General features: G+C 46.5%; 1 protein-coding gene across 1 annotated transcript; it reads left to right on the top strand.

Annotated features, from left to right (window-relative positions):
• Nucleotides 1–23,413: 23,413 nt before the first annotated feature.
• IGDCC4 (immunoglobulin superfamily DCC subclass member 4) lies at nucleotides 23,414–143,863 on the top strand. Its single transcript, XM_065412726.1, has 20 exons — nucleotides 23,414–23,492; nucleotides 24,040–24,369; nucleotides 45,142–45,283; nucleotides 52,626–52,759; nucleotides 88,122–88,259; nucleotides 92,749–92,904; nucleotides 93,401–93,811; nucleotides 95,949–96,113; nucleotides 98,129–98,266; nucleotides 100,214–100,387; nucleotides 101,146–101,379; nucleotides 109,269–109,376; nucleotides 110,919–111,102; nucleotides 111,901–112,028; nucleotides 113,220–113,390; nucleotides 116,310–116,447; nucleotides 117,071–117,176; nucleotides 118,355–118,589; nucleotides 134,905–135,069; nucleotides 143,339–143,863. Exons 1-20 carry the CDS (start codon nucleotides 23,414–23,416, stop codon nucleotides 143,861–143,863), a joined length of 3,861 nt encoding a protein of 1,286 aa, XP_065268798.1.
• The last annotated feature ends 316 nt before the right edge of the window (nucleotides 143,864–144,179 follow it).

Here is a 144,179-nt window from a genome sequence, read left to right as displayed (position 1 = left end):
AAAGGTAAGGGTGAAACCCCATAATTTAATTTCCCACATGGGGCCTGATGTTTAGCATCTCATACCATCTGTGTGCCTAGACAAGGTAGCTGATAAAGCGTCCAGTTCTGCCGCCGCCTCTCAGGCAAACCGGTTGGAATTGATGGAAGTTTTGCCTGAGGAAGGACTGAGGGCCTGCAACTTCCATTTCTGCTTATGGGTCTGATCCAATGAGTGAGAGCTGCAGGAGTTGGCCCCTAGTGTGTAAGGTTGGTCATTATTTTGAGACCACCAGTGGGGGGGACTCTACAGCTGTGAGGCCAATAAAACAAGGTGATGATAAACAGGCAAAACATCCTTTTTTAAAAGGAGTGTGTGTATTGTCTTCCCCCTCCCCCACCCAGTACCTTTCATTCCTTCCTCCTCTATCAATCACCCTCCTTTCTTCTGCCCAAAATGGCGGACATGTCCCACTCTGGTGCCCATCGCTGCTGCTCCGAGGGGAGGGCCTTTGGGAACAAGGGGGAGAATTTCCACTGAGGCCCCAGCTTCTCAGATGGTGAAAGTCTGAGGATGGATCCCCCACATGACAGCATGTTGTGCTACTACTGAACTGCCATTATGATCTGCTTCACACATTGTTTGGTGGGCGCATAAAGAACTTCCCCGATAATTTGTACTCAGGTTAGTTTTTATATTGTCCTTTTTGGAGTGAATTTAGTACTGTTGAAAGGTACCGCCCAGGCAGCTTTGGGGATGCACGAACCTTCCAGGGCAGGGGCAATACCGGAAGTGCAAGCTTCCTCCCTGGCCCACCAGTGCCCCCTGCCTCTTCCCTCTCTGCCGAGCTGTAGATGTTGTTTTTGGTAACATGTAACCTGCCCAAATGGGAAGTGAACTGAAAGCACCAGCTTGGATCATTGGTTGGCAATAGCTTTGATCTTCTGATTTCTATCAACTTCAAGCCTGTGACTTTGAGGGGAAAGGATCTTTATTCCAGCCCAGATCCCTAGCCCCCCATTAAATGTTGGAGTGCATCTATCTATCTATCTAAAGCACAGCTCAGGCAGTGCACCTCCTACTCCCTGTATTGTGATTGTGGACCATTTATAAAGTAGTTAATGTTTATCCATTCAGTTCAGGGCCACTCTGCTCTACTCTGTCAGTAACATGTATAATACAAATTATTTACCAACAATTTATGTACCAGCCTTGCATGGACATCGCCAACTGTACATCCCGGCTGGGTACATAGAGGCTTTTTAAAAATGAATAGATTAGGGTCGGATAAACTCTGCCAGTTTGCTGTGCAGAAGTGTGACTAAAAATCTTTTATGAAATTTGCATTGGGAAAGTATTTTGCTGTGCATGCAGTAGTTACATTTGTAAAGGACGGCAGCCTGGCATGGTGCCTAGAGCAGTGGATGAGGAGTCAGGAGCCCTGGGTTCTATTCCCAGTTCTGCCACTGAGCAAGTCACTTTGCTGCTCTCTGCCTCAGTTTCCCCATCTCCAAAAAAGGGATAGTGATACTTATCTTCCTTTGTAAAGTGCTTTGAAATGTACAGATGAAGAACTGAATGTTGTTATGATTAAGTTTTCCGTTTTCATTTTTGTGGAGTACACAAAAACCTCTGGAAAAGGAATTGCAAAATGTACTCGATATTTTAATTATAGAACTGGGAATAATAAGAAATAGCCAGAATGCTGCTTTGCCCTTTTTCTTCTTTTATTTTTATTTAGTAATATTAGTTCCAAGTTAAAGGAGAGCTATCAAATGGCATAAACTTTTGGATCAACCCGTGTTTGTTTTTAATTGCTGTAAAGCATTGAGAGACAAAGGTGCTAAAAATTAGAATTTAAATAGTTTAGGCTCAATATTTAGATGTTTGGCAACTTTGTAACAACACTTTTCATTCAAGCTCCCCTGTTTTGCATCCCAATCCCTTGCAACACTGCAAATGCATGACAGGGCTAGTTTCACTTTCTAAGCCAGTGGTTTTCAACCTTTCCAGACTACTGTACCCCTTTCAGGAGTCTGATTTGTCTTGTGTACCCCAAGTTTCACCTCACTTAAAAATGATTTGCTTACAAAAGCAGACATAAAAATACAATTGCCACAGCACATTATTACTGAAAAATTGCTTACTTTCTCATTTTTACCATATAATTATGAAATCAATTGGAATATAAATATTGTACTTACATTTCAGTGTATAGTATATAGAGCGGTATAAACAAGTCATTGTCTGTCTGAAATTTTAGTTTGTTCTGACTTCGCTAGTGCTTTTTATGTAGCCTGTTGTAAAACTAGGCAAATATCTAGATGAGTTAATGTACCCCTTGGAAGACCTCTGCGTCCCCCCAGGGGTACATGTACCCGTGGCTGAGAACCACTGCTGTAAGCTGAAAGAAATGCAAAAACTAATTGTGTTTGTAAATGTTGTGCATGAAATCATGACAATCTGGGCCATTAATTTTAACCTGACAGTGCCCCTCTAGGTTCTTGAATCTCAAGTTTCAGTTTGGGCCACAGTTTAGCAGCAAAGTTTTGAACAACTCCACAAACAGAGGAGGTACTAGCAACACAGGGAGATAACAATAATGGGGCCATGTCTACACTACAAAGTTTTGTCAACGCCAGTTACGTCGGCCTACAGCTGCTGCAGTTAGTATATTGCTTGTGCACTTGCATACCTGGTTCTTCGTGTCGGCGCCGGGCACACTCACCAGGAGCGCTTGTGTCGCTGCACAGTGTAATGCACCATGGGTACATCACTGTGCAACCCACCGCTATTCAGCGCACTGTTTTTTGGATAGTTTTGGCAATGCATGATGGGGCAGAAATGACTGGCGGAGGGGTGACTGAGAGGAAGGGGTCAACTTTCCACAAAGCAGAGTTCTCCATCCCATAGTATCATCTCTGTCCCATAATTTTCATGTCTGTTTTCAATTTCCCACGAACCAGTGTGGAACTTGTAATTCTCACCATCTCTGACAGAAGCTCATGGTCCTCCAGTATTTGCAGAGCTGCAAAAAGAACCGTGGGGAACATGACCATTTCCTGGTGGTCAGTTTTCTGTGGGACATAGCGAGAACCAATTCACGGTGGTGGTTGGCATTCATGGAGCAGCTGCAGATGGTGGAGTGCTGATCCTGCGTCTGAGAAAGGATTACTGACTGGTGGTCTCGCATTATAATGCAGATTTGGGATGACGAGCAGGGGCTGCGGTACTTTCGGATGCACAAGGCTACATTTCTAGATCTGTGTGCTGGGCTTGGCCCAGCCCTCCAACGCTGGGACACCAAAATGAGAGCTGCAGTGACAGTGGAGAAGCGAGTGGTGATCACACTGTGGAAACCTGCTGTGCTGGATTGCTACTGGTCAGTGGGAAGTCATTTTGGAGCCAGTGTCATGCAAGCGTTAAATATCTCCTGCAGTGCAGGACGGTGACTCCAGGCATTGTGCAGGACTTAGTGGATGGCTTTGCAGCTATGGGGTTCCCGAACTGTGGTGGAGCAATAGACGGCATGCGTATCCCTATTGTGGCCCCAGACTGCCTTTCCACAGAGTACGTTGGCAGAAAGGGCTACAGTTCCATGGTTAAGCCATTGCTTGTGGATCTCCGGGGACACTTCGTTGACATCAGTGTTGGCTGGTTAGGGAAGGTGCAGGACTCTCGCATTTTTAAGACACAGGCCTGTTCAGAAAGCTACAGGCAGGGACCGTCTCTCCTGACATGCGGATTACAGTTGGCAATGTTAAAAGTGATTCTGGGAGACCCAGCCTGCCCCTTACTACCCTGCTCACGAAGCTGTGTAACTGACCACCTCGACAGCACTAAGGAAAGATTCAGCTATGGGCTCAGCAGGTGCAGAATGACAACTGAATGTGCTTTGAGTAGATTGAAATGGCGCTGGCGTTGTCTACTCATGAGATTGGATCTCAGTGTGAAAAATATCCCAATGGTTCTAGCTGCCTGCTGAGTGCTGCATAAGTGTGAAGCAAAGGGATTGGGGGGAGGGATAGCTCAGTGGTTTGAGTATTGGCCTGCTATACTCCGGGTTGTGAGTTCAATCCTTGAGGGGCTCATTTAGGGATCTGGGGCAAAATAATCAGTCAGGGACAGTATTTGGTCCTGCTGTGAAGGCAGGGGACTGGACTTGATGACCTTTCAAGGTCCCTTCCAGTTCTACATTTCTATAAAGGGAGGAAACTTGCTGCAGGGTGGCAGGCAGAGGTGGAGCGGCTGAGTGTACAAGACCACCGCGTTCACTGCCAGCAGGCATTGGACATGATGTATTGTAAACTAATAAAGATGAATCAATTCCCAACAAAAGAGTTTTATTCTCTTACGAAAACAGTTCCAAAAAATAATAAATGTGAAGACTTTACATTGTAGCTTACAAAAAATAGGAACCTTAATACGTAAACAAGAGGATGGAACATTGATGGCTATTTGTAGCTACACATACATCAACCGTAGATCTCACAGGTCAGTGTATGTGAAGCTGTTGCTGTCTCTGCTTTCCCCTGGTGTGGAGTGGTAGGGGTAGGTTTGTGGGCCCTGAGGCCATGTGGAATGCCCAGGTGTAGGGAGGTGCTATGCTGCAGTTCTCTGCCAACTGTGATGGGAATCGAGCCTGGGATTATTGAATGTGGAGGTCCACAACAGTCTGCAGCATCTGCATTTGCTAACAGAGAAGCCCCATTATGTTAGACTCTGGCCATCTGATTCTTGTCTCTGATCAGTGCACACAGTGCCCTTGTTTGATGGTCTGTTGCCAATAATTACCTTAGATTGCATTAGCATCAGCATTTCTAACATTGCAGCTGCTTTGTATTTTTTCATTAACTGAGTTATGGGGGCCAGTTACAGTACTCTGAGATGTTATTGTTGCTGTTTGTCAAGCTTGGAATTTTAATGTGGGTATACACCGTAAATACATGAACGCAAACCAAAGACCGTTCACCCCATGCACCCTAGACTTCTGAAAGAGGTTATGCAGTCTTTTGAGTCTCTCTTCAAGAAAAATATGAAAGCAAACAAAATGCAATGAGCAAGACCTTTGCAAAATGAAACGACATTCCACCTGATTTATTCTCTGTTTTGCGAGGGACAATCTCAGCTTCTCCCACTGCAGGCAGGGCATGGGATCGTGTGGTAATTTTTCAGCAGATTTTTGTGATTTAGGTGGCTTTGAAAATGGGCTTAGGCCCCTCAGTCCCTTAAACAAGTTGGAAAATGTAGCTTTATGCAAATCGCAATGGGAACCGTAGTGTGACGCACCAGAAATGTGAGGGGCACACACAGCCAAAGACAAACCGTGCGCTTTGTGTTCAGTCCTAATTTCGGTAAAACTTCCACAGAGGAGGGTCCTGATTAAGAACTGAGTTAAGACCTGTAGATTTTGATCCACAAGTTTTACCTGCTGGTTTAAATGCCTTGCTGAGGGCAGAGAGAAGGAAAGTGAGCGACTGACATTTATGAAGCAGTAGCTCGCTTTCGCATTGTGACAGACATTGATGATTCAACACAATGAATCAATTATTATTGCTATTGATTTGTTTTATCTTTCTGGGTGATTTGTTTTCAAAGTATGTGTTAGAGTAACACACAGTTTCAATGAAATTTAACACTCCATTCCATGTAAAATCTGTTTTTGTATAACTACCCTCTGGAGTGCCACAGTATGTAGATACAGCAGGTATGCAATGAGGGGCAAGCATGAAGCTTGCATGGAAGTGTCTTCCTGTCATCCTTTTTAATCCACTACAGAATAAGTCTACTGCTGCTACCCGCTAATGGGGCTATTCCTTTTGCTCAAGATGTAGAGGTCTCCTCTGTGGTGCTAGAAGTGCTCCAACCCTGCTGATGATCCATGTGGGTGGTTGTCATGTCAATCCGAGATCATAATTATCTAATTTGCATCAGTTCATTTAATTTATATTGGGTTTATACAACCTTCTGACTGCTGGGAGGGTGTGTCCTTCCAGGGATCGGCTCCCCATTCTGTAATGTGTGGAGCATCCTCAATTCCCAGTAATATCAGAAGGCTTTGAGATCACTTAGCATATCACAGGAGTCGCTTAGCACCTCACCAGATTGGACCTACGCTGGCTAGAACAGTCAGGTAGGTGTAAAACTAATAACAAAAAGGTAAGGTAGAAAGAGGGAAGATCTGAATCAGCACAAAATCGAGATGTTGAGAACAAAATTAATCAAGGAACCAAAGGATGTGAAGAGGAGAAATTCTTTAATTAACTATACGCCAATGCCAGGATCTTGGATAACAAGAGGAATGGGAAATGCTCATTTATGAGCATAAATTGTTTCTAGCTGGTAATACTGAAACCTGACGGGATGTTTCTCATCACTGAAATGTTAAAATCAGTGGGTATAAAGAAGGATCGAGTGGGGGAAAAAGGGGAGGGGGAATGACCTTCTGTGTCACAAATCTGTTTTCAAGTCACTGATACCTCAGAAGAAAGTGATCTTGAATGCTTATGGATCCTTGTCCTAACCAGTGTCTGCTGTAGATCATCAAATTACACTAAGGAGCAGGGTGACCAGCTCCTTATGCACCTATCTCTAATGTGTAGGAAAAAAAGCTGTGAGATCACGGGGGACTTCAATTTGAGTTATATATGCAGCAGGGCTCGTGCTGCCATTACAAAAACATGCGTATTGTAGACGACAATTTCCTAACTTTAAAAAGTGTTGCAGCCAACGTGCGCGGACCTCGTCTTGACAGATAAAGACAAACTGATCACGGAACTAAAATGAGTGATCATGTGGGTACAAGCGATCATGACTTGATCACATTTATAGTGTGCAAACAGAATAAAGTCCAGACCTTTATAAAGCCAGTGATGTATATACTTGGTGCTTTAAAAGGACCAGTTTCACAAAGCTGAAAACAATTATAAGCCAAATAATCTGGGAGGAAGAATTTAATCAGAAAAATGTGAATGATAATTTCACATTAAGAACTCTTTACTAGATGCCCAAAAAGCGACAATTGAGGAAGAAGGCCATATTGGTTAAAAAAACAACCTGGTTTAGAGGGGTTGTGAAGACAGTTGTACAAAATAAAAAATTGCATATAACAAATGGAGGAAAGGGGAAGTTGATAGTAATGAATATGAATTAGAAACTAGGTATTGTAGAAAATATATAAGGGAAGCAAAGAGACATTATAAATATATTAGGACCAAGAAGAATCCGAACAATGGTTTTGGTCCATTGCTAGATGGAAATGGTAGAATTATCAATAATAATGCAGACAAGGAAGACGTGTTCAATAAACATTTCTATTCTGTATTTGGGGAAAAAAGCAGATGATGTAGTCAGATCACATGATGATGCTATTCTTTCCATTCCACCAGTATCTCAGGAGGATGTTAAATAGCAGCTACTAAAGTTAGACATTTTTCAATCCGCAGGTCTGGATCATTTGCATTTAAGAATTTTAAAAGAACTGGCTGAGGAGCTCGCTAGACCATTAGTGTTGATTTTAAATAAGTCTTGGAATACCAGGGAAGTTCCAGAAGACTAGATGAAAGCTAATGTTGTGCCAGTACTTAAAAAGGGTAAACAGGATGACTCAGGTAATTATAGGCCTGTCTATCTGACACTGATGCCAAGCAAAATAATAGAACAGCTGATATGGGGCTTGATTAGTAAAAAATTAAAGGAGGCTAATATAATTAAAGCCAGTCGACATGGATTTATGGAAAATAGAGCCTATCAAACTAACTTGATATTTATCTTTGGTAAGATTATAAGTTTGGTTGATAAAGATATTAGTGTAGATGTAATATATTTAGACTTTTGTAAGGCATTTGACTTCATGCCTCATGACATTTTGATTAACAAACAAGAGAAAGATATAAGAGTAACATGATACACATTAAATGGATTAAAAACTGGCTAACTGATAGGTCTCAAACTATAATTGTAAATGGGGAATCATCATCAAATGGATATTTTTTCGAATGAGGTCCCACAGGGATCTGTTCTTGGCCCAACGCTATTTAACATTTTTTATGGAAGTAAACATAAAATCATCATATATGAGACACATTCAGAGAGTGGTAAATAATGAAGAGGACAGGTCAGCAATCAGGATCGCTTGGTAAGCTGGGCGCAAGCAAACAGTATGTGTTTTAATATGGCTAAATGTAGATGCTTACATCTAGGAACAAAGAATGTAGGTCGTACTTACAGGATGGGGGAAGCTATCCTGGGAATCAGTGACTCTGAACAAGATTTGCGGGTTGTAGTGGATAATTGGCTGAACATGAGCTCCCAGTGTGATGCTGTGGCCAAAAGAGCTAATACAATCCTTAGATGCATAAACAGGAGAATCTCAAGTAGGAATGGAGAGTTTATTTTGCCTGTGTATTTGACACTGGTGCGACCACTGCTGAAATACTATGTCCAGTTCTGACAGTCACAATTCAAGGATGCTGGTAATTTGGAGAGTGCTCAGAGAAGAGCCAGGAGAATGATTAAAAGATGAGAGAACCTGCTTTGTAGTGATAGACTCAAAGAACTCAATCTATTTAGCTCAACAAAGAGAAGGTTAAGGGCTGACTTGATCACAGTCTATAAGTATCTACATGGGGAATAAATATTTAATAAGGGCTCTTCACTCCATCGGAGAAAGGTATTACACGATCCAATGGCTGGAAGTTGAAACTAGACCAATTCAGATTGGAAATAAGGTGTAATTGTTTGATGGTGAGGGTAATTAACCATTGGAACAGTTCACCAAGAGTTGTGCTGGATTCTCCATCACAGACGATTTTAAAATCAAGATTGGATGTTTTTCTAAGGCTACGTCTACACTAGAAACTTCAAAACGCTGCCGCGGGAGCGCTCCAGCAGCAGCGCTTTGAAGTGTGAGTGTGGTCACGCTTGAGCGCTGGGAGAGAGCTCGCCCAGCGCTCCTGGTAATCCACCTCCACGAGGGGAATAGCTACAAGCGCTGGGAGCATGGCTCGGAGCCTGTCCGCACAAGCGCTTTAAAGCGCCCAAACTTGCTGTGCTCAGGGGGGTGATTTTTTGCCCTCCTGAGCCAGCAAGTTAGAGCGCTATAAAATGTAAGTGTAGCCAAGCCCTAAGAGAGGTGCTCTAGGAATTATTTTGGGGAAGTTCTATGTCCCGTGTTATACAGGAGGTCAGACAACAATCCCTTCTGGCCTTGGAATCTATGAATCTAAAGGAAAGTGATACCTCACCATGACACCAGCAAAAATAACAGGAGTACTTGTGGCACCTTAGAGACTAACAAATTTATTAGAGCATAAGCTTTCGTGGGCTACAACCCACTTCTTCGGATGCCATCCGAAGAAGTGGGTTGTAGCCCACGAAAGCTTATGCTCTAATAAATTTGTTAGTCTCTAAGGTGCCACAAGTACTCCTGTTATTTTTGCGGATACAGACTAACACGGCTGCTACTCTGAAACCTGTCATGACACCAGCCACACCCTTGCTACAGCCTAGTTTGAGAGGTGGCTAATCTTGGCAGGAGCGCTTGATTTGAGACTGCTCGAAATAGCAGGAGGGTTGTTAAAATACAGGAAAACCACAGGTTAATCTGTGGTTCCGGAGAAACAGTCTAAACTATATTCATTTCATTGATGCTGTGTGTGTGGATGACATCCCCACACACAGTGATATTCATCTACCAAAGTGACGTTGGCAGCCTTTGGAAACATTTAGATAAAAGCAACGAATAACGTACTGTACCCTAATTCTAGTTTCAAATAGCTCCCAGCTTTTTAGTTATGGCCGGTACACAGTAACATAGCGCAGCAGTTGTTTTTGTTGATGTCTCTGTAATGCAAGTGCTTTCTGGGTTTTAACTCTGTGTGGAAGAAGTCATGGAAAACGTATCAGAAAGATAAGCAAGATAAGAGTAAAAGAGATTTAGTCCAGCATGATTATTTAGTGGGTGATGCCATTAGTGTAGTGGGAATGCCATTAATCAATTTTGATTAGAATGCACACACAGTCTTAGATGGGCCTGTGCAAATATTAACAGCAGCCACAGAATGGACACACTGGATCAATGTCCCGAAGCCTCCTTAATGCAACTTCCCACGCACATGAATGACAGTTGCAAAGGTCTTTATTGTCACCCGCCTGCTCCTATGTTGCAGTAGACCAAGCTATGGATTTTGAGAGCCAGTGGAGTGCTGGGGCAGCTTGGACCCCTGCACCATCTACTTGCAGGCACAATGCCTACAGTGACGCAGTTGGGAGCATGCGCGAAAGTGGGATCTGCTACCACTCTAGAGGAGTGCAACAGGAGGGATAGCTCAGTGGTTTGAGCTTTGGCCTGCTAAACCCAGGGTTGTGAATTCAATCCTTGAGGAAGCTATTTGGGGCAAAAATCTGTCTGGGGATTGGCCCTGCTTTGAGCAGGGGGTTGGACTAGATGACCTCCTAAGATTCCTTCCAACCCTGATATTCTAACTGGGGCACAGAGATACTTGCCCAAGGCCACACAGGAAGTATGTAGAAGAGCAGGGACTTGACCCTGGGTTTTCCAAGTTCCAGCCTAGCACCCTAACCACTGAGCCATCCTTCCCCTCCCTTAGGGTATGTTATGCCCTGCTCTAAATGCTACGCAGCACGGCCTCCACTGGAAAGCAGAATACTTTTCCTCCTTAGAATGCTGCAAGATACTAAAATCTCAGTCCATGCTTCTTTCTGAGACCACCATTTGCAATGTGTGATTGTCCTGGACAAGGGCTGAGGCCAAGCTATTGTTTTTTACTTATCAGTGCTTAAGGTTCCCAAGAAGAAAAAGTGCTTTGTGCCCCTCTGATGGGGACACACTCAAATGTAATTGCTCTTTGAACTAGACAATGGAATTTAAAGATTTAAGCTCGGAGCGCGTGGAAGAGCTGCAGCAGAATGTTACACTTCAGTGGGAAAATGCTGCAGTAGTTGGCTCACTGATATGGTAGGAAACCCCTTTAGAAGGAATAACTTTCGGTTTGTCTTCAGTGCTATTCACTCCTGATTAAATGAGATTAATTGTGCTGTTGAATCTCCTGGTTCGACATCCAAAATAAATACATAAATTAAGACAGATGACAATTTAGAGGCTTAACTGCAATTTGAATTTGTGCCATATGCTGCAAGACAGAGAAAGAGGGGAAAAAAAGCCCTTTTCTCTTAGTGTGATATCTAGCAGAACACACATGATCAGGGAGCATTTTCCTTGCGCTGTTTAAAAGGCTTTTCTTGCGCTTTGGAAGGTTTTATTTGGCTTGGATTCTGCAAGGTGCATAAGCCATTTCCAATGTGCCAGATGTGCATGGAATAGGAAATGCACTGGCCGGTCTCCAGGCAAAGCGGGACCTGCCGTACAGTAGCAGCTCTCCAGGAAAATCTCTCCCTGCCAAGAACTAAAAGTGATGTCAGCCTTGGAAGTGTGTCAGATTAGCAAACTTTTGTACTTCACTCTTTGTGAAGCATTAATCTGCCAAGGCCTGCGCTATAATGAGTCCTCTCTTGCTACATCCTTAAATTTTTTTTTTTAAACTAACTATTCAAAGATTTTCACATAAATACTTTGGAAGCTTTCAGCTGGTGATAATTTAATTTGATTGGGACAAATCCTATCCTAAAGCTGATCCTCAGTCTTTATTCAATCTTGTTAAAAGAGGTGCTAGGGTACCTTACGGTCATGGCCCAGAACATGACAGCATAAAATACTGGTAGTGCATTCTTGGGGGCATGACTTTAGATTGCTGTATGGTTTATTGTCAGAGCAGGCAGATCTCCGACTCAGGTCAATGCGAGTGAGGACTTTGGCCCATTGTGAATAGTAATTGACTGTTTATTAACCTGAAATGAGCATTTAAATTCTTTGTCCAACAGCACCACTCACGTTTGTCATTGGGGCTTGGACCCAGAACTATCAACACAGACCTCTGTTGCTTGAGCTTAAGGAGTAACTCCATTAGTAGCTGGCAGTAGTAGGCTGCTACCTTCTCTGTGGATCAGCCACTAGATGGGAGACCAGACACACACTGTGCAAGGGTGTTTGAATGCATGTAACTCCTAGCTGCCTTTTCACCACCTTTGACTCATTTCTCAAAGTTTTATTCCACTGCCACACAAATGCAAAAAAATATGGTAAGGAAACACAAGTAATAGCCCTGACCAGGACTGATACTGCAGGGTCCTCTACCCCCTGGTGGCTCAAGGGTCACAGCCCTTTCTCTCTGCCTCAGGGAACCACAGGGCCTGCCTGCCTGCCTGCCCTTAACCTGTTGCAGCCCTCTGCTGCTGCTCAGGGAGGGGTTTGCCTCGCCTGGCCCTCCTCCTCATACAGAGCTGGGTCCAGCTGGGAATCAGAGCGAAACATTAACTGCTGTTCAGTTGGATCAGCTGATTTCCAACACCTGTCTGCTGGCCGCCTCCTGAGGGCTTGCTGCTCTCTGGCTCTGCAGGCCCTTGGGTGGCAGACTGCCCTGATACCATCCCTTCTCTTCTCCGTGTACACCTCTCTTCATAATCCTCCCTGTCTCTCAGGTCCATAACCTGGGCATCATCTTCAGCTTGGACTTCTCGTGGTCCGCACATCCTGCCTATGTGTCAATCTTGCCTATTCGTTCTGTATAGCGCCTGTAAGGTATGGCCTTTCCTGTCCATCCACCCAACTAAAACTCTCCTCCAGGCTTTCCTCCAATCACATCTTGATCCCTGCCACATCCTTCTCTTTGGGCCTTGACCAAAGCAATCTTGCCCCACTGAGACCCATTCAGAATGCAGCTCTGATCATCTTACCCCTCTCTTCGAGTCTCTCCACTGGCTCCCCCTTTTCTTTTGCATCAAACATAAGCTGCTTGTTTTCACTTTCAAGGCCTTTCATGGCCTATCTCCACCTTACCTACCATCTCTCCTTCACTAGCAAAATGTCAACTCCTCCATGCCACTAGCCTCCCTCGTTCGCTTGATCCCTTTTCAAACAAGCCCCTTTGTGCTTTCTCCCCTGCTGCTCCTCGCTTCCCGGTGCACATCTGCAGACTTAACTCATTGTCCTCCTTCAAATCCCTCATTACAACGCCCCTCTTCTGTGATGCCTACAAAACACTTGGCAACAGTCAGGACGCTGGTGTGCCGAGACCCATGCTGACTAATATCGTCTCATTGTTCCCTGGAGCTCCCCAATCAGTCTGCCTGTTTCTTGTCTGATGCTTAGAATGAAAAGTTCTTTGGGACAGGACCATCTGTCTGTTCTAGGCTTGTGCAGTGCCTAACGCAATGGAGCTCCTAGGCATTACAACAATACAAATACATAATCTAGCTGTTATTGGAAATGTTTATTAAAAGCACAGCCCTTCTCTCCATTGAACAAAGCCATTTGTCTCCCGTTGAACAGTAACCTTTTGTTTGCCCAAGCCGTGTAACAGAGATCAAGGACATATTTGCTTCTGATATCTGAAATGTTACCACGTTGGTATGTCCCTGGGGAGGTCTTTCCTCCTCTCTATTTTAAAAGGCAAATTTCCAGGGGGGCGGGGGAAGACGTGAGGAGTTACATGCAAAATGTGAAGAGCTAGGAGTTACATGCAACACGTGAGGAGACAAGTTCTATTACCAGACACAAAGTGCAAGCTCCCAGCAGACGCGTGGCCGACTGTTACGGTGTATCCTGCATGTGAAAACCGCACTCTCTGAGCCTCGCTTCTGACCCATCAGTTGCCTGTCAGGAATCTGTCAAATTTGGCTGGATCGCTAGCTCGCACCAGATGGAATTATTTATAGTTTTGTAATCCACGAAAGCAAGGGAATCAGTTTTACCCTCTACTCAAGTTTAAGCCTCGAGCCGCTCAGCTCCAGTTGAGCGTGTGTGGGTCTAATGGTATTCTCGGTTGTATGTCATCACATACACACATGAAAGGTGTAAAGCATCCACTTGCTGCGAGTCCATGATTCATACTCTTTCTACTCTCTTATTATTGATGTGTATTCCTGTAGTGTCGGGATCAGGGCCCATTATGCCGGGTTGTGTACTAACATGTAGGGAAAAGTAAAGTCTCTGCCCCATTAATCCGAAAGGGGCTGATTTAATTCCATTTAAGTCACTGGGCATCTTTCCACTGACTTCAGTGGGCTTTGGATCAGGCCCAAAATTCAACAGGAGATTGAAATGAACAAGCAGTTGGAATGAGGAGGAGGGGTACAAGAAAATGAGTGTGTTTCTGCTTAGATTAATGTTGTGCATGAAGCAGATCACCGCCTGCCGAGCCGTTATCAGTGCAATAGATAGGCTCTGCAGGGCATTATTATATTAATCTGTTTCAAATAAGCAAGTTTTGATCGAAATCTAACACTTTAACACAAGACACCAGGGCCTGCTTCCAGTCTCAAATGCACACTGTGTATTTCCGCATGTCTCAAGCAAATCCCTCCACACAGTTGCTATAGGCACAGTATCCAATCTAGAAAGTTCTGAAGCAATCACAGTCTGGTTCTGAATAGAACAGTGACCTATTTGCGTGAATGGAATTAAAATATCAACTCACCTCAGCAGTTACGTATGTCTAAATCTGAGCTAGTAAATGTTTTTCCCCAAACCCTTTCCCCCCACCCTTTCTTGTTTTGTTCTCGAGAAGTTATCAAGATGTTCTTAATTACCCTGAGGCAGTCTGTGGATAGTGGGTAGACAGGTGGGAGTACCCTCTGGTCTAAAAAGCTGTTTTGTATGTACCACTTCATGTTGCTCTCTCAGAAATTCCCAGTGCTGGATTTAGAAATCCAGGCAAGTAGAATATTTTATGTCATGCCGCATGTTTGCATTCGAAATTACCATGACAGCTAAGAGGAAGCAATACTAGCAGGTCCTAAATTCAGAAGTAAATGTAATTCATAAGTGCAGTCTCTGTGGTTAAAACGTTTGACAGCTGACATCCGAAGGGACCTCCTGACTATTGGATCAGGAGTCCACTTACTTAGAAACAGTCCTGGAATAACCATAGTTTCTATATTATATTGGCCAAGTACATTCTATTAGCTGGTAAATTCTTTTCAGTTTGGATTCATTAGCAAATTAACTCCAACAGGTAGGTAGGGGTGTGTGCGTGTGTGTCTTAAACAGAGCCATATCTCTTTCTGTTGGTGCATAACAATGAATGGAAATTGAAAATAGTCTGCAGCATTTAAGAATCCTGATTATATTTGTTTTTCCTCTATTCTGATCCTTTCAGGGTAAAGTACTTTACGTAGTGTGGTGTTTTGAACCTGCCCTCCTGCTACATTTCCAGAGGCTGTAAGATATTTCTCTCTGTCCGTTAATGTTTGTACAGTTCTTTGAATATCTAGGACCAAATTATGATTATTTTTATTGTGGTAGTGCCTAGCACCCAGTCAGGGACCCCGACGGGGTCCCATTGTGCCTAGCACTGTGCAAACGAACACAAAGTCCCTGCCCCACAGAACTCTCAACCCAGGATTTTGATAATATGCAACAGCAGGCGGGAGGATGAGGTGACAGTAGAGAGCTGTAGTTGCACACTTAACTTATCACAGGCGTCATGCGGAAATCAGTGGAGCTGCATGTACTCATGCCAGGTCTGAATTTGGTTTGTCCAGTGCTATGTTTGGTGCTAAGTGGTGGGAAGTTGTCACCTGTGTCTGAGCAGAAGTTTCTTCCCTTTCCTAATTAAGACTTATCATGGTCATACACTAAATGGGCTATTAATGACCCAGGCTGTTATAATGGCTTCACACAAAGGTACCAGCTTGGTGTGTACACATTTGTAGCTAGCACTGAACGGGCCTTTTCTGTGCCCAATTTTCCTGTGCAGTTGTGGTTCTTTGGAAAGTGATTAGGCTCAAAGATGAAAAGGTGCCTTGTAAAGAGGTGTGGAGAAAGCATGATCCAGTGGCACTAGCCTGTGAACCAAATTCAATTCCCTGTTTACCACAGGCTCCGTGGGTGACCTTGGGCAAGTCACTTAGTCTCTCTGTGCCCCAGGTCTCCATCTATACATCTATCATCCTTGGGGATGATAGCGCTGCCCTGCCTCCCAGGGGTGTTGGATAAATACATTAAAGATTCTGAGGTGCTCTGGGACTACGCTATTGGGGGTCAGCCAAGTATCAAAAACAGACAGAAGAAAATTTCTGTACTAGTCTCTGTACCATGCTGTGAGTAGCGAGACCATATTACAACGTCCGTAGTAATAGTCAATGTATGCAGGACGTTTGGTGGCGTTTTCAAAGCTTAGCGAAGGGAGCCAGGCACCCAGATCCCACTGAAATTCAATGGGAGTTGGGCACTGAACTAGGCTGCTTTTTATCTGATGCTTCCTCCCCCCACCCCCAAAGCCTTTTACTGCTGTTAACTAATTAATTCTCACTACATTCCTGTGAGGGAGAGAAGTGTTCTCTCCATTTTACAAATAGGGAAACTGAGGCAGAGAGGTCAAGTGACTTAGGGCTATGAGAGGCAGGGTTAGAATCTGCTGCCTCAGACCACTACCACACTCCTCCTCATCCTGCGAGGTTCATCGTAGATCAGTCTTTATGTAGCTTTATGTAGGAGTAAATAGGGTGCTAAGGTGCTTAGGATTTCTAAGGAAGTGCAAAGATATCAGATCCGGACCATAAGAAGTAGCCATGTATTTTGGAATAACTGGTAGTAGCTCTGGACTTGCATGCCTCAGTTATTTCGTTTTGAGGGCTTCCCTCTCACACGTTATATAAATACAAGCTGACTACGGTTCATATGACATTCTACACATAAACTGTTCTACAAGAACAACTGTCATTGGCTGAGAGCCCTTTGAAGGGTCTCAGAAAGCCCAATGTTGTCCCGGCCGGAGAAGAATCGATCTCCTCAGATTTGTGTTCTTGCAAGTAATTCATCACTCCGGATGTGTCTTCTGTCCTTAGTCTGACTGATGAGTTCTCCTCTGACTTGCATGCTTTGTTAACCAGCTTTCTGCATTGATTATGTCACTTCCCTATTGTGCTCTTTTTGGTAACCTGCTCAGGGCGTATTTTTCTCTTTGCCTAAAATACCTTTCCTTTTGTAGTGTTATTTATACCAATGTGTGAGGCTCGGCCTCTCTCCTATGCCAAGAGCCTCTCAGGACACTAGTTATACCTCCCTGAGTTTCCTGCAGCCCAGACCGAAGCATAATTTAGAGCAGCCTAGGGAGTGCTCTAATTTACACCAGCTAGCTCTAGTCCCTAAAGGACTGGATACCAGTTGAGAATTGGTGGAGTTCAGGAGCCCTGCTCCCAGCCTCTGCTTTGCCCCCGTACGCAAGGATGTGGGGGAACAAGTGGCACAGGTGCCGGTTATACCAGTGTACACCAGCTGAGAACTCCCTGTGCAGGATGAATTCCCAGCTGGGCACTTACTGCCAGTCTGCAACCACTCTGCCCCACCGGAGCAGCACAGAGGGGCCCAAAGGGAGGGAGAGAATCACAAGTGCTGTGATTTGTACCATTCTGTCATGAGTTAAGATCCTGTCTTCTACAGAGCAAACTTGTGAGTGATAGGAGGGGCAGGGGGACATTTTTTAGAGTTTGGTCTGAATTGAAGCTTTACCTGGATTCAACCCTTCAAACCTGGGGCCAGGTCAGCGCTTTATGGCTTGCGCCCACCTCTGCTAATTCCAGCTTTGTCACACCTTGTCCAGGGTATGTGTTGGCATCACAACAGAAATTTCAGCATGGGAAGAACTGGAAACCCTGTGAGTGCCCAGAGGGGGCGATGCGTTTGTGCGCTGTGCGTAGCAGAATACAGTGCCTGCATGTAGGCTGCCACGCTGGGTAATTTCACATGGTCTCTGCAAGTCCATGTGAAATGTGTAGTCAGCCAGCAGTTGTGTGTTCTGTCGGGGTTTGAACACTGGAGGGGAGCAGTGAACAGTGCACGGGCTGTCGCATTGCTTTCTCCCTCTGTGGGTTGCTGGGGTGTGCATAGCATATCCATACTGATGCTGCAGGTTGGGACACCTTTGTCTCCTGAGCTGCTGGGGCTAATGGAGGGGTGCCCAACCTACGGCCCGTGGGCTATCCGTGGCCCACCAGAGCATTTCATAAGGCCCGCGGCCTGCTTCAGCATAATATACTAACGGCCGAGTCATTAGCATTTTGTCGTCGTGTTTACATCAGTTTAGTTTACACAAGGAAGTATCAGAAAATACTGTACATAGGAACAACCTATCTAAATACACGTGAAACAAGCTGAACTTAAAATATAAATCAATACAGGTGACTTTAAATTTTATTAAAATATATGTAGACTCTGGCCCACACAAGGTTGTGCGTAGGTTTATGTGGCCCTCCCTCCTCCAACGTTTAAAAAGTCAGCAACAAAAATACCTGCTTATCTAAGGTGCTTTTATAGCCTCCCCCCCCCACCCTAATATCTGAGCACCTGGCAATTGTTCATGGGTTTAGCCTAAGGATACCTGTGGGAAGTTGGTAATTGTCATCTAGATAGGTATTGTTATCCCCACTGTACATATGGGGAACTGAGGCATAGAGAGACTTAGGCCTCGTCTACACTACACTACACGTTCAGGGGGGTGGGTGAAAAAGAACATAAGAATGGCCATACTGGGTCAGACCAAAGGTCCATCTAGCCCAGTATCCTGTCTTCCGATAGTGGCCAATGCCAGGTGCCCCAGAGGGAATGAACAGAACAGGTAATTATCAAGTGATCCATCCCCTGTTGCTCATTCCCAGCTTCTGGCAAACAGAGGCTAGGGACATCATTCCTGCCCATCCTGGCTAATAGCGATTGATGGACCTATCCTCCATGAACTTATCTAGTTCTTTTTTGAACCCTGTTATGGCCTTGGCCTTCACAACATCCTCTGGCAAGGAGTTCCACAGGTTGACTGTGCATTGTGTGAAGAAATACTTCCTTTTATTTGTTTTAAACCTGCTGCCTATTAATTTCATTTGGTGAGACCCATAATACGCCCTTAAAACCATAAAAGCCACACCCTTGGGCGACATAGTTACACCAATTTAACCCCCCCTGTGTAGACAGTGCTATGTCTGCAGGAGAGCTCCTCCTGTCAACACAGCTATTGCTTCTCAGGGAGTTAACTACGCTGATGAGAGAGCTCTCTCCCATCGGCTTAGAGCATCTTTGTTAAAGTGCTACAGCCGATGCAGGGTTTTAAGTGTAGACTTGCCTTAAGTGACTTACCCAAGGTAATACAAGGTGGGTGAGGTAATATCTTTTATTGGGCCAACTTCTGTTGGTGAGAGAGACAAGCTTTTGAGCCACACACAGCTGTCCTTCAGCTCTGGGAAAAGAGCTCCCAGCATCACAGCAAAGTGCAAGATGGAACAGCTTGTTTAGCATAAGTAGTTAGCACATATTGGAAAGGACCATTCAAGGGAGAGTGGCCTGTTAACACCCGTGTAGTCATAGGACATGAAGAGGGGGTTGGTGGGTTACAGTCGGTCCAATAACCGATATTACCTCAGCCACCTTGTCTCTCTAATATCCTGGGACCGACATGGCTACAACTACACTGCATACACAGTCATACAGGCCGTTTGTGGTAGAACAGGCCGTTAACACCGTGTCTTCCAAGTCCTAGGTTAGCACTGTAACCACTAGACCATCCTTCCTCTACTCAGTCAGCTATGACCTCTATTAGTGTCACTGCTTGTGAGGGACAAAATTAGTAATGAAAAATGGAAAAGTAGCATCAATCATAGCCACCAAAGGGCCCAGTCCTGTGAGATACTTGTGCGCTTCCGGTAGGGTGGGCAGCACTTGGTTGAACTTTGGCCCAAAAGAAGCTACAAGAGAAACAGTTCATCCCATTCTGATCCACTGACACATATTTATTCGGATAACAAATGATTTACCCTTGTCAAGAGCCCCGCCCTTGGATTTGTGTTGCGGTCCAAATCATTGCATCGCGTGTTTTCATTCTGTTTTACCCTGCTAATAACTCTGATACTATCCTGAGCACAGACGGTGCTGGCTGTGTTCAAAGTCTTCAGTCCTCCACACACCCCGGTGATGGCAGGCAGGGTGTATTACATGGGAAGGGTAATAAGACAGCTCTGCCCCGAAGGAGAGCAGCACTGTGAAAACACCAGGTGTGGTGGTTTGTTTGATGCAAGGCACAAGGTACACTGAGGCATGGGCAGGGCTCTACTCCAGGTGTGAAGAACTAAAGAGGTCATGGGGTGGGGGGAATTTATATTTCAGGTTGGATGAAAATTAGTTTCTTTATCATCAGAACCTTTTAACCTGCTGTTAATTTTCTTCTTGGCTACAAAAGGCCATTGTTTGGATGAAGGGGGAGAAGGCACCATTATAATCTGTAGGAGAGTGCATAGAGGAGAACACGTATGTCTGTGACTCTGAGCTGAGACCGCGGATCAGCGGGCCTCTGTGAGCAGAAATGCTTATCCCTGAGCTCGCTGCAAGCTGACAGGTTTTCTGCACAGCAGGGGGTCACTAAATTAACTGTGCACTTGGGCCGTGCAAATTCCTTCTTTTCAGTGGCACCTGGGGCTTCCAAAGCCTAGAAACAATTCCATTCCCCTGCATGTGTAATTTTGCGTGTCATTGCCCCTAATTGCATGCTTAAAGTGCGCGCTTTTAAAATGCAGCCCTTTTATCAGCAGTAGGTAGTAGAAGGTTTAATAGGGTGTTTGAATTCCTATAAAATTAATCTGTAGCTTTCTGTGATAGGGGATGGGCAGGGAGCCATGTGGTTCATATCCAGTGTTGATAAACTCGTTATAGAGGCAGGAAACATTTTCGATTGGAGCAGTGACAAAATAATTTGGAGGGGAGCCATAAAAAGAGTGGATGTGATGCTTCTAGCACAGTGGAGATTGAAATTGCTGGTGTGTGGAAGCAGCGCTGCCAGCTAACATTGACTTAGTGTCTCTGGAGACCTGTAATAGCAAATGCATTTTATTAATGACAATATTCTTTAGGAAATGCTGAGGCATTGTTGCTAGAGGTGGAACTCTCTTGCAAGTGGGATTGTGTGTGTTGGTTTGGAAACTTTCCAGACCAAGACCTGTTCAATTGAACTTTCTCACCGCTGGTAACGGATCGAAGATCTCATTGTGGCAAGCAGGCTGCCCTAAGACATGATGCTGTCTTCTCAGTGTCCAGTAGTTTGTAGCTGTAACATCCTTCCTTTTGACTGAGAGTGGAGATACAGCACGTTAGGAACCACTTGCATGGATCGTCATGGGGTTAGAGTGCTAAGCCAGTGGGATGGATAATTTGGCCATTTTTCTGTTGCTTGTTCTTTTTTGACTGTTCATTTACCTTATGATAAACCGTAAGCCTTGTATTACCAGCTATCCAACACCTGCTTTAATGGGTATTCCCTGTTTTTCATCTTTTTCCTCCCCTCTTGGCCTTTGCTGTGTTTCTCTCGTGATTCGTCGCTAATCAGCCCTTGTTCATGATCTTGTTACTGTTAGATCTCTCTGGGTGAATTTTTTGTAACGCAGATTTGGTTGTCAGCTGAAGGCTGCACTACTCATGTCTAGCTATCTAGGTCTGATTCTGCTCCCGTCCATGTTAGTTGGGGTTTGGCTCTTTTGTAGTGCTTTTGCTCTTTGTTTTTTACCAGTCATCCCACAGCGATGGAGTTCTGAATGCAAACATGTAAAATACCCATTCTGTTAGAAATTGTGACAAGCCTGAATCAGATCCCCAGGTCTGACTCCTGTTTCTGAATGTTGTGGCAATTTACATTTGGATCCAAATCTGGATCTGAACTTCCTGTCTTGTGCTTACTTCTACAGGGGGCTCTGAACACCCTTGAAGTTAGGTCTTGGCTTATGACTACCTACTCCTGGGAGAATTCTGTGCCAAAAAATTAAAAGTTCTGCGCCAAAACAATAAAAATTCTGCACATAATATTTAAAAATTTTGCAAAATGCTGGAAATTTTATTTGTCAAAATAACACTACATAATCACGCCAGTTTCAATTAGTTTGGTAATTTATTTCAAAATACCTCTCTGTAAATATGTCTGTTACAATACAGACTCACGCAAAAATTTCCCCAGGAGTAGAGAGTTAAAGAAACCCCTGTGACAACCCAGTTCCAGTTTCTTTGCCCCCTGTTCCCCCCCAAAAGCCCAGCCGGGGAGGCCAGACACTCACAACCCCTCCCCATGAGTCCAACCGTGGGCCCCCCAGCCAATACATCTGAACCCCCCCCCCGAGCCCAGTCGTGGGGGTCCCCCTAGCCCAGATACCCACACCGCTTCCCCTCCAGAGTCCAGCTGTGCCCCCCCCCCCCCCCCAGCTCAGACACCCGTCCCCCTACCACCCAGGGATCCAGAAGGAGAAACAGCCAGTTGCTGGGTCCCAGGCTTGTGTGGAGTTTCCTGCGCACTGCCCTCTCCTTCCCTCAGGGCCTGTGGGGAACTGTAGCTGCTAGGAAATTTCTACTCTCTCTTCCCCCCCACTCCCCCCACATCCCTGGCAGTGTCTTCTCTGCGTGAGCTGGGCTCTGCTGGGTCTAGCAACCCCTAGTGGCGGCCAGCAGCACTGCAGCCCATTTCTGGGGGAGGGGCAAAGGAAATTATGTGCAAAAACATTAATTTCTGCAAAATTCTGCATTGCGCAATGGTGCAGAATTTCCACAGGAGTAGACTACCGGAAAATGGCCTCTCTCCCCATGTGCATCCAGGTTAAACAGGGTGGCTGGGTATTCTCAGCAAAAGCCTCCCTTCTTTATGGAAAAGTTCTACAGAACTTAGTAAAGGTGAAATCAGTAGGATGACACTATAAAATTACACTACAAAATTACAGGATCTAAGAACACAAACGAATTTCGATAGGCTTTTAGCCATCATATAGAATGCTATTGCGGGGAGATAATTCTCTATTACATCTTATAAGGTAGTTAAAGCCCATGGGAAAGCTCTTATTTTCTTTAATTTTGTAGGACTTTTCCTGTGTGTTTACACATCTTATGCGAAGAAGAGTCATTAAGTTTGGTAGGAAGCAGATTCCTACACGTGCTGAGCCGAGTTCCGCCCCTGGGGTAAGCTGGCTTCAGTGAGATTTGTGCCTGATGATGCTAAGGGCATAACTGCAGTGATATGTGTGACACTTCATGCAGAAGTCTTGGCTAATTGACATACTTGGCCATAGCCATAATTATCAGGTTATGCTCAACACGCCCTGCCCCTAGCGAGGGCGAGGGATTGGACAAGGAGCTGCAAGGAACTGGACACCTGTAGCTTGGGTAGGTAAGTGGGTGTCTGGCAGTGTAGGAATAGATGGGCGGATGCTGGAGGGAGTCTGGGGGGAAGTGGGTGGTGCTGGGGTGTCTGAGACAGTAGCTGGGGTGTCTGGGTGGGGATGTCTGGAAGGCAGGTGCGAGAGCCAGAGACTGTTGCTGGCTCCCCATTGTCTTTTCTGCCTGATGCTACTGTTACTGCCACCTCTGCTGCCTCCTGCATACACCTTCCCCAGCAGCGGTGTAGCAACACAAGAGGCAGGCGGTACGTCCAGACTACCCGCCGGATCGGTGGGTAGCGATCGATCTATCGGGGATCGATATATCGCATCTCGTCTAGACATGATATATCGATCCCCGAATGCGCTCCCATCGACTCCGGAACTCCACCAGGGCAAGCGACAGTAGCGGAGTCGACGGGGGAGCCGCGGCCGTCAATCCCGTGCCGTGAGGACGGGAGGTAAGTCGAAATAAGCTACGTCGACTTCAGCTACGCTATTCCCATAGCTGAAGTTGCATATCTTACATCGACACCCCCAGTGTAGACCAGCCTTACGAGGCTGTCTGCAGGGCTGGCACTGTAGCCCAGAGGAGACACTGCAGGTCATTCCTGTAGCCCAGTGTAATGGGTGACCTCTCAGCTGTGCGGGAGAGATGTGCGAAGGGGGCTGCCACTTGTGAGTGGCACGTCAGATGCCAGACCCCTGGCAGGGCTGAAGTTTGCGTGTTTATGTCCGATCACGTTAACCGCGAAGTGCCGTGACATCTGTTTGTATAAATCAGGAGACAACCCAAATGTCTTTTCCTTGCAGGGAAGCTGTTGCAGGGGGATTCTCTGGAGCTGAGCTGCAGGGCTGCCTCTGCAAAGGTGACATTAGAGCCGAGCCAAGCCGTGGTGTTGGACTGTAACCTGGCTTCTGTCGAGCAGTTGATCAATATCACGTGGAAGAAGAATGGGTTCCCATTAGTGGAGCAGGAGCACCTTCGTGTGCTTCCAAATGGATCACTCTTCATATCGTCCCCGGCTGCTGCTAAGGAGAGTAAATATCCTGAAGGGACTGGCGCAGAGGGTAATTACTCCTGTGTCTCCCAGAGCACCTTAGGCGCGGTTGCCAGTCAAACGGCTGCAGTTAGATTTTCAAGTAAGTATTTTTCTGGTATTGATACAGACTCTTCGGCCTGGCTTAAAAGTGGAGAAAGAATTGTCCAGGAAAACGTGGTTCCTTTAAATGCTGGCAGGCCTCAGAATTGTCTGTAAAATAAGTTACGACGTCGTCGTCTTTTCCCCCCCTCCCAGTTACATTTTAATTTCCCATGGAACCCTTCCAGATTCCCTCCTGACAAGGCCCTCCTGTTCTCAGAAAGCCAGGCTTTTCCTTTGGGACATTATCTTGTCAAGTCCTTTTGTGTCAGGACACACGGTCTGTATACAGAAGGCACTGTATTTCCAAAGGCCAGATTCTCAGCTGGTCTAAATCAGTGGGAGTCAATGGAGTTATACCTGCTTACACCATTGAGGATCTGCTACCTTCTAGCAGTTCTTCAGTGACAAAAAGCAGTTCCGTCCTGTGCTAACCTTGTGTCCTTCCTCCTTTATTCAGTCTCTTGATTGGTTGTTTTCCCCCCAGTGTTATTACAGAAACTGTGGTGCTGGGTCTTGTTAAGAAGAATTATACTGGTGTGTGTGTGTGTGTGTGTGTGTGTGTGTGTGTATATATATATATATATATAATAATTATACTGGCACATCCCGAGCTGCACTTTGATTAGCTGTTGATATTAATTAGTGTTACCCAACACATGGCAAGAAGAGTACCTAGGAGAATGACTTACATGGGGCCTGAATAATGAGATCAGAGGTCAAAATATTTTCTTAGCATGTCACCATTTACCTAATTCCTTTGGGATCTGCTAGATAATTAGCACTGCTTTATGCTCATTAAATATGGGGAAGTGAGAGGAGCTGTAGTCTTTGAAAGGTCTATCCTTGCCCCTAAAGATCGTTCTCCTTTTCTTTAGTGTATTCAGCTCACACATTAGCACAAAGGAGGAGTGGGGGGAAGTGGGAAAACAATACTCTAGAACAATGGATGCTGAAATAGACTGTGCTGGGGAGCAAGGGAAAGGGAATAAGGTTTGTGCGTGTCTTTGAATAATGCAAAGGCATCAGACATTCTGACTTCTCTTCCTTACCTAAGAATTCCATGCTCTAGATGCAAACTACTTGCTGTGCCATGGTAGGTCCCATCTCTCTGGGCCCCATATAGAGGTTGATGAGTCTGCTACAGCTGTGGTTAAAAGAGCAGAGGCCTTTTAGCGCTGACCGTAGAAAACGCAACATTTAAGACTCTGAAGTCCTTGGTTTGTTCCCCACTTGGGTTGGCAACCCACACAGGTGTGTCACGTTACCTGTAACCAGTTAAGCTGTTAGCATTTTATTATAACATGTTTTCTGTCATTGATGGTGGTGATTTTTTTTTTTTTTAAGTTACCTCTGTGTGTGTCCGTATAGTTCCCTTGGAGTGTTTTGCATTGACGTTTGTGGAGACTGAAGCCCTCTTTGCTCATCTAACCAGTCTAGCACAGGAACTGGAGTCCAAGCTTCTGCTCTCTGTGCCTGTCCAGTGGGACCCCCCCCCCCCCCCGTGGTTGGAGGATCATTTAGACCACATGACTATTCAGTCCTCTCTCCCTCGGTTGCAGTAGCACTAAGGATCTCAATTATTGTCAGTTGTTTGATGGTGGTTTCTATGATGTGGATACTGGAAATTGGACTGACACTTAGGCCTTGCCTACACTACAGGGGGAGATTGATCTAAGTTACGCAACTTCAGCAACGTAGCTGAAGTCGACGTACTTAGACCTACTTACCGCGGGGTCCACATTACACGATGTCGACTGGAGACGCTCTCCTGTCGATTCCCCTTGCGCTTCTTGTTCAGGTGGAGTTCAGGAGTCGACGGGAGAGCGATTTGTGGTCGATTTAGTAGGTCTTCATTAGACACACTAAATCGACTGCCGATGCATCGATTGCTGAATGTCGAACTCCTGGTAAGTGTAGACAAGGCCTTAGTGTGTCTTGCTGTGACTGCTTGCTAGCTACCAGATGGAATTTACTGATCTCATAAGAACATAAGAATGGCCATACTGGGTCAGACCAATGGTCCATCTAGTTCAGTATCCTGTCTACTGACAGTGGCCAATGCCAGGTGCCCCAGAGGGAATGAACAGAACCGGGCAATTTGGAGTGATCCATCCCCTGTCGTCCAGTCCCAGCTTTTGGCAATTGGAGGTTTAGGATCAACTGGAGCATGGGGTTGCGTCCCTGACCATCTTGGCTAATAGCCATTGCTGGACCTGTCCTGCATGAGCTTATCTAATTCTTGTTTGAATCCTGTTATACTTTAGTCCTTCACAATATCCCCTGGCAATGAGTTCCACAGATTGACTGTGCATTGTATGAGAAGCACTTTTGTTTCTTTTAAGTCCACTGCTTGTTAATTTCATCGTGTGACCCCAGTTCTCATGTTATGTGAAGGGGTAATTAACATTTCCCTAATCTCTTTCACCACACCGTTCATGGTTTTATAGACCTCGATCATATCCCCCCTTAGTTGTCTCTTTTCTAAGCTGAAGAGTCCCAGTCCTTTTAACCTCTTCTCCTATGGAAGCTGTTCCATATCCCTCATCATTTTTGTTGCCCATCTCTGTACCTTTCCCACTTCTAATATACTTTTTTTGAGATGGGGCGACCAGAACCATACCCAGTATTCAATGCATGGGCGTACCATGGATTTATATAGGGGCAATATGATATTTTCTGTCTTATCCATTTCCTAATGGTTCCTAACATTCTGTTCGCTTTTTTGACTGTCGCTGCACATTGAGCAGATGTTTCAGAGAGTTATCCATGATGACTCCAAGATCTCTTTCTTGAGTGGTAACAGCTAATTTAGATAGATCCCATCATTTTGAATATAGTTGGGATTATTTTTTCCAGTGTGAATTACTTTGCATTTATCAACATTGAATTTCATCTGCCATTTTTCTGCCAGTCACCCAGTTTTGTGAGATCCCTTTGTAACTCTTTGCAGTCACCATTGAACGTAACTATCTTGAGTAATTTTGCATCATCTGCAAATTTTGCCTCCTTAGTTTTCACACCATATCTCAGATCATTTGTGAATATGTTGAACAGCACAGGTCCCAATACAGATCCTTGGGTGACTCTGCTATTTACCTCTCTTTCTCCACTTTGAAAACTGACCGTTTATTCCTACTCTTTGTTTCCTATATTTTGACCAGTTTCTGCTTTATGAGAGGGCCTTCCCTCTTATCCCATGACTTCTTAGTTTGCTTAGGAGCCTCTGGTGAGGGACTTTGTCAAAGGCTTTCTGAAAGTCCAAGTACACTGTATCAGCTGGCTCACTCTTGTCCACATGCTTGTTGACCTTTACAAAGAGTTCTAATAGCTTGGTGAAGCATGATTTCCCTTTACAAAAGCTGTGTTGACTCTTCCCTAATAAATTGTGTTCGTCTATGTGGCTGATGATTCTGTCCTTTACTATCATTTCAACCAGTTTGCCTGGTCCTGAAATTAGGTTTAGTGAAATTTCCAGGATCGCCTCTGGAGCCTTTTGTAAAAATCGGCATCACATTAGCTATCCCCCAGTCATCTGGTACAGAGGCTGCTTTAAACAATAGATCACATACCACAGTTAGTAGTTCTGCAATTTCATATTTGAGTTCTTTCAGAACTCTTGGGTGAATCCCATCTGGTCCTGGAGACTTATTACTATTTAATTTATCAGTTTGTTCCAAAACCTTCTCTGCTGCACCTCAGTCTAGGACTTCATCAGATTTGTCACCGAAAAAAGAATGACTCAAGTGTGGGATAGGGATAGCTCAGTGGTTTGAGCATTGGCCTACTAAACTCAGGGTGTGAGTTCAATCCTTGAGGGGGCCACTTGGGGATCTGGGGCAAAATCAGTACTTGGTCCTGCTAGTGAAGGCAGGGGGCTGGACTCGATGACCTTTCAAGATCCCTTCCAGTTCTAGGAGATGGGATATCTCCATTAATTATTATTATTTATCTTCCCCTCATCCTCTGCAGTGAAGACTGATGCAAAGAATTCATTTAGCTTCTCTGCAAAGACCTTGTCTTTCTTGAGTGCTTCATTAGCACCTTGATCATCCAGTGGCCCCACAGATTGTTTGGCAGGCTTCCAGCTTCTGATGTACTTAATTTTTTTTTGCTGTTCGTTTTTGTGTCTTTAGCTAGTTGCTTTTCCAATTCTCTTTTGGCCAGCCTAATTAACTATCTGGTCCCTCCTCCTAACAGCACTTTTAAGGAACAAGAAGGGCATGTTCAGCTCCCCAAAGATTCTGAGATACAGCTATGTGAAGAGCAGCAGGAGAAGAGGTGCATTATAAACTTCATCAGAGCCACAGTAGGTTGAATATGGGCTATCTTTAAACTAGGGCCTCAATCAGCTGAGCTGCATGTAAGTTATAATGCAGGGATCGAGAACTGCAGGGCGCTTGATATAAGCAGTGTGCATCTGTGGTGGCTGCCTGCTTGGTTATTGCTACGGATTGAACCGGGGATCACCAGAACTAAAAGTCGGTGTCTCTACAGCTTGAGCTAGTTGATAGATGTAACAGTCGCATCCTCTGGATAGGGCCCAGAGGGGGCACATTGCACACTGTCTCTGTATGGGCTGAGAGGAAGGCATGGGTGAGCTACGCATCCAGAACAGCAAATGATAATGAATGGGTCTGGGGGGGTCTCAAAAATGGAAAGAGAAACCACAATGGGATTGAGAGTCTCAAGACAGGGCGGGAAGAACAATTCTGTGAGATCCTGGCACAGGTGGCAACGAAAAAATGTCAGCGAGCGAAAGATCCGGAAGCACTGTTGTAACTGCAAGAAGCCAGATTGTGCACTGGGGTGCCACCTGAGGAAATTACCGTGCCAACCTCCCCTTTCGTGCCCAGAAAGGGTCTCGCCTGCTTCTGTGCTGCTCAGCCCTGTAGGATGACCCTCTCTGGGTTCAGGGATCTGCAAGTGTGCTCGGGCTTGGGCCAGTGCACGAACATAACCCCTGCCAGCCCGCAGAGAGCCAGAGCCTGCGTATTCAGAAATGCCTTTAAAGGCCGGGAATGGGGAGCTGCTTGCAGGCCAGTTTCAATCAAAAGTGGCTTCAGATGACAAGTGCTGCAGAGCAGAAGACTCTTGCACCAAGAGTAATTTGATTGTATGCAAGCGTTAATCCATAGAAAGGCGTGACCGATAACGTGGTGCGTGGTTGGTTGGCTTTCGGTTTTTTGTTTGTTTGTTCTGTGGTTCCTTATCTAACAGTTACCTCTTTAACACCGTGAATGAGACATGCTTTGGTAAATAATGGAGAGAAGCTAAGTGGCACTTTTGCAAAATGTACAATAAAAATCAATGCATCTGTCCTACCCGGGCAGTTTGTTGTAAATTACAGCGCTAGTTTCAAGAGCAAATAATTTTAAAGACATTGTCAATTTGAAAATCACACTTTTCTCAAAATGGTTTGCCTGCTGTTGTTTACTAGTACCGTGAACTTAGAGAACAATATTTGGGTCTGTTTTCTCAGTTAGTCAGTGTTGCTCTTTCTCCTGAATAGATGCTCTCCCCTGTAATTTGTTTTGGGTTTTCACACGACAGTCATTTTATAATAATATATGGAGATATACCTATCTCATAGAACTGGAAGGGACCCTGAAAGGTCATTGAGTTGAGTTGAGTCCAGCCCCCTGCCTTCACTAGCAGGACCAAGTACTGATTTTTGCCCCAGATTCCCTAAGTGGTCCCCTCAAGGATTGAACTCACAACCCTGGGTTTAGCAGGCCAATGCTCAAACCACTGAGCTATCCCTCCCCCCTTCTTAGTGATTGCGCAACATGCCTCAGGTGGCACATGACCGGGATTCATCACCAAATTTGCTCTGCTGGTTGGATCATTAGCTTCCCTGGCCCACCCGGATACTGAGATGAAGTGCGACATGAATGCTGATCCATGCCCCCCACACATGGCAGTAAGGGATGGAAAACACAAGAAATAGAAATTGTGCAACCACAAAACTTGGCAAGGTGAGCCAGGGTTGGAAACACAATCTGCTCTTAAAGTTACTTGATTTCAGATTAATGGTATCCCTTTAATGTGAGCATTTGCCTGCTAATTATTATTATTTGTATTATGGTTGTTCCTAAAGACCACAGTTACAACAGAGGGTCCCATTGAGCTACGTGTTATACAAACACATAGGTAACTTTAAAAAAAATCTACACCACGAACGACAGAAAACATGTTATAAGAAAACGTTAACAGTTTAATTGATTTATATGTAACATGACACATCTGTGTGGGTTGACAACCTAAGTGGGGATCCAAACCAAGGACTTCTGAGTCTTAAATATTGCGTTTTCTACTGTCAGCGCTAAAAGGCCTCTGTTCTTTTAATCACAGCTGTAGCAGGTCAACCTCTATCTGTGCCCCAGCCACCAGTAGAGGGAGACAGAGTGCCACACAGAATAAGCATTGGTTACATGTATAAAACTTGAAGGACCCTATATATGATGGAATGGATAGATTTACTGAAAGCAATGGGTTCTTACAGGGAGGTAGTTCACAGTGATTGGCACCTGGCAGGACGGGGCCCAGTACACTAACAGCATTACTCATAAACTGCAAAAAGGAAACCAAATATTAGAAGTGTTGAACGTTGAGGGTTGTACTCGAACTTGTCATGAATAGGCTAGTATGGGAGGTGTGTGTTTCCCTTTAAAAAGGGAGACCTTCATTGGCATATCTCCTCCTTGAGTCAATCTGTGCAAAAAGCAGGCAAAAAAGAGAAGAGGCGGGGTTGTTCTAACTGGTATGTTAGATGAATTAGTGAGACCTGACAGTACCGGGTTCCCTGGCAGGTGAAGTTACCCCCTACGTTTTGTAAAACGAGTTCTTAGGAACACCGATGACCATTAGTAATGTTTCATTGAACTAAACAGAAAATGTAACCAAGGAAAATACAATGGCGTCCCAAAGTGCTCAGATATCATGGAGTTGAGTGCAGAATGGCTAATCGGACAGACGGGTGCACTCACACAGTACTGATGGTAGTGCTTTAGGACTCAACATTTTACAGCCGTGTTTAAATATCTCTCCCTTCCCCCAGACAAAAAGCCAACCAAAAACTGTTTTCATTGTTTTTTAAAGATATGAAAACATTTCTATTAATATTAGATTTCTTAAAATAATTTAACAAAATCTAAATATTGGGCCAAAACTAAATCTGTGGTGTCCTTTTAATTATAGCTGGGTTGGGAGATCCAGTAACTGTAATTACAAACAGTTACTTTTACACTAGTTACATCTGGGTTGCTCTGAAGTTGGCATTGCTCAATAACAGGTTGCTGGTAATAAGTTACTGTAAATGTATTAGTGTTCTTGGAAATGGATAACCCTCAATAAAGCAGTAAGGATTTACAGGAAGATTTTACTTGTAAAGTTCCAAAGTAGCTACACACTCTTTTTTTTCTTGTTTCTGCCTGCCCTGTGTATTTGTTTCTTAACCTCATCTTGGATGTTGCAGTTAGTGGTGCCAATCTGGGCAGAACTGGTCAGGCTGGCCAAGTGACTTGTATGGTATGTGCCGGCATAAATAACTATAAGGGCTGCTGGGAAGACTGACTCTTCGTGTTTTCTGAGGAATTGATAATGATAGCCTGCTGCAGACTCCCAGATGCGCTGTGGAAATAGAATAAACTACCTTTAAAAAGCAACTTAAATTTGACCCACGTTGTGCATTTCTACACAGCACTGCCTGGCACGTAACTGGCTGCTGTGCACAGGTGTCTGACCCCAAACACACAATAATTTCTCGAGCATGCGTTTTGGTTTGTACACTGAGATTCTGGGAGGGCCAGATGAACTGGTGCTGACAATTCCAGCACTGGTGAGTGAGCCATGAGGGAGAATGGATTTTTTTAAAAGGCAGTCCCCGGGCCATGGCTTGTTTTAAACTCCAGATGGGGGGGTCTCTTTGGAAAGGGCCTTTCAGACTAGCCATTGAAATGCTTGGAGTCCACTGCGTGTACACTTCTGCCAAATTTGAAACTGGGATTAGGCTGCAGCTGGTCATTCCATCTTGATCCAGTGGTAGCTACTGCAGCATAGAATCATAGAAGCATGATGGGTCCAATCCTATTCTATTACTAATGCATGTAGCTTCAGTGGGGCCACTTGCATTACTAAGGAGGGTAGGGTCAGGCCAGTATGGAGTGCAGTGGGAGCTAAGAGCTTCTACTACTGGAGCTATAGCTCAGTGGTTTGAGCATTGGCCTGCTAAACACAAGGTTGTGAGTTCAATCCTTGAGGGGGCCATTTAGGGATCTGGCACAAAAATCTATCTGGGAATTGGTCCTGCTTTGAGCAGAGGGTTGGACTAGATACCTCCTGAGGTCCCTTCCAACTCTGATATTCTATGAGTCTGTGGGAGCTCTCTATAGCCCCAACGAAAACCAAGAGGCTGGTGTAAATTATCATAGTCCCACTGAAGTCAATGGAGCAACGGTAGCTTATATGAGTGGAAGATCTACCCCCAGATTAATTAGTTAAAGATGCTGATGAAGCAATTCTCATGAGGAAATAGTCTGGGGAATTTTGCTGGCCATTTCGAGGTTGGAAAACAACACTGAATGGGCCAGGACCTGATGGAACTGGTAAAAGCACATGGTTGTTTAGTTTGGAGGCTGAGGCCCCGTTTGGGAGCCAGTGATCTCTCTCCATGTAGGCTGCAAGCTCTTCTTGGGTTGGGTGTCAGGTGTCTCCTCTTTAGTGATGCCTTCTGCTTGTGAAAGCTCAGCTCCGCCTTCGCTACATTAGGTAGCAGCAGGGCAGGGGCTTAATCTTTGGCAGGGAAAGAGATTTGAGGAGAGTCCAAGCTGGCAGTAAAGTGGGAGCTTTATTGCAGACATGCTGATGTCCTCAGGCACCGGGTGTAGTGTTTTAAGGCGCCCTGGGAAGTAGCTGAGAAAGGCATAATGGATTTTGGTCCCAAGCTCTTCGTTCCTCTAGTTCAGTAACTCTGACTGCAGGTGCCAAAGAAAACCAGGCGGTGCTTTTATCCTCAAGACTGCTCGACCGGGCAAGGTCCACGAATCCAGCCCAACACTGAGGGAGCAATCTGACTTCTCAAGCTCCCTGTGGTGTGCGCACCATGCTAGGAAGAGATGTAAACAGACCCTCCACTTTGCAGAGTAAGACTTGGCTGCATCAAATCTTTTGTTTGCGTTATCCTCAGAAACGCGGGTCACAGCGCCAGATTCTGCGCCCTGCTGTCCACTCGCCTTCTCGTAGATTGAATTGGCAGTAGAGGCCTCACGCTCGAGTCCGCACCTTTGGGTGCCCACGTGCCAATGTGATTGCCCAAATGTGGAAGCTGGGCATCCAGCTAAGGTGCCTATGTTAGAATATAGAACCCACAGAACGCACCCTTGTCTTGTCACATTAGAGGCTATTTAGACCTTAAGATAGGTCCTTAGGCTTCAGGCCTCATAGGGTTATAAACTAATCAACCTCGCTACATCTCTCCCAGGATACACTGGTGATATTTGCCCCTCACCTCGACTCCAGGTAATTTGGTGCAAAGCATGGAAAGTATAAAGGGGTGGAGGGGAAAACCATTCACGTACGCAAGGGAGATCTGTGACCCAGCATGCAAACCCGACCCCTGCTCTGCCCCTCTTGAAGAGTGAGGAGAGCCTAGGTTTGCTTCTGACTCATTGCCAATGCCTGCCAGGTGGAGGCGAAAATACACAGAAATGGGCAGGCAGGTTTCTCGACCTAAAGAAAAGGGTGGGGGATGGGGAAAGAGCTGTCCTCAAAGGCTGGAGCCGAAGCACAGAGAATCCGCGTGCTCAGACTATGGGTACATCCAGACTACCCGCCGGATCGGCGGGTAGCGATCTATCTATTGGGGATCGATATATCGTGTCTCGTCTAGACGCGATATATCGATCCCTGAACGTGCTCCTGTCGACTTCGGAACTCCACCAGGGCGAGCGGCGGTAGCGGAGTTGACGGGGGAGCCGCGGCCGTCGATCCCGAACCGTGAGGACGGGAGGTAAGTCGAAATAAGATATGTCGACATCAGCTACGCTATTCCCGTAGCTGAAGTTGCATATCTTACACCGACCACCCCCCCACCCCCCAGCGTAGACCAGGCCCAAGAGAAAAACAACAGCAAGCCCCAATGTTCGAGTTTCAGGTTTCCAGTGCTCAGTGTGACCTTTCCCAAGGAGATGCACAACCCGGGCCTGGCAGCGATTGGCCCCTCAGGCCTTCCGACCCAATCTCCTTCTAAGCCGCCTTGGTCCCAGAGCCAGGATTCAGCAAAGCAGCTTTCTGTAGGGCTGCTGACTGAACATTTCCCTTTGAAACTGGTTTTCAGCTCGCCATGAGAAGTGTCTGCTTTCTGCAGAAGAGTTCGAGGTTTTGTCCAAAAATGACAGTTTTTGCTTATTTCTGCATGTGGGTGCGTGTGGAGAACCCGGCTCTAGATTCGTCCCATTCTGCCTGGTTCTTTTTACTGACCTTTCTGTAAAAAGTTAAAGAAAAAAAAGCTGTCCCGTGTTGAGTGACTACAATAAACGCTCAAGCCTCCAGCTGTTGTCAACCCCCGAGATATGTGGCCCCCTAAGGACGGTCGGCTTCCAATGCAGGACAGATTAGAATTGCAGAGGGTGGGCACACATCCAGAATATCTTAATAATGTTCATTTCCAGAGCTTCCTTTATTTTTACAGTCAGAGTAATCCCTCGGACTGGATTGAACTGTAACAGATGTATTGGTCTTGCTTTTAAAGGGTGTCTTTGAGCAGCGGGGGTTGCAACCCCACTCTGACACTGTGTTGTTAGTTTGGAGGCGTCATTCTCCAGTCCCCTCGAGGAGAGGCGTTGATGTCTAAGAACTCAGCTGCTGTCCAGTGAGAGGCACTCCGACCGAGGTGAACTGTGCAGCGAAGACATACCCAGAGAAGGAGCATGGGCGGGACCTAGAGAGGTTGGAAAAAAAGGGCAGGAAATAACAGGTTGCATTCTGCTGTAGGGGTCCACGCCGGCGACTTTCTGAGCACCTAGTGAGATTAGACCGCTGGATGCCAAGGAGCTTGCCTGGGTATTACTGGGGGCAGAATTTATCCCAGTGTCTTTTGACGAGACGGTAAGGAGGAGGAGCAGTCGCTGTATATTGTACGGCCCCCTTCTGAACTCGAGGGGAAAACTTCTAGACAGTGAAGGGCAGTAAAAAGCGGTAGCAGCTGTCTGTTTAGTTGCAAAGATTCTACGCTGTCTGTGCTGTCTCGCAAGGTGACTATCCATTTATAAAAGGAAGCAGAGCTGAAAGGAAGGGCTTTCCAGTTCAGGCTGGTATTCGTTTCAGGCACAGAAAAAGATCTCTCGAGATCTGAGGCATTAATATAATAAAACAACGTAATATCCTAGATTAAAGTCCCTCGCATTTGGAAATTGCCTTCCGAGCTGTTTTAAGAATGTGAGAGCCAGTAAATAACCAGTCCTTGACTTAAAAACTAAGCTAGGTTAGAAAATAATGTGAATGCAGTAATATTTTTCTGTGCTATAATACCTCTCGTCCTGTGATCCTAACGACGGTTAATGAATGTGAGGCAGGTAAGTAATATTAGCCGTTTGCCACTGGGGAAACTGAGGCACAGATTGGTTTGCATTTACCCAGCATCTTCAGTAGGACCAGGAATGGAAGCCAGGGGTCCTGACATCCAGACCTGTGCTTGACCCATTGGAACACACTTACTCTAGTAGAAGGGTAAATAGACCCTGAGCTTGTGCAACACATGTTTAACGTGTGCTGTGTGAGTAGTCCCACCCAAGTCAAATGCTACTCACAGTGCATAAAATCTTTGCAGGATTGGAGCCATAGTTGTTTGGTTATCAGTTTAGGTAGGGTCTATGTGAACCAGTTGGTTTGCTTAGGAAATATTAAGCATACAGGGTCCCAAAGGCCGGTTTCTCTCCCCTTTTCTCTTCCTTCCGCATACATTTGCAGAGCCAGATGAATAGCTACTAGCAGTATTTAATAAACTGGGTGACTTTTTGGGCTTGTGAAATCCCGGGGATTGGACAGGAGACAGACCGGTATAGTGCAGACAGACACAGGGTAAATGACGGTTAGAGATGGGAAAACCACCTTGGGTCAATTCAGCCCTTCTCCCTGGCAGTGCAGGATTGCCTGTCTGCCTTACGCCTCTCTCCGATTGGACAGTAAATTCCTCACCTTACACAGCACTTCATTTTACTCAAAGATTCTAAAAGCAAATCAGCTGTGTAGAACATAGGTCACAGCATGTAAGGCCACAAGGGATCATTGTGATAATCTAGTCTGACACCCCCGCAGCCCCGGTATAACATCAGCCTTGCACCTCCCACATCGACCCCAGGAACTTGTGGTTGAACTAGAGCGTATCTCGTAGACGAGATGGCCTCTCTTGAGCTAAGGACTCCAAACAATAGAGAGTCAACTACATCCCTTGGTAAATTATCTCCAAGATTAATTACCCTCACTGCTAAAAATTTGCACCGTATGGTACAGCAATGTGCCTTACAATTTAACTGATCTGGTTTTTTTGACTGGTGCCCTGTAGGGGAGACCAATGGAAAAAATACCGGCTCAGTGACCGGAATATCCTTAAAAAAACAAACAAACAAAAAAAAAACAACCCCAAATTTTTGTTTCTAGATCTTTAAAAATGGATATTTGTAAGAATATGGGGAAAGACACCCCCCCCCCCCCCGTCCTTTGCCGTGCTCTGTCACATGGCATCCAAATTCAGATGAACTGTCTAAGACTTGTCGCTCTTCATGTGTGCATTCATATGTCTCATTTTATTACCATCTGCCCGGGGAAAGTGCTGCTGCTTCCGTGAGCATTTGCACCTGACATAACCTATTTATTTCTGAATCGAGGGTGACGAGGAAGTTGATTAATGAAATGCATCCCCCAGCTCATTTTGTTTTGCAGGCCGGAGAGAAGCGTTTGCGACATTAGCATTCGTTTCGTCTGAGTGGAGTATTCCAAGGGATCTGTTTCTGTGCAAGCGGAATAGAGCGCTGTGGTCTATCAGAACTTGTTTACATGCCGATGGAGTTATTCTTCATACTGATTGCGTCGGCCATGGCTGATTAATGTTAGGCGATAGAACAAGACTTGTCTGGAAGACGAGGGAGAGAAGACGTCAGCCAGCAACCTTTTTCTCCTGGAAGGTGGTGGGTTTCTGTCATTAGATGAGTCTGTGCTGCAGATCCTGAATGTGGCTCGGGGACTCTTTTTTGATCAATAGGATGATGCAAATAATAATAATAATGACAGTACTTGGCCCTCATAAAGCATCTAGAGATCTCCAGCTGCTTATCATGAATTTAGCTTCATGATGCCGTGTGAGGTAGGTAAATATCTTCAGCAGCAAAGCAAAGCACTAAAGCTAGGAGGATTGGTCAAACGCCCACTGAAATCAGTGTAAAGACTATGGCTTCATTGGGAGTTGGATGAGTCTTAAATGGCTTGCTGAAAGTAACACATCAAGGCTGTAGCAGAGCCTGGGATAGACCACATCTCTTCCTGCCTCCCAGTCCTGTACTTTAAGCAGATCATCTTTGCTGCCTAGAAATCTATTGCATGGTATATTTCACTCCCGACAGTGCGCACTGGCTAAGTGGGCCGGTCAGGTCACATGTCTCCTGCGGAGTCAGTAAGCCACTCACAGGGATTCTGCTGGAAACCTGAGACAGTGGCTGTGGTGCAGGCTCTCAGGAGTCCGCTCCTTTCTCCAAATAGTCCCAGAAATTTGGGACCACTGTGACATTTAAGGGCTTTTGGCTCCCACACTGGAGAAGGGAAAGTATCAGACGGAAATGAGTCGAGAGTCGCAAAGGGACCGATCAGAGGAGACAGTCTGTCTCACCAGGAACGTGTGAAAGAGATTAAGTTTGGAAGCTATGTTCAGGCCTGGCCAGGTGACAAGGAATCCAGTGTCAGCAGGAAGGACCTAGCATTTTTCCCCTTAATTTATAGGGTTGCGTCAGCTATTGTTAGAAGAGAAGAGGACAAGTCTGACAAAAGTTGATCTCCTTTGTGGGATCTGGTTTGCCAAGATGTATGTACCTGTCCTATGTAAAGCCATAAGAATTTCTCCATCAGAAGAGAGCCTGGGTCCACGTAGCCCAGCATCCCGTCTGTCTGGCTGAGACTGGATGCTTTAAAGAAAGGTGGAAACCCGCACAATGTGCTATAGCACAGGGGAAATTCCTTCCTGGCTCCCAAGCTGGTGAGCTCATTATATACCCTGAAGCCCCGGTATTGAAAGCCTGTAGGATTTGTATCTTCACTAGTGTAATTGCAACGGCTGATATTATTGTTAGAAACGTCGGAACGTTTTTGAAACTGGACAGTATCCTGGGACAGACAGTTGTGTGGTTTCTTTATACATTGCCTTTAAAAATAAACTCGTCTCGTTATTTGGTTCAAATGCCTTTTAATTTCATCGGGCACCTTCCCACACTTCTGTTTTGGGAAGGAGTGACTAGGAGGTTCTGAGCAGCTTTCTCAGAAGACCAGCCATTGCAATGGCCTGGATGCAAAAGAACCCGGCTGTTCCACAGACAGGCTTCAGGGCTAGAAACGTTTCTGAAGCTGACAGTGTAATTATGACACCTTTGTTTTGATGCAGCTGTGACCCTCTCCTATGGTTAAAGCCTTGTGGGGCTGACGTAGGACCAAAAATTGCACCTGAACCAATGCTCCATTTTATGCGGCATGTGGATTTCATTAACCCTACAAAGGCTGGCAGCATTTAAGTCTCTGCTGCCTTTGGACAGACTCGCATCATAGAAAGCCATTTTATCCCCAGGTTCAGCTACTGGAGTCAGCAGAATGCAAACGTCCTGCTACAGAACCTTTACATTCTTCCGAAATCTTGCTGCCTTTCAGAGGATGAAAGACAACGGCAGGGGAAGGATGTTCTTCCTCGATGCAGAATTCTCAGCTGCCTGGGTCTTTTTGCACCCCCAGTCTGGAAGGAAGGAGAGCTCACGCTTCTGTCCAACGTTTGGCCAGTTTGCATTCCAGACCAGTGGCCCGATAGAATTGTGCCGTTGAATTCAGACTTGTTCTCTGATGGGACCACCTAGATCCAGGAATCCAAGTGTGTATGTGGCATGTAATCTGTCCTTTTCTAAATGGGAAAGGTGGTGGATAGTTGCTTGGATTTCTTCTTTTGCCATCTGGGTTCAGAAGTAGCCCTAGCCGGCCGATGGCATCTAGGGAACTATGTTCGCTGTAGGACTGGGCTTTGAATTCAGTCTTTGTAGCGTAGATGATGTAGCAGTGGCCACTGGAGACAGCGGATACTGAACCCTGCCTCATGCAGCAGTGTGAGATATTTCACCCTCTCTGAGTTCTCTGCAATGCTCCCTGGGAAATTTGGCAACACTTCCTGGACTTCCCTGGAAGCTTTATTTCCAAACGAATGGAGTCAGGTGATCTCATTTTTGTCAAAGGTTCGGACTCAACATAGTCAATGTGTGACATGCAAGAGAGACAAGGTGGGTGAGGCACTATATTTTATTGGACCAACGTCTGTTGGTGAGAGAGAGAGAAGCTTTCGTGCCACACAAGAGTTCTTGTTCAGGTCTGGGCCCGAAAACTTGTTTCTCTCTCCAACAGAAGTTGGTCCAATAAAAGATATTACCTCAGCCACCTTGTCTCTCTAATATCCTGGGACTGATGTGGCTACAGCAACACTGCATATAACATGGCCATGCATCAGGGATACAAAAGGTTATATACCCTGGCCACATGGCAGAGTCAATACACTGATTTTAGGGGTTACTGTTACAAATGAGACCTGGCTGATCTGTGATGACTTCTAGTTCAAGTCTGTTTACTATGTAAATAGATGTTTAGTCAATTAATTAGATTTGCAGGTTTCTCAGAGCCCTAAATACCCTCAAAGTGAAACTATGGTGTGTGTTGTTTTTGCTGCAGAAAGTTCTCTCTCTCTACCTGTTAATCACGACATTTGTGAAAGCTGTTAATTTACTTTAAACAGTTTTGCGAGGGAGGATCTATAAAATTACAGTAATTGTAGCTGTTGGGTGAACATATTTGCTGTGTCTGGAAGGAATGGTGCTGTCGTGTATCACGTTTCTGCTGGCAGAAGCTGAAAATGGGTGTCGAAGTGCCACGTTATATGCATGATGTGTAATCTGTGTTACGGGTGTAGTGCAATTGTGTTAGGAGGGTCACACAAGCTTACAATAGGAGTTGAAACAAACTTGCTTGTAGGCTTGTCTCTCCTATGTTCCAGTTGCTTAAAGGAATAGTAGTTGTAGTTAAATCGCAGGTCCACTGATATTAATGCAGAATTGGAGTCACTTTTTCCCCCCCAAAAAGAGTCATAGAACATTTTAAGTGTTGAGGAAAGATCCCAGAGAGCAAAGTCCTCACTGCAGAACAGGCTGTGGAATGGTTGTGCAAGTTTCTCTCCTTGCCCGCCAGTTTACTTCTAACCCATCCTGGAATGAGCACTTCCAGCATGAGAGGGTAGTTTCACTCCTTGCTCCATTTACTCCTTGGTGTCGGAACAGATTGCCTACTACCACTTCAGTTATTGCAGTTGGGTTTTGGGGGACCTCTACTGAGACTACCGACTCATTACACAGGCCACAGGACAGTCATCAGATGTTACCTGACCTGGAAGCAGAAAACTAAAGGTCAAAGTCTCTGCCTATCATTTCTAGTTGCTGGGAGATAGGTGTGTGCAAGAGAAGCAGGAGCAGATCCTACAAAACTTAGCCAGGTAGCATGGAGAGGGCATCGGGCTAGGGCTCAGGAGATCTGGGTTCCATTCCGAGCTCTGCTACTAGCCTACTGGGTGACCTCTGGCAAGTCACTTCATCTCTCTAGGCCTCAGTTTCCCCTCCCACTCTTTGCTAGTCTTGTCTATTTTGAGTGTAAGCTGTTCTGGCTGGGGTTGTGTTTCCACAGTGTCCCAATGGGGCCCCAGTCTCAGCTGAGGCCTCTGGATGCCACCATCCAAAAATAAATACTAATGATTATAAAAGGAACAAAGGGAGAAAATAAACGGAGACAGAATTTGGTGGCAAAATGCAGCACGAAAGACCAGAGAGGCATTTTGAGAAGGCTGAAATTCCATGCATAGACTACATTTTCTGACCAGGGCATAATGTCTCTGGCAGGGAACCTCTCCAAGCTCAGAGCCTTCTGTACTGATGAGAGTGACCTTTGGGGAGAAGGGTGGGATAGAGGCATGTCATTGTACCGCAGTCACCTCTCGAGACAGGGTTAAAAGTATGATCAGTGGGGGCTTAGCTCCAGCTGAGTGTAAAATGTCAGTGGAGGGTCGTGTGCTTGGTTTGAATGTGCCATTAATAGAAGTGCAGCGTGCGTTGCCATTTTACATTAAGGCAGCCTTGCAGAACGGCACTCGCTCACCTGCAGTGTGTAACTTTGGCGACTGGAGAGTAAAATACGAAGTTTTTCGTTCTAACCATCATCCTGGGAAGGGAGGGAAAGTAGGTTTTATGGCTGGGCTGGTCAATTTTCACGACAGATTTGCAAGGCTGAATGAAAACTTCCACCTAAACCTGACAGAGTGGTTTAAAGAATGCTGAATACATTCATGTCTTTCACCGCTCTATGCCAGTCACCTTGCTTCTTCAATGCCCATAGTGTTGCAGTGAACCACCATTCATTTTTCCACTGGAGTATATTCCTGGAGGACTTAACCAGTTCCTGACCCCGGGGCCCTGAAAAATGGCCTTGTGGTAAAATGGGGAATGGTGCTGTGCAGGCTTCGGCCCTGGATCCTACCTCAGGGCCAGATTTTGAAACTCTGACATCCCCTGAGGAGTACTGTACGTACTGAATTCAGTGGGACTCTTAGCAAAATGCGGTACGACCCCACAGAGGAACAGTTCTTACGTGGCTCTTTCTCCAGCGAAGTCCCACTGCATTTGCTTTGTCTTGTGATTTCTTGTTTCACCACACAGCCAGCAGAAATCAACGCCCAAAGGGGAGGACCTTAAAGTGTGCTTGGATCCCATTGCATTGCGTGGGTCCTGTTAGAAACATTGTGGCCTCGGGCTCAGTGCTTCTGAAGCTGGGCTGCGCCATCATCCTCCATATTGCCAGGGAAAAGTAGATTGTACGTCAGAGGGCAAATGCACAGGTGCCGGGGCCAGGACCCCCGGTCTGCAGCCTTGGTTTGCAGGAGCAGAGTCCGGGTGGTCTGGGTGCTTTGAAAGTGGACCTGCCACCTCACAGGTTCCTGGAACCCAGGCTGTCGCCTGAATGTTTACACCGTAATTAAACAGCCCCTTTGCCTAAGCCCGAGTCAGCTGGCATGGGCCAGCTGTGGGTTTTTAAGTGCAGTGTAGACACACCCGGAGGGAAGCCTAGGAAAGAGGAATTAGGGAGTTCCCGCCTCTCCTCCCGGAAAGGCCTGGGGTCGGCAGACTAAAGAAGGCCGCCAGAACAGAATTGGTCCCAGTGGTGCGCCATGTAGAAAAGGGGCAAGTTCTAGGGAGAGACTGTGGAGAAGGCAGGACTCTCCAATGGGGGGAAAGTTACATGGAGCAGAGTAGGCACCTGTAGGCGGGAACCCTGAGACAGGGTTTGTAAGCAGAGAAGAGAAGACTTCAGTAGCCCAAGAAGGCAGAAGAATTGTTCGGTTTTGTTCAGGTTTGTCTGTGATGTCCCAGGAGCAGAGCCGTCCCTTGGGTAGGGCGAATTGTGGCGACTGCTCCGGGCCCCGTGGGCGGTGCGTTGGCCGGTGTGGTTGGTCCCGGAAGAGACGAATCCGTCACTTCTGCCCCAGACCCTGCACCCGCCCTAGGGACGGCCCTGCCCAGGAGGGAGGGGTCTGAAATTAGGTGACTTGGCCAGAGGCAGGCGGCCTGCAGGAGGAGCTGGAGCGGAAGATAGCAGCAACATCCCACACTGACACGAGGGGGCGCTCCAAGGGTGAGTGAGCTCTCCTGCATGTGCATCAGATTGTCTGTTTAAAAAATTAATGATATTTGCACACGAAAACAGGTGAAACCCAATATTTTAAAAGGCCCACTTATGCAATACACACATTTTGCCCTTTGGACCTTTCATTTTTAGCATGAATATGGTCTAAAAAATGTAGTAAACTAAAAACCATACCACACTTTAAACTGGTTCCAGGATCAGAAACACAAAAATTGTCTTATTTTTGTAAAATGTTGTAAACTACAAACCAATAGAATTCTTGTTTTTGAGGAGAGTAATAAATCAGCCTAACAAATAATTTCACACTAATGTTAAAGGATCACTCTTGGCAGATAAAAGTTGAGCCTGCTGAGTACAATTTTATGCTTGGCATAGCAACAGAGTTCCATGTTTTCTAGCTTAGACCTTAGCTGTGCATTATGGTGCTACAGTCATTTGTGTTCTAGGATGGCACAAAGCATTTGTAAGGCAGGATCGGTTGAATGTCCTAGGCAGTTTAATGGAGATGCGTTTAAAACAAATTCTAACTCTTCTGGTTGAAGAGAATAAAAGCCTTCCACAGCCTATTAAGGATGCCGGTGTGTTGTGTTCAAAAGTCCATTGTGTGACTAAGACATTTTAGTGGTGCATTATTTAATAGCCTGTGATCCGGGGGCACTGATCTTGCGCCACTGAACTCAGTGGGAGTTTTGCCAGAGGGAGAAGGATCGGGCACCAGGGCAGGTCTGAATGGACACTAACCGTGGGTGAAAGAGGGTAGAAACAAGAGCAGAAGCAGGTCTCAAGCCCCTTACTCTAAGGAGCAAAACGTGACAAAGGGAGCCGGGGTTGGGTGTGTTTTAGGAGGGCAGCACATCACTCTTCGTTGTAACAAGGCATTTAGGTACAGGCGCTCCTCTGTCGCCTCACTCCTGCTAAAGCAGGCCTTGCAGCAAATCATCTCCTTGCTGAGAGGCAGAACGGCCTTGTGGTAATGCACTGGATTGGCGCTCAGCTAGCAGGTTTCAGCTCCTGGCTCTGCCGCACCCCCTGTGTGACCTTGGGCCAGTCCCTTCACCTTTCAGTGCCTCAGCTTTCCATCTGTATAATGGCTCTAATAATATTCCCTTCGCTTATAAACTCTTCGGGGCAGAGTGTGTGTCTCACTGTGTGTCGGTGCAGTGCCTAGCCCAGCGGGGCCTGACCTTGGGTGTGGCCTCCAGGTGCCAGTGTAACATCAATTAATGCACAAGTGGGTCCTCCTGCTTTACACTCGTATATGTAACCCTTGTGCTGGGCAGAGCGGAGCGGGTGAAATTCACCCTCCTCTGCACAAATTTTGTGGCTCATCCAATAACAAGCTGGGTCTCCGATTTGGTTGTCTGTCAAGAAAGTATCGTTCTCCCCACTTCTAACGGGATGACTGGAAGCTGAAGGGCCATTTAGCAAAGCAGTTGGGCAGGCAGACAAATGACCTGCTGCTTCTGCCATTCGGTTACATTTCAGCAAAAATGAGGCAGGAGGCCAATTTGCATGTCCAGATGCCTCTGGTAACGCACCCAGGCTTGTTAAGTGCATGCCAGCTAGTGGGTTGGAGAACAGCGAGGAATTGCATTTCTCTTGTCCAGCCTGGTCATTTTGTAGTCCCAAGTTTTACCACATAATAGGAGTCTTCCTAGCTTGTACATTGCGTTATTATAGATTCGTGTGTGTTAGAAAACATGAATTCTCTTCTCTTCTGATATAGCTTCTCAACCGACTGAAAATGCGTTTGTTTCTCAGAGCACAAATGTCAAGGCATTAACTCTCTTCTTTTTTCCAGGTTTATCACGTTTTTTTCAACAGCCAGCGTCTCAGACAGTGGAAGAAAATGGTATGGCCCGATTTGAGTGTCGGATCGAAGGATTGCCCTCCCCTGTCATCACCTGGGAGAAGGATCAAGTGGCAGTTCCTGAAGAGCCCAGGTGAGTGGCCAGTGTTTTTCTTGGGTTAATAATAATAAAATTAAGAGACGAGAGTCTTTTATAAAAATCTGGAATTTAAGGGGGGGTGTCAGGGCAGTTTTGGAGCTAAAATTTAGACTTTGTAAGGACAAATGTTCTCAGGACCAACAGAAATGTATCCATAAAACTTTGAAAAAAGAAAAGAAACTGCCCTCCCCCTGAATATGCCCTTCCCCTGCAGTATTTGCCGCATTAGAGCTACTGTATAAGTTGCAAAGGATAATTTCATGGAAGTGAAATTGACTAATAACCAAAAATGTCAAACAGGACTATTGAGTGTCTATTCATCAAAGGGCTATGTGCAATAGCAAACCAACTCTTGACCGTTTGTAAGTATCCTTTGGTTAATGATTGGCTGGGACTTGGACACTCTGGCAACGGAGAGAAATAACAAAGGAGACAAATAGCATAAAGAGTGTCAAGGAAATGCAGATATTTGATATTTTGTCAAGTTTTTGGTCCTGCAAAGATTTAAGGACGTGCTTAACTTCCTGCCTGGTGAGTAGCCCCATTGACTGCCTACTTGCCATGTGTAGAGTTAAGCGTGTGTGTCTTTGCAGGGTTGGTGCCGAAGGTGGTGGTTTGTAATAAATCCATGGCCAACTGAGACTGCGTGGCTGCCCCTAAGCTGTGCGGTGTGGGATGTGGTGTTTCACAGGTGGAGCTGAATGCAAAGTTTGGTTCTGAAGACATTTCCAAATTCTCTTTCTCAACCTGTTTCCCTCAGAGGTTTAACAAGGGCTTAAAGGTTCTGTTAATGGATCCTCTGGGACTATCCGGGCAGAACGTGGACTTTCTGTTAGCAAAATACATACAAAAATTTTTTAAAAAAATTCCTTCTGCCCTTCTCCTTTGTCTTAATCAAAGTGTGTGTGGTGTGGGAAGGAGAGGAGGACCCCGGGGGCTAGTGCCTGATCTGCAGACTTCATAGCTCTCTCTGGATCTAATGACGACATTGTCCTTTAGTCCCTTAAAGTTCGGTAGGTTTCATTTTCTGCGGAAAGAGGCATTCCCCCAGAGAGGAAAGAGGAGAGTCATTCCCCCAGAGAGGAAAGTTAACCCACGCAATGAGCAGGGGGAAAAAGGGATTAAAAAAAGAGACCCAACGAGATTCAGAAATGATTTGGGAACAAAGGCTGTTTCTGTAAGAATAGCTGTTTATATCCTTGAGGCTGTCATGCGGCGATCTGAAGCTTGTGGGAGGTTTTTGCTTTGTATGAGAAGAAAAATAAGTGTTTAAAAAAAGAAAAGAAAAGGTGTGGTGGGAGTGGGGAGGGAAGCATGCCATAGATAGGGCAATGGCTTTTTAATATGACAGCTCGATGGATGTTGCGAAATTACTTGCGTGGAGATTGCTTTCAACATAGGCGGCTTGAAAATTGCTTTCCTTGTAACGGCCAGACATAATCATTGGCTTCAGATCTTGCTTTTAAATCATGTTTAGCTAATATACTATTTCAGGGAGATTTGCTTTCTGTTGTTGACTTTATACAATCGGCTTTTGAAAGAATCAAGTGTGCCCAAGGAAGTGCTGGCCACGGAACGTTTGCTCTGTCCATCAGCCGTACCCCTCATGCCTAGGGGTCTCAGAATGCTGGGCACGCTTACCTGACACAGATGGGTGTCAGGACCCAATGGCAGCATTAACCCAGAATCTCTCTGCAATACCAGATTCCAGGCAAGCCTTAAGCTGTCCACTGATTTTTGCAGCTCACCTTTGTGGAGGCATCCGACTGGGCCTTTGGAAGTGCGTCCATTTGTGCCCCGTCTGACAGATGATGATGACCTACAATACACAAGCAGCATATGGAAGTCAGCTTTGATAGACCGTGAGCTGTTCAAACTCAATGTTGACATTGCAGCACTCCAGGAAACAAGACTTGCAGATGCTGGTTCTGTCCAAGAAGCCAGTGACACCTTCTTTTGGCAAAGTGAAGATTACAGCCAAGAAACTACATAGAGCTTAACCTAGGAGCAAGCTCAAGATCAATGCTATTAACACCAAAAAACAGAGGAAATGCCAGGATTTTGAATTTAGCATGCAAGGGAAGCCATTACCAGAGAAGGCAGAGGAATTTTGGGAAGATTTAAGAACAGTAATCCATGAAACAGCTTTAGGGGAAAGAGATCATCAAAAAAGGACCAGTTTGAAGAAAATGAAGCAGAACTATTACCTCTCATCAACATTAAGAACACATTACTGGATCAAGCTCTGTGAAGAGATACAGACAGCCTCAGACACAGGAAACCTCAAAGTCATGTATGACGGGCTGAAGAAAACTCTAGGTCAGGGGTCGGCAACTTTTCAAAGAAGGAGAGACATTTTTTTGTTTTTGTCTTCGACCAAAATATTTCGAGAGCCACCTCACACCCAAAGCTTCTTGTAGAGTTAGAATTTATCAACTAATGAAAGGTTCCCGGCCAGTGGGAGTGCAGAACCGATGCTTGGGGCGGGGGCAGTGTGCGGAGCCCCGTGGCCCTCCCGCCTAGGAGCCGGACCTGCTGGCTGCTTCCGGGGTGCAGTGTGGAGCCAGGACAGGTAGAGACTAGCCTGCCTTAGCTCCGCAGTACCGCCGACCGGACTTTTAACAGGACACCGGGTCACCCTGGAGGAAGTTGGTGGCAAAACTCGGATTGATTTCAGTGGGGCCACGAGTTCACTGGCAGTATGTTCTCTGTTTTTATGGAGACTTTACTTTTGTTTTTTGTTTTTATCCTAACCTGCAACGCAGGTCATTTGGACAGAAAGGTTACGTCTGCTCTTTGTGTACTAAAAAAAGGATAATGCCAGAGTCTCCCTAAAATTCTGAATCATTAGGCAAATTTTGCTACATTGCAGTGGGAAATAAATACAGGTCTGTCTCATCTTACGCGGGGGTTCCGTTCCGCGGTTAGCGCGTAAAGCGAAAACCGCGTATAGTCAAAATTACATTGAGTTGAATGGCGGGCGGAATCGCCCGCACTACAGGTACAGTATTAAAATTGTTATTTTTCTCTTTTTTTTTTGTTTTTTGTTTTTGCCAACCGCGTAAAGCTGAAATCACGCATGTTAAAAGTGCGTAAGATGTGACAGACCTGTACCGTATATACCTATTCATTAGCCCATTCGTTTATAAGCCGACCCCCCAAAATGGATAGGTAAAAATAGCAAAATCTGTATGATCCTTTCATAAGCCAACCCTATATTTCAGAGGTTGGAAAACTTTGGCTCCCGGCCTGTCAGGGTAAGCCACTGGCGGGTCGGGACGTTTTGTTTACCTGGGGTGTCTGCAGGCATGGAGCCCCTCAGCTCCCTGTGGCCGCGGTTTGCCGTTCCCAGCCAATGGGAGCTGCAGGAAGTGGCTCCCGTAGCTCCTATTGGCTGGGAACGGCAAACTGCGGCCACAGGGAGCTGAGGGGCTCCATGCCTGCAGGCGCTCCAGGTAAACAAAATGACAATGTATTAGATATTCAATTCAATGATTCCATGGAGTTTAAAATCATCAAATTTTGGTGTAGACCCGTTTATAAGCCGAGCCCCGCTCTTTGATGTGTCATTTTAAACCAAAAATATTCGGCTTATGAACGAGTATATACGGTACCTACTCCAAATTCTTTGATGTCTCTAGTTGACGAGCATGACTGTGGTGAGCACAAATAGCTGGAAGCTTTGAGATCTGTTGGGAAAGATTAAGTGTAAAGACGTCTTTATCTTGTGTGCCCGTGCTTTCCTTGGGAGAGCCATACGTCACATACCTTGCATTTGGGTTGGAAATACAGTCCCTAGTAGTGGCTGTACTTTGAAGCCGTCTCTGTACTTTAGGGCTCTCAAAAATGATTGTGTTAAACATATTGGATAGCTGGTGACCTTGGGGTTTTTCTTTATGCTAAGACATGGTAACTCTCCCCAATTACCCCTTCCCCTTCGTGCGGTTAGGACTCCTAAAGGCTGAGAGTAATTGAGGATAGTCTACATAACACATACACACAGATAGATGGCTCAGACATTGCAAAGGATCATCATGTTTACCTGTATGTGGTACCCCTCCTCCAGTCAGTGCCTCTTAGATATGTCTACACTGCAATCAGAGGTGTGACTGCAGCATGTGTAGACATCTGCGCTGGTTAGATCAAAGCTAGCTCAGGTATAACAACAGCAGTGAAAGGTTCTGTAGCATGGGCTGCCTGGGGGCCCTGGATATGTATGTGAGCAGCTAGCCTCTGACATAGCCTGTCATTGTAGACAGGCCCTTAGATTGTGAGCTTTTCGGAGCCCGTGTTTAGTTTGTAGTACAGCACCGAGCACACTGGGCATGCTACCAAAAACCGGCCGTGAGAGCTAATTGTGTTAAACTCCCTCTGAGGACGTTGGTTGGTTGTTTTTGTAAACTGGATTTTCCATCTCAACAGGCGGCTCTAGCATCGCAGAGCAGAAAGCGATTACGTAATGGATCTCAGCCATATGCTTTTGGAAGTGTGTTTGACTTCTATATTTGGAACCGGTAGATGCCTTTCCTGGTGTTTGAAATATGTTGATAGTAATTACGCACACTCAGAGCAGATGCGATGAGATTTATTTTTATCGCGCACTGGGAGCTTTCTCGGCAGAGATAGAGAGAGAAATGTTTGGCTTAGTGCTGCTGCATTCGGCCAAGGAGCCCCCACGGTGGCTCTCTGGATAACGCTGTCCCGTCAAGGGCACACATGGCCTGGTCCTGCAGACCTGACTCACGTGAGTGGACACACTGGCTCCAGCAAGATTACTCCTGTCAATAAGGTCTGCAGGATGGGCCCCATGGTGACAGCATCACTTCCCTGGCTGAGCTGCCTTAAAATGCTCTTTCTTCGAATTCACCAGCGTACACAAGAGGGGGGAGCTGATGCCTGAAGATCCAGCTGGCTCAGTGAACAGAGAACCTGTGCCATGTGTGGTGCTACAAACAGTTGAGTTCCCCATCAGGACTTTCTGGAGTGGAGCAACAGGCCCATGAAACCTGCATTCGTGCTTGTCGCTCCTCTCCCTTCCGCACAAACAGAATATCTGCTGCCCCTTCCTTACCAATCAGCTTTCAGTGCGTCCTCTTCGCGATGAAGGCTGGTAACCCAGAGCTGCCTGTCAAAGCTCTGCAGCTCTGTTTATAGCGTTCTTCAATTAAAACTGGGTCTCATCTATAATTAAAAAGGCTCATGTAGGCTTGGGCCTTATATTAAAAAATAAAGAAGCTGCCGTGTAGGAATCCAGGCAGAAAATGAAGAACCTGACAGCCAGCTTGTTCTTTGTGCTAATTGCTAATCAGGTGTATGATTCAGTATAATACCGTATAAGCTGGGTTTTTAATTACAAAGCAACGGATCCATCAATAGTCAGCCACGGTAGCCTGGTTGGTAGGTGGCCGTAACCGTGCTTTGCGTAGTTGCCAGGCGTGGTCTAGTGCAGGGGTCGGCAGCCTTTGGCACGCGGCTCGCCAGGGTAAGCACCCTGGTGGGCCAGGCCGGTTTGTTTACCTGCAGCGTCTGCAAGTTCGGCCGATCGCGGCTCCCATTGGCCGCGGTTCGCCGTCCCCATCCCTTGGCCCGTGCCACTTCCTGCAGCCCCCATTGGCCTGGATCAGCGAACCGCGGCCAGTGGGAGCCGCGATTGGCCGAACCTGCGGACGCTGCAGGTAAACAAACCAGCCCCATTGTAAATTCAGAGTGGCTTTAGCAGAGTCGAAAACCAGACACCTGGCAACCCTAGTGTGAGGTAGGGAAGTCTTTTATAGCAGTGGTTCTCAATCAGGGGCACGCAGAGGTCTTCCAGGGGGTACATCAACTCATCTAGATATTTACCTAGTTTTACAATAGGCTACATAAAAAGCACTAGCGAAGTCAGTACAAATTAAAATTCCATACAGACAATGACTGCTCTATCTACTTACACTGAAATGTAAGTACATTATTTATATTCCAATTGATTTATTTTATAATTCTATGGTAAAAATGAGAACGTCAGCAACGTTTCAGTAACAGTGAGCCGTGACACTTTTGTATTTTTATGTCTGGTTTTGTAAGCAAGTAGTTTTTAAGTGAGGTGTAACTTCGGGGTACGCAAGACAAATCAGACTTCTGGAAGGGTTACAATAGTCTGGAAAGGTTGAGAACCACTGCATTTTACTGAAGGGAGAAACTGAGGCACAGAAAGATAAAATTACATGCCTGAGGCCAGCTAATGAATCAGTGGCATAACTGGGAAGAAAATCCCTGATGCCCAGTCCCTCTCTCTAAGCACCAGTACGTACTCCCCTGTGGAGTTGTTAAAGCCAGTATGCGATAGGCATTGCTTAGTCTGTATCTCCCTTTCTCCTCACCCAGCGTTCGATTACAAACGTCTGCTGATCAAAAGAGCATGGCTTCCAGGGCAAACTTCTTTTTATTTTTGGAGCTGTCGCGAGGCGGTAGTTCATTATCGGTATCTAATTATTTGCACATGTTTGATGCATGGTCCCATGCATTTAGCTTCCATGCAGAAAATGCAGCTTCCTGCTTTGAGACATCAGAAAATCATTTAATGAAGAGTTCATTTAAAACAAGCGTTCCTGGATCCTCATTCTAGGGCAACTCCCTGAAATCCTGTTTGGAGGGGGAAGGTGCTTAGCGGGTCTGACACTTTGTTCAAACAAAGGCAAATATAGGGGGTTTCTCAACTGGGAAGAGCAGAGTGGCTGGTAGGCGATAGGCAAATTAATTCTGTCACCTGTCTGCATGCACAGCCAAATATATTTGTCTGTTACTCCTCCGTGTGTGTGTCAGATGGCAGGGGAAACAGACTCTTCAGCTCCCTTCTCAATAGCTATTATGTCCCTGGTTGTTTGGGGGGAGGGGATAGCTCAGTGGTTTGAGCATTGGCCTGCTAAACCCAGGGTTGTGAGTTATATACATATCCTTATAGGTTAATAGATGGCATTCTTCCTACTATCTATCTACCTATCTACCTACATATGCAGACACACACTCATCATATGTGTGTGTGTGTGCATATAGTTTTTAATATAGAATGTTTTCTGCAGCAGAGACCTGTAGGCTTAGTCTGAAGAAGGCAGCAGTTTTATTGCTGCGTTGACTCCATTGCTATTAATGGGTTGTACATTTTGCTTTATTTAAAACTCTCCTATTGGGAGGTTAAAGAGTTTCTTGCCCACTCTTCTCTGCCAAGGCTTTGGTGATGTGCACATAATACACTCTCAAGTATAGAGAAGGAATGAAAATAGCTGCATTCCAGCGGCTAGGGTATGAATCGTGTTAGCTGTGAAGAGCAAATCTCATGCTCTTTATTTTACTCATTCAGGTTTATAACTCTTCCCAATGGCATCCTCCAAATCGTAGATGTGCGGGAAAGCGACGCTGGGGGCTATCGCTGCGTAGCGACCAACGCAGCACGGAAACGCTACAGTGACGACGCTATTCTTAGCGTCTTAAAAGGTAAGGCACAAAAGGACATTTGTACGGCTGTGTAAAACTGAGCTGAGTATTCTTTCTTATAAATAGTGAAGCTGCCATGAAATGCTGCTGAGGGTATTCTCCCTGTGGGTATGACATCAATTGTGGGATAGTTGGACTCTTTCTAGGGGGGCCGTGGACAATTTAAAAATGACTATATTTATAATAATAGGGTATTTTTGCATCCGTTACTTACAAATGCTGCACTGACTTGTACAGCTTATTCATGTGTTGTACTCTATGGGCAAAATTCTGATGCGGGGTGGAGTTTTTACCTAAGAAGCTAGTCACGGCTGCCGTTCCTGGTCCTGGGCACCCTAAAACCCCTGGAGCTGCCCTGTGTGTTTTCTGTGCATTGAGCCATAGAAGGTTCAGTGGTGCGGTGGGGGTATCTGGCATCGATGCATCCTTAGTTTGGGATTTTCAAAGGTGCCAAGGTGTCACCCCCAAATCCCACACTTAGGTTCCTTTGACTGACCCAGCCCAAGTCTCTATGCACCCTCCCTCATTAGGGTTGTTTGTGCTGCATGAATGAGTAATCTGCATGGGCAGCTGAACAGGGGCTGCACAGGGGTCACTGTGTGACCAGGACACCGGTGCAAACCAATGCAGGGGTATTTCATGCCACTTCCCGGAGGTGAGAGTGAAAGGGTCCAGATAGGTCTGATCCCTGCACTGCTTCACACCCTGTTCGTTCTGTGACTGTGGCTGGCTCTGTCGGAGAGAAGGGCAGTTAGACCCATGACTTTTTCCCAGGCCTGCAGGGTTACCTCTAGTGCAGTGTTTTGTAGACATGTTTGTTGGAAGGGTCGCGTTCCAGTTTGGTGCATGTTTCTTGACTGGAAGGAATGGAAGCCTCCCTCTCTCAGAACTGAAAAGAGGATGGGGGCGGGATCAGGGGAAGCAAATACAGCCTCTTCTGTGTAATAGAGTCTGCTGGGTTGATTTCTCTGTTTTGTATGCCATTTCCGTGATAACTTCGTGACACCTTATCAGGGATCCAAGTTGTTCCATTCGACCAGGATCTCTCGGTCTCTCATATAATTCAGGCCTTCATACTCCTCTTAGTACTGTCTGCATTGGTGCTGGATGGTGGTGGGATATCAGGGTGTGACTTCACTTGGGGGATGATACTTGAGCACGGAACCTGAGCCCAGGAGGGGGATGGGGCCAGGTGACACCTTCTGCCCGGGAAACTGGACAAAGGCTGGAGGAGGAGGCGGGGTGTGTGGCTGGGTCAGACTGCTGGAGGTGGTTTCAGTTTGGAGCTGGCTGGGGAAATGGAGGGAGGCCCAGGACCGGGGCCTGGGCTCCCAACCCCCCAGGATGGACCTGACTGAGGGGTCCTGTTTCCTGTATCTGCAAGCTCTGTTTTGGACTGTGTTCCTGTCGTCGAATCAACCTGGCTGTCTGAGAGTCATGGGTCACTGTGGTATCTGAGACATGTACACGTAATATCCCACCATTCCTGACCAACATAAAACCCACTTTGGGGGCAGATGGAGGCCAGTTTTCTTCCTCCAACCAGACATTGTCAGACAGGCTGTTGTGGCCAAGGGTTCAAAACTCGTGTGAGATGAAGATTTTAAAGATTTGTTGGTTAATCATCTTGTTTAGAAAATGGAATTGAGTTGTCTGGGAAAATAGCAGGCTGGTTTCTCTTTTGTAAGTTTGGGTTCTGTGTTCCATTTCTTTTTCCCCTCTGGTTGTTTTTCTTGGTGGGAAGGAACTGTTTTAATTGGAGACCTCTTGAGCCAGTGGAGCCTTGGGAGCTACAGCATGGAGATCCTTATCAAAACTTAGCAACATACAGAGTTTCTCATGGGGCTCAGAGATGGATTCAACTTTAATCAAAGCCCATTCAATGATCCCATCTTCAAACGCTGTGTAATAAGGAGTCGTTTCAGATGTATGCGTTCCTTCTGATCACTCCTAAAGAGGCGATACCTCCCCCCTTAGGAATTCAGTGGTAATAACTTTAGGTCCCTGGAATTCAGCCTAGATGACTTCAGGTCAGGAATAAACAGTAGATGAGCCTTTTAAAGACCACGGTCTAGTTCTCACGCAACGTGCAATAGGTCTGAGCTACAAGAACATTGCATTGGTGCTTCTGGGTCTCGTCCATCGCTGGATAAGCAACAAGACGACTAGAGAGAGAGAAAAAGATTGCACCAGATGAGAATTCTGCCTAAACAACATTTTCCAAAGCTTTCCATGGAACCCGTTTTGCTCTTTGGGGACGTCACTTGCAGGAGAAGGAGGGTAAACGTGACACTCTGAGGCATTTAAAGGCTTTGGTCATGTCCATGCTTAGCTGCTGGTGGTGGGCACTGTGCAGAACAAACCGCATCCTTTCAAAGAAGCCTTTCCTATGTTTTCAAAAGTGGCCCCATGTCTTTCATGCATAATCATCCAAGTTAAATAAAATAAAATAAAATATATGGAGATATACCTATCTCCTAGAACTGGAAGGGACCCTGAAAGGTCATTGAGTCCAGCCCCCTGCCTTCACTAGCAGGACCAAGTACTGATTTTGCCCCAGATCCCTAAGTGGCCCCCTCAAGGATTAAACTCTCAACCCTGGGTTTAGCAGGCCAGTGCTCAAACCACTGAGCTATTTCCCCCTCCCCGCTGTTCATGGATGGAGCTGCCTTGGAAGCTGTCCAGGTCTCCTCTGATCTACTGACACTGCCTGCAGCTTGGCCATGGAGATCCCAATTTCTGCAGAGCAGGGATTGACCTGCTCAGAGACGCCACAAAGCGCGCTAAGCCATTTGGCGGCTGGGATCTCCAGGGCAGCATGGGCTGGGCTGGCAGGCAGAGGCAATGTGCTTGCTGTAAGAGGGGGCCTCTCCATTTGACCTCAGACCAGTGGCACCTGCTGACGCTGGGGGTGAAATCAGTCCAGTGGCTCTACCAGTGGCAGTGGCCTGCAGAAGGTGCAGCAGGAGGTTACTCTTCCATCAGTGTTGGGTGAGAGGATCTCTGGAAGGCTGGAGGGCAGGGGGACGGGTTAGAGGCTGGTAGAGTAGGACTCTCAACCTTAGATTTAAGTACTGGATCTCTGCTCTGGCCCATGTCTCTGTTGTTCAGAAAAGTTGAGAGAGGGATAGGAGAAGGCTTAATTCGCAGGGTTCCCCCGGGAAAGGGGCAGAGGTGACATGACTAGTCCTGTGAATGTTTGTGGGTGGCTAATAACGATAATGAGCAGAACACTTGGCAGTCTTCAGTGAGGAACTTGAAATCGCTTCCCAGACGTTAGGTAGTTAGCCCTCCCCGCACTCCAGGGAGGTAAGGAAGTGTTATGATTTGTAATGCCATAGCACCTACTACTGTCTAAATAGGCAACAAACAAAGGGTGGGAAGCGCAGAGAAGGGCAGTGACGTACCCGTGGCCACACAGCCTGGACAATGGCAGAGCCAGGATTAGAAGCCAGGTCTCCTGACTCCCAGATCCACAGCCTGTTCGCTAGACCTTGCTTCCTCCTGCTTGTTCTTCCCCTTGGAGAGTCTGAGGCACAGAATTGTTACAGGCGCTGCTCAAGGATCAGCCAAAGAGCCAGGTACATACGGAGGGTGCTCAGTTCTCCATCTGTAGGGCAAAACTCCCTTGCAAGCTCCGACATCCTTCCATGGCCCTCTTTGTCTTCGTTTACAAGTGTCTCGCTTGTTCCTCTGCCGCTCGTGCATTTTCACATAGATGCCTTTGCTGTTCATCCATCAGCAGGGAGTGTAATTAACTGTGGAGTCCAAGAATACACCTTTGATCAATGAATTGCGTTATGGAGATAATCTGTGTTGAATCTACAGAGAATTCTTGAGCAGTCCTACACTCTGTATCTAATTACCAGCCCCTGCCAGATCCTGTGCGTTCCTAATGAAACACAAGGTAACAGGGGAGATCTGGCATCAGGCGCTTCTGCATGCCAGAGACAGCTCCCCTCTTTGGCCTGATGTGTTATTGATAAGTAATATCGATCAAGCAACGCTTTGGATAACCTCTCCCCAGCAGCTCAATTCGTTCTGTTCTCTGCATAATTATATCTTGTAACTTTAAGACGTTGACTCTGCTTTTCAAATTGAAAGCAATCAAAGAGGTTAAAAAGGGAGCATTCCTTCTGCCACGCCAACGGGTCTGAGCAGATTTCTGGTTTGATTTTTCTCTCCCCCCCCACTCCACTTCTGAAGCATGCCCGCTGATTAGACAAAGGGATACTCTGGGTTGACATTTTCATTGGATTTAGCTAATAGTGATGAATATCATGTCTCTGGCAAATCTCTGGAGATTTTTATAATTGGGAAAAGGATATGAGAGTCAGGTGGAAGGCAGCAGAACCAGTTGCGAGCGACAAACACCTCTGTGGGTGACTCACGCTTTGTTGATAGTTTTTTTTTTTTTTTTTTTCCAAGCGATCTCCATAAGATGCATGTTATTTTAGACATCTTGATAATTCCAGCAGGTGGCTTATTCTCTCCCTGGCGATCTGGTTCTCATCTATAAATGATGGTACATGCAAACAGGTATTTAAAAAAAACACCTTTGTTTAAAAACAACACCCCCCCCCCCCATCCCCCCAAAAAAACAAACAACAAAAACTATTTAGTGCTGGTAAAAGGTTCCTGATTGAAATCCTGGAGACCAAGCTTTGTGGGGGCCTCTGGCATCAGTTTACCTTGGTCCATCCTGTTCTCAGCCTGTGGACACAACAGTCTACTCTCCAGAGGGGTGTAATAGTTTGCTCTAATTCTGGTTGTGGAGCATGGTATGGGGGTGGCTGGGGGGGGTGGTTAGTGGTCTGTGATGTGCAGGAGGTCAGATTAGATGACCTTGTGGTCCCTTCTGGCCTTAAACTCCATGACAAGCTCCTCTGTTTATCCACACAGTGGGGAGCAGCAGCCGCTAAACATTCCATTGTTATGCTATACAAAGCACACAGGAGCTTTCAGGGGGAAAAGGCAAATACGCCGCATTTATTGAAAATACAACAGTGAGCATATGCTTCACACACACACACACTCACTCACTCTCCTGCCAGTCAATGTTTATAGTTCCCAGTCTGTTGTAGCTCGAGTCAATCTAATGGCCACTTAGATTGAGCACGAGTGTGGAGCTGGGTTCTGTCGGTCACGATCCGATGGTCCGAGGCTTTTCAGGGCTGAACCCAGAGTTCCATGTGTGACGAACTGGGACTGTTCTTAATGTGGTCTTTGAATGCTGAGTGGGGAGTGTTGGCTGGGAAGGCAGGGGAGGTTGGCTAGGACGGTCTGCATTGGGGGATGGGAGACTGGCCTTGAGGGAAGATACCTGAGCATGTAACATGAGAACCCAGGAAGGGGTTAGAGGCCAGGTGACACCTTTGCCCGGGAAACTGAACAAAGGCTGTGGGAGGGGTCGCTGAAGGGAGAGTTTCAGGAGCTGGCTGCTGGAATGGCTGGGAGGCAGACAGGGCTCTGACCTCCCAAGGGGGCTGTGGTGCCCTGGGACCCCAAGATGCACCTAATTGGGGGGGGTGTCCTGTTGTCTGTGCCTGCAAGACCAGTCTTGGACTGTGTTCCTGTCATCTAAATAAACCTTCTGCTTTACTGGCTGGCTGAGAGTCATGGTGAATCGCAGGAAGCCGGGGGTGCAGGGCCTTGTGTCCCCCCACACTCCGTGACACCATGGCAAAACACCCCAGCTTTATAGTTGTAAATTCCCATTTGAGTCCATGCATTTTGCAATGTCATTCTGTCCTTAAGTGGTGTTAATCTTGGGGTTTTCTGCTGTTATCATTTGATGGTTATTGTCTGGTTTCCCATCGTTATCTCCTATTTGTTATCTCACCTTCGGGGGTGCCTGCCTCATTTCTGAGGTCGTCAATGCTGCTAACATGTTTAGCATCGGATACAATGGATGTTTTCTGATTGTCTCCTGGTCCTTCCAAGTCTCTCACTTTTTCTTGACCATCTGGACATTTGTGATGGTTTTCACACCTTATCTTTTCCTGATGCATGCATTCCTCATTCACACAAACAATCTCTTACAGAAACCTTCAAAGGTATACAGACAGCAGTATTTTATATTCAGCAGAATACATTGTAAATCAAGCCTTGCTAAATCTTATAACTAAAACAATTCGCATTGGGGCTTCAGGCCCTCAACATTCCTCTAATCTCCTTAACATAGACACAATACAAGATCTTGTCTCTTACTTACTAAAACCTTAAAACAAAGAAATGTATATTTAACTAGAGTGCCTAATTTGTAATACATCTAGGAAAACATAGTAGACATTATAACTTATCCTAAAAGAAAAGGGTGACCATAATCAGTCATAAGGATTGTTCTGGTGTGTCATTCTTTTCTGCTATTCAAAAAGGGTGGCTGGCAGGATGAAATCAAATCATACATTAATTCTCATAGTACAGTTATAAAATCCTGCTCCTACACCATCACTCCATCTGGTCTCCCGCTGACTGCTAATAAAGGCACCAGTTGTGTCAATGGTGATTTGTGACCTGATGATGGTGCTGATTGTGGTGGAAATGTTTCCACCAGGCAAGCCACCAGCCTGCTGCACGCAGGCCAGGGGACGTCTCTCACTTGTGACTGCCAGTCGCTGCCAAATGGAGCAGCTAGTAGTGAAGGAAAGGGCCTGTTTCCTCTCAGCCATCCACCCTCTCTGGCCAATCCTGTTTTTCTGCTCCCGATATGGTATCCGGGATATTGTAACGTTTTCCTTGTTAAGTCAATGTCTTTGCTCAGCTGAGAGGGTGATTCTTTTAGCACTGTCCTGCATCCAAATTATTTGCATGAGCTAAAAAAACCAAGCCGCTGTCCTTTCCCTCGACTGAAAGTATCGCAACCCTGGGAAGGACCCGTTGTGTCTCTGCGACTGGATGTGTGCTGGGGTCAGATGAATAGTGGACTAGACAGCAACTGTGGCAGGCGGTGCAGTGTGTGCTGCAGATGTTCAGGCTGCACAGACGTCACGGTGTAAATTTCCAGACATTCCTTCGGGAACAGCAGTTGGAGCAAGAATGAGGATACTAGGACTTAGGGCAGGACCCAGTCACGCAGCCCTGAAACCGAGCTGTGTCCTTATGCTGCAGAAATAGAAACCGAAGGATACGTTTGATTTTCCTCTTCTCTCTGTTGCTTCCCCAGCATACTTGGCTCAGTAGCCTGAGTGCAAAACACTCCTGCCGGCGCTGTCCCTGACCCCCCTCGTCTGTACAGATGGGAAGCGAGCCCTGGATCCCTACTTCTGCTTTCTGCCGGAAATGGCCTTGAGAACTCGTCATGGAACGCTTTGCCATACTCTGTGTAAATTCCCCCTTCTTCAGCTTCCTACAGGAGAGCTTTATGGGGTTGCGGTTTGGTTTTTGTAACTGTTTTTTCGCCCTGCGGCAGGGCACAGATGGGTGCTGGAACAGTTTTTACAGTGGGGGTACTGAGAGCCATTGAACCAAACTGTAGACTCTGGATATAATGGAAACCACTTCAAGTGGGATAATTTAGTTGGTGTTGGTCCTGCTTTGAGCAGGGGATTGGACTAGATGACCTCCTGAGGTTTCTTCTAACCCTAATCTTCTATTATTCTAAGTCGGGGTGCTGCAGCACCCCTTGCACCCCTAGTTCCAGCACCTATGGGCACAGAGATCTGCTCCAAAGCCATGTGAACTGCTATAAGGTGCTCCTGATTAGAGGATGAGGGCCCCGTTGGCTTGCTTCATAACCACGTTGAAAAGGAACGACCAACAGAAGGAGGGGAGATGAAACTTAGCAGGGCACACTAACTAGAAGCCTCAGAATGCCTACTAACTTCAGGGCACAGGAATAGAGTAGCAGCCCTTTAAGTAGTTGGTGAGCCTGCTAGAGGCACTCACCAGATGCTGTGTTTTAGCTGCCAGAACTCAACCAAAGCAGCAGTGTATATATGTAGCCAGGCCTTACATGCTGTGTATATGCAGCAATCATGGCTATTCGGACCCCACTATGCCGCTCTTCTTATTACGTTTGTTGTGTCTTTTGCTCTTTACACACTGATAGACTAGAATCCCAAAGCGCCATAGAACTGAGCAAAATCTAAGATCTACAAGGACATCCACATTTTAGAGGTGCATGTCTAGTGCTAGTGCATTGGGCTAGGAACCAGGCGACATGGGTTCTGTTCCTGGTTCTGACACTGACCTACTGGGTGACCACAGGCAAGTCACTTCACCTCCATGTGTCTGTTTCCCCTCCCACTATCTATTTAAAATGTAAGTTCTTGTGGTCAGGTCCTGTCACTCACTTATGTGTTGCTACCGCACCCAGCACAGCAGGGCCGGAGTTTGACGGTGGGGCAGGGAGGACTCTAGGCTGTGCTGCATTACCAATAATCATAACAGTCTGTACCTACCCTGGTAGATATTTGACCTATCTTCAAGTACTTTGTCCAGTATAGATTTTAAATGTCCCAAGCAGTGGCATTTCCACCACTCCGTTTGAAAGACTCTTCTGCAACCTAATAGATATTGTCCTCTTTTCTTGATATTCAGTTCAAATGCTCCTTTCCTTAAGTTCGTCCCGTTCTTTCTAGTTATACATTGTTTGGCCACCACAAGCAATTCCTCTCCCACCTCGGTATTTATGCCCTGCAGGTATTTGTGGATACTTTTGTTCCTATAGCCTCAAAAGAGCCTATTTTGGGGAAAGTTAGAGATAACAGCAATTGAAATTTCTAATAGAGTTTGGACTGGGCTGGGGAAAGTACAAAAAATTAAGGAAAGAAAGGCAATCCATTTGGAGATTTTTCCACCCTCACCCCATTTTTTATCCCTTTCGTAGTGCACCATATATTTCTAGTTATCCTAGTGTTTGTGGTCAGGATAGTCTAGTGGGTAGAGCACAAGTCTGGGCATCAGGAAACCTGGGTCCTCATCCTACTTCTGCAAATGACTCTTTGTCACATTGGGAGAGTCACTTGCTGTTCCTGTGCGACAAATTCTGCATCGGTAAAATGAAGCTAATGATACCTAGTCACCTTTTACAAGTACTTAGAGATCTACAGCATAGAATCATAGAATATCAGGGTTGGAAGGGACCTCAGGAGGTCATCTAGTCCAACCCCCTGCTCAGAGCAGGACCAATTCCCAACTAAATCATCCCAGCCAGGGCTTTGTCAAGCCTGACCTTAAAAACCAATAAGGAAGGAGATTCCACCACCTCCCTAGGTAACCCATTCCAGTGCTTCACCACCCTCCTAGTGAAAACGTTTTTCCTAATATCCAACCTAAACCTCCCCCACTGCAACTTGAGACCATTGCTCCTTGTTATGTCATCTGCCACCACTCAGAACAGTCTAGATCCATCCTCTTTGGAACCCCCTTTCAGGTAGTTGAAAGCAGCTATCAAATCCCCCCTCATTCTTCTCTTCTGCAGACTAAACAAAGTAGGAAAGTGCTGTATCATTATGAAAGATTACAACAATTACAATAGTTGAAATCTGAATGATAAGGATGCGGGGCTACCTGTGCAAATGTATTAGGCGCACGGTGCAGTCTGAATGTGCAGTTATGTGGCAAATTTGTGAGTGTAATTGCCGTCATTGGTAAGCACAGCCATCTAATGTTGCGTTGCTTCTAATTGGCCGTTTGCATGTGCAGTGTCCTGATTTGGCGTGCATAGCTGCAGACATTTGGTGCATGAATTTTGTTTGAACATCCATCCCCTGAGTGTTTGTATGTAGCCTTTAAATTAAGCCAACTGGGGAAGGCACAATGGTCTTCCTTGTAATAGCTACAAAATAGTAGGACATTGGCTTTTAAAGGGTATGCAGCTCATGTAGACATGTCTTCCAAAAGTGACTCCTGTTCTTTCTGTCTGTACCGAGCAGACACAGGAATGGATGGACGATTCACTGGGATGGACCAAGAGAGAATGTTCGTTGGGTCTGGGCTGAGAATGCTGCTGTGATGTCTTTCAGCAGATGAGCACATTCCTGTTGAATTGGGATTTAATACTCTTTTATTAGAGATGACGCTGGGAGATTGCCGTCGGCAGAACATCATTTAAATTGACAGTTGTAACAGCTTGCTGCGGCAACGTCCCATGAAATGTGTTTTTCACTCAAATATTTGTATGAAATCTGATAAGTGGGGCAGAGCTGAGGGGCAGCTAAGACACCCTTTGCAGTGAGAGTGAGGCTGAGGAATCAAAGAAACACAGTGGATTATGGCTGCTAAGCTGTGATGTTTTCCCCACAAGGCTAGTGATTTGCAGCCTTTAGTTCATGTGGCTTCACCTGCATTTAGACTAGAGAAGTCTCTGCCTAGCAGATAAGAATACTTCCCCATCCAGTTTCTCATTTGCAGCCCCTGTTTGTTGTTGTTGTTGTTTGTGTTGCTGTAGTGCCTAGCAACCCCGTCCTTCTCAAGGCAACTCAAGAGCAGCATTGATGGATGCTGGAGGTGCAGCCTTCCTTTGTGAAAGCTCAGACAGGGAGGCTGGGCCTTTGAAGGTGAGGAGATGAGAGGGGTACAGAGAGCCGTGCAGGGAAGAACGTGGCATTTGCTTGCTTTCGAAGTGCAACAACTCTGCGGAGTCTTTCCTGTGGCACTGGAAAAAGATTCCCACATTTCCACGCTGCAGTAAAATTAGTTCTCCTCATTTGAACAAGACCTGCAGGGTTTTCCTGTTTGTATCTTAAAGAAACAGCTGGCAGCTTTAGTTCTGTGCTCCAGTCCCATCCCACATAGCTAGCTGAGAGCTGTTGTTCTAAAGGACACACTCCTGCCCTGGAAATGACGCTATCCCCATCTTTCACTTGATTGGTGGTTTTCATGCTGAAGGATTCCACTGCCCTTGAAACTGCAGATCAAAATTTGCTTTCATTTACACTGGTGTAACTCCAGATTGACTCCATTGTTTTTAAATAGAGCTCCAGTGAAGCTGTTCCAGTTACACTAGTGTAAAAGGAAAGCTGCATTTGGCCCTGTCTGGGATCATTTCAACTTGCCATTATAAATGCAACCACTTCTGGTGTGGAATGAGGCAGCTGTGCTTTTATTTTGAGGCTTTCATTTCAATCTCCATTTAAAGTTGCCTCTGCAAAAAGAGGTTCAGGTCCAATCATTCCTGCATTTATTATAACTTATTTTGTAAGCTACACAATGTATTCCTTTCTCAGTGCGTTTCCCCAGTGGGGCTGATAACCTTCCTCTCTAGTGTCTCGATCTCTCCATTTTTCCATTTCTTTTTTACTTGCAATTAAATACGGAATTGCAACCCGTTTGAAAATAATGAAAGCTCACAGTTGGGCAGGCTCGGTTTACATGAGTTTCTAGGATCAGATTTCTCAGGTGACTGATATTTGAAGCTGTTTGCATAATGAACCTGTTGGGTCATGAAAAATGCTCTTAATCTTCTTTTTTTCTCTGGCAGGAGGTGCTAAGTGATTATGTGACTCTGAGCGGCAGGGAAGGTGTGAAAGAGGAGGGATGAAATGCGGACCTGGTCTTTTAAGGCCAGAAGATACCATTAGATCATGTAGTTTGACCTCCTTTATAACACAGACCATTACATTTCATCCAGTTCCTTCTGTACTGAACCCAATAATTTGTGTTTGATTAAAGCATATCAGATCTTCTCAAATGAACATGAAATGCTATTTAACACTCTGGTAGGTACTTTACAAATTGTCAACAAAGTAATGATGAAGAGTAATATAGCTAAGGAGACTATTAGTGATACAACTGGGGTGTGTATGTGTGCGCATGCGTGCGCACTACTGCATGGAATAAGCTCTGCTCACGTGTGTCATAAACCCCATACTGCTGACAGAAATTCTCCCTTTGTTTAAGTGTTAGAAGCCAATCTTTTTGGAGCAGGAGGATCTGAGTTCTCTCTTGGCTGTCTCTGAAGTTCTGAAAGTGCAGCACTACTGACAACTGTGGCAATCCTAGGTGACAGTGGGTTTGATACAAAATTCCCATCCCTCATATTCCATTAAGCAGACTGACAAGGCCCGACGTTGGCACTAGAGATTGCAGCAAAGATGTCAAGAGTAATAGAACAAAATGAAGGATGTAAATATAGGACAAGGTGAGCTGTCTCCCCTGCTTCTGAGGATTTGCCCAGAAGTACTGATACCTGATCATGGTGTCTGAAGCTGCGTTACGTCTCCTGTATTACAAACAGCCCTGCGTTTGAACCTCCCACACTCCATGAGAGCTGGAATTGTTGTTTGTTCGAGGTGCCTCTAAAATCCTGATATGCATTTTGTTATTAAGGCAGCTGGATAGAGCATTCCACTTCATTAAGAACCACTCGTTAATACTTTAGCACTGGAGGTTTTGTGGCGCGATAGATGAGTACCCGCTAATGCTTTAAATTGAATCCTGGTGTAAATAGCAGGCTTCATTCAGTTCTCCTATGCGAGTTTCTTTACGACGGGGTAACACCATTAACATCAATGGAATTCCTTCTGGTTTATACCCGTCCAAGAGGAGAACCAACCCCGGCCTTTGCAGCAATGTTATTAAACAAACAGGCTATGCCTGTGAAAACGTCTTTGGGAAAGGGGCTAAGAACAGAGATAATGATTGGGGTCAGCAGCTAGCCACGAGCCGAAAGGCAATGGTTTGAGGTGTCTTGGTTGCAGATGGGAGTTGTTAATTATTATAATTAACATTGTGGTAGTGCCAAAAGGCCCTACTTGAGATTATTGCCCTATTGTGCTAGGCACTTAGTAAGAGACGGTCCCTGTTCCAAAGGACTCTTGTAATCTAAGGCCCCAAGGTTTACATGCTTAACTAGATGCAAATCACTCTGGGACTTGATCAGTGTTGCTAACTCTCACCATTTTATTGGGAAGTCTCGTGATCCTTGGTCTTTAAGGTGCCACCAGACTCCTTGTTGTTTTGTAGATACAGACTAACACAGCTACCCCCTGATACGTGATCCTTGGTGTTACTCTTAAAGCCCGAGCTACAGTTAAGAGATTGCGTGGGCATCTCGGCTTTCGTTTTGAAAAGTAAGTTGCTAACCCTCCTGGTTGCAGAGTCCTGAGTGCCCTGTGACGAAACCAGAAAGTGAATAATAGAACCTGGCATTTAATTTTCTTTTTTTAATCTCATTTTTAAGCCAATCTCGTAATTTTTACGGCCGTGACTGGGGATCTTTGGCTGCTTGGGGTGGACAATAGCAGGACTGAAGTGGGGCCTGGGACTTGAGCTAGTCCTCTGTACGGGGTGGATTTCAGCCTTATGGAGGAGCTAGGTGCTCTCCAGTGCTACCAATAGGCTGGAGAATAGTAGGTTTGGTTTATGGGCTGTTGATCAAAATGTGCTAACAACATCGGTGGGAACTGGCCAGCAGTTTGTCCATAGCATAAGCTCATGGATTTCTGTACTGTTTCTAGTAATGGTGCCATGAAATGACCGTTACACCTAATGGGTTTGGAAGCTGGAATTTTCCAAGTACCTGACACCCTTGGGCCTCTTGGTAAAACCCAGCCTGCATTTCTTCTTCTTTCTTATACTTTCTCTCCTCCATCTTTCCCTTCCTAACTGGGAAATGCCACAACCACCACCACAGCGCCTCTGGGACCTGCACAACTAACCAACGAGCAGAGGTTTCTGGTCCCAGCTGGAGCCTGGGGTTTGATTTTAGTCCCATTTAAAAAAAAAAAAAAAAGGACAAGAAATGGAACGATGCTGACCTGAGATGGCCCTTCCAGCTGGAGAACTCCCAAGAGAGGCAGTGTCCTAAAGGTGCTGCAGTATTTATTTCAGGAGGATATCACCACCATTGTTATGGGTGTTGCAATTGTGCCTAGTTGCACCTCCAGGGTCACAGCTTCACTGTGTTGGAAGCTGCAAACACTCGTGGCAAGAGAGTTCCTGCCCCAAAGAGCTTACAGGATCAGTAGACAAGACAGCGGGTGGTAGAAATGAAGCATTATGACCCCCAGCGTACAGATTGGCTGAGTCAGCCAGTTTCACCAAGGAAGTTGAGTCAGGCATTGAACCCAGGGATCCTGACTCCCAGGCTGTCGTCATCACCACCAGACCATTCTGGCTTGTCTGGTGTAGAGTTTGCAATTTGCACAGGGTAAATTACAGACATGCCAGCATACATCACAAATTGTATATTCAGTTGTAACATTTGCAATTCATACATATGCAAACCAAGAATCGTTTGCAGAAGCAACCGGCAAATCATTGTGAATAACTAATACGTTCAAGAACCTGGTGATCTGCTTATGGACAGATCAGGAACTGAAAAAGAAAGGCAACATTCACTGAACCAGTGAGTCGTTGCAAACGATTCACTCAGCTCCAACCTTTCCAGCGTCATTGGCCCCTTCCCATGGGTCTGAAGAGAGTGGCTCATACGGTGAATTCCTTTCCTGGGCGGGTTTTACACAACACTGTTCAGCTTGGCAAAGGAGGGGGTGTGGTAGCCACCAAAATTATAACCTAGAGAACGGAAGGAGTGGTTGTCAGGCCTGCTGAGGAAGCAGACCCACAGAAGTAACCTTACCGTGGTTACGAAAGGCCTGGCACTTAGCCCAAGAGATCACTTCACAATGACCAGCCATAGGAAGCCTTCCAAGTTGACCCCCAGGGCTGCCCCGGGGGGGGGGGGGGAGGCAAGTGGGGCAACTTGCCCCGGGCCCCCCCACGAGAGTTTTGAGGGGCCCCCACGAGAGTTTTCGGTGGGTCTTCGGCGGCAGGTCCTTCAGTGCCGCCGAACACACCCGGAGCGAGTGAAGGACCCGCTGCCGAAGACCCAGAGCTTCTTCCGCTCCGGGACTTCGGCGGCAATTCGGCAGCGGATCCTTCACTCACTCCGGGACCCGCCACCGAAGTGCCCCGAAGACCCGGAGCAGAAGGACCCCCGCTGCTGAAGCCCCCGGCCCCCTGAATCCTCTGGGCGGCCCTGTTGACTCCATGTGACTATCACACCTCCTGGACAGTAGCGATGACTGTGAAAAACAGAAGAATTTCCCTGGGCTTTAAAAACCAAACCAAACCTTATTTGAAGCACTGAACGGTCCCAGAGGATTTGAGCAGAGGTTGGGAAATCAACTCTTCCTCTTTCAGAAGGAAACTAAGTCTGTCACCCTCCCTAGGAAGAGCTGTTCAGAAAGGTCATGGGTGAATTTCCAAGATTGCCTGGAAAACTCTTGGGCTGGGTCTTCGCTAGGAGAAAGGCACTTGGGTAAAATCCTAGTGAGGACAAAGCACTTTGCAGCTTTCACCCATGTTAACAGGTCGAGTTAAAAATTGGGTGCCCCGTAGGCATTAACTTGATCTTGATTTAAGAACCCACCTTTTTTCTTTTTTCCTAATGAAAAAGACAATCCCATCCTTGGAGGGGATGGGATTGTCTGCTTATTGCAGTGATCTACCCTAAGGATGTCTTCTTTTTTTGGAGCGTTTCAGTAGCAGGGTCCTCCTAACTAGTATGGTTACCTCCCCAAAAACTAAACCCCATTAAAAGTTCGTCTGGATGGACAGAAGCTTCAGAGATATTTTTAACTTTATAGGCTCAGAAAGAGACACTTTGTCTTCAACTTTTAATATGACAGTTGGATCCCAGCAGGAAATGATCTTTTCTCAGAGGTCTCCTTTTGGTAACAGCTTTCACTAACACCCTCTTCTTACTCATTATGTCTCAACTCATCACATTCAGGATGCACATTCCTCATTCCTGAGTGGATGTTACTAAAGTTCCTTTTCTTCTGAGGGCCAGACTTCCTTCTGGGCTTTCCGTGGAAGGGCGAAAAGATCTTTTTCTAATGAGTTGCATCTCCCTGGTTTTATTTTTCCTTCCAAGTTGTCATGCGTTGTTTCACTCCGATTGACTTTGGTCTTCCCATCTGTTGCATTTGTGACTCCTCAAATGCAACTCTCTGCTGTTTTCTGAGACAACATTCTGCATGACCTGACAACATTGACTCTGACTGCAAGACCAAGTTTGTGTGTGATATTTGGGGGGACCTGAAAGGTTTTTCTTATCATCTGTCCCCTGTGCGTTGCCTCAGCCCCCTGCAAATTAGCATTGTTTACCTGACACCAGACGTGTAAACCTGCATCTGTCACCAGGCAGAGCTGGATCAGTTAATGACCCTTATCAGAAAGCAGCATGTGCAGTGTTTTGCTACGGAACCTAGTGCCATAAATATATTTCCCTAGTACTCCTGCTAAATGTACGATAGTGTGAACTGCAAATAGAGCTCATGAAAATAGATTTCAGCCCATATGGAGCCCAAATGGGAAACTCATCCGTGAATGTTACACAGATCCCTGGGGCGATCTCAGTGTAGCTGAGTAGGGGGCAGTGACAGGGCTGCTGACCTGTGGGGATGAGGGGTATTTTGTCTTCTCCACAAGAGGTAGCACAATATCCGTGGCGGCTCTGTAATGTTGTTCCTGGAAGTGTCTCCTTCTATGGCACCATGGAAGTTGAATTGCCGGTACTGGAAAATCCCATTTTTGGAAGCGAAGGGCTGACAGGGCGAACATGCTTCCGGGAACTGATGAGTCGTGGTGGGTACGCGAGTCCGTTCCCATGTGTTGGCATAGCTGGCTTTGTTCCCTGACTCCCAATCACTTAGGGATTTCAGCCCTGCAGCCCTGCTGCAGACAGGGTGTCACTGGGCATGTCTCCTTTGGGTCTTAGTGCTGGTAAAAGGTGCCAGCTTGACAGCTCTGGGAACTGGAATCCAGCCACCAAACAGGTGAGTGCAGGATTCCCCTAATACTGGGAGCAGGTCTTTCAGCTAAGAATGACACTGCCCAATGTGGGGGTGGTTAAGGAGGAGCGGACACTTGTTCATTAGGTCCTGGACAGAGGGCACCAAACTCGTATCCTGTCGAGCATTTGTTCCTTCCTGATTCAAGCTGCTTTATATATTTCAATATTTGCTAATCTGACCCTTGCTACGTTTGTTGGAAAATATTGTATGCTTTGCACGTGTACATTGCCTCTATGAGACAGACAAATATTACAAATCATACAGAGGTCAAGTGACATATCCTAGGTTACACAGTGAGTCGGTGTACTCCTGAGGGCATTCTGCGCCAAAAAATTACAAATTCTGTGCACAATATTTTAAAATTCTGCAAAATTCTGAAAATTTTTATTGGTCAAATAAATGTGGAGGCTCCAGCATGGCATTGGGGAGCACAGGCCACCGGCTGCACAGAGGTGAGAGATCCCTGTGCAGCTCCCCCCTTCTCCCCATGGGACACGGACTCAGCGGTGAAGCTGTACCCAACCCTGACACAGCGCAAGGACTGGGCCTGCCCCAGAACCCTGCCCCTCCATGCCAGGTGCACCAGGTGTGGGCAGGCAGGCTCAGCAAGGCAGGATTGAAGTGTGGGGGGATCCAGGTGTGGGTTGAGAGGGTTCTGTGTGGGGCAATCTGGGTGCAGATGGCTCAGTGGGGGATCCAGGTGTGGGGGGGATCTGGATGCACAGGGGCTTGTTGGAGGGTTCTGGGTGCAAAGGTAATTGGACTCTGCAGGGGGGTCCAGGTGAAGGTGGTTGGGGTTCAGTGGGGGGGTGTTTTTGGTGTGGGGGAGTCTGGTGTGGAGGGCTCAGCAGGGTGGGGATCCAGGTGCAGCTGTTTGGAGCTTGGTGGGGTGAGGATCCAGGTACAGGTGGCTCGTCGGGGTGGTCCGAGTGCAGGGAGAGTGGGGCTCATCGGGGGGGTTATTAGTATGGGGGAGTGAGGCTTGATGGGAGCGTCTGGGTATGAGGGGGTCTGGATGCATGAGGGTTGGATGGATGGGGGAGCAGGTCCCTGTACAGGGATCCCTCCCCCTGAAGCTGAGGAGTGATGGGTGCAGGAAGCGGCAAGGGAGTTGGCAGAGTTTCCTGCAACTGAGGGAGAAATCTGGGTCTAACGAATGTTCCCTCTAATTTTTTTCCATCCATGTGCGGAATAAATGTTATGTGCACCGAGATATGTATGGGGCACCACCAATAGAAACAAAAAGCCTAGATATAATGTATATTTTTTAATAAGTTACCATAGGGGTAACTGCTCCAGCCAGGACAGGTTAGGCATTTTAGAACTCACTACTCAAAGAATTAAATTTAAGTGTAAGAGAAATAAAAATTATGAAATACACAGAGCAGTCAAAACACTAAAATAGCACCCGTTGAAAGAATAAAATGACAGAGAATATATGTGCATTGCAGGAAGTACCAAGAAGTAACAACAACGATAATACAAGTATGTGTTGGGAGGTGAGTGTGAAAGAGACTGTGTGTGAGTGTGTGTGTGTGAGTGTGTGTGTGTGTGTGTGTGTGTGACACAGAGGGTGTGTGTGTGTCTGACACAGGGTGCATGTGTGTGACACAGCACATAGTGTGTGCGCTGGCTGCTGGGGAAAGTGGTGTGCTGTCTCTTTAAGACACTCAATGAAAGCTCTCCTGCTCTGTCCTGAGCCCTGTTGTCCCCCTCCCCCGCTCTGCACAGGGGGAGGGGGAGAGAGAGAGACTGTGTGAGCTGGCTGCTGGGGAAATCTTAGAAACAGTGCACTGTCCCTTTAAGAAAGGCACTCAGCCACTCACCATGTAGACCTCAGACCATGGTGCAGCAGCTCTGTGTCCTCCTGAGCCGGGCTGTCCCCTCTGCCCTGCTCTGTGGAGATGGGGTACAGGGGCGGGGGGAAGGGGGACACTCTGACATCAGCACCCTCCTCCCCACCTCACCCCCGCTCTGCACAGCCAGCAGGAGGGTCCCGGGAGCAGCTGCAGGATGGAGCAACGTGGGGGGTGGGGCACCTGACCACATGCTGTCAGCTGTGCGTGCTCTGCTAATCAGCTGGGAGGCACTTGAATCTCTCCTGCACGGCCGCCCAAGCACGCAGCTTACAGGGAACACAGGGTCTAACCTGGCCCCAGATGTGGTGTAGGGGAAGAGGAAGTCCCGTCCTCCCCAGCCCAGCTGGGACTAGCAGCTGAGCCCGCCACAGTTAGGAGCCACCAGTCGGATCTTCCCCAGTCCCGCCCCCTGCTCCACAGTGATTTACTCCTCTGCCGGCTGTCCTGGGCACCCGAAACATACTGTTGGGGAGGGTTGCATAGCCGCTCTTGTGGCTTCCCTTTGCTTCCCCATCAGAAAGTCATTTTTCTGCAGGAAAGCAAATAAATCTGCGGGGGACATAAATTCTGCACGTGCACAGTAGTGAAGAATTCCCCCCGGAGTAGTCAGTGGCAGAGATGGCCAGAGAAGCTAGAACTCATGACTCCCACTCCTGTTCTTGAATCACATTTCCTCCTTAAAGGGTTAGATCCTGGCTCTGTCGGGAAGCCGGAAACGGGGGTGGCTGAAGCAGCTGCATTGTCAAGGGGCGACAGCCAGGCTGGAAGCAGATGAGCAGGACTGAAGTGCAGAGCAGAGGGTTGGTCTCAGGACAGGTGTTGCGGGTCAGTAGTGAGGCACGTTGACAGGGTTGCGTAAGGAATGGGACCAGGATAGTACGGGATTGCACTGTGGATTGAGGTAATGCTGTGGAACTCGATACCCAGCCCTGCATCCGTCTATACAGTGGGCCTGATTCTGATCTCACAGGAGAAACTATAAAGCTGGTGTTGGTGAGATCAGAACCAGGCCCTGAGCATGGCTATCGCCAGTGCTGTGTGCAGTGTTGTTGTAGCCATGTCAGTTCCAGGATATTAGAGACAAGGTGGCTGAGGTAATATCTTTTATTGGACCAACTTCTGTTGGTGAGAGAGACAAGCTTTCAAGCTTACACAGAGCTCTTCTTCACGTCTTGTCTCTCTCTAGCCAATGCCGTCAATCTTGCTGCCGCACATTCCAGACTCTCTAGTCCTTCAAACAGGAGCACAAAATACAATCCTCCTTCCAGGCGAGCACAGCGGCATGTTGGCAATATATTTGCCAGCTATGGTGTCTGTAGCCTCTGCTGTGTACACGTTTTGTAAAGGTTATTTGTATTGCCAGTTAGGAAGCCTTGCTCACGGAGTGATGCTCCGACACTGGCCCGTGACTGATTTAAAGTCGAGTGACTCTTGTACATACCATTCATCTCATGGTAACGCCATCTGCCAAGTTCTGACTGCAGGAAGTGAGTGTAATGGGATGAGTACAATGAAGGTTCGTATGGGTCAATGCCAAGTGGAGGCGTTCAGGAGAACAGCTGTATCATATAGATCGCGTGGTAATAAGACTGGAATTCCTTTTGCATAAACCAGGTTAAAGATATTGCTCTGGACTGCATAATCTAGCGGTCCCATTCTGTGGACCACATACAGAAAGATCCTTTTGCGGATCTTCTCCTTTTTTAGACCTCCCCCCGCTTTCTCAGTAACTTCTGTAGAATTAGGTTCTCCAACAATTCTCGTTTGAAGGAGCCCTTTGAGGGCTTGTTGGTCCATCGCTCAGGCATCACTAGCATACGCTGGCTGGACAGCTGTTTTAGGGTGAGAGAAGGGCATTGCACAGCGAACTGCAGTGGGAATCCCCGTCTCGGAGACCCCGAGGTTTTTCTCCAGTGTTTTCTTGCCGTTGTGCAGGTCCCTGACTGGAAAGCTTACCCTACCCTGAACAACTTGCCATCAGTGTAGTCTGTTCGCCACGTGACCTGTGAAATCAAGAGAAATGGATAGATAAGAAGCTGGCAGAAGGGAAGGGGCTTGTCCTTATCAAAACTGATCAATGTTGCTCCGTGCCACTGCAGGGGCCTCGGGCATTGGTGCACCTTGGTCCTGCCTGCTTTGTGTCTGTGGCACGCAATAGTCTAGTCTCCTGTGGGCTGTAGTACTTTGGTCTAATTTCGGTTGGTGGGTTAGTTTGCGGGTGTTGAGTGGGGTTGGTGATCTGAGAGCTACAAGAGGTCAGACTTGATGATCTGGCCTTATACTCTCTGATGATGATGTCTCAGCCCATCTGAGTCCTTCCCTTCATATCCCCAGACCCTTTCCACTCTGGACCTTGGCCTCTCCCCAACATAACCCCACTCCCCCTGGCAACCCCTTGCCCTGCCCCTTTCAGCCCTACTGGCTCTTGTGCATACCCCCAACTCTTCCCCTTTCAGCCCTTGCCTCCACCCTTTATGCCTGCAAGTCCCTTCCTGTTTAGAAGAATATCCAATAGGATTTGACATTCCTAAACCTGGAATCCCTAAACCATTGGCTGATAAGTAGGGCCTCCAGTAGAACAACAAAAGAGCCACAAGTATCTTTATAAGAAGGTGCCGTCTTTACATAGTCGTTCTGCAGAGTGGAGCCTGCTGGAAGATCACGAATATGCCCTGCTAAGCTTGGGTGGCTAAAGTTTGAGCAATTCTTAATGTTTATCAGTGAATAAAGGGGCATCCATAGTGCAGTCTGGCTGGCTCTGCTCCCTTTTGGCTTAATGAAGAACAGTTCTAAACGTGTGTAGGGAAACAGCGAGCCATTGTTGACAGCTTTACAGGAGGCTGAATGGTGGGCAAAGTGCACCCTGACTGATTAGCAACAGACCTTAAGACTCCCTGTAAATACAGCTCTGTGCCCTGCAGGCCTCAAGGCTTCTAAAAAAATAAATAAATCCACAAATCAGTTCCTGGAAGAATGCCATGGCTTGGTCTCTCGCTGGGCTTTTGGGAACACATCGTTTAGAATGTTGACTTCCTAGGTGAATCGGTACATTAAAGGGTTTAATTTTTGAGCAGAAATCCATGTTGGCTGTGTAAGGAAGTTGAGAGGAGTGAAACAGAACTGTCTGGTGGCCTCTTCTTTCACTGGGATTAGGCTCCACTGGCTTCCCAGAGTCTCAACTCCAGAGCACAGACAAGGGGAAACTATTTTACAGACTGTTCATCTCAAGCCAGTTGGACAGACGTTGCCCAGAACTGCTCCCAGCAATCATGCTTAACTAGTGTAACACTCTTGATAGAAATACTTGAAAAGTCTTTTGTGACATTTACCCTGTGTGTGTGTGCACACGCGCACTCTATATACACTCTTTGATCCTCACTTTGAAAGGGCCTTGAATGAGCCTTTTTTTGTGGGTTTCTTTTGAAGGTGCCATTTTATCCTGCCACTTTGGTATCTAAGTACTTGACTTTGCTCATAAATCAGGCACTTATATACGTCTACATGAAGTGGTAACATTTGTACCAGCTGTTATGCATGCAGGAGAGCGGCTGCTTTTTAAAAACTAGAGTGGATTTTTATTTGTTAGTGACTTGGGGATATTTTTTCCAGTGGTCTAGACTTCCAGCTATTTTATTTGAGGGCAATGATTTGAGCGCAGGAGGTGAAAACTCTTGGGGTCTAATCTGGATACCTTCACTGGCAATAGGAAAATCATTTAACTTCTCGTGCTTTTGTTTCCCATTCTATATTTATCATCCCTTTAAATACTTAGTACTATTTTATTAATAATAATATTCACATTACCCTAGCACAGAATTGATATATGGAAAGACACAGCGTTCCAAAGAGTTATAAGCTAAAAGATATTTTCTTACCTGTTGTCTTGCCCAGAGAATCACTTCACTAACTGTCTGCAAAGCAGTGCAAAGTGTATACAGTATAAAAGTCACAATATTAAAGCTCATGTATGTAGGTGGGCAGAAGAGACCAAGGCTGGCTAATGCAGCATCCTCTGTGTAATCAAAGCAGAAAGAAAAGCATCTCCACGTTCAAAAATATCCTTTATGCCTACCTTGTGCACTGACCTAACTGCTCCACTGCGGCCTAAAAAAGAAAAAGACATGAACATCTCCATGAAGGAAGCGAGGAACATGGGCATTGCCAGACCTCATCAGAGCAATGGTCTGCGTAGCCAAGGGTCCTGTCCCCAACAGTGGTCAGGGCCAGATTTTGTTTTTGTTTTGAGCTTTTGATGCTATGTAGCGTTAGAGGTTCTAATTCACCAAGTCTTTTAAGCATGTGCCTAACTCTGTGCATGTAAGTAGTTCTCAATGCCTAAAAGAAGGCACATGCTCAAGCACTTTGGTGAATGGAGAGGCAAAAAGAGGCCCAAACCAGAACTTTTTTTATCCAGAATCACCCCACTCTAGAGGTACAGGACAAATCACTTTTTATCCAGAATCACCCCACTCTAGAGGTACAGGACGAATCACTTTTTATCCAGAATCACCCCACTCTAGAGGTACAGGACAAATCACTTTTTATCCAGAATCACCCCACTCTAGAGGTACAGGACGAATCACTTTTTATCCAGAATCACCCCACTCTAGAGGTACAGGAAGATTCCGCTCTGGACCTGGGACGGTTGTAGCAGAAACTACAAACTTGCTGACATTGTTTTGCAAAACCTAACACTGGGCCAGTGTTCCTGAGCTGGTGTAAATCAGTGTTGCCCCATTCATATCAGTGGGACTGTGCTGATCTATGCCAGCTCAGGATATGTCTCATTCAGCGCTGCGCTCTGTAGAGATTTATTGCTATATGCAGATACCGAAGCTCATGTTTCAGAGGCTCTAATGCTTTTGCCTGACTGCCATGGTTGTGGGCAGAATACCAGGCTTGAACTTTGAAGAGGGACGAGTGGTTTTAGGAGCCTAACTTCAAAGCGCCCAGCTTGAGACCATCGGAAAGGGCCTGAATTTCAGGTGTCTCAAGTGGGACACCCTGAATCACTAGTCACTTGAAAATGTTGACCTGGCTTCGTTCTGGGACCAGCTCATCTCTGGGCTACTTGGTGTTGTGTTTCCTTGCAGGCACTGTATGCACACTCTCTCTGTGTTGTGATGAGCACTGCTATAAATCCAGAAATGCTTGTGACACCATTTTGGAGTCTCTTATTATGTAGATTGTCCCAGAACTGTTCATGACACACTTTGAGTACATAGGTGGTGTGCAAACATCCTGCTCCAGAGATCTTAGAATCTAATCATCCCAAACCTCTTTGCTCTCCAATCCTTCCCAGATGGCTTTGTGGGACATTACTTCTCTTCCTTTGTCATCATCATCTTTCCCTCTGCACAATCCATATGGCCCCTGAGTTGAGGGGAGTGGGAGTAGGGGAAAGTTTTGCAAGCACAATGCCTGTATTTCTGAAGGGGCCTGCTTTGCAATGGATACTTTGCCTCTTTATTAGCTGCAGAATAACAGGAGCAGTAGCACTGACTTTCTCAATTGAACAGCTGCTAGGTGCTAAAATCTGTTCCCAGAGGAGATCTATAAGGATGAATTAGATTTCAGACTCCTACTCCGCAGAGGGTGAGAAAGTTCATGGAAAAGAAGATTGAGATACCGAGATATCCGGCAATCAGGCAACAAACTGTTGACATGTGAGAGCTGACGGTGTCGAGTCATGTTTAACCTATAGTGTCTTAGCTGATGCAGAGCGTTTATGGAATCTAGGGGAGATGTGTCAATTCCATCTCTGGAAGAAGTCTCCTAGTCACTGAAAGTGACCATCGGAAATGAGCTGAGCAAATAACATTTCCCCCCGTTGCATTTGGAGTATTTTTAGCTGATGATGTGCACTAGCAGCAACAGAAAAGGATAACTTTTTGCTTGCCATTTGGGCCTATTTTTAATAAATCTGTCTCAAAGTTTTGAGATTGCCCCTTTGTTAAATTTTCAAACAAGCATCTGCATGCTTTCTCCCATGCTGCCCCGCATGCTGGGAGGCACTCCCTTTAAACATCCTCAAAGCCACCTCATTGTCCTCCTTCAAATCCCTGTTTAAAACTCGCCTTTGCTGTGATGCCTTCAAAAAACCTGACAATGGTTAGGTATCTGGTGCGCTGAGACCACTGTCGATCATGATGACATAAGAGCGGCCATACTGGGTCAGACCAAAAGTCCATCTAGCCCAGTATCCTGTCTTCCGACAACGGCCAACATCAGGTGCCTCAGAGGGAATGAACAGAACAGGGAATCATCAAGTGATCCATCCCCGGTCACCCATTCCCAGCTTCTGGCAAACAGAGGCTAGGGACATCATCCCTGTCCATCCTGACTAATAGCCATTGATGGACCTATCCTCCATGAACTTATCTAGTTCTTTTTTGAACCCTATTATAGTCTTGACCTTCACAACATCCTCTGGCAAAGAGTTCCACAGACTGACTCTGCGTTGTGTGAAAAAATACTTCCCTTTGTTTGTTTTAAACCTGCTGCCTATTAATTTCATTTGGTGACCCCAAGTCCTTGTGTTATGAGAAGGAGTAAATAACACTTCCTTATTTACTTTTTCTACACCAATCATATCCCCCCTTAGTCGTCTCTTTTCCAAGCTGAAAAGTCCCAGTCTTATTACTCTCTCCTCATACGGAAGCCATTCCATACCCCTGATCGTTTTTGTTGCCCTTTTCTTAACTTTTTCCAATTCCTATATATCTTTTTTGAGATGGGGCGACCCTATCTGCACGCAGTATTCAAGATGTGGGCGTACCATGGATTTATATAGAGGCAATATGATATTTTCTGTCTTCTTATCTATCCCTTTCTTAATGATTCCCAACATTCTGATCGCTTTTTTGACTGCCACTGCACAGTGAGAAGATGTCTTAAGGCTTCCTTGTACTCCCCTGTCTGTCTGTAACCATCTGTTGTCTCTTATCTTATAATTAGATTGTAAGATCTTTGGGACAGGGAGTCTTTGTTTTGTGTTCGTACTGCACCTAGCACAATGGGGTCCTGGTTCATGACTGGAGCTCCTAAGTGCTATAGTAATACAAATAATAATAATAATGTTTGGATCTCAGGTTTGGGTTTCATATTTTCTCCAATATTTACTTGATTACTCTTCTGATTGGAAACGGGGACCATTTTCCTGATGCCTGGGAGCACTTTCACCAAAGACTTGGATGATTTTAAAAAATCTCATTCACTTTTCACTGCTTACTCTACACTACAATAATAATGGAGGAGCAACTAGTAAAACATACAAAAACTAACAGTAAATTTTTTTTTAAATACATCAGAAGTAAGAAGAATGACAATCAGAGGGGCCATTGGATGATCAAGGTGCTACAGGAGCACTCAAAGAAGACAAAATTGTTGTGGAGAAGCTAAATAAATTCTTTGCATTGGTCTTCACTGAAGAGGATGTGAGGGAGATTCCTATACCTGAGTCATTCTTTTTCGGTGGCAATCTAAGGTACTGTCCCACATTGAAGTGTCAATAGAGGAAGTTTTGGAACAAACTGAAAAATTAAACAGTGATAAGTCATCAGGACCACATGGTATTCACCCAAGAGTTCTGAAGGAACTCAAATATGAAATTACAGAAATACTAACCGTGGTATGTACCTATTGTTTAAATCAGCCTCTGTACCACATGACTGAAGGCTCCAGAGGTGATCCTGGCAATTACAGGCCAATAAACCTAACTTCAGTACCAGGCAAATTGGTTGAAACTATAGTAAAGAACTGAATTATCAGACACCTAGGTGAGCACAATATGTTGGGAAGAATTAACACGCTTTTGTAAAGGAAAATCTATTAGGTTTCTTTGAGGGAGTCAACAAGCATGTGGACAAGGTGATCCAGTGGATATAGTGCACTTAGACTTCAGAAAGCCTTTGACAAGGTCCCACACCAATGGCTGTTAGGCACAGTAAGCTATCATGGGATAAGAAGGAAGGTCTTCTCATGGATCAATAACTGGTTAAAAGATAGGAAACAAAGGATAGGAATACATGGTCAGTTTTCACAATAGAGAGAGTTAAATAGTGGGGTTCCCCAAGGATCGGGGACTTGTGCTGTTCAACATATTCAGAAATGATCTGGAAAAAGGGGATGAACAGCGGTGTGGCAAAATTTGTAGATAAAAAATTACTCAAAACAGTTAAATCCAAAGCAGACCGTGAAGAGCTACAAAGAGATCTCGCTAAACTAGGTGACTGGGCAACAAAATGGCAGATGCAATTCAAAGTTGATTAGTGCAAAGTAATGCACATTGGAAAACATAATCCTAACTATACATACAAAATGATGGGGTCTAAATTGGCTGTTACCACTCAAGAAAGAGATCTTGGAGTCATTGTAGATAGTTCTCTGAAAACATCTACTCAATGTACAACTGCAGTAAAAAAACAACAACCTAACAGAATGTTAGAAGCCATTAGGAAAGGGATAGATAATAAGAAAATATCATAATGCCTCTATATAAATCCATGGCACCCCCATATCTTGAATACTGTCTGAAATTCTGGTCATCCTATCTCAAAAAAGATTTATTAGAATTGGAAAAGGTACAGAGAAGGGCTTCCATATGAGGAGAGATTAAAAAGACCGGGACTGTACCAAATGATTCAGAGGAGGGTGTAAGAACCCTACAGCAGCAAATGTGGAATAATCTGAAACACCCTTCTCCCGTTTAGTCTCATCCTCATCCTGGTCTTTAATAGTTAGAGATCGCTTTAAGCCATGCAGAACCTTCCAGAATTTGTATCCTTAATTATGATAATTGTGGCTATTCTTCATATCCAACCCTTCTCTGAATCTCGCTAAATTCTTGGCTGCAGTGACTTGTTCTGCAATCACATTAGATGTTGTGTGGAAAAGTATTTCCTTTTACTTGTTTTGAATTTCCCACCTTTACAGGTGCGGACTTTTCATTGTGCCGGGGGGTGCTCGACCCTCAGCTTTGTCCCAGGCCCCGCCCCTACTCCCTTCCCTAAATGCTACACCCCTGCCCCGCCTCTTCCCTCCCCCTCCCCCAAGCACGCCATGTCCTCGCTCCTCCCCCGCCTCCTGCACGCTGCGAAACAACTGATTGCGGCGGGCGGGAGGGAGGGGGAGGCGCTGATCAGCGGGGCCGCCCATTCTTTATATTATTCACCATCCTATTCCTTTCGCATCCAAACATCTTGTTAGCTTTTTGATCTAGGTTTTCATGAAGCTCTGATGCCCAGGTCCTTTCTTGAGTCGATACAGTTAATTGAGAGCTGTATGAGGAGTTTTAACTTCCCCTCCAATGTGTATTACTTGGCATTTGTCAACATTACCTTTCATTTACCATCGTGTTGCCCATTCGCCTAATTTGGTTAGGTCCCTCTGAAGTTCCTCATGCCTCTCTCTAATCGTGACTAGCCTAAATAACCTTGTGTCATCTGCAAATTTTGCCCTTCCCTGCTCACCCCCCTTTGCGGGTCATTAATAAATGTGTTAAACAACACAAGTCCTTGAGAATGCTTGCTATTAACCTTTTACCCATTTAATCCCGCTCTTTGCTTTCTGTCTCTCAGCCACGGCAAAGCTTTGCCTCTCACCCCGTGACTGCTCAGCGTCTTTAGTAGTTTCTTGTGCACAACCTGGTCAAAATCCTTTTGGGACTCTAAATAAATTAGGTCAGCTGGTTCTCCTTCATCCACAACTTTATTGACACATTCAAAGAATTGTAAGCGATTTAGAGAGACATGATTTTCCTTTGCAGAATCCGTGGTGATCAGACTCTATCAGATGATGATCTTCCAGTTATTTAGTTATTCTGTTTTTAATTTATTGTTTCAACCAGTTTGCCAGGTAAAGATGTAAGGCTTACGGGTCTATAATTTCCCCAGATCACTCCTAGAGTCTGTTTGACTAGACTAAATTGATTGAGCTTCTTTAGTCTCTTATTACAAGGCATGTTTTCCAGACCTCAGATCATTCTTGGAGGTCGGTGTTCACTGCTGTTAGCGTATTAGGTTTTATAAAGTGTATGAGTCAGAACATCATGGCTCTTGGTGCCATTGGCACTGTGGCTTTGATAGGAAAGGTGCTTTGTTTGGCCGCCTGGCGTAGAACTGCTGGGGGCTCTGTGCTCACCCCTGGCCTCCCTTTTCCAATAGGACTTCAAACTCTGGCATAATTTGGCAGCTGGGACTCACAAGCTAAGCTGCTCTGGATGCAGAACTCTAGGGATGAGGACTGAGCTGTTTCTATCGCAACCGCTAGCCGCGGTGGCTGGGCTCTCTGATCCTATGGTAAAAGACCCCCAAAATTGAGTCAAGTTGTAAAACCCTTTAGGAGGTTGTGAGGCACGAGGATCCATTTTACAGGAAAACCCCCCAAAAAGCATGAACCCCTCACCCCCAAATTGTAACCCCAGGGGACACCAGGAGCACCCAGAAAAGTCTGGCAAAGCTTTTTGCTAGAAATTGGTGCTCGTCCGATTAAGCAAATCGCTTTCGAAGTGCCTCCCCGTGCTCTGTTCTGAAGCGATGCATGGGGTCTGCAGAAGGAAGAGACGGAGTAGCTGCCGTGAGGCGTGGCTGATCGGAGCGTTAAAATCCCGGCGTTTCAGGCCTACTCTGGAGTTGGTTGGTGATTCTGGCACCGCGCTGCAGTGGCTTCGAGGAAAGTCTTAAATCAGGCAGAAAAAGAGAAGTGCCCATTAAAGTCTGTGATGGCAGCAGCTTTGTCCCAGGCTATGGGTAGTGAGCAAAGCGCTCCCATCTGGGCGGGTGCTCATTGGCCCGAGCAGAGAGGAGGGGGGTTCTGCTTTATCACTGGATTCTACTTGGAAATACCCAGCCTGGCTCCTGAATGGCCAACTTCATGCCTAGTTAACCCAGTACAGCAGGCTGGGGGGTGCCTTTTGTGCTGCATATGCCCCATGAAAAAGGGGCTGAATAGGTACAGTGGGTCCATACCCCATCTGTGCTGCCAGCCTTAAACAGGACACTGCACAAGGGGATTTGAGGGCAGGCCTAGAGCAGGCCCATGGGCTGTGCTAGTGCCTTGCACCAAAGATCCGGCAGTCCCAGTGAGGGTTGCAGAGCGAAAGCGGATGCTCTTGCAGCTCACAGGTATGTTGGATGCAGCGGGTGGACTGGGGAACTCCATGACTAGAGGCTGCGACGGTAATACAAATAAATAATAACAATTCCCCGATCCCTGCACAAAGCCAGAGCAAACGTCACCCTGTGTGCATGCACAGACGCCTACCTATGTGTTCACCAGCTACCCCAGCGGGTGTAGATCTACTTGCATGTTTAAAGTGTAGTGACCCAACACCCATGTCCTCCACTGTCTCCCCTGCTCCCAGTTTCTTTCTGGTTCCATCTCAACATTGCCCTCACGTTTTCCAACCCCCTGGTGGACTTGTTGAGACCTCCCTCCTTGCCCGTATGTTGCCTCTTTCCACTCCCTTGGCTCATTTAGAGCCAGCCTTCTCGCCCTCTGTGTAATATGCCCACACCTGGTGCAGAAGCTTTCTAATCTGCAGCGGGAGAAACCCCCTGTGTCTTATCACTTGAGCATTTCATTTCAAATCTGGATTGAAAATTTCCCTCTCCTCCCTCCCCTGCTCTCCCACAAAAGCGCCACTCTCCACCGTTTCTCCTTGGTAGCTGTGTTATTTCACTCTTTAAAGCATTTTAGGGATATAGGCCCCAATTCAGCACCGCACTCCTGTCCGTGAGTAACACTCTCCCTGTTCAGCCCCATTCAAGGCAGTGCGCTCAGCTGCTTCGCTGAACCGAGAGAGCGTGACTCATGGACTTCCCTGCTTTGCTGACCTGGAGCTGTAGTGTTGATGAAAGACGCTATTCAGAATACAGTTGCATTAATCTGATACTTCAGCCGACATGGGTCTTTTTAACTCTCCACGTGCATTTTTATAGTAAACACCTCCTGAGTATGTCAAGGAACTCCATGGCCTAACACAACTGCAATTAAGTGGTGTCACACGTGGGTTACAATCAGCAAACCCGAGGGCTTTTTTTCTGAGTGACAGGCAGCGCCTCCCTCTCACTTATTGCTGATGTTTTCTAACACGTGCCTCCGTAATGGAGCAAGTGTGGGTCCTCAGCGCCTGATTCCCCTCTCACTACTTCTCTGCTTGGGTAACTCCAGTGACTTCAGGGTAGAGAATCACCCCCTTGATATTTAAACAGTGGGCCAGACTTTTGGCTGGCGTAACTCCACTGAAATCAATATTTGGCCCAATATGTACCGCAGGGAATAGAATGTCTTTTGCCATCCAAGGTAGCCCAGTCAGCATGCTAATTCGAGAATCCCTTGAATTTTGCTATAGTGTGATTGTACCTTTGGCTGTTAAGCCAATGGTGTTTGTAACCTTTTATGTCATAGGCCTGGCCTGAATGAATGTAATTGAATGTAGCAAAATCCTGTTCAGCTCCCAGTGTGTTTATAAGCATGAAACCAGATCACAGATGCACCTTTTTCCATCAGTCACTCCTTCTAATGTAATAGTTCCATTGTGTAAAGTGATGATACGTGCTCAGACCTGGCTGAAATGCCTACTTTTTCTCTGAACTTCGTTGCGACTCTGCTTGGGTATTTGGAAAGAGTTTGGAGGTTAAATCTTAAGAATGTCCAATGTAAATGTTGCCCAGGGTAAAAGTCCACAGCATGCTTCTTTGTATCTCTGCTTCCATCTGGTGGACAAATGCTGGCTACTGGTCTTTTTCTGCACAGGGTCCTTACTCAGGGATTTTCCCCAGTCCTCTTTTAGAGCATGTTTGCATTATTCTAAAGAAGAGGTCTTCATTCAGACACACTTGGGACTTCAGCAAAATTTGGATCCAGATCTAAATTTTGGGGGGTTGGACCCAACTCCAGTAAAAAACCCACATTCAGTTCACAGCATGGTGCATGGAGTGGGTTTCATAGGTGCCTTGTTGGCAGAAGACTGCAGAAGCTTCCTGTGTTTCTGGGTCTCCACTCTTTAACACTGCAGGAAAATCTTCTAGGTTAGTTTGAAACAGACATGTCAGTGGGTTACATTTCCTAATCCCAAACTTCCTTGTTGATAATCCTGCTACTTTGCACTAACATAATTCGTTTCATTTCTAGATTATGTGTTTACTTGCGCATAAGAATCTGTTTCCTTGCTAGTCTTGAAGTTGGTGTCAACCAACACTAGGGGGAGGTTAACTAGACACTTAGGCTAGGTCTACACTACAGCGGGGGTCCGACCTAAGATACGCAACTTCAGCTACGTGAATACCGTAGCTGAAGTTGCGTATTTTAGGTCGGCTTACCTGGCTGTGAGGACGGGGGAAAGTCGACTGCTGCCGCCGACTCCGCTGCCGCCTCTTGCCGTGGTGGATTTCCGGAGTCGACGGCAGAGCGATCAGGGATCGATTTTATCGCGTCTTCACTAGACGCGGTAAGTCGATCCCCGATAGACCGATTGCTACCCGCCGGATCGGCGGGTAGTGAAGACAAGCCCTTAGATACCATGGTGATGGGCACCAGTATAAGATAGAGGGCCATGTTGGTTTGTAAGCTGTAAATACACACTTTTTTCTGCTAATATTGATGACTTCATGTGAATGAAGAGATTCTAATTAGACCAAAGGGGGAGGGGTTAGAATCACTTGATACTGTTGGATCCCAGCAAAGAGGGTAAACTCAGATGTGTGAGACAATCTAGCCCCAATGCTAGCTGCCACCCAGGAAGACCAAGAAATCCAAGTGGGAATATCCTAACGCTGCATCCCTAGCTTATGTGTTTTGCTCTACTACCTGCACCTTAGTTGATGCTCTGTTTCTAATGTCCTGTGTCATGTCTTGGTCTGAGAATTAGAATTTCTGTGCTGAAAACAGCTTCCGGCGCAAGGCTGTCGGCAAAGTTGTGACTTTCTGCACCAGTGCCAAGGAACTGGGAACATTAAGGTATTTTACTGACTCGGAGTGAAATTGTTGGGGGAATGTTATGCCTTCAGAGGAGCCATGGAACTGCTTCTGCCCCTTATTAGAGAGATAAAGTGGGTGAGGTAAGATCTTTTATTGGACCAATTTCTGTTGGGGAGTGGTCTCTTTCACCAACAGATGTTGGTCCAATAAAAGATATTACCTCACCTACCTTGTCTCTCCAATATCCTGGGACTGGCGCGCATATCTACCCCTTATTCACCATGTAGACAATGCCACAGTTAATCCTTAGAAACACATGCATTGCCATACCAGATAAAATCACTTGTCCAGCAAATCCATTGTTCTACCTCTGGTCGTGACCAATGTTTGATATTTCGGAGTTAAACAACCCTCTCACCCTACTAATACAGCTGTGCAACTCTGCAGTGCTGAACATATAGGAGAGCTGGAGAGCATGCTGGGTGCATGTGTCTTTCTGCAGTTCCTTCCTGTCCCCCCACCTGATCAGTTTACCCCTTAAAGCATAAGATTCAATTCCCCTTATTTTAGCTCACGTTAGGCAGGTGCAGACTCTAACCTCATGCTGTATGTGGCTTTGTTTGCTGGTTTGTTCCTAAAGTGGTGACGCATTGGGATCAAAACCAGTAACTTACAGAGTCAAGACACTTCAGGGTAGATCCTGACCCTGTTGGAGTCCAGAGCGAAACTTCCTTTGACTTCATTGAGGGCACAATTTCACCCATGGTTCATCAGATAAATCACCCCATCCCTTTACCCTGAAAGTGGTTGCATGGCCCCTTTTCACTGACAGTCATGGGTGGGCTCTGGCTTCTGGAAGGATGCAGTTTTATTGCCAGAGGGAAGCTGCTGCAGCTGGATTAGGAACCAGGAATTCTTCCATTAATCTTACTCCATGGTATATTAGCTTTCTTACTTTTCTTCTCCTTCCACCTTGTCCTCTGCTGAAGAAGAAATTGAGGAGGGCAGGGTGGAGGTGAAGTAGAGAGAATACTTACCCATCTTTATGAAGTGCTTTGAGATCTGAGGATTAAAAATGCTGCATCTAAGAGCTAAATACTGATATTACTGTATGCATTTTGCAATACACCAGGCTGACAATGAAGCATTCCCTCTTGTATGGACACCAAAGGGCTGCCTGTGCCTCCCAGTGAAAATGACGTGCACTTTTTGGTAACTTCAGCAAGCAGGGTCTAAAAGACTGACAGTGTCCTTGAAGGCACACAATATTCTTTGTCAGGAACGAGAGCACCTAGAGCAACCTTAAGGGAGGTTGTAATTACTTGTATTGTGCAGCACTGCAGATCTCCTACCTGGCGAAGAAAACAACAGCATCCTTCAGAAGGCAGTGAATCTCTTTCATTAGCTGCAGAGAGAATAGGATTCCTAGTGTCAAAGCTGCTGTCAACTGATAAAAAAAATTCTAGTTTTGGCAAAGACATTTCCTGTCTCCGTAACCTCTTCTTATAAACTTGGCTGAGAGAGTCAGAAGGTTCACTTCAAACAAAAAAAGACCACTCTTGAGTGTCCGGAAGTTGTGTGATACGTATACACACTGGATATAGATATATCTCCCTATGGCAGTGGTTCCCAAACTTTAACAACCTGTGAACCCCTCTCACTAAAATGTCAAGTCTCGCGAACCCCCTCCTAAAAATGAGTATTTCCTGGGATTTTCTCCTTTACCGGAGTATAAATTATAAAAGCAGCAATCTTGGAAATATAAAATTTGTTTTTATGACATGCTTATTACACACTATTTATTATTAAATATTATTTATCATTACAGCATTTTTATTCCATTATGAAAATGGCAACACTCTTCCAAGATCTTACTTTCGTAGCTTGTATCACTTTGATTAAGCCTGTTATAAGACAAGGCTCCTATGTTTAATCAAGGAGTACAGTATCAGATGTGAAACAGCATGAAGGTATTTAAGAAGCCAGCTCAAAGAGTTCCTCTTACACAAGCATTCAGGGTGGATTTCTTTGTTTTTAATATGTCCCCCTTGAAAATCTGGCCCTTTGTGCTGGTTAAAGGGACGCTGTCAACTAGAGTGAGTCTCAGATTTTACAATTTTAAGTAATTAAATTGAACTTTAATTATAATAATTAACGATGAGGGCTGCTTACCAGATTTAATGTGACGAGAAATTAGATGGACCTAAGATGTAGATTCCAGATCAAACTTTGCATTGGAATTCCTCTAAGTATGGGCACGTTCAGATCTGGGGTTCTGGTTTGGTCCATTGTAGAGGTTCTGAACCACAAAGTGCCTGCTCCTTTTATTGGAGCTATGTGGATGGGACCTGGGGTTGGTGCAGAATTTCAGTGGGGCTCCAGGCGTGCATCCACTTTCACTCACATGGATCTGATTGCAGGATCGGAGCAGGACTCTAGATCAGGTTCTACACTTTCTCAAAGTCCCACAATGTTTGGCTGTGGGCTTGTGGTTCAGGGCTTGACTTGAACAGAAATGTTGATCTGAAATAGAAACTCATTCCCCTGAAGTCTTGCGTGTCCATTCCAAACCCAACCACATGGCACTCCTATTGGAGAACCAGGAAGTGAATGTAACCAGAAACAAAGGTGAAATTGACCAGACCAGTTGAGTGAACTGCAAAAAATGTAACAAACTGTGTAAACGGTGAGGAAGAAAAGTCTGTTTTCTGTGTTGGTTTGTTCTTGAAATGGAGGTAAGGAATTTGCTGGTTTTTAATATAAATGGAATGTGGACAACACTTTTCTTTAAAGAGTTTCTTTTATCCCTCTTTTATTTTTTTCTGGGTGTATTAGGTTCCCAACCAGCAGTGACTCAAGATGTCGCAATTGTTGCTGCTCCAGAGAACACCACAGTGGTAGTTGGAGAGAGTGCAGTCATGGAGTGCATGGCCTCTGCAGATCCCACCCCATTTGTCTCTTGGATACGACAGGGTAAATGAAGATAATTATTCTTTTGATGTTGAGAGGAGTCTATGGCCACTTTATTTTTAAAATCTATTAAAAGGGAAAGTGCTGTGGAAGAGAGGGCGCTTTTTAAATTGCTAACAACCATATGGGGGCTGCGTACGCAGTGATCTGGAGTGTCCTTTCTGAGCTGGGATTACTAATTGAAATCTAAAATGTTACAAAGCATGCAACTTATTTTATAGTTGTTTGATCTGTAAAATATATGAAATTCTGGTTACTTGATGCCTTTTGATCTAAATTAGTCATGGCAGTATTGTATGAGCCAGAGCATTGAAGGTCACGGTATAAGGGTCAGGTTGATGACACTTCTTTTGTAGCGGTTCAGAAAGGTTAGTGGGAATTCTAACACATCTGCTGTTGCTTTGTAAAAATAACTTTTGTTATCTTGCAGGATTATAAAATGTGATAAAGATTCTTTAGTCATTTAAGGGGCCTTGTTTTCAAAAGTAAATCCTCTTATGGTCAAGATAATGAAGGTCTGAGAAAGAGTAAAGATATCATTAAGTGCCTATAAACGAGCCAGACTGACTTTCATGTGTCAAGGGCTGATCAGCCTAAATCAGAAGTAGGGCTGGTGTAACCATCACTGAGGTTGTATCAGATGTTTCACATGAGCGATTAAACATTGAAACTTGCCATGTGGGTTCTCAGCCCAGGAACCGCTTATCAAAAACATATTGAAAGAGTTTTCAAAAATCTATGTTATGACATAAGCCTCTTTCCTCGCCCTCATAACCATTTAATCAAATCAGTCTTTAGCTGTAACTTGCCTGCTCCAGTGGCTCTTCGTTAATGGCAATGTTTTTGGATGTGCTAATATTTCCTATTCTCCCCCCCCCTCCCCTCCAAAAAAGAAAAAGCTTGCCGGTCTCAGTGTGGGGAATAAAACCAGGGAGGATTAATCATTGAGGCAAAGCTGGAAGCTTGCATTTCATCCAGTGTACTTAAGACATAATTAGCAATACCCATCTTTCCCATGCTACATAATTTATTCATTGCTACATCGAGAGCGGTGAGTGCCCAGAGTATTTGTAATCAGAGTCAATTAGCACAGTGAGAGTTTGGGTATTTTTTTTTAATTAAATGGGTGGCGCATTTTCTTTCAAGCTTTGGTTTTTAAATGTTTGTTCCGTGTCCTCGGTTTTTCGGTCTGAATGTCCTTGGCTTAGCATGGATGAGCTGATTGGGCCTCATCAGTCTTCATGTGGTTATTAAAATAGATTTGGTTCCAAAATGGCAGTAAAAAGCAGGGCTGAGAGCCTCTGGATGAGTAAAGTCCTGTAATGTTGAGGGTTTCAACTGTAGGTTACCAGTTCAAACTCTGCCACGGTTGGTATCGTCAGTTCCATCTGGGGTCAGGTTTTCAAGTCACTTGTGTTCAGGCACGTGTGCAAAATGTGCCTGCAGTTGCGTTCCTGAATTGAACGCCTGGGTACTGAATTGTGGGCCCATCCGCAGACCGGGCAGTAAATGTGAGGGTGTGTAGACTTTGCTCACAGCTGCGTTCCACATCGACGGTGCTAAGTGAGTAGCCCTTGCTCCTTGGAGCAAGTCACCACTCGGAGGAGGATGCATCTGTGTACCCTGAAGGCAGGAAGCTTGTCTCCAGCCTTGACTGAATGCAGCCAGCAGTGGGCTGTGGAGCCAGGAAGGCGTTTCAGCCTCTGCTTTCTAGGGCAGTGTCTTTGGAGGGTGGGGGGAATGGCAGAGTTTCCAGCTGGTGTGTTCTTGCTTGTCATGTATCGCAGCAAGGATGAGAAGTTGCAGAAGTAGCAAAGATGTTAGCAGCAGTGCCAGGGTCGAAAGCAACCACGGCTCTTGTGCGTGGGAGAGGAGGCGAACAGCATGGTTCCCCACCGTGCATTGGAAGCTGGTGGGTTAGTTTTGGAACCTAAAACAAAGCTCTAAAATAGTAAATCAGGCATGAGTGCAGGAGCCCCCTCTGCCCCGTCTAGCTCAGCCTGGTAGCTGGCAGGTTGGATTTACAAGCGCCCAGAGAAGCCTCTCCTCCCGCAAGCAAATTCACCCACAAACTCAATCTGGCCCAAAGTCCCCTTGCTTTGCTGAAACCCTGACACAGAGCAGGCTGGGGATTCCCCAAAGGAGGGGACGCTTGGGTCACGTAGAGTCAACGTCGCTGGCTCCAGGCCACCGGCTCCCTCTGAGGGTGGCATGCGTGGCAGAGAAGCCCAGGGTTGCTTTAAATTACACCCAGGCCATTTTGACTCCTGTCCAGCCCTGGATCAGCGTCCCCCCCCCCGCCACCCCTTTGCTCTCTGTTCTGCGGAACTGCTGGGCCTCTGACCCAACAACATGGCTCCTGGAGCTTTGCAGCAGTGACGTTACAATTAAAGGTGTTCTGAGAAGGAACGGAAACGGGGCTCATGCCCTTTTCTCTTACGCCCCTTCTGAGGCCCCGAGAAGTCCTCCAGCAAAACCAGGCAAGGGGCAAACGCAACTCCCCGGGCTTTCAGGGGGAAGCTGAGGTTCCTCATCACCCCCCAGGATCGGGCCCCAAAGCCATTTATCACTTTCTCCAAGAACTCTCTTTCTTTGCTGAAATTTCTCATGCCAGGAGAACTGTAGAGTCCCTGGATCTACCCTGCTTTCAAAGTGACAGTGCTGTGCATGGCAGTGTCCTAGCCACAGCAAGAAACAGACCAGAAGTCTTCAAATGTAGCTGATCTGACAAATCTTTGTCAGTTCCAAGTTAAAGGCTCATGTGGAAAATTCAGCCTTTGCTGTTCATGACAGGGTTAGGTTTCAAAACCCAGGCCAGTAAATTCCCATGTAATCAAACTGGCTAATATGTTACAGGTCAGTAACCAGAGCAGGTACATAAAAATTTATTAGCGGGTTTGGCAAATTCATTGCATCCTCCGTGTTGTGAGCCAGTTCAGTACAGCTTCCAGGAGCCGGACAGGAAAAAATCTCTTCAGTTAATGGTGACTCAGTGCTCTGGCTCCTTGTAAAACAAAATGTGCTTGTGGGGTTTTTAGCAGACAAATACACGCTGGATTCCATCCCTCAACCTGGTCCAGTAGGCATGTAATAAAGCAATTATCTTCTTCACATATGTCAGCCTTAGATATGATCTGAATCCAGACACCCCGGAGCATAGGGGATGTTTGGCTCCAAGTCACAACTTCTTGGCTATAATGGACTAAACCCAGATCCAAACTTGGGATCAGTTTGGATCAGGATGAGAACTAGTCTGAGTCCATCCCTAGGAGAAACCCAATGGTGAAAATGATAAGCATGGGCTATCTCTTCTTGTCAGCTGCTACTCCTTGCCAGCGCAATATAGGTTCTTCTTGGGGAGAGCTGGTGTATGCATTAACTATGGGATTAAATCCGCACCACAGATCTGCACCTGAAAGATGCCACCCATTGCTCAGCAGCAGAACAACTTTGACTTTCATTGTAGCAGAACACGTGCTCTGCTACAGTTAAGGTTGATCTGAAATTGTTCTGTAGCATCTATGAGTGTAGAGTGCTAGCATGAGCATTACTGACGTGCTGGGGCTTAGCACAAAGAGGGCACTGTTAAGGTTGTTTTGCAGGGGTGATATTGGTATATTTCCTGGTTTTCAGAGGTTTACGTTAGCTACTCTCCATATTCTGGAAAGACACAAGGCTTAGCTGGCCAACCTTAGCTCTAGGTTAATGAAGTTTGGGGCATTTAATTTTTTATCATAGACCATTAAAAAATTGCTTGGATGCAGCATTATTCTTCCTGTTGGTTCTGCATTAGGAAGTAAATTAAGTTAATTAAAAGTTATAGAGCTAGAAGTGGCTTCCCCATTTTCCTCTGTTCTCCTTCAGTTATCCAGCTGAATTGCCCAATTAAAAACTGCCCCTAGTTTCCGGAGGTCAGCTATTTCATTTATTTACTTAAAGGTATTTCCAGGGCGCTCGTTGTCCAGGCGTCCGAGCACCACACAAACAATGAAGACTCTTGACAACCATTGGGAGAAGCAGGGAAGTAATACTATCTACATTATCCAAAGGAGAAAACTGAGGCACAGAGTGATTAAGTGATTTGACCGAGGCTATACACGCAGGAAGTCAGTGGCAGAGATGGGAATAGAAGCCATTTTATTATTAGTTATATTACAGTAGTACCTCAAGTATAGTCAGATCAGTACTATTTTGTGCTTGGTGCTGTACAGACATGTAGTAAGAGATTGTCCTTATCTCAAATTGCTTCCCACCTAAATAGTCAAGACGGATAAAGAATGGGTGAGAAAAAAAGTGCCATGTATCCCCATTTTACAGATGGGAAACTGAGGCCCAAAGAGACCAACTGACTTGCTCAAGGTCATGTACAGAGGCAGAGCTAGGAATTGAACTTTTCGTGATGGTTATTAGTTAAAATCTGGAACCCCTGGTGTCTCGCCGGGATCCCTAATGTAGGCTTTACACCCAGGGTGTGTGTTTTTGTGCTCCGCAGATGGAAAGCCTATTTCCACGGACGTGATTGTGTTAGGCCGGACCAACCTCCTAATTCCTCGGGCCCAGCCCCATCACTCTGGCGTGTACGTCTGTCGGGCGAACAAACCCCAGACCAGGCAGTTTGTTACAGCTGCGGCTGAGCTCAGCGTCCTTGGTGAGTTGACAGAATGAACATTTCAGATGTAAACACCACTCCGGATAATTGCTTTTCCCCTAAAACCACATCCAGAGGCTCCCCCAGAAGTGATGCTCACAGCTCCCTCGCTGTGTCTAAGAGGGGAACGTAATTAGAAGAAAGCCATCAGGACCCAAGTATTCAATCCGAGCGTGGAATCGTTCTCGATGGCATTATTACCATTTCATTTTTTTTACTTACTGAAGCATTTTTTTTTCTTTTTGCAGAGTTCCCTTGTGAAAATCAGTATCAGCAACTAACTTCCAGTATTATGGAAGCCGTTGGGGAGAACAGCCTAGGAACAGGGAGCGAGTTGATACAGATTTTTTGGGGCTAGTCTAAATTAAGCCTCAAGAGTTTGCCTGGCAAACCCTCCCGTGGACCTGGAGCTGTTTCAGACATCATGTGGCTTGGGAGGAAAGGGCTTGCCTTGGCTTTTTCTTTTTTTACCTTCATTTCTCTGCTTTTCTTTCAGCACCTCCCAGCATCTCCCAGTCTCCCGAAACTATTTCCCGCACCCGCGCCAGCACTGCCAGGTTTGTCTGCAAAGCAGAAGGGGAGCCCGCCCCCATCATCCACTGGCTGAAGAACGGAGAGCCCATCCTGTCCAATGGCCGGGTGAAAATTCAGAGCAGTGGCAGCCTGGTGATCAACCAGATCGGGCTGGAGGATGCCGGCTATTACCAGTGTGTGGCGGAGAACAGGCTGGGGATGGCATGTGCCACGGCCAAGCTCTCGGTCATTGTGCGGGAGGGCTTGCCGAGTGCTCCCAAGAAGGTGTCAGCCGTCTCCCTGTCCAGCACCACTGTCTTAGTGTCCTGGGAGCGTCCAGAGTACAACAGCGAGCAGATCATTGGCTTTTCCCTGCATTATCAGAAGGCCCTGGGTAGGTGCTCGCGGTTTGCGTAGTTGGGTTGTTGTCACCACCGTAAAATAGCGGTGAGAACACTAATCCACGCGCTGCATGTCCCCCTTTGTGGGCTTGTGCTTCATTATTTATTTTTTAACTACATCTTGCCCAGACAGGAGCGGCTGTTCGCGTGTTCTTATCCTGTCAGATGGGGTGTGGTCAAACTGGGTGTGCTTAGCCTGACTGTTCAGGCGGCTGTACTGTGGTGTTTGCAGTGCCTCTTCAGAGAACCTGCTGCTCATATTGACTTCTCCCCACTAGGGTCAGAGAAATCTAGTGAGGCAACGGGGTTTCAGAGCACCTTACCCTAGGATTTTTTGGAAGCTCAGTTTGTATGGCAGAGCTGCCCCCCCCCACACGCTTGTTAAGGCTGTTGTTCTATTAATGGGACGGAGCTAAGGATTTGGAGCCTTAAGACCACCTCTGGCTCTGCTTACCCACTTTTGCACGTGCAGTTCATTGCACCTACCAGTTTTGCACATGCATATTGGGCAATTGGGTGCCCATCTCCCCATTCTGTGCATGCAAGAGGCCACTTTTGTGATGCAATCAGTTGCATGACTGGAAATGGCCGTGCAAAAGTGGAAGCCTGGGATGAAAATTTGACCTTGAGAATCTCTGGGGAATGCATGTTTGAAACAGGCCCCGGTGAATCCCACAGATGCAATGAAGAAATAACCATGCTGGGATTCTAATCTGGGATCCCAGCCAGACTGAGTAGTTTCCTACCTTCCAAATCACTGTTCCGTCTTCTGTCTGGCCGTGAAAAACTGAAAGAAGAGTAGGTAAAAATCTATAGTGTGCTCACTCGGACACTTCTGAAAATTTTACCCTCGGAGATTCAGGAGCTTAAATCCCATTGATGTAGGCGCTGCTGAAAACTTTTCTGTTAGTCTTTATTCCATTCTGACACTGCTGTCCTTTTAATTTTATGTACATTTATTATGATTAAGGCTAAGATTTTGTCACGGATATTTATAGTAAAAGTCACGGACAGGTCACGGGCAAAAAAGAAAAATTAACGGAAGCCGTGACCTGTCCGTGACTTTTACTAAAAATATCCCTGACAAAATGGGGATCTGCAGGTCCCCACACCGCCTGAACCGGGACAGCTGTGCAAGGGCTAGGAGCCACCTGCAGCTCTGGGGGCCCCCGCTGCCCATGAGGGTCAGGAGCTGTTGGGTGTCCCCGCCTCCCGCAGCTCCAGGGGCCTGCCACGGCCTGGAGCTCGGGGTTCCCCCCCACCCCCACCGGCAGCTCCAGGGGTTCCCTGCCCCCTGGGGAGGCCAGGAGCTCAGGGGTTCCTCTGAGGCGGCCAGGAGCTTGGGGGTTCCCCCACCACCAGCAGCTCCAGGGGTTCCCTGCCACTCGGGGCGACCAGGAGCTCGGGGTTTCCCCCACCACCCGTGGCAGATGGGAGCTGAGGGGTTCCCCCGCCGCCTGTGGCGGACGGGAGCTGCAAGGTAATCCACTGCCTTCTGCGGCAGTACCCCACAGTTCCCTGCCCCCACAGGCAGCGGGGAACCCTGCAGCTTCCGACCACTGCAGCCCAAAGTCACGGACGTTGTGGAAGTCACAGATTCTGTGACTTCCGCGACGTCCGTGACTAAATCGTAGCCTTAATTATGATCAGTGAATGTACAAAACACCAGAAAAACGCTTGGTGCCAAGGGGCAATGACAGTGACTAAAACAGTCAAACTTGGGTCCCTAAAGCTAGGCGTCGACATCTACAATCTGAATCCGGGGTCTGACTTTCAGAGAATTTAGCTGAGAATCTCCCCGTCTGTGGATGTCGGTGGGAAGCAAGAACTCACATGAAAATCAGGCTGCTTATTTAGGTGCCTTAGGATGGATTTAGGTGCTTAACTTGGGCTAAAATGTTCACACGTAGGCATCTAACGTCTTGCCCAAAGAGTTCAATGCCTAAGTTAAGATTTGCCGGAACATGACGGAGGAAGGTGGCAGACGGTGACAGAGGGAGGACAAGGGGTAAGCCATGGTGGTTTCAAAGAGGGAAGGCTACAGTTTGTAGGCTTTGTGGAAGAGCTGATTTTGGACTTGACGGGTGTCTTGCTCGTTGTACTGATGATGGGTTTTTGCCTTGTCTCTAGGAACTGATAATGTGGAATACCAATTTGCTGTCAATAATGATACCACTGAGCTTCAAGTGAAAGACCTGGAACCCAATACCAATTATGTTTTCTACATGGTTGCGTACTCCCAGCTAGGAGCCAGTCGGACGTCCTCTTCCATTATCGTGCGGACACTGGAGGACGGTGCGTTGAGTAGACATGCACGGGTGTGTCTGAAAGTATTCTCAAACGATCAAGTAATTGTTACGCTTCGCAAATGGAAACATCACAAAACACCCTACAGAGAATGGTGTCAGCTTGCAGAAATCCAGACGCGCTGTGAATGTGGCCTGTTGCGTCTGGATATTTATTTACGCGGGTTTTTTTTCAGAGAGTGGGGAACAGTGATCTGCATGGGCAGCAACAGGCATTAGATATTATCCTGCTGTCTTCTGATCCTGGTGCAGTTGACACACAGGCACCATTACTTGAACTGCATTCAGCTGGTCTGGATTTTTATTTAGGTAACAATGATTTTGCTCCATGTGGACTTGATCCAAAGCCCACTGAAGCAAATGGAAAGACTCCCATTCACAGCCAGCGGCTTGGGGTCAGGCCTGCAGTCAAGTCTATTAAAAGATTATATTTTGCATTTATATCACCTTTCATTCCAAGTGTTCCAAAGCGTTTCTTAAACCGTATATACAGAACACTGCCAAAATGCAGCCGCACAGGGGCGCTGGCCAACTAGCCCATAACATGCTGTAGGACATTAAAGGGAAATTTTGGCCACGTACCAGGCAAACCCCTTCTGTTATGGGATCTGTAATGTCCATACATGACTTGTAAAGTTTAATCTGAAATTCACCCACTTAGTAAACTGCTTGATCTCTGTGTATCTGTGTAATGGGGTACAGTCACTGCTGGCGGTGCCCCCTTGTGGCTGGTCTGGGGATCATGTCTCGTATAGTCTAGTCTAGTGCCCCTTTCCATCAGTCACTCAGTCGCTGCAGTGTCTCTCCTCCCGTACTTCACAGCGCTCGCTCTTCATGACTCAGCCCTCCAGATGGGTCACTTTATAGTCTTCCCCCTCCGGGGTCCCAAAGTCCCTTTGGACCAACTGTCCATACGCTGTCCCAGTCTTCCGTGCCAATTACCAGTCTGTGCCACTTTCCCAGTGGCTGCTAAGGAAACCTGAGCCCGCCCACTACTCCGGGTTACCGCCCAGCGACCCTATCATCAGCATCCAAGGTCTACACAGTCTCAACTCTCACTGCTCTGTCCCTGGGCTTCTTCCTGCTTTGCCTTCCACAGGCTTTCTTCCCCACACCTCCCCTGGGCGAACCCCTTCCGTCTGGGACAGGATCCCAGGGCATTTGCTCCCCCTGGGTTTCCAGAGAGTGACTACAGACTCTCTCCCTGCAGCCCCCTGCTGCTCTCCACTTCCTGGCTTATACAAGTCCAGCCTGGTCCTGCCCAGCTGATCTTCATCTTCAGTTAGACTTTTTCAATCAATCCTGACTCTCCCCCCGGTGCAGTAGAAGGTTAATTGGCCCCTTCTGAGCCACCATAACCCCGTCAGGGCTGGCGTGAGGTGTATTCCCTGTCACACACTGCCTCGGAGGTATGAACAGCTGCCCAGAATACCAATCTGTGGTTCTAGGGAAACTTGTTTTTCAAACCTGATGCTTAGATCCTTGAGCCATCCCCCGTGGCATTAAATCTCTCTGTTTCCATGGCAAAAAACTGAAAGCAGATAGGCCTGTCTAAAGCAAACTACCAAATCCTTAGTGGAACAGGGAGCATTTCTGAGTGTCCTGAGGATAGCTGTGTTTAAATTCTGGAAGCAAACAGGTAATAAAACATTGAAATGCTAGTGGGGCAAAGACAGAAGTGGAAGCCGTTGTGGTCCAACCACAGGCATTAAGTATGTGAGACCCAACAAAGGGCATGGAGTGTCAGCAGCCACCAGCAGTTATGATTGTATGCTCTGCAGGGACAATACTTTCAGGACTGAGGGCACCCAAGGTTCGCCTGCCCAGAGGAGTGGGTCAGCTCGGGCAATCCCAAGCCAATCCCTGAACCTCTGAAGCCCCATGGTTCAGACATCCGTGCTCCCAAGTGGAGCTAATCCCCAGTTGCGCCTCTTGTTGAAGCAGCTTGTTGCTCTTGGTTTTGGACTGAGGAGACGTCTCATCTGTTCGTTGCTTCTGTCCCAGTTCCCAGCGCTGCTCCTCAGCTGTCGCTGTCGAGCATGACCCCGGCCGACATCAGAGTGACGTGGCTGCCTCTCCCTCCGGAGCTGAGCAATGGGAAGATAACGAAATATAAAATTGACTACTGCACCCTCAAGGAAGGTGAGGAGGAGACGGGCTCAGTGAGAAGTAGAGGTTGGTGCATTCAGTGCATGATTGCAGTTCTCAGAAATGTATTGTGTGTGTGGTTAATGCTGACAGAAGGTGCCGGGCTGAAAACCTTCGGGACCAGAGGCCTCTGTTTATCCATAGGAGACGTGCAGCATAGAGACCAGCACTGCAAACTGCCCCACTGATGTGCCTCAAACCTCTCCTGAAAGGGTTAGACAAGAATTCACTCCCCAGAGCCCATTCTGTACCTGGCCACCCTGGGCTGGACTCTGCCATTGCACTTGCCAGCTGTGGATTTCGCCCTGTCGGGCTATGGCCACATGGGAACTGGACTGAGGTTTGCATTTCATATGGGCCAGCAAACAACCACCAGAGGGTAACAACGTCTGGCTGTCGCTGGTGCTTTGTGTTTAATGATCATAGGGGTAGGTGGGGAAGTGCATTCGATGAATTGGGAAAAAATCAGATCATTGTGTCGAAATAAAACCGGTATCCTGGCAAGCCCATGTAACCACATTTGCCAGTTTTTGGCTTGATCTGGTTTTATTTCTATTGTTAGCCAGTATACTAACCCTTCAATGGGGACATGGGCACTTTCTCATCAGTGCCGGCTTCCCAGCCCTAAAGCATTCCTCGCTCTGCAGCTGCTCACCTCCAGGATGTAAGGAGGGGATTGCAAATGTGACAAAGGGTCACATTCCCATGGGTTTGAGCTGTGTTTCTGTTCTGCACCATGATGCCTGGTTCTTGGTTTTAATCTCGGTGCCTAAAAGCGGTTGCAGCCAACCCAACGAGTCAATGGGAAGCGGTTGAAATGTTTGCACCATGGGGCTGATGTGTGGTTGTTTAAGGTATGTCTGCACTGCAGCTGGGAGGTGGGATTCCCAGCGCAGAGAGACAGTCCTGTGCTAGCTCAGCTCGAGCTTGTGTGCTAAAAATAGCAGTGTGGATCTTGCAGCACGGCTGTCAGCTCGGGCTACCCACCCGAGCTCAGACCCAGGGGGTCGGGTGGGCTTGGACCCGGGCGGCCAGCCTGAGCTCCCGCCAGACCTGCAGCTTCCACACTGCTGTTTTTAATGCACTAGCTCGAGCACACGTCTGTCTACCCGCGCCTGGTAACACACCTCCCAACTGCAGTGTAGACACAGCCTTCATGTTAAAGAACCGGGGCAAAATTCCCACAGGAGCTCAAACTGGATGAATCGTTTAAATGTGACCTTTGCATTAACCATAGGGCCACTGTTTGAATCTCTAGCAAGGCTGATCTTTGCAGCTCCGATGGAAATCTCCCACCAGGCTCTGTTTAAACCTTTAACTGAATGCACCTTATAACAGAGATGATCTGAGGAGGCCGTGTTCAAATCTGGGTCTGGATTAGATTTAGGCTGGATTTGAAGTGCCGTGAGTTGGGGGTAAGGTTCTTGGTTCATATCAGTTAATTTAAGGCTAGCATTTGGCTGCAGATTTGATGGCACCAAAATCTCAGTAGGGGCTCTTCTGAGATTTTGGCCCAGGGTATTGAGATGTCTGCCATCTAGAACGGTGGAAATTTCACCCCGTCAGCTGTTCTCGTGAGATTTCTGCCAGCTTCCCGCTGTCTCACGATTCCTGCTGTATCCAGACTGGAATTGTGTGTGTTCATTGGGGAGAACAGACCCCTTCCTGTTCTGATTGTGACCCAGAATCGAAACCAGAAAGGGATCGCTGAGTCAGGATTCCAGTTGTGGCTCATCTCTAGTTATAAACCATCATCGTGCTGTTACGTGACAATGTGACCTGCAGGGAAGTTCGCCACTGGGCCGAAGGCCAGCACATGCACCATGCAAGTCTCATCTCAGCTTATTCGCAGCCCGGATCTCCCGCTGCTGGCCCTCGGCACAGGGGCGAATTCACCTGGATTGGAATAAAGACGTCTAATTGGGGTTTCCTTGGCTCTAGCAGATCAGATCTCCTCCACCGAGGTGGGTGCGAATGAGACACAAATCACCCTTGAGTCGCTCCATCCCAATAAAGTCTACAAAGTGCGCATTGCAGCCAGCACCAGTGCAGGGTATGGCGCCCCTTCGGAGTGGACGCAGCATCGTACTCCTGACAAGGACAACCAAACGCACGGTAAGTAGGGGGGGGCGTGGCGTGCGCTACATAGCTCCTTTCTCTTCGCTGGGTCTTGGAACAGCACCCCTGTGAGGGTGGGAGGTCAATACCATGATCCCCATTTCACAGATGCGGGAAGCTGAGGCAGTTAGACTAGATGGCTTACCCAACCCCACACAAGGTTGTGTCTACACTAGGGAATTGTAGCATGAGGTCCCAGTCACACCAGAACCCCTCCCCTAGCTTTCCATTTAGTGTAGGGAACCAGAATGCTTTTCCCCGTCCCATGCTGCTTGGTGTGTTTTTGATGGGTCCTTCTCCCCATCACCTCCCAGATCTTCCTCAGGCTGCAGGCTATAAGCAAGGCTCATGAAAAATGAGCGTGGGCGTGTCTGGAAGTGGGTAGGCAAAATCGACATACAGAGATGAACGCAGAGCCAACAGGCAGCAGCCGGTAAAAGTGGTGCTGTAGTTAACTCAAAATAGGGCAGGTAAACCCCACCCCACCGCAGTAGCTCTCAGTCACCAGCTCTATCTGCTAGACTGCACCCCCTTGCTATGTAGATGAACATCAGTTCTGTTATTCTGTGGTCATCTGGTTGGCCCATTCAGTGACAGAATCATCACCGCTCCTCTCTGGCACTTCAGGGGCATGTCCCCTCACTGGGACAGACCCTGCCTGTCCTTCAGAGGTGGAGAGAAGGAAGCCCCTTAGCAAAGCAAGGAAACACCGAGGAGTTGCTGAAATGTGGGTTTCTTTCCTCTTGTTTTTCTAGTTCCGTTTGCCCCGACAGAATTAAAAGTCCGAGCGAAAATGGAATCCCTCCTGGTCACGTGGCAGCCCCCAGCCAACCATGCACAGATTTCAGGCTACAAGCTGTACTACCGGGAGGTGGGCACGGAAGAGTCAAGTGACGAAAACCCCTCGGATGGCACGGAAGAGGAGAGCTGGGATGTGGGGCCCATAAAGCTAAAGAAGAAAGTGAAGCAGTATGAATTAACTCGACTAGGTTAGCTGGTGAAGTCTACTTCTTACCAACATGCACTGGCACTGTGGTTCCACCTTGCAGTGCAAGGAGGTCGTGATGAAGAACTTCTAAGAAGGGGCAAAGTTCTTTGGCTGCAAGCCCTTCAGATGTACTATTGCATCTTACAGAGTCTTTTACTGCTGCTTTTTCTACTACTACAGAGTCTGAATGTACCTGAGTTCTAAAGCTCCTCCCACTGTTAAATCTTTAGCCAACTGTTGCAGGGATGAGTGTACTGAGAGCTTAGGGGGCAGAAATTAATCTCTGTCTCTTTCAGGTACTTGTAAGACCACCTGTCAGTGCAGGATCCAAGTGCTAAATCATTTTCATAATATTAAATATTAAAATGCAGAAACTCCTGAAAGCTAATGTAGTGGCAGATGATTCTCTAATCAGTGATTAAATTATATCTGGTGAAGCACAAATTGAAATGGTTGGTGTATCCTACGTTCGTATCTCAAAACTCAGCTCAGAACAATCATCTGTTCCCACCTACATATTTCTAAGAACCTCTCATAGAATCATAGAAGATTAGGGTTGGAAGAGACCACAGGAGGTCATCTAGTCCAATCCCCTGCTAAAAGCAGGACCAACCCCAACTAAATCATCCCAGCCAGGGCTTTGTCAAGCCTGACCTTAAAAACCTCTAATGAAGGAGATTCCACCACCTCCCTAGGTAACCCATTCCAGTGCTTCACCACCCTCCTAGTGAAATAGTTTTTCCTAATACCCAACCTTGACCTCCTCCATTGCAACTTGAGATCGTTGCTTTTTGCTCTGTCATCTGCCATCACTGAGAACAGCCGAGCTCCATCCTCTTTGGAACCCCCTTTCAGGTAGTTGAAGGCTGCTATCAAATCCCGTCACTCTTCTCTTCTGCAGACTAAATAAACCCAATTCCTTCAGCCTCTCCTCATAAGTCATGTACCCCAGCCCCCTAATCATTTTCGTTGCCCTCCTCTGGACTCTCTCCAATTTGTCCACATCCTTTCTGTAGTAGGGGGCCCAAAACTGAATGCAATACTCCAGAGATGCAGTGCCTCACCAATGCCGAATAGAGGGGAATAATCACTTCCCTCGATCTGCTGGCAATGCTCCTACTAATGCAGCCCAATATGCCATTAGCCTTCTTGGCAACAAGGGCACACTGTTAACTCATATCCAGCTTCTCGTCCACTGTAATCCCCAGGTCCTTTTCTGCAGAACTGCCGCTTGGCCAGTCGGTCCCCAGCCTGTAGCAGTGCATGGGATTCTTCTGTCCTAAGTGCAGGACTCTGCATTTATCCTTGTTGAACCTCATTCGATTTCTTTTGGCCCAATCCTCCAATTTGTCTAGGTCACTCTGGACCCTATCCCTACCCTCCAACATATCTACCTCTCCCCCCAGCTTAGTGTCATCTGCAAACTTGCTGAGGGTGCAATCCATCCTATCATCCAGATCATTAATGAAGATGTTGAACAGAACCAGGCCCAGGACCGACCCTGGGGCACTCCGCTTGATATCAGCTGCCAACTAGACATCGAGCCGTTGATCACTACCTGCTGAGCCCGATGATCTAGCCAGCTTTCTATCCACCTTATAGTCCATTCATCCAATCCACACTTTTTTAACTTGCTGGCAAGAATACTGCAGGAGACTGTATCAAAAGCTTTGCTAAAGTCAAGGTATATCACATCTACCGCTTTCCCCGTATCCACAGAGCCAGTTATCTCATCACAGAAGACAATCAGGTTGGTCAGGCATGACTTGCCCTTGGTGAATCCATGTGGACTGTTCCTGATCACCTTCCTCTCCTCCAAGTGTTTCAAAATGGATTCCTTGAGGACCTGCTCCATGATCTTTCCAGGGACTCAGGTCAGGCTGACCGGTGTGTAGTTCCCCAGATTCTCCTCCTTCCCTTTTTTAAAGATGGGCACTATATTTGCCTTTTTCCAATCGTCTGGGACCTCCCCCGATCACCACGAGTTTTCAAAGATAATGGCCAATGGCTCTGCAATGACATCAGCCAACTCCCTCAGCACCCTCGGATACATTGCATCCGGCCCCATGGACTTGTGCATGTCCAGCTTTTCTAAATAGTCCTTAACCTGTTCTTTCACCACTGAGGGCTGGTCACTTCCTCCCCACACTGTGCTGCCCAGTGCAGCAGTCTGGGAGCTGACTTTGTCTGTGAAGAGCGAGGCAAAAAAAGCATTGAGTACTTCAGCTTTTTCCACATCATCTGTCACTAGGTTGCCTCCCCCATTCAGTAAGGGTCCCACACTTTCCCTGGCTGCCTTCTTGTTGCTAACTTACCTGTAGAAACCCTTCTTGTTACTCTTCACATCCCTTGCTAGCGGCAACTCCAATTGTGCTTTGGCCTTCCCGATTACACCCCTGCATGCTCGAGCAATATTTTTATATTCCTCCCTAGTCATCTGTCCAAGTTTCCACTTCTTGTAAGCTTCCTTTTTGTGTTTAATCTCACCGAAGATTTCTCTGTTAAACCAAGCTGGTCGCCTGCCATATTTGCTATTCTTTCTGCACATCGGGATGGTTTGTTCCTGCACCCTCAATAAGCCTTCTTTAAAATACAGCCAGCTTTCCTGGACTCCTTTCCCCCTCAATTAGCCTCCCAGGGGATCCTGCCCATCAGTTCCCTGAGGGAGTCCAAGTCTGCTTTTCTGAAGTCCAGGGTCCGTATTCTGCTGCTCTCCTTTCTTCCTTTTGTCAGGATCCTGAACTCAACCATCTCATGGTCACTGCTGCCCAGGTTGCCACCCACTTCTACTTCCCCACCAATTCTTCCCTGTTTGTGAGCAGCAGGTCAAGAGGAGCACGGCCCCTAGTTGGTTCCTCCAACACTTGCACCAGGAAGTTGTCCCCAACACTCTCCAAAAACTTCCTGGATTGTCTGTGCACTGCTGTATTGCTCTCCCAGCAGATGTTAGGGGATTGAATTCCCCCATGAGAACCAGGACCTGTGACATGGAAGCTTCTGTTAGTTGTCCGAAGAAAGCCTCGTCTACCTCCTCCTCCTGGTCTGGTGGTCTATAGCAGATGCCCACCACGACAGCACCCTTGTTGCTCTTGCCTCTAAACTTAACCCAAAGACTCTCAACAGGCTTTTCTCCAGTTTCATACTGGAGCTCTGAGCAATCATACTGCTCTCTCACATACAGTGTATGTAAGATGCATCTCTAATGCAGCCAAGCGTGTTTGTTACTTAAGGTTAAAAAGCACCTGAGATGTCTGCTCCAGATTAAAATACAACCATGAGTTAATCCTCACCACACCTCTCTGAGGTCGGTATTATTTTCCCCATTTTACAGAGGAGAAAAATTGAAGCCAAAAGGTTCAGAGCTGGTGGTCAGAGAACGAGTCTGAATCCCAGCAATCAGATCTGAAAGATAACCTTAGCCAACAAGATGCTTGTAACCATTTACTACAATAGACTGTCTGTATAGTATAGAGTAATTAGTTAATTAACCAACTGATAAGAAATCAGACATGCCACATGTACTCTTGAAATAGGACTCTCCTACTTAGACTGTTTCCCTCCTCTGCCCCATGGCTCACCCTTGTAATTGTCGCATCCTGTAACTAGTTGGTTAATTACTAGATTCAGAGCTACAATATGTAGGGCTCTACGGGACTGATCTTCAGCTAGTGTAAAATCAGCATAACTCCCTGGAAGTCAATGCAGTTGTGCTGATTTTCCCCAGCTGAGGATCGGGCCCCATATAATGCAGCATTTTGCTTTGTTGACAAAGGCCAGCTGTTGAAACAGCAGTCTGAGTGTGCGTGCCAGCTTGATTTACACACCTAACATATATTATGGATGGTTTAACAGTCAGTATATAGGACCTGGGAGGCTAACTTGTGTCACCACTAAATAAACGTCCCCCTCTAGAATTGCGTTACAGCTATGTCTACTCATAGCCTGGAGAGGGTGTTAACAGTTACAAGTCACTCTGAAGAATTTAGATCTGTAATTACTGCACTGAGGAAACCACATCTGTACATCATGTCCTGTCCTTACCACTGACAAACCAGCGAGGAGAGTGGCTCAGGAATGATCTGAATTGGTTCCAAATGCTCTGGCACATCAGTGCTCAGAACATCACTTGTTCATCCGTAATTACTTCCTTAAATCTGGGCATCAATCATCTCTTGATGGTTTCCTTATGATGGGGCTGATGTGGATTAACTATCGTAACTTCATGAAGAGGCTGAAATGTCTTCCAGTTGGGGGCGTCCTCTTTTGCTTTTCTGTGGAAAGACGTGCTCCTGGGGGCTTGGGAAAGGGAAGGGGTAGAAGCATCTAGCATACGCTGAGAATGCAAAGGTGGCGGGGAAGGCAGGGGAATGTGAAAACCCATCAAGAGTCGAAGTATGAGCGTGCTAATTTAAGGCTAGACTGTGCAACCCTTGCACTGGTGAGTGCCCGCTCACACAAGCAGGTGTTGATTTCATTGAGGTTACGTGTGCGAGTCAGGATTGCACAATCTGGCACTTGGCGAGACTATTGCAATTCAGTTGAGACGAGGGGTTGGATAAGGAACTGCAAAGTATTAAAAAGGGAACAGAGTCAGGAAAATCATTGTGCAGGAAATAGGAGAAATGGGACATTGTAATCAACACAAGTCTGTCATTCCGGGCTTAACCCTGATACTTGCTGAGCTCCAAGAACTCTCATTGATTTCAGTGGACATTCTAGGTCTGACTCTAGCAATTAATCACTAGTAACGGAATGTAACAACCAGGGCCGGGATCTAGAAGAAAAAGAGACACTGAGGGCCTAATTCCGCCATCCATGTTAATGGCTAGTAAGTAGTACCTTACTTTGGGAGCGGTCCCAGGTACTTCTTAGCGTAAGAAAGGTGGGAGAGTCAACGCTTAACGAGCACTTAAAAAAATGAATGCAAAAATATATATTAGTCTATTGGAAATATCACAGCCATCCAGATCCCATATTTGAAGCGATGCAGAGTAGATTATTCTGGATCAATTTAATATAGGCATTCACGTATATGAGGGGTTGCGACGAAATCTATCTGTTTTCACCCTGCCTGCTAGCTACAATAGCAAATCTTGACAAGTATCCTGTAAGCTTTCAGATACTGAACTTCTGGGGCTCAATTATAAGAAACAGGAGCCTTCGAAAACCAGCGTGGCCTGATTTTCAGGTGGTGCAGTGGAAATGATCCGGATTCGTGTGCCGGGGGTTGCAGATACACATCCCAGCTTCTAGCTTGCATAAGTGGCAAAAATTGATGCTAAGAATCTCCAGAGTGATAACTGCTGCCCCTTGCGGAAAGTTTGCAATATCAAACCTCGTGTTTCACAATCTCTATTAGAGATCAGGATGAGGAGCAGAGTATCATGTCCGCTTGCTGTATGGTTTCCTGTACCTTCCTCTGAAGCATCTGACGCTGGCCACGGTCACAGACTGGGCTATATGGACCTCAGGTCTGGTCCAGTCTGGCAATTCCTATATAAGTACTGAGCACCCGGCTGCAACTTCTGGTGTCAATGGGATCCGCTGGATACTGGCACTCCTGGAAATCTGGCCACTCAGTTAAGTGCCTAAATGGGGATTTAGGAGCCTGACTTTAGGCTCCCATTGTTGTAAAATTTTGGCCACGATGTTTAAAAGGAAAAAGTTGTTACTGTGTTAACAGTGTATGCGGGCACAGTAAGACTTGGCCTTTCCTTCCTGTCTTCGTGCTGTTTCTTCCAAGGCAGGTTGTCCACTGCCGCGCATTTTGCAACGTCTTCCTTATTGCCCTGACTCTCCTCTCCCCAAACCAGACTCATTTCCCAAGGTTCCTCTCGGAAGCTTTTGTGAAGCTGAGAAAGTAACACACAGAGCGAAACTCTGAGCAGGCGTACGGGGAGCAGGGCCACTGATCAGTTCCGTGCCCCTGAGCCTGAGAACTCAGCGACTCTGTAGTCCAACAACGATAGCCCCATCCTCAGTGAATTTCAGAGGAGGCATGAATGCAGGTCAGCCGGTCTGTTTTCATCATCGCGCAACACCCAGGCGGCTTTTGAGGGAGACAAAACTGTGTTTGCTTTGGGGAGCTTTACAGCGAGGAAAATGTGGCCGAACTGTTTTTAGATTCCGAACGTGAACACGTATTGTGAAGCAGGGGCAGCCTTCTGCGCACCCTTTGGGTAATTGGCACCAATAGGCCCTGGGAGCATAATTGGAGCAGTAATAATAAAATTGGCATCAGTGAGACGGGCTTTGTGCTGCTTACGTTGGCACGGCAAGGGAGCCGGTGAGCCATCGGGGCAGGGGATGAATAGGCACGTCCCTAATTAACAAACTTCATCAGCTAAATGCAGCCGAGGGAACCAAAGAGACTGTGGGCTGCTTTCAGCGCCTTTCTGAACAAGGGACGAGATGTCCAGAGAGAATTGCCAGTTTCCCTCTATTTAAAAACGTTGAATCTTTTAAGTAGTTTCCTTGAATAAACATCCCTGCTAAAATGTCCCCCAACATGGCAGGAGAGGCTTCTAGTTTGTGAAAGACAAGAAGAAAGAGGCAGGCAAGCTTTGCAACGACCTTTTGGACTGCGTGAGCTAAGTTTGGTGTCCGTTGTAGGAACTAACGAAAGCGCAGCTAATGCTGCTGGGAGATATTCTGGGCCTTTTCCTGCTACCCCGTTTGGGGTCAGTGGAAGAATTGCCCTTGAAACGGGGATCTCTGTTTCCTTTCTGAAGGCCCCTGACTTTATTATTAAAGCAGCTGTGTCTGAGAAAGGGGTAGGCTCAGTTTGTTGTGGTGCGCACCAGAGTGTTTCTGACTGTAAGAATCTCTCTTGGTAGATGAGACAGATTGGGACTGATCCTGTGCTTCTGTGTGCACCAAAAACTCTTGTCGACTTTAATAGACATTTTCAGGGTGCAAGGAATTGCAGGATCCAGCGCCGTGTCTTTAAAAATCCCCCCCGGTGGCTGTACAACGTATCCTTCTGAATACACGAACTGGGCTTTCCCTGAGCAGAGGTTACTGGCACAGTCACACCATGAATCGCTTTGAGAGACGTTCTCCTACCAGGCTCAGGGGCCCCTGCATAATTAGAGGGTGATTGGGAAATGAAGCTCGCAGCGTTTTGTAGATTTGCAAGGGTGTTGCTGAGTTACAAGGATAAATTCAATGTGATGCTTTTGTTCACTTTGGAGGGTCAGCTTTAGTACTCATACGTGTGTGAGAGAGAGAGAGAGAGAGAGAAATAAACACACTTGTCTTCTGTGGTAGGTTGGTCTTGGGTGGGAGCAAAAGGGTGTAAGCTCTGAGATATTTCGTAGAGCACTTGTTAGTGCAGTATCTAAGCAATTAATATGAGGATCAGGCCCTAAATTACTGGGTAAAGCAACTGGAGCAAAGAGTATTAATGTGTCACCTAGCTTTGGAGAGGCCATTGGGTTACCACCCATCGGAGTTTTCCCAGATAATCCTACTCCAATGCTTGCAGGACATTCATAGCTCCTCAAACAACTTCTGGGACCTTTTAAACGCAGTCATCTTGCGCTGTGGGACCATGTCGTGATGAAGCTTTAATGCAGCATGATGCTATCTTCCATGGTAGAGGCAGGCACACAGGATTGGGGATCAGGAAATCGTGAGTTCTTATTATATTGGCTCTGCCGCTGACTCAATCTGTGACCCTGAACAAGTCACCTTGCTTCTCTTGGCCTTGGTTTCCCCAGTGATAAAATGGGGATGATAATACTTTGTAGGGTGGTGGTAGCTTGATGAATTAGCTAATATCTGAACATGGAATCCGAATGGTTTTAAGCCAGTGCAGCTCTGTTGAGATTGGGCGAAGATGAACTTCTGCTGAATGATTTTTGCAACCCAAAACGTTCATTTTTCCAGCCCCGGGGAGACTCTATGAGGTGAAGCTGGTGGCATTCAATAAGCACGAAGATGGCTACGCGGCTGTATGGAAGGGCAAAACGGAAAAGGCACCCGTGACCGCAGTAGGTAAGAAATACTTCATAGGGCAGTTCCTAGCTATTTCACCCGCAACCTTCTGCTTGCATGTTCTTATCTCTTCTGCTCTGCCCATGGTTCTAAGAGAGGGAACGGGATAAAGATACGGAGGCAGACGTTTAGGAACCAAAGACAGGAGTTGTGATCTAGCACTGGTGTCCAACATAATCATTCCCAGTTGAGAATGAGCGGGGCCATCCGAATTTTTAGAGCCACCAAGAAGTGTTCCTTGGGAGCTGGCTGGAGTGCTCAACACATTACGGGATCAACCTTAATTGTTCATAGTAAAGCATCTTGGAGGGGGTGGAAATGTCCCCACTCTCTAGTGCTACGATTGGGTGCCACTGAACTCAGATGGCCTTTACCCCCCCCCCCCAACACCCCCCACTCCCTTTCTGAGTAGGGTGACCAAGACAGCAAGTGTGAAAAATCAGAACGGGGTGGAGGGTAATAGGACCCTATATAAGAAAAAGACCCAAAAATCGGAACATCTGGTCACCCTATTTCTGAGAAACATTGGGGGAGCTGTGTTGGAGATGCAAGATACACCTCTACTCCGATATAACGTGACCCGGGGCACTAGGGTAATACAGATAAATAATAATACAGACATATGCATCGTTTCCCTTCGTGGTGAAATTAGGCTATGATTGTGATTCTCAAAGCGTATTCTATCTGTTCATGGTTAAGGCGAAGATTTTGTCACGGATATTTTTAGTAAAAGCCACGGACAGGTCATGGGTAATAAAGAAAAATTCATGGAAGCCATGACCTGACTTTGACTTTTACTAAAAATCCCTGTGACAAAAGGGGATCTGTGGGTGCCCACAGTGGGGCAGCTGCGCAGGGGCTAGGAGCTCCGGGGGCCCCCACCACAGGTTGGGTGTCAGAGCTCAAAGTCATGGCTGGGAGATGCCAGGGCCCCCACCACCGGCAGCAGCTGGGGGCTGCGGGGTACCCCTGCCGCCCGCAGCTCCAGGGGTCCCACACCAGCTGCAGTGGCCGAGAGCTTGGGGGTTCCCCTGCCGCCCACACCCACAATGGCTGGGAGTTCAGGGGTTCCCCTGCTGCCCCCGAGGGCCGGGAGCTCCGGGGGCCGCCAGAGGCGGCAGGGGTACACTGCAGCTCCCCACCACCGCAGGCTGAAGTCACGGAGGTCGCTGGAAGTCACGGAGGTCGCTGGAAGTCACGGATTCTGTGACTTCTGTGACCTCCCTGACTAAATCGTGGTACTTATGTTGCCCACTACCATTGTATCTGAGCACCTGGCAATCTTTAATTGATTTATCCTCGCACACCCTGGGAGGCAGGGCAGTTATCCCCATTGCACAGATGGGGAACTGAGGCAGAGAGTAACTAAGTGACTTGCCCAAGGTCAAATAGGAAGCCTGTGTCAGAATAGAGAATTGAGCCCAGGCTAGTGCTCTAACCACTGGGCCCATCCTCCTCTCGATTCACCAGCAGTGACTGCTCTTCTCTCTCCCATGCCACTTACACTTGTGTATTTCTTTCTTCTTCCTTCATGTACCATAGACCCTCCAGTTCAGAAGGGCCCCCCACTGCCCCCAGCCCAGGTCTATGCAGAGTCCAACAGTTCGACCTCGATTTGGCTCAGGTGGAAGAAACCAGACTTCACGACGGTCAAGATCGTCAATTACACCGTGCGGTTCAGCCCTTGGGGACTGAAAAACGCCTCTCTTGTCACTTACTACACCAGGTAAGAGTGTCGCGCAACAGGCCGAGTGACCCAACGGCTTCCTTGTTGGAAAGAAAACAAGCATGCAGGAGAAATACGTGGGAAACCTCGCGCCTGGGTGGTTTAGTAGACCCTGCGCCTTTCTACGTCCAGGGCGCATGTGACTCTGACTTGTATCCATTTGCTCAATTCTAAATCAGGGCTGGGCAAAAAGTGGCTCCTGGAGAACGGGCCGTATCTGAAACACAGAGATGGGGCTTAGGAGAAAGCAGGCATTTTTCCATCTGGATTTGTAGGGGTCAGGCTGCTGCACTGCATGCTGGGATCTGTAGTTCCCATGTCTTTATATTAAGGATAAAGCCAGTTGCAGTATTGTCAGCCCCAAATATTCAAAGATCATGACTCATCAGGCTCCCCAAAATGGGGTTTTGGTTTAAAAATCATGACATTTAAAAATATATATATAATAAATTTGGGGTGGCTCGTATATTTGTCTTCTGGGTTTTGAGGCTTTAGCGGCATCACGTTTTCAAGCTTTTCTCTGCAAGAAAATCATAAATAAATGAACAGCCATGAAGGCTAGAAACATACGTGATTCTCACGTAATCCCATGACTCCTGGAGCTTGGACTTTAAGAAACATATGAAAGATAGTGAGACTTGTGATAGACTCGTGAGAGGTGGGAGCACTGCCGCTTTGATCCGCTCCATTGCACCCACATCTTTTCTGGCCCACGGGCTCCTGGTAAGTCGCTGAGGTGTCCGGCGATGGGACCCCGGCCTGCATTAATCTGCCCTGTGTGTCTGCGTTCCTTGGCAGTTCTGATGAAGGTATTCTCATCAGCGGATTGAAACCTTACACCAAGTATGAGTTTGCAGTCCAGTCTAACGGAGTTGGGATTGACGGACCGTTCGGCAGCGTGGTGGAGAGGTTCACCCTTCCTGACCGTAAGTACCGCAACTCGGTGAAAATGAATCCCCAAACTCACGGAGCTCTCCCTGATTGGAGGAAGGCCAGTCTCACCTCCTGTGCCTTGCCCACTAGTGGATGTAAATCTCTGAAGACCGTTTTCAGCTGCCAGTTCTGTCGTTCCCTCTGCGCACTCGCTCAGCAGATGTAACGTATTTGTACGATGAAATGCTTGGGCATCCGGCTCGCTGTCACTTGTTGGCCCTCAGTTCTCTTCTGCATCAGTGGAGGCTCAGAGCCATTTGAAAGCCCCAGAGCCATCCCAAAGCCCCTGACAAGATGCTGCCACTGGAGTTGGCTTTGTAAGCACAGAGGAATGGAAGCAGAACTCGAGAAGAGCAATTGATACGAATCAGGGCAAATATGTTTATTTCAGATTTGAGTTTTCTTTTGTTTGGGGGAGGGAGGTGGATTTTCTCTGAGAAATCCTGCTTTCTAGTGAGGAATTGAGCTGCCCTGGGGGTTGCTTTGAGCGATGGGTCCTGGCTAATGCTGACAGATGTTGTCAAAATGGGTCGTTGAGCCCAGCATGGTGGTGTAGAGACAGTGGCAGGAGTTGACAGTGGCTGAGAGCACTGCTAGCTCCGGTAAGTCAGGGGATAACCTCTCTTGTCCAATAGCAACCTCCAGTGGCTGTTTTGGGAGTGGAGTTAACCGACTTTGGAGGGTGGGTCCCATCTAGCTGTGGTGATAAGAGAGCTTTGCGGGCGGGGGAATTAAAAACCAGAAGGGGGCAGGGAGCTCGGAGGATCCCTTGCCCAAGGATAAGAAAAGCTTTGGTGTATTTCAATGCTGTATCTCTTACTGAGCTGGGCAGCTACACCCGTGTTTTCCTGCTACTCCTTAGCTCGCTGGCCAAGACAGACAGACTCCCCATTGTTTGTGCTGCAGAGAGCACACCTTTCCATTCAGCTCCAAAGTCAACAATGAGCAGCCCTGTTTGTGCACCATTTGCATCCACCAAAGTAGGCTCATGTCTGCCTGGTGCGTGCAGATCACTCCGGTGCGTATCCAGCCACCCAACTCCCATCTGCAAATATAGCTTTGGCACGTGCCCGCTTTGGGGGGCACCAAATTGGAGGTGTGGCCCAAAGAGCTGAGCTTTCGCCATTTCCCCTTTGGTTCCTGTTGCACGTTTGGGGCAGTCGTCATATCCTTTGTCTCTTCAGGGCCGTCGACGCCACCGTCCGACCTCAGGCTGCATCCAATCAACCCATACGCTGTGCAGGTGCATTGGTGTCCTCCAGTCGAACCCAACGGCATCATCGTGGAGTATGTCATCCTGTATAATGCAAACAACACGCAGCCCGACGACATGTGGACTCTGCTGAGGAAAGAAGGTGAGCACCGGGAGTAGCTCAGGAGTGTGTCCATTGGGCCAGGTCCAGAGCGGAGGTGCGTCGACTTCGATCCTAGTTGGGCACTAATAAATGTCAGTTCAGAATCCCCCCGTTTGCCTTGCCCTCGCTGCTTTCTGACGGGAGTCATGCGTCTCTGCTGTCCGGCCTCTAAACACTGATAACAGAGCAGTCTAATGAGCTGGAGGACAGAGAACGTCGAGGAAAGGCGGCGCTAGCCTGCAATACAATTAGCAATAGAGGCAGCAGAGGAGACCCACAGCTGAGAGCGGAGCATGGGCACTGAGAAGAGACGTGGGGGAGAGGTGGTGTGTTTGGAAGCAGGTGGGTTCTCTTGCCTCTTTAGCAAGGCTCTTGGGTGCTCTTCGTGTCCTGGCTGCAGAGAGACGAGATGCTCTCGCTAGGCAGTGAAAGAACTTTGTGTTGACGGAGCGTCAAGGCTGTGGCTCAGAGATAAGAAAGGAGGAAAGCGGGTGGGTCGGGGGTTGAAAGAAAACACTGCTCAGAAGCTAGCCCTGTGAGCTAGAGGCTGTGAGCACGTCGGCCACCTGAAATCATCCCGGAGGCCCTCTGCAAAAACAGGTCGCTCCTGTGTGTGGCGGTTTTCATCTGCTAGAGAACGGTGTCAGGGTGAAGCTGCTGGCTGGGGAGGTGAAGCCCATGCCAGTGAGCGGAAATGCTACGTGTAAGGTGCAGCGAGAAGTTAAGAGCTCAGCTGGTCGTTTCTTGCAGTTTATTCACCCATTGCCCTGAAGGAGAACTGAGCTTTTGAATGAGAAGACAGAAGGATACAGAATCAACAGGGCACACATTAAATGGGTTAAAACCTGCCTAACCGCTAGGTCTCAAAATGTAACTGCAAATGGGGAATCAGCTTCCAGCGGGTGTATTTCTAGTGGACTTCCGCAGCGATCAGTTCTTGGCCCTACGCTATTTAACATTTTTATCAATGACCTGGAAGAAAAGATAAACTCACTACTGACAAGGTGTAGAGATGACAAACAGCTTGGGGGAGGGGTAAATAAGCAAGAGTGATCTGGATTGCTCGGTGAGCTGGGCGCAAGCAAACGATATGCCTTTCAGTACGGCCAAACACAGAATGAGATACCTAGGCCCAAAGAATGTAGCCTGCTTCCAGGATGGGGGACTCAAGCCTGGGAAGCAGTGACTCTGGAAAGGACTTGGGTAATCAGCTGAACACAGTGGCCAAAAGGGCTAATGCGATCCTTGATGCACAAAGAGGGAAATCTCAGCAGGAATAGGGAGGTGATATGACCTCAGTAGTGGCACTGGTGCAACCATTTTGGAAATACTGCGGCCAGTTCTGCATTCTGACAAATGGGAGAGGGTCAGGGAAGAGCCATGAGAATGATGAAAGGCTTAGAAAACCTGCCTGATAGCGATTGACACGTGGAGCTCAATCTATTTAGCTTGACAAAGAGAAGGTTAAGGGGTGACTTGACCCGGGCTGGTGAGTACCTACCTGGGGAACAGAAATGTGATGAAAGAACAATAGCCAATGGCTGGAAGTTGAAGCAAAACAAATTCAGACGGGAAAGAAGGTGCACATTTTTCATCGTGATGGTAATTAACTTTCCAAGGGATGTGGTGCATTCTCAATCGCTGGCCACTTGTAAAACTAGATCGGGAATGTAGGACTGGGGCAGGGGGTTGGGGTGCAAGAGGGGGTGCGGAGTGCGGGAGGGGGCTCGGCAGGGGGTTGGAGTGCAGGAGGGGTGCAGCAGGGGGCTCAAGGCAGGGGGTTAGGGGGCTCAGGGCAGGGGGTTGGGGTGCTGCTTGCAGGAGGAGTTCAGGGTGCGAGCTCTGGCCCGGCTGCTCCAGGATGGCCCTGCCTGCCCTGGCCCTGCACCGCTCCTGAAAGTGGCCGGCATGTCCGGCAGTGGCTCCTGGGGGTGGGGTGGGGCAGGCGGCTCTGCCGTGTGCTGCCCTCACCTGTGGGTACCACCCCCAAAGCTTCCATTGGCCGCGGTTCCCTATTCTCGGCCAATGGGAGCTGCGGGGGGCGGCGCCTGCAGGCGAGGGCAGCGCATGGAGCCCTCTGCCCCTTCCTCCCCCAGGGGCCGCAGGGACATGGTGCCGGCCGCTTCCGGGAGTGGCGCGGGGCCAGGGCAGGCAGGGAGCCTGCCTTAGCCCCGCTGCGCCACAGGGCTGGCAATCCTGCAGGCTAGATTGAAAGCCGTGATGGGCCGGATCCGGACCGTGGGCCGTAATTTGCCCTCTTCTGGACTAGATGAACACAATGGTCTTTTGGCCTTGGAATCTATGAATCTATGAAAACGGAAAGGGTCAGAAATCTCTGGGGATGGATGGAGCTGAACTGTGGAGGCTGGTGGTTGACGATTTCGAAATGGATGTTAATTAGGAATTAACATTAGCACGTAGCGGATTGGGACCGGATCCTGCTAACAGTTCAGCATGTAGAGAACTCGACTCATGAGGGTCCTCCCACTGGCTCCAATGGGATTGCTCATTGGGCTCCATCCATGGTAGCACAGAAGGGGAGGTCTAGGGGTATGGCTAAGGAATGACATAAATGTCAAGATTTTCAGGCCTGAAGGGACCAGCGGATCGACCTCCTGCATATTACAGGCCAGAGAATTCATCCTGTGTCCACCCCAGAACTTAGGAGCATGAGGCAGTGCAGCTCCAGGAGAGGCTTCGGTGAGATTACTCACATGAGTAAAGTTTCACACATGCAGGGTCAGGCTGCTAGCGAGCATATTATGTTAGCTAAACCATAACTGTCCTGGGATACAAAAGGCACCTCTTTATGTTACGTGGCTCGCAGACTCTGCTAGCTAAGAGAATGAAACAAAGTTCTGCAACCCCCCAGATAGCATCTAAACTAAACATTAAACCTTCTCACCTGCTTTTGAACAGGAAATATTTTCAGCACCGAGGTGCGTGGCTTGGAGAGCAACACCAGGTATTACTTCAAGATGGGAGCAAAGACCATTGTAGGATCCGGGCCGTACTCGAACGTAAAGGACGTGCACACGCTTCGCGAGAAGCTGTCAGGTAGCCCGGTTTTTACTCCCCCAGGAAGCATGCCCTGGTCTCGAGGTGTCACTCCGAGCATTGAGTCACGCTCCATAACTGCCCTTAGTTAGTAGTGTCGTTTCGTTTTGTGTTTAAGCGAATGCATGAAACTGCCTGATCCCGCCGCGTGATACACAGAACGTGAATGTGTTTAAACCAATGCAGGGGATCGAGCCAAATTCAGTGTGTGCGCAGCTCTTGCTGACGTCTGTGGCAGTTGCCGATCCGTATCTCGGGGCAAGGATTTGGCTCTCATTCCCCACTTTGCAGCGGTCGTATTAGTTCATGTAGTATTAAGGCAGCTGAATTTTAGACAGGTGCCAGGTTGCTTTTAACTGCTTCAACGGTCACTGCCAAGTACTTTTTATAATTGTGTGTTGTCTGCGTATCTCTGTGTGTGCGTGTGTTAGATATGGGCCCAACTTGGGGCCAGTCCTCCCACTTCCCCTGGGCTTTAGGGAACACTAGCTCTGGATCAGTAATCGGGGCCATTTTATATCTACGCACCCGAAGTTGGTGCTTTTCTGAATGCACCGGACGCTCTGCGTCCTCTTCCCGGTAGGGCTTGAGACGCTGACTCGACTCTGTCCTTCGCCTACTAGATGTTCTGGATGTGCACTCGGTCACCGGGATCATCGTGGGAGTCTGCTTAGGTCTCCTCTGCATACTCTTCTGTATGTGTGCCAGTTTCCGCAGCAGCAAGCAGAGGTATGCATTGCATTATCCGGACAGCCAGGAGAACAAAGCACTGATGGGGAGCAGCACAGAAAACCCTGTCAGATTCTTTCCCACACTGAGCAGGGCTGTGTTGTAGAACAATTGAATTTAAGGCAGTTAAAGATGCAGGCCATAAGAATAATCCACGGCTTTCAATATAGAATTCCTTCTCTGTCACGTTGTTTTGAGGGGTGTGCCCGCCAAGGAGCGCTCTTTAATGAATGCAGGCTGGTTGGCTGGTTTGTATGCTGCTGCAGTAGCTTTTCTTTAATCTGCATTGTTAGAGTAATTGTTTTTGCACCAAAATAGAATGCTAATTGCCCTATCAAAGAATATTATCTTTTCTTCATCTCGGTGTATGCACAACACGGCTCCGATGCGTTTGGGTGCCGGGCTGATCGTTCTAAGCATGCTCTGAACAGCTTTTTGAGCTTCCAGCAGGGGAGACTGTTAGAGGATTCCCTTTCTTCCTGATGTAATGGAGTGGGTTGGCGTGATCGGGGCCAGATCCTCATTCGGGGCATATTGGCCGAGTCCTGTTGATCTGACCTGGGTGTCAGAACCTGCCCTGTAAGTGCTTATAAAGGAAATCTTTTGAAGCTCAACTTTTGACGTAAGCCATAGTTTTAGAGAGGAGGCATTGTGAGCGGGTGGATTGAGCACAGGGCTGGGACCTAGGAGCTCCCAAAGTCTCATCCAGGCTCTGCCACTAACCCACCCCCATCACGTAACCTCCCTCTGTCACCTGTAAAACGGGGATGATTAAACTCATCCGCGTCACGTGGGGTGTGATAAGCATGAGTGAGAATAAATCCATGCCCTTGTCTCTCGCTCCCGTTATGGGGCACTAAGCACCAGCCATTGTGATCTGCTGGGCAGGGGGCGGGTTGTAGAATCTGCACACTGTGCTTGTTACAGAGCATGGGCTCGGGGTGTATTGGCCATATGTGGTGAGCACAGGGGCCTTAACACCGATCCCTACGCCCAGCAGAGCAGTTCCAGTCCTGTTGATAACAGCCCAAGCAGAGAGGGGCAGTTTGGTCCAGCATCTGCCACTGTTCATGAGTTGGGAGCTGACATCCCTTGAGCTCCGATTGGCTGGACAGGGGAGCGCAAGGCTGTTTGCCCTCCGAGGTGGAAACCTTTGTTTGTTTTCCCATCCCCTGCAGGGAGGCTCTGCCAGGCCTGGATTCTCAAGCAGCCGGGAATCACAGCTCCTGTCACCGGGGCAGGCAGGGACCACCCGGGCCCAGCGCCAAGTCTGATTCTCATGAGCTGGAGTCCCTCATGTCCCCGCTCTCTGAAGAGGTTCCCTTGCCCCTGATGGACATCACGGAGCTGACGGAAGTGCACAGCCTCATCCACACCAGCCTTCCGGATGACAGCATCCACGGGATAAGAAAGGTATTGCCGGTGCGAATGCTCACCACCCCCTTGCTCAGATAACCCTCTTAACCTGGAGCGGCACCAAGGACCCAAGCTATTGTGTGCAGAGTCTGGGTCTGATTTTCCCCTCTGGCTCTGGAAAGTGCTGGCCTGAATGGATCATTCCACGGCCGGCACCATGCTAGCAAGGGGGGTTCCTGTATCAGCTGATGCTGAGTATCCCTCACTACAGAGTATTATCAAGTGTATTTTCCTCTAATATGGTTATCCTGAGCTATTTCCCCCCAACACGCTGGTTTTCATGTCCAGCCATGGTAAGAATTCCCCAGTTCCTATAGCGAGTCCATGTCATCACCAGTGCCAGAGGAGGATATACCCTGGTGATGCTTTGGGGGTTCACCCAGACCAGTAAGGGGGGGTGTCACCACCTGCCCTGTAGCCCTGGGTGCTTTTGTGCGGTGCAGCTTTGGCTCTGATGCACCAGCATCCTGCTCACGGCACCATGGCCTCACCCTGGCCTCCACCAGCCTGGTTCCTCCTTACAGGGCGACACCAACAGCCCTTTCAGTCCTGAGTCCCCCCAAACCGTCTCCCCTGCAGCAACTCTTGCCTTCCAGGCTAATAGGACCCAGCTCTCAAAGGCTTGAAGGATGCTGTACCCCATCGTCCCTCTGTGATGGTTACCCCGAAGTCTTTCAGCAGGTCCTGATATCCTCAAAGTTAATCTTTGGTTTCAAAGCCAGGAAGCTGTCCTGGCTCAGCTCTCTGTGTCCTCCAGGGAGCTGACACCATGCTAATTTTTGCAGTCTCCTGGGATTTTGCAATGCAAATGAATGGCCCATTGTTCTTGGCACACCTGGCTTGATTTGCCGTTGAGTCCAAGAGGTGCTGGCCATTCTCCTTTGTCTGGAAAAAAAAACCCTTGTTTGCTTCCTTGGTTTGTTTTCAGATTCCAAAAGAGAGAGTATCCATAATGTGACATACAGCGTTGTTACGTACATTTCATAATGATTGGAGCGGCCAACGTGGTGTTAGTTTTCCATTGATAAATTACAAGCCACCTTCTAAAGGCGAGAGTCTCAGAGCTGAGTCTGCTGACCTCCCGTGACGATGACCCAGGGATGCTGCTGTAGCTTCAAGGCAGGAGTAGATTCCTTGGCTGCAATGATCCCATTTTGGGGAAGGATGGAATAGTGGAGGGATCACCATAGTTACGGATTCGTGACCTGTTGCTTCTGCCTCAGTCCAGCTCCACCTCATCTCCGGGGAGCACAGCTCTGTGCTGTAAAGTAGAGAGGTTCTGCTCCATCCAGGTCCTTCGTGCCCAAAATAGAGGCAGGGCAGGGTTTGTTACTGTGGCCTCTGTATTCAATACAAATGTCCTAGTGGCCTTCACTGCTGGAGAGACAAGGGAAAAGTCTCACCCTCTACTTAACACCAATATGAATCCATTAGGACCAAACCACGATCATCCTATAGAATTTAATAGGGGTGAGACGAAACAGAGTTCTGTAGAAAACGAATAGGGATTTTTAGAAATTAAACCTATAGCATTTAAAAGAGACTTAATATCCTTTCTTTAGCTTTTCTCGTCCTGTGGAATTCTATAGGAGGGATATAATTCTCCATTACATTCTATACGACGGTTAAAAAAATGCCTTATAGAAAGGTCTTCCTTATCTAATTTTGGACTTTCCCATAAGGATTCTGCTGAAAGCCAGACCTTACTGTAGTTGACGGTCAGCCATGCAAATTCTGCAGAGTGATTCCCCTTCTTCAAAGGCGGGTAGACATGCAGAGTTGTGCTGGGGGTTTTAGCTGCCTGGCATGTCTATGGGCCTGTGGCAATATCATTACAGATGCTGATGTTTGCTAAATCCCCTATGCTTTGGCTCCAGGCTTCCTCAAAGTTTGATGGTATTCTGGACCAGGGCTTGGGTTTGGACCAGTCCTTGTATTGATAGGACTGATCCAAAGCCCATTGAAGGCAGTAGAAAGACTTCCATTGGCTTCATCAGAATTTGAATCAGGTCCTGTGTTAGCTCCTTGAGCCCTGCTATAGAGCATGTGTGTCCATCAAAAGGCCCCACAATAGCATGTTGCGATTCTCCGAAGGAGAACTTCCTCCAGCCTTTCGGTAAGAAAGATGATGGTGGACTCTACCTTGTTGTCTGTCCGGTCATAACTCTGGTTCAGTTGCAAGCCTGGTGCAATTTAATGACCATGACCAAGAAACTTGACTTTCCACTTAAGACAAGTAACTGTACAAGGATCTTGTGGCAATCAGTAAGTCAAAAGAGAGACGCTTTAGCTCAAGCCAATGTTATGGACATGATGCATGAATGATGAGGTGAAATTCTAGGGACTGTATTATGCAGGAGTTGGGACTGGATGATCATAATGATCCATTCTGGCCTTTGAATCCATTGATCTATGAGAGAAGGTTGAAGTGGTTGTTGGTGAAGTGCAAAAGAGGACGACAATTTATCTTTGGACTGAAGCAATGAGATTCTCCATTTATTTGAAAACAACCTGTCACAAAAGAGAGCATTGAAAGCAAAACCAGAATGCTGGATTGGAGAACTTATATTGAGAAATATCTGAGGCTTTTTATAGAGAAAAATGGTTTGTCCTGTCTGATATTGTGGATGCTCTCAGGTTCCAATCCCTTTGTGAATCTTGCTAAACTCTGTGAGATCTTGTGGCCACGAATTCCACAGATTAACGATCGGGTTACTAATGCAAATATTTGCGTTCAGAAATTCGACATTTGCTTTCTACAAATACGCTCCGCAGTATTAACTTTAAAATGTGCCGTTTTTATAAACATCAAGTTCACTAGCATGTTCACGAAGAGCAAACATCAGGAAGGCGAACGCAGTTGAAGGGAGCTTGTGTTTTTATTTGTGGATCTATATGTTCAGAGGTGTTCTCTGAGCTCTGTGTAATTTGCCTGACATTGCCTTGTCTTTCTCTTCTCCCTGACCGCTTTTCTCTCTCAAGCTTGTCTGAAGCATTTCATTCCATTAGGGAACCTTTAATTGGCCTAATTTAGTTAATCTGTTTATGTCTTTCTTTGTAACCCGGGGAGAGTGTGTAAGGTAATTAGGAGGTTGAGTGAAACAGGCGCATTGTGAGCACACGGGATTTCATGTTTGCATCAATCATATGCTTGTATGTCACTGGTGTTAAGGTGTATTCATGATAGCAAACTTTAATCAAATCTAAGTGCAAAATAAGGGAGACGTGCGAGAGGCTGGCACTGCAGCCCAGCCTTGGAGAGTTTGCCTCTTCGTTAGAGAATGCGGAGACTTATTCTTTTTGATACTCCTTGTCTGCCTTAACTGTCACAAGGGTCAAAGTGGTTCACCGTGGTTTCCCAGATGTTCCATCCGATCAAGACTAACAGGAAAAGATAGGAGAGCACGTGAGGTTTCCTGCGTAGCACTCACAGCTCCTTGCAGTGTTAGTATCTAAGGGTTGGGTTGCTTTCCCCCCCCCCTTTTTTTTTTAACAGCCCTTTCCATTAAATGAGGAACACATGTTATTCTTTAAAGAGTTACTTAGCTCCTGATCTCTGATTCGGGGTCCTGGAGGTAAAACTCTCTGCCCAATTGACTCATTTTTCTCCTGCCTTTTGGGGATAATACATCCAGATCTCTCTGTGGATACTGCCCAAGTGGGAATTTAATCCCTAGAAACGCAAGATCTGCTCCCCAAAGGAGCCCGAATGCCAATCACGGTCTGTTCAGGGTTTGTCTTCAGAGAGTTTAAGGCCTCAGAATCTCAGTATCGGAGTCCTGTCTTGGCGTTCGGCAGATGGATTATCAAAGATCAAAGGTTTGCATGGTGTACAGTCTGGCCGTAATTTAATCTGCTGAGTGGGAGGCTGGTTAATGCTCCTACATCCAGGGTTTCACTTTCACTCCCAGTCTGCCATAGCTTCTGGCAGCTCAGCAGGACCTTGCTGCCTGCATCGTTGGACTGTCTATGCCATGGAGATGTACATGTGTCTATTCAAGTGCTGTGCTGTCTTCTGCAGTACCTTGGATTTGCTCCTAGTCTTCAGAAATCCCGACTCCTCCATGAAATTATATTGGCGCTCCACCTGGGCTTGGTGAGCAGGAGAAATGCAGGAGTGTTAAGTCTCGATAGGCCAGGAGAGTGCAGCCTCCAGAGCTGTGACCACAAAGCTCAGACAGCCAGTAACTTCCTGGTTCTTGTACTCTGAGAAAGTCAGTAATATATTTCTGGGGCATCTGTGTCACCACTGGACAGCAAACCATGTGCATTATCCTGAAGGATGCCAAGGAAAAGTGCACGTGCTTGGAACGAAATCTGCCAGCAGATTGGATCGATTAAGCATCTCCATCCTCTGCAGAGCTACTCTCGGGGCTTATCTCAGTTTGATCCAGCACGGGTGTGCAAGAGGGGAGAGGGCAAGGATTCTCCCACGCACCCCACCCCAGGCCGGGGGCTGGACGCAATCAGCGTCCTGTAAACTCTGCAGTGCTGGCGCCTGATTCAGCAATGAGGCGTGTGCGGAAAGTCAAGCAGGTGCTTTACGTGCTTTGCTGAATCGGGGCTCTACTTTCCCTCCGCCAGGGGGTGAGGTGGTAGTGCTGCTCCCCAGCTGCGCACGCCCACAGCACCGACCTCGCACAGGGCAGGGAAAAGGCTGATCCAGCAGCTGTGCTCCCAGGTGTCGCAGCAGGCATTAAGCCTGGCCAAGCACAGAGCCCCTGCTGGCGTGAGGCGTGTCCCCACATCTCCAATGCCCAGCTGGGGCGAAGGAGACACAAACAAGCTCTAACAGAGGAAGGATTGCCCAGTGGTTAGGGCATTAGACTGGGACATGGGAGTTCCCTGGTCTGCTACAGAGTGACCGTGGGCAAGTCACTTGAGTCTCACTGTGCCTCAGTTTCCTCATCTGCAGAATGGGAATATGAGCATTGCCTTGCCACACAGGGGTGAGTAAAGACTGTGAGGGGCCCAGATGCTGTGGTGGTGGGGACAGAGAAGAGGCGTCACCATTACAATGATCATTAACCTGTTCCAGGTTTAGGGTTTTTTTTCATAAACGACTCTAGCCTCTTCCCTAGCTGAATTCTGACTCTGCCCATTAGTATCATGTGGCGGCAACACTGCTAAGTAGCTACCACCTCCCGGCCCCCATTGGAATGACTTTAAGATCTGGTAGGGGGCGCCATCAAATCCTAAAGAAATGGAATTTTTTGAATCCCTGCTTGTGTGTTGGAAGGTTTTCACTGGAAGAATCAGGGCATTATTTTGTTACAAAGAAATGGATACAAATGTAAGGATCCCTGTCTTCAAAAGGGCACATGTGATTTAGCCTGGCTGCATACATCTAGAGCATGATCATCAGCGTCAATTGCACCAGGATCTTCAGTGCTGAATGCACAAAACCCTACCCATTCCTTTAGCAGGCAGTAAGTAGCAGGCTGTTGTAGTTGCCGGACATGGGCAGTAGAGGGAGACATCACGACATGGAGTGAGCTAGTGTATTGTACAAACGCTTCCAAACCTAACCTGTGCGCTTACACTCAATTTGTGAGCACGCCCCAGGTGCTGTGTGCGTGCAGTCAGGAGCATGCACATCTGGACACTGTAACTTAGAAAATGGGGACCAGAATTCCAGCAGATGTCGTTTTCTACTCTTTGGTCACTGGAAAGAGTCATGGCCTTATAGTTACAGCTCAGGGCGGTGCGTCGGGAGATGAGGACTCTTGCAAGTTCTGACAGATTCTTTAAATGACCTTTGTCAAGTCACTTAACTTATCCTACTTTGGTTTCCTCATCCATAAAATGGTGACAATGCTACTTTCCTACAGTAATGGTCGTTAAAACCAGGTCATCTCTCCTTTGCAACTGTTAAATTTACCATGGCATTTTCCACCCTAAGGAAACTGAGTCCTGTAAATACCAAAAGGGGCTGTATAGCTTAATTCATTAAGGCTTGCACAGTGATTTGCAAGCCTCCGATAGACGGTGCTGTCAAACTGAGAAGCATTCTTCTTCTTTCTGGCTTTTCCTCATTTCTCTCTTTCTCTGAAATTTGTAGAGTGAAACAGACCATGACATAAAAATTCTTCAGGCATTAGCGTGGCACGGACGCTAAGCTGTAAATCCATCGGTACTCAGGTGAACAGCTGAATGAAGGGGCATGGCTGGCAGAAGCCTTGTAACCGCAGAGATCGAGATAGCATCCAAATTGTTGCAAGAGTGCTCTGTGTCTGTATATAATGTAAATAGGTAATGGATCAGTAAGGTGCCAGGAGATGAGGCTCAAGAACACATCCCAGAATATATTGGCTGTTGTGTGCTGCAGATGGCATCCTCTGTGCAGCTCTTTGCATGAGATTCTCCCGTCGCAGGTAGCGTGAATACGTCGGCTAGGAGCCCCGGAGATCGGAGTGGAGGGAAGAGCCTCGCGGTGAGTTTTGCTCTGCTGTGCCACAGACCGAGCTCTGCTGTGCTGAGGGGATTTTTGCTCCGAGCTGTGAGTGAGGCTATGAAAACCCCTGGCTTGGAAAGCAGCAGAACAATAGGAAAGTGGAGGACTTAGACGAATGACCCCAGGGAAGCCCCACTCAGCAGAGGAGAGATCCAGTCTGGTTTGTATAGGAAATGGCACCATCGCCCGCAGTTTAGAGTTTGCTCATCTTCTCCAAGCCTGCGTCTGAAGCCCGGGAGGTCCCGCTGGCTCTGTGGGGTGACCTGATCCCTTTCCAGATGACAGGGACACTGTAGGCAATTCTCGCTCTCTTTAAATATTGCTTTTTCTAGTAGACATTGCGAGGCCACGGCACTGGTGGGAGGTGCCGAGTGCCACCCCAGAGACGGACGTGGTATCCCACAGACCAGGACTAACGCTCATGATACCTCCCCACCCTCGGCTTCCCTGCCTTTCCCCACCACTGCACCTCCAGCCTGACCATTGACAGGGAGGAGGTCGTTCCATCTCCACCCCCTGCTCTGGCCTCTCTGCTAAGAGTGCCGACAAGGCTGCCAGATGGGCTGGTGGATTTTGTGATGTGGGTGCCCGTCCCCCGGGAACTGGGCTGAGACCCACCGAGCCCATTGCACCAAACAGCCCTCAGGTGGTAGCAACGTGACTCGTAGCTGCTCTGGATTCAGGCTACTGACCCAGAGGCAAAAGGCTCTGTGCCCCATTATCCCTCCAAAGTGCTATTCAGCCCGACTTACCAGTGTCTTCCTGCACCACAAAGGCCCTGTTCTGGGTCCAGCTGGATGCTGGTAACGCCCACCCCGAGGGAGCTGTCTGTTTCTCAGGCAGTAACTTGAAATTGAAGCCTTCCTGCCTGTTGAGGAGAAGGCTTTTGTATTCACTTGGGGCTCTGTGCAGGGATACTTCCTCCCTCATAGCAACATCTCAGAGCAGTGCAATTAAACTTTAGCTGGAAGGGCAAGCCTCTTCCTCCTCCTCCTCCTCCTCCTTCTTCTCCAAGCCTGTAACCAGCCACTAGGGGATGTAAGAGCCCAATGCATGCTGCACTCTGCCCTTCCCCTCTCTTTCTCCTGCCTCCAGCGCAGGTCTGACCAAGGAGTGACAACCCGGGACTGTGCATGGCAGGGCACATTCTCGCCTACTGCGTCATCCATCCTGGCAGCTCTGGATCATTGTGCAACAGATGGGCTGCAAGATATTAAATTTTAGCAATTGCCAGATGGGCATCACTTGGGGACAGAAATCTCCTGGCTCTCCAGGGAATGGGAGCAACATGGCATCAGCAGGCCAGACTTTCCTGCCATGCCTATGTGCTTTAAAGCAAGACCCGGTTGCAGGAAGCTCGACGTAGGGACAGGAGACTAGGGCAGTCTCCACGATCCAGTCACTCCTTCCCCTCGATGCTGTGAATGCCACCAAATAACTAGCAGGGATGTGAATTCCTGTCCTAGGAACTGAAATGAGAGAGCTCATTTCACTGAGCTGTCCTGGGTTTGCATTCAGAGCATTTAACTAGAGAAGAAAGGCTGCATCATTCACCCCCTGAGCTATCCAGCCCGTCCTGGTTTTGACATTAACAGGAAGGGAGTGCGGCCTAATAGCTGGGGCAGAGGAGTGCCAGTAATAAGATCTAGTTCTTCTATGGGGCTTTTCCTCAGTAGATTTCAAGGAGCTCAGCATCATTAGTGCCATTTTACAGATGGGGAAACTGAGGCCCGGAGCTGTGAGGTGACTTGGCCAAGATCACCCAACAGAGCAGTGGCAGAGCCAGGAATAAAACCCAGGTCGTCTTAGTGTCAATCCAATGCTCTACCCACTTGGCCACACAGACTCTGGAGTACTGATTCCAGCTGTGCCACTGATGCAAACACGTGATTTCACTTCTCTGTACCTCAATTCCCCATCTGTAAAATGAATACAATTAATAACATTTACCAGCCTCACAGGTTATCACGGAGCTTTCTTGATTTAGAATGCTGTGAGATCCCCAGCTGAAACATGCTCTATATGTGCAATCTGGGATTATTCTTGATCAGGATCTTTTGACAGCTCAAGGCTTAACAAATGTTGCCACTGCAATTACTTTTACACAGTTTGATGTAGTCAGGATGCCAAGAAATTGGCAGTAACAAGGCTACATGACCTTTTAAAACTAGCAAATCGGCTCTTGGACTTTAATCGTTCAACCAGAAATCGGTTGTGTTGTGAACGCCTTGCGCTTGAAGTTACAGCTGTGTTCAGCAAGCTGCTCTCAGTGCTTGTAGGGTCTTTCTCCATTAATTCACGTTGGTTTAGCATTCAGTCATATTTAGGGCTTTCCCTTTTGATTTTTCTTTATGATGATATTACCATAGCCCGGAGATGCCCCAACTGAGACTGGAGCTTCTGCTGCTCTAGGTTCCATATCAACACACAGTTAGAGAGAGTCCCTGCTCCAAAGAGCTTACAGTTTAAGATAGGGAGAAAGAAAGTATTATTATTATAGGTGTGTGTGTGTGTGTGTGTGTGTGTGTGTGTGTGTGTATAGATAGATAGATAGATTATCTATCTATATCTATCTATCTATATAGGGAGACAGAAAGTATTAATATAATACTTGTATCATACCCATGCTGCAGATGAGGAAACGGAGGCACAGAGAGCCTCTAACAGAGCCAAGAATTGAACATGCCTCTCCAGCCCAGTACCTTAACCACAAGGCTATCCTCTCTCCTTGCTTATAAATAAACATTTGAACCGCCCAGCTGTAATGAGAGCTGGTTGCCACTGCAGGTGAGATGTCAGCAGAGGCCAGTTGGTGGCGCTCCTGCGTCGTGCTGGCAGCTGCTTCAGCCAGAGGAGGGTCATGCCCGTTTTGTGATAGTTTTTTGTCTGTCCTGCAGTGTGTCTTCTTCAAATGCTGGTTTCCAGTTGTCATCGGGGGAATGACACAGCTCCCTTTCCCTCCCAAATGCACCTCCTAAACACCACTACCTTTGATATCCAACAGGACAGGTGATAAATGATGCTTGTAATGTAGTGGCTAAGGGTGGTACAGCTCTGTGTCCCTCTAGTGGGTGGGGCAGATTGAACATTTTCTGTCTATATTGTTTTTGACTAAATGAAATTTTTCGTAAAATGTGTATGCTTTCCATGGAAACGCTTCGTCCAAACTCTTAATACTCAAAAATCAAAAATTTTCAACACCAACACCAAATTTTTTTTTATTTGGAGACAATACTGGAGTCTCTCTTGGGAGTTGTAGTTTGGCTGCCTCATGCCTCCATTTTTCTTAATAGGACATGCTCCGCAGTGGACTTCAGTTTCCATGATGCACTAGGGAGGCTCAGGAAGAGGGTAGAGATTGGTGCATCATGGGAGATGTAGTTTGGTCACTTTTTTTCATTTTAGTTGAAATTTGCTGAGGGGGACATTTTCCGACCAGTTCTAAATAAGACCCCCTGCTCCTGCTGACAGCTAACAGAAAGTCTCCTTTATCTCAAGTGGTAGAGGCCTGAGGTTTTTTTTGTATTGGGATCCAATGTTCCTGGGTTCTATCCCTGCTGCTTACCATGATGTCTGTATGTTTGCATGACGGGATTTAAATTGAGTCTAAACAGATGTGATCCCAAAGCAAATACAGTTTCAGAGTGTGCTGATGTTGTGAGAGGCAGTGTTCTTTAGACTCCTTTGGCACTCGGTCGGGGTATAAATGGCTATGTACATATTCTAAGTGTGGATCCCCAGCTAACAGAGTTTCAGGAAATCACAAGCTGTTGCTGGTGAAGGAAACATGAACCAATATCATTTTTACCAGCAGTTGCTGATACTACAAAGAGGTTACAGTGAAAAAGTCTATTTGCTTTGATGAGTTTAGCTGAAACGGAAATGTCTTTGCTATCGGCCCTTTATTGGAAGATAGTTACGTATTCATTCTCTCGTTTGAAGTGAACAGTTTATTATTCAGAGAGTGATTTTTTTGCCTCTCTAAATTAAATCTGAGACTGACACTCCGTTCCTTAGCTAATACACTGTAAAAGTCCGGAGACCATTTTCCTGACTTCCTGCAACTTCTCCCCCAGCCTTCTCAAACTAAGCTTTAACAAACAGACCTGCAGCTAATTGCAAGTGCTTGACCTAGGAGATATTCGCTCCCTAGGAGGGAATTTTTTTTGTAAATGGAACCTGTCTGAGTAACATGGTAGACAGTTGCCTGGTGAAGCGGATGGGGTTTTTTGTTTGGTTGCAAATAGCAAACGGGTACAAAAAAACTTTGCTCTTCATCACAGCTAATTTCAGCCGGCGCTGAACAATCTGTTCCCACAGTCATCAAAACCTATGTAAACATGGCAGATTGACATTTCCGCTAGCAGTTGCTCCTTTGGGGATTGCACCGGGGTTGCTGTTTCTTTCCACATTTTTGGTTTGCACAGGAAGCCTACAAAAAGAGCGTGCGAGTATGCAAAGGGTGGTGGGGGGGTGTTATGTGTGTGCAGGTATCTCTGATAGCGTGTGCGTGCATGCAGATATCTATAATAGCACATATGGCCATGTGTGTGTGTGTGTATACCTTCTAGTCTGAAACATCCAGACTTTATTTGCTCAGTAATGATATGTTCTCTGGAAAAAGCTCATAATCCACCAGTCATTGACCTATCTGCAGAAAGCCATTCAGATGGCAGCAGGAGCAAATTAGTGTAATTAAATGCTGTTTCATTTATTAATATTCCTTATTGTGTTTCATCCCAGCCAGCTATATGTGATCACTTGTCTGTTTTCTCATTACTTACCGTTAGTTTAATTATCGCTGACCCAAACGAAAGGGAGAGGGGCAGGGGGCATTGGTCCAGAATAGACTGTATTGTTAATGGACGGGAAGTGACGGTTAGCAGAGATGCTGTCACCATGATCAGCATATTTCCAGTTTTGAAAACGAGCACCTGAAATTCACAGCTTTGCTTTGATGCTCTTTCTTTCTGAAGCTCACTGCTGCATAAACAACATCTTTGATATCTGGTCTCTACAGGCCTGATCCTGTAGTGATGGGACTTCGGTGGGAGCAAGGTTTGGCCCTAGAGATTTTTGTGCAAAGCAATTATTATCTAGAGAGGTCTTATCCTGCGAGGTGCTAAGCGCCTTTAGCTGCTGTTTGAAGTCAAAGTGGGCCGAGGGTGCTCAGCACCTCCTAAGCATGTACATGAGCATTTTGTTTTTATTTGCCCGATGCCAGCCCCGACAACCTGGTCTAATGTGTGACTTTTTGTAAGTGACTGACTTTGGAATGCTCGGCTTACGTGCAACATCTGGTCCTGCATTGCTGTCTCATTTCCAGCCAGATGGACTGAGGCACAAGGAGGTCAAATGACTCATACAAGGCCACACTGGTGTCAGAAGCCTCTTTGCTCCTGCAGCTAGACACAGGCTCTGTGATATACTCACTGGGCATTAGATCGAGAGAGAGAGAGAGAGAGAGAAAAGAAGAGCGATTTTCCTCCATTTAAACCGTACAGCTTCCCCTCCCTCCCCCCATGCCCTTCTCCAGTTCTCAGAGAATTTATTCTTTGTGGGACAAATAGACCACCAAAGAAAAATGGGGCTACATTTCTGCTTAACCGCCAAGCCAGAAAGAGGAGTTGCTCTACCCACACTAAGCTTTTGGTAACAAGGTGAGTCGGCGTAAACACAAGGTTGCCCAGTAAAATCAAGCCCCGCAAAGAAATTACCTCTGTCCATGAACTCAGAGTCTGAGCTGTGAAATAATTTGAGCTCTTAAAGGCACACATTTCCCATGCACAGAGGTGTGCATTCAGCGGTTTATTGCAAGGGGAAGCCAAGAGAACCCAGAACAAATTGCATTCAGCCCATATAATTTAATTAGATCTACAAAAAGGTAACACTGGTTGCCTGGGGGATTTGAAGCTCGACTAAGAATAGCTTGGTGGTCTGCTTAAAAAAAAAAAACAAAAAAAACCCTTTCCTCCCCCCTAAGTTTTGTGCCCCTGTATTGGTGAAGTTACCACATTTTATTCATACATACCTCAGCTTGAATGTGCCTGGATAGTGTACTTGTGTGGTGAGTCTTTCTCCGTAGAGCAGAATACTGATTGTTCCAATCACCAAAGTGAATGATGCCATCAGACAGCGCTGAAAGATCCATTTATTTCCAACAAAAGCCATTTATTTCTATCACTGAATTAATTTTCAATAGGCTAGAACTGTTCCTGGTTTCTTTCTGGCTCGATATTTCTCCCGGTGGGGAGTTGATGCATTCTCCCACAATAAAATCCACGTTTTTCCCTTCTCCCACCATGAAGGTTCCCCATAAATCAGCTTCTCTCTGTATCTAGGCTCTAATTTTCTCTTGCATGGCCTCCCACCCTCTTTGCTCAGCCCAAATGTCACTGTTAGCTTGTTCCCATCACTCATTCCTGCGCTGCTATAGCGCATTAGTGAAGACACTACTACGCCGGCGGGAGAACTTCTCCCATCGGAATAGTTAATCCACCTCCCCGATAGGCGGTAGCTAGCTCTCCTGTCGACATAGCTCTGTCTACACCGGGGGTTAGATCGGTATAACTGTGTCACTCAGGCGTGTGGATTTTTCACACCCCTGAGCAACGTAGTTATACTGATATAAGTTTGCAGCCTAGACCTGGTCTAAGCAAGCACATTTCTTTTCAAGATGAAAGCGTTACAGAGAAAACATAATAGCAATAATAAGCGTTCCTATACGCCTGCTAAAAGCTTACCAGAGGTCACCCATCAGTCTTATGGGGCCTCAGTAGGCCAAAATCTTCCAGCCTCTCCCAGGAAAGACTGGGGCCCTCCTTAGACAGAAGGTCTTGTCTGTTTGGTGGATCAGAAAGCCTGTTTAAACTCGGGCTGTTTATCCAAAGTCCTTTCTTTGTTGGTCTCTGGGGAATCCAGTTTGAACCAATATATATGAGCCTCTCCAGGCGGTGGTACCTCTGTGGAGGCGTTACACCCTGAGTGAATATGCTTAATCACCCCACAGTGTTCTTAGTTCCTGGGGGTCTGTGGTTCCCATCCCCCATGGAGTTACAGACAATCCCCGGACTACTGGGATAAATAAACTGAATAGAGTGAGAGCTCCCAAAGATACTGCAGGAAATTGCCATCGCTGTCACAGCGACCCACCTGCTGTCCTATGTTGTTCCTAGACAAAACAGTTGCTGCAAAGAAATTCATTTTAACTTTTATTTAGGGTAAAAACTTGGCTTTTTGACAAAATGAAACAAAATTGTAAAAAAAAAATTTCCATTTTTGGTTGCTGAAAAAAGCATCTTACAAAATCCCATGGAAGCTTTCAAAGAAAAATTTCAATGAAAATAAAAAAGAATAATTTTCATTGAAATTTTTCATGAAAGAGGAAAATAAATTCCTAACCAGATGTTCCAGGCAGCCTTTCAAAGTAGGGCACCAATTCATTATTTGTCACCTTTCTCTTACTGCGCAGCCTTGTGCATTTACAGCGGTAGATAAATAATCCTAATGATGCACCGTTAGAACTCAAGGTTTGGCTTAGATCCTTCCATCACAAAAAGTACTGTAGTTAAAACATCGAGAGGGACTAGTGGTAGCTAGTATAATACCAGGCAGGGCTGGAGAGAATTAGCTGATGTGTTATGGGTAAATGTCCATAATTGCTATGGTAAAGTTACTTCTCAAAATAACATTCATAGTCCTAAATGAAAATGTTACATTGCTTATTCTCATAGATAGCCAATAATTGTTACTGTTTCTTCCAGAAGAGTTACTGTGTTGTTACTGTGAAATAACGTGAATAGACAATAATATGAAGATACTTCCTATTTATGAGGCGATAACTGTATTGTGAGCTGAGGAACTCCAAGGTCAAAGATGGCTTGTTAGAATCATAGAATATCAGGGTTGGAAGGGACCTCAGGAGGTCATCTAGTCCAACCCCCTGCTCAAAGCAGGACTAATCCCCAGACAGATTTTTGCCCCAGATCCCTAAATGGCTCCCTCAAGGATTAAACTCACAACCCTGGGTTTAGCAGGCCAATGCTCAAACCACTAAGCTATCCCTCCCCTCCCCCCCCCTTTTTTTTAAATTATTAAATAAGTTGCCCACCGAGATTTTTTTTTTTTTAAACTTAGAATCAAAGCATTAGCCCAGAAGACAGTTGTTATTGGGTCAAGAGGAAGCACGTTTGGTTGCGGTTATTATAGTGAAATGTCTAACAATGAGATGTTTTTGCGACGTAATTGGGTTTTTCTTCTTCTGTTAGCTGGGTGAAATGAGAAGTTGTGGCAGCCATGTTTGTTGTGGGCATGTGGATGGTGAGTTCTAAGGGCAATAGCCAATGAGAGTGTAAGGATTTGCATAGTGTGCGAGTACCAAAAACTATCATATCCATCAGTGAGTCAGTAGCAATGCAGCGTCCCTGCCCTCTGATTGGCTTAGACCATTCCATGTTGGTATAATCCACAGAACTCTGACATTAACTTGTCACCACTGTGTGTATGTATCAATTGTAGCTGCTGCTGAATGTGGTTAACCATTTTGCTAACCAAGTGTCTGAATATAAATTGGCCAACGTGTAACCATTTCTATTAAAGTGCATTTCAAAAGTAACCCAACTGCTTTGTCTGCTTTTGCTACTGCCAGGTTTCCTAGGATGAGATTCGTAGCAGAATTCATTGATATAAAGCACCTGATTTTTCAGCCCTCAGTCTCTATGTGCATACAAACAAAATTGTGCGCGCACACAAACACACGTGAGCTGCATGTTTCAGATGCAAACGCTTACCTACATCTTTGAACACCTCTGCATGCACAAGGGTTAAAATTACCCCTGAAAAACCCATTCACCTTAATGGAGTTTGCAGGTGCACATTCTATAGGTGTTAAACATTTCAAGACGTCCGTGCAGGTTTTTGTACCTGCAAAGTGTGGGTGAATAGATGTGAGTGTGCAGTTTTTGCATATGCACACGCAAGAGGGAGCCAGACAGAAGATCAGCTGAAGATCTGGCCCAAAATGGTATCCTTCCTTATAAAACATGCAAAATGGAAAAGCTCAAATAATAAAATGCTAAAAGATTCTAACTCACGGAGGAACTTTAAGAAAGAGAGGCAGAGTGGTGTATTGGAGACCTACGTTCTATTCCTAACTTTTCTACTGAGCCACTATTAGATGTTAGGCAAGTCAGTTAGTCTCTCTGTGCCTGAGTTTCTCCACATGTAACATGGAGATCTTTATCCACCTGTATAAGGTGCTTTGAGAGCGTTATAGGAAGGTAGCTACTGAAGTGCAGAGTATTATTCCCACTGCCTCCAACCCACTAGTGTCTTGGCATGTACATGCAGTAGGGTCTGATGCCAAACCAATTGAGATAAAAGAGCATTTTCCCCCTGACTTCCATGGGCTTTGAATTAGGTCTTCAAAAGGAAGATGCATGCAGTGTGGTGCTACCTGATACATTGCATCCTATTGGTCTTGAAATCTATGAAATCAGCAGAGACTCCCATATTAGATTTGGAGTATGAACTCTTCTCGTAATGTGTCACAGGAAGAACGGTATTAGAAATATTGGGTCAGAGCTAAGAAAATCCCAATTATCCACTTGCTCCACATCGGACCATAACAAATCAGTGCACTAAACCCCATGTTCTGTGGTGGCAATGTCAGTTTGTCAGGGCTAGTGTTATTGTGACGTCACTGGAAGTGTGTTGGCTGCATTTAACCGACATCTTTAAGCCATATGGCATTTCTCCATCTTCTTCTTTGTGTTGAACTGCCTGTTCTTTCAGGTTTGGAAGGATACAAATCTGTGTCTTGGAAATAATCTGATCATTGCTTTCCTTTTTATTCTGCAGTCTACATGGAATAAATCAATTAATCAGAACTGGACAAGTAGCATAGCCAGATGTGGAGATGCCATTACAAAAGAGCCTACTGCTGCTGTGAATGGAACACTGAAGCCGCCTTCTAATGCAGGACAAAAGCTTTTGCTACAAGCCCTGGTGTACAATGCTGTTACGGTGGGTGTTTTCAGTATTTTAGTGTCAGCTTCTTGTGCACTACGGTACATTTGTTATGTGTCCCTTCGTCTTTTCCCTGATTGTAGAGGGAGAGAAAATATTTACCCCGTAGAGTTCATCTCAGTTTGCTGATTATGGTTTTTGTTCCGTTGCCCAAGTATATCACTGCATGTCATGTGTGATTCGCATACGTGGGGAAAAGTTGTTTTATTTTCAGGGAGTCCTCTGTGTCTCTCTCAGAGGTCCAGCAGTCCCCCTGTTCTCACTGCCTTACTTTCCTCAGTCCTTGTGGTCTTGAATCGGTGGCCAAGGGGGGAGTGGAGCAGATTCCTTGTTAATGAGGTAGAGAGGCTGTCGTGCTCTCATCTGGGGAGCAGAAATCAGGCTCCAGAGAACAGATTTGGTTTTTTTATGTAGCAGTGCAGTAAAGTTACACATAAAATGAGTTAGGATCAACAGTAACCAGCATAGAGAGTTATTAAGATCTATTTTATTCCAACCTGGAGAAGGAATTGCATTTTTGCTTATAGAAAGAGTCAAAAATCAAGGGTTGTTTTAAATTCCTTTGAAAGGTAGTGTAAAGCCATTTCCATTATCCTTCGTCTACAGATCAGGAAAAAATTCAGGTTTCATAGATTCCAAGCCCAGAAAGGACCACTGTGATAATCTAGTCTGATCTTCTGCATAACATAGGCCATAGGGCTTCCCAAAACAAATTCCTAGAGCAGATCTTTTAGAAAAACATCCAATCTTGTTTTAAAAATCCTTGGAAAATTATTCCAATGGTTAATTACTTGCAACATTATAAATTTATGCCTGAATTTGTCTGGCTTCAACGTCCAGGCATTGGATTGTGTTATATCTTTCTCTGCAATATTGAAGAGCCCATTATTAAATATTTGTTTCCCATGTCGATACTTATGGACTGTAATCAACTCACCCCTTAACCATCTCTTTTTTAAGATAAATAGATGGAGCATGTGAGTCTGTCGCTGTAAGGCAGGTTTTCTAATCCTTCAGTCACTCTTGTGGCTCTTCTCTGAACCCTCTCCAATTTATCAGCATCCTTTGTGGGCACCAGAACTGGACACAGTATTCTAGCAGGAGTTGCACCAGTGCCAAATATAGAGGAAAAATAACCTCTCTGCTCCAACTCAAGATTCCCCTCTTTATGCATCCAAGGATCACATTAGCTCTTTTGGCCACAGAGTCATTTTGGGGGGCTCATGTTCAGTTGATTATCCACCACACCCAAATCTTTTTGAGAGTCACTACTTCCTAGAATAGAGTCCCCCATCCTGTAAGTATGGCTTACGGTCTTTATTCCCAGATGTATACATATACATTTAGCTGTGTTAAAACACATTCTGTTTGCATGCACCCAATTTAACAAGTGATGCAAATCGCTCTAAATCAGCGACCTGTCCTCTTCATTATTGACCCCTCTCCTAGTCTTTGTGTCATCTGCATATTTTATCGGTGATGATTTTACATTTTCTTCCAGGCCATTGATAAAAATGTTAAATAGCGTTGGACCAAGAACCAATCCCTGAGGGACCCCACTGTAAGCACACCCACTCGATGATTCCCCATTTTCAATTACATTTTGAGACCTATCGGTTAGCCAGTTTTGGATCTATTTAATGTGTGCCATATTCATTTTATATAGTTCTAGTTTTTAAATCAAAATGGTGTGCGGTACTGTCAAACGCCTTGCTGAAATCTAAATGTATTACATCAGTGCTTTTACCCTAAGAACCAAACTTGTAATCTCATAAAAAAAAAAATGATATCAAGTTTGTTTGACAGGATCTATTTTCCACAAATGCTTGTTGATTTGCGTTAATTACATTACCCTCCTTTAATTCTTTATTAATCGAGTCCCATATCAGCTGCTCCATTATCTTGCCCAGGATCGATGTTAGGCTGACAAGCCTTATAATTACCTGCGTCATCCCTTTTATCTTTTTTAAAATATTGGCACATTTGCTTTGTTCCAGTCGTCTAGAACTTCCCCAGTGTTCCAAGACTTATTGAAAATCAGCATTAACATTTCTGATGTTGTGTTCTCAAATTTAGGAATACAGATGTATTCCAGTTAAGCAGTTGGTAATATCATCATCTGTGTCAAGGCTCCATTGAAGCAATTTGATATAAACTAAGCTGACTCTGTAAAGCAAGAGATTTGCCTGGTGTTGCTTTAAGATTTTGTCTTCTCTCCTCTAATAAGTACCTCCACCTATCCTATGCTTCCTTCCTAGATAGCAGTGTGAAAATCAGTTATACACAGGATGTAATTAATGTTGTGTAGAGAGTTGAGACAATGTTTTACAACCCAATTACAGAGTGTCATTTACATCACAGTTTAGCTACCCATCAGAGTTTGTCAACAAAAGGAGAGAAGTGTTAAAATATGTAAATGTTACACAAAATTGGCTTAACTAGAAAGCCGGAGAGTTACACATAGGATAGTTCACTTCCTTGTTTTGGATTGTTTCCTTTCAGTAAGTGAAGTTGTTAACCAGCAAAGGCAATAAACTTTGAAAAGATTTTAAAGCTAATTGTCTAAGAGCTCTCTATGGGCTTCCAAAATAGAGAAATCTGCTTAGTTAACAAATTTTAGTCTAATATAGTAACTCCCTGCTTAAAAATAAATGCAAAGGACCCAAGAACACAGGGCCCGGTTTAAATGTTGCATGAGTGAAATCGTTCTGTTCTTTCCGATTCTAAGGGCTTTGTTTTATAACAGCTTTTGCCGATTACAAAATAGGATTAAGGTAACTAGCAAATATTGCTCTGCTTGTACCCTGCAGCCAACGTTTTCAAAAGAGAATAGTCACCTTGGGTGCCTCATGTTTTGGGTGCCCATCTTCAGATGCCACAAAGGGGCCTGATCCTTAGGAAGTGCCGAGCATGCACCTTCTGAAAATCTGTCCCTTTAAGCACCTAAAATCACGAGGACTTTTGAAAATCTCTGCCTTTGTCTATAGAAGGAGAGGGCCTTGTGGAATCGTTGTAATGTACGTGTTCCAATTTCAATATTTGATAGCTAAGGACTTGGGGAATATCCTTAAGAATCTGAAGGCATCCATGTTATTCTAGGCGGTGTCGCCCTGTGGACAGAGTACTGGACTAGAACTCAAGACATCTGGGTTCTATTCCTGGCTTGGCTACTGGCAAGCCAGGTGACTGTGAGCCAGTTACTACAATGCTTTGTGCCTCAGTTTCCCCAGCTCTACAATGGAGGTAATGATGCTCACCTCCTTTGTAAAAATCTCCTTTGAGATCTACTGATGAAAAGTGCTATGTCGGAGCAAGTTATTACTACTGTTGTTATTCTAACATTGCCAACTCTCACAATTTCACGGTTGCTATATTTGCTGGGGTTTTTTTTCTTAATGTCCCAGTTCCTGGAGTCATGTGATTATATGAGAATCTCAGCTTACATTTAAAAAATAAAAGGTACATTTCGAGCCCCTCGTGCTTGAAAAAATGAATTCTCAAGGCTCAAAACCCAAAGGCAAATAAAAAGAAACCCACACTTTTCATTTTTTTAAACTCTCATTAGTTTTTGGAACCTGATTCATTATTTTTGAATGCTTGGGGTTGGCCGTACTGCTATCCAGCCACTTAATGTCACTGTACACTATTAGCCATACCTCTAAGCCACCGCCTGGTATAGTTTGCTAGGATAGACTCATAGACTTTAAGGTCAGAAGGGACCATTATGATCATCTAGTCTGACCTCCCGCATGATGCAGGCCACAAAATCTGACCCACCCACTCCTCGAATAATTCTCTCCCATGACTCAGCTGTTGAAGTCCCCAAATCATGATTTAAAGACTTTAAGTCGCAGAGAATACTCCAGCAAGCGACCCCTGCCCCATGCTGCGGAGGAAGGCGAAAAACCTCCAGGGCCTCTGCCAATCTACCCTGGAGGAAAATTCCTTCCCGACCCCAAATATGGCGATCAGCAGAACCCCGAGCATGCGGGCAAGATTCTCCAGCCAGACCCACATTGACCATTGATACTAATTACCAGCGATGGCACGTTATTGACTTATTGACTAAAATCACATTATCCCATCAAACCATCCCCTCCATAAATTTATCAAGCTTAATCTTAAAGCCAGAGAGGTCTTTCGCCCCCACCGTTTCCCTCGGAAGGCTATTCCAGAACTTCACCCCTCTGACGGTTAGAAACCGTCGTCTAATTTCAAGCCTAAACTTCCCGACGGCCAGTTTATATCCATTTGTTCTCGTGTCCACATTAGTACTAAGCTGAAATAATTCCTCTCCCTCCCTGATATTTATCCCTCTGATATATTTAAAGAGAGCAATCATATCCCCCCTCAGCCTCCTTTTGGTTAGGGTAAACAAACCGAGCTCCTCGAGTCTCCTTTCATACGACAGGTTTTCCATTCCTCGGATCATCCTAGTAGCCCTTCTCTGTACCCGTTCCAGTTTGAGTTCATCCTTCTTAAACATGGGAGACCAGAACTGCACACAGTACTCCAAATGAGGTCTCACCAGCGCCTTGTATAACGGAAGCAGCACCTCCTTATCCCTACTAGAAATACCTCGCCTAATGCATCCCAAGACCGCATTAGCTTTTTTCACGGCCACGTCGCATTGCCGACTCATAGTCATCCTGCGATCAACCAGGACTCCGAGGTCCTTCTCCTCCTCCGTTACTTCCAACCGATGCGTCCCTAGCTTATAACTAAAATTCTTGTTAGTCATCCCTAAATGCATCACCTTACACTTCTCACTATTAAATTTCATCCTATTACTATTACTCCAGTTTACCAGGTCATCCAAGTCTCCCTGCAGGATATCCCGATCCTTCTCCGAATTGGCAATACCTCCCAACTTTGTGTCATCCGCAAACTTTATCAGCCCACTTCTACATTCGGTTCCGAGGTCAGTAATAAATAGATTAAATAAAATCGGACCCAAAACCGAACCTTGAGGAACTCCACTGGTCACCTCCCTCCAACCTGACAGTTCACCTTTCAGTACGACCCGCTGCAGTCTCCCCTTTAACCAGTTCTTTATCCACCCCTGGATTTTCATATCGATCCCCATCTTTTCCAATTTAACCAATAATTCCTCATGCGGTACCGTATCAAACGCTTTACTGAAATCGAGGTATATTAGATCCACTGCATTTCCTTTATCTAAAAAATCTGTTACTTTCTCAAAGAAGGAGATCAGGTTGGTTTGGCACGATCTGCCTTTCGTAAAACCATGTTGTAATTTGTCCCAATTGCCATTGACCTCAAGGTCCTTAACCACTTTCTCCTTCAAAATTTTTTCCAAGACCTTGCCTATTACAGATGTTAAACTAACAGGCCTGTAGTTACCCGGGTCACTTTTTTTCCCCTTCTTGAAAATAGGAACCACATTAGCTATTCTCCAGTCCAACGGTACCACCCCCGAGTTTACAGATTCATTAAAAATTATCGCTAACGGGCTTGCAATTTCTCTCGCCAGTTCCTTTAATATTCTTGGATGAAGATCATCCGGTCCGCCCGATTTAGTCCCGTTAAGCTGTTTGAGTTTGGCTTCTACCTCGGGTACTGTAATGTCAACCCCCCCTCCTTTATTCCCCTCTGTCACGCTGTCTCTATTCCTAAACCCTTCATTAGCCTCATTAAAGACCGATGCAAAATATTCGTTTAAACATTGTGCCATGCCTAGATTATCCTTAATCTCCACATCTACAGTCTTCAGCGGTCCCACTTCTTCTTTCTTTGTTTTCTTCCTATTTATATGGCTATAAAACCTCTTACTATTGGTTTTAATTCCCCTCGCAAGGTCCAACTCTACACAGCTTTTGGCCTTTCTCACTCCATCTCTACATGCTCTGACCTCAATAAGGTAGGTTTCTTTGCTGATCCCTCCCCTCTTCCACTCTTTGTACGCTTTCTGCTTTTTCTTAATCACCCCTCTGAGACGCTCGTTCATCCAGCTCGGTCTAAATCTCCTGCCTACGATCCGTTTTCCCTTTCTCGGGATACAGGCCTCCGACAGCTCCTGCAACTTCAACTTGAAATAATCCCAGGCGCCTTCCGCCTTTAGATTCATAAATATGTTAGTCCAATCTACTTCCCTAACTAGTCGCCTTAATTTATTAAAGTTAGCCCTTTTGAAATCGTAAACCTTAGTCTCTGAATTAATTTTGTTAATCCTTCCATTTAGTTTAAACCGAATTAGCTCATGATCACTCGAGCCAAGGTTGTCCCCTACAACCATTTCCTCAATGAGGTCCTCACTACTCACCAAAACCAAATCTAAAATGGCATCCCCCCTCGTCGGTTCAGCAACTACTTGATGAAGGAATTCATCAGCTAGCACGTCTAGGAAAATCTGAGCCCTATTATTGTTACTAGCATTTGTTCCCCAATCTATATCCGGGAAGTTAAAGTCTCCCATGGTTACACAGTTCCTATTAGTATTTACTTCCCTAAAAACATTAAAGAGTTCCCTGTCCATATCCAGGCGGTCTATAGCACACCCCAAGCACTATCCCAGGGGAGGCTCTAGTAGTTTTTTTACCCAATGTGAGTATTGCCCAGACAGACTCCGTCTTATCCATTCCATCACTTATTATTTCTTTACAGTTTACCTCATTATTGACATACAATGCTACTCCCCCACCTTTACCTTTGTTCCGGTCGTTCCTAAACAGCATATACCCTTCCATACCTGTACTCCAGTCATGACTACCGTTCCACCACGTTTCGGTTATTCCTACGATATCCGGTCTCATTTCTCGGACCAGGAGCTCCAATTCCTCCATTTTGTTACCTAGGCTTCTCGCATTGGTGTATAAACATCTTAATTTATGCCGTTTAGCCTCCCTCCCATTTGTTATCTGATTTGGTACGGACACTGTACAGACAGTATGACCTATTAGTCTAGTATCCATCCCCCCCGTCTTCCTTATGTCCAATCTCTTCCCCCTGGCTATGTCTGTTCTTGTCTCGTTACCCTCCTTCTCAATGTTGTAATTTGGCGTGGAGATTAACTGGACATCTCCCAACCGTCTCCCCTGAAGGATCCTGGAGTCTAGTCCCCTTTCTGCTGCTGACTCACTGGGTAACCTGTGGAAGTCTTTGCACCGCTCTGTGCCTCAGTTTCCCCACCTGTAGCTATATGTGTTGTGAGGCTTCCAAAGCATCTTGAGGTCCTGTGATGGAAGGCGATCATAGAATATCAGGGTTGGAAGGGACCTCAGGAGGTCATCTAGTCCAACCCCCTGCTCAAAGCAGGACCAATCCCCAGACAGATTTTTGCCCCAGATCCCTGAGTGGCCCCCTCAAGGATTGAACTCACAACCCTGGATTTAGGAGGCCAATGCTCAAACCACTGAGCTATCCCTCCCCCCAATGATGTATAAGTGCAGAGTACATGTATCTGGATGTAGTCCTCCTGCCCAGTTTACAGTGTGAATTCTGTTATGCCCACTGTGCTCATTCCCGAGAGAACGCTTTCGCTGTTGTAAATGAGCGCTCTGCGCCTGGCGTCTGGACTGGGGATCGGCAATCCACACTGGGGAGGTGAATGCCATGCCCTGCGTGTGTTGACTTCAGATTTGCAAATACATTTTATAACACAGTCTTGGGAAAGCCGTTCCAACCTTGCTCACTTGCCAAGCTCAAAACCCAGAATATTATTTTTTTTCCTGAAATCATTGGTGGAATCACAACCGTCTAAAACCATGTGGACAAACGCCCGGAAATGCTTTGGGCTATTGATCTGAATAGGCTTTTGTTAGATTGTTTGTCTTTTAAAATGACACAGCCTGATGTTTATTTTTTTAAATGACGTCTTTGGTTTTGGGTATACAGTGAGCTCTGTCTCTGAGCTGCATGCTTTATTTCCAACATTAATTACCAAAAGCTGATGGAAAATGCAATTAAACTCAGCGGGCATTTTGGAAAATCTGGTTGGGTTAAAATAGCATCGCTTGACTTTAGACCTGAAAAGAGAAGCTTGGAAAAGTTGCCTGCATTGCAAAAGAGCATACGCTCTTGTTTCTGAGCAGAACAAAGCATGTTACAGCATGAGCAGTGTTTAGACTCCAATCCAGTGAGGCATATAAAGACACGCTGAATTTTAAGCATGTGCGTAGGCCCATTGAAATCAATGGGATTACTCACGTGCTCCCGGTTAAACATGGGCTTCTCCGTTTGTCAGGATCCAGGGGCTGAATGATCTGAATTTAGTCACTTTCTCCCTTTGCTTTCTGCTTACTAACAGAATGAAGTGATGAAAAATCAACCACCCATCAGCCTCCATCAAGTGGAAGCCGAGATCATCGTCCATTCCGATTTCTCAGCCTCTGACAGAGACTCTCAGCTTCACACGCTGGACACTGAAGAAATGGATCCTGAGGATCACAACCCAGAAAACGTCCCCTCTGATGAGCAGCCCCTTCACGCCTCCGCAAACGCCAAGCAGAATGTCAGCAAAGCATTAGTGGACTGCCAAGGCAAACCTGAGCTTCAGACCCAGGATGCCCTGTTAAGTACTGACAGAAAGACTAACAAAATGGAAGCTGTCGGCCCTCATGGGCTCACCAATGGCTTCCACAGGCATGGAGAAAGTCTGGACTCTATGGAAAGCGGGGATTCGGACTGTCTTCAAGAAGGCAGAGGGAACGTACAGCCAGTCAAGTGCCAAGCTTTTCCCACAGGCCAACAGGACGCCCCTCTGTGTAGTATCTCTGCGCTAATCAATTCATCCTCAGCATCTGAGAACGTGACGCGTGTCCATAACCATTAAAGAGGAAATTAATCTGATTTTGACCATGGGAGAGCTAGAAGAAGTAGGTGTGAGTTACTGGGGGCCAGATCCGGAGAGATACTGTGTGCCCTCATCTTGCAGTGAATTCGATGGGGGAAAGAGGGTGCTCAGTACCTCAGAGGCTCAGGTTCCTGGACAGGTGAACAGTCCTAAATATACACGAAATAAATCAATATGTAGATTGCCGTGGGCCCAATCCAACTCCCATTGAAGCGCCTAAAACAGAACCATCAGCCTGTGCCATTGTTTCCTTTTATTCCATGATGGGGCGTGCCGGGACATTTTTCACGGTGGA

The sequence above is a fragment of the Emys orbicularis genome, chromosome 10 (assembly GCF_028017835.1).
Source record: "Emys orbicularis isolate rEmyOrb1 chromosome 10, rEmyOrb1.hap1, whole genome shotgun sequence".
Lineage (NCBI taxonomy): Eukaryota > Metazoa > Chordata > Testudines > Emydidae > Emys > Emys orbicularis.
Note: the sequence above shows the minus strand (reverse complement) of the source record. Positions and strands in the feature narration are given on the sequence as shown.

What these genes read in the sequence shown, in the direction of transcription:
- IGDCC4 (XM_065412726.1), top strand. Translation starts at nt 23,414, where the DNA reads ATGCTACTGTTACTGCCACCTCTGCTGCCTCCTGCATACACCTTCCCC. An exon ending in GCAGTTCCTGAAGAGCCCAG is followed by an intron (nt 45,284 to 52,625) that starts GTGAGTGGCCAG and finishes TTACTCATTCAG; the next exon opens with GTTTATAACTCTTCCCAATG. An exon ending in GGCTGAGCTCAGCGTCCTTG is followed by an intron (nt 92,905 to 93,400) that starts GTGAGTTGACAG and finishes CTTTTCTTTCAG; the next exon opens with CACCTCCCAGCATCTCCCAG.